The sequence below is a fragment of the Rhinoderma darwinii genome, chromosome 6 (assembly GCF_050947455.1).
Source record: "Rhinoderma darwinii isolate aRhiDar2 chromosome 6, aRhiDar2.hap1, whole genome shotgun sequence".
Classification (NCBI taxonomy): Eukaryota; Metazoa; Chordata; class Amphibia; order Anura; family Rhinodermatidae; genus Rhinoderma; species Rhinoderma darwinii.
Genome location: NC_134692.1, coordinates 49,940,937 through 50,067,243, shown reverse-complemented (window position 1 = coordinate 50,067,243; position 126,307 = coordinate 49,940,937). Strand labels below are relative to the sequence as shown.

Sequence of the window (126,307 nt, the reverse complement as noted above, 5' to 3'; positions counted from 1 at the left end):
TAGTAGAATATCCAAATAAGAATCCCTGACTAATGTAGCCAAAATACTACACGGTGACATCCCAGAGAAATGAAACTATAAAAAAGACAAAGAAAAAGATATCTAGGACATATCCAGCATTCATCAGAGTAGAGAAAAAGATATATTTATTAATTTAACTACATAAAATAAGGTGAAAAACCATTCCCCAGCATATTGCCTTTAAAATGGGTTCAATTAAAATACCACCTGGCCAGGTGTACCTATAAGGTGCCAAAAACCATATAATGCAGCTTACATATATCAAACAATCACAAAATGGAAACAAATATAATGAAATAGAAGCCCTGCAAAGTGGATTACAACGTTTTATCCAGATAAAATCACTCAGCGTACAAAGTAGGAATCGAATACACGACAATATCTGATTGACGTTGCATATTGTTATTTAGTCTATGATCTTCAAGTACACCTAGATCCTTCTCAACAAGTGACTCCGCCAGTGTAGCCCCCACTAGGACATATGATGCATGCAGATTGTTGGTACCCAGATGCAAAACTTTACATTTATCTACATTAAACCTCATTTGCCAAGTGGATGCACAAACACTTAGGTCCCATGCACACAAACGTGCTTTTGCGGCTGCAATTCCCCCGAAAATCCACGGGAGAATTGCGGCCTCATTCATTGCTATGGGGCCATGCACACGACCGGGAGCCAGGCTCATCGGAAATAATGCACGTGGCCATGTACACGGCCCGCGATTTGTGGGTGGCTCGCGGGTGTCACTCCGCGGCTGGCCGACCCGAAAATCACGGCCGTGCACATGGCTACGTCCGTATGCATGAGGCCTTAGTGTGTTCAAATCAGCTTGTAATTTATGAACATCTTCCATGGACTGAACATAGCTTGGTGTCATCTGCAAAAATAGAAACAGTGCTATCAATCCCATCCTCTGTATCATTAACCCCTTGAGTACCCAGCTCATTTTGGCCTTGAGGACCAGACCCATTTTTTCAAATCTGACATGTATCACTTTATGTGGTAATAACTCCGGAATGCTTTTACCTATCCAATTGATTGTGAGATTGTTTTCTCGTGACATAATGTACTTTAGTTTAGTGCAAAAATTTGGTCGATAAATTCATTGCTTATTTGTGAAAAACACCAACATTTAGCGAAAATATGAAGAAATTATGATTTTTCCAATTTTAAATGCATCTGCTTGTAAAACAGATGGTAATACCACACAAAATAGTTACCAATTAACATCTCCCATATGTCTACTTTATGTTTGCATCGTTTTTTGAACATCCTTTTATTTTTCTATGACCTCACAAGGCTTAGAACTTTAGCAGCAATTTCTCATATTTTTAAGAAAATTTCAAAAAGCAATTTTTTCAGGGACGAGTTCAGTTCTGAAGTGGTTTTGAGTGCCCTATATATTAGAAACCCCCATTTTGAAAACTGCACCCCTCAAAGTATCCAAAACAGCATTCAGAAAGTGTTTCAACCCTTTAGGCGTTTTACAGGAATTGAAGGAAAGTAGAGCTGAAATTTTCAAATTTCATTTTTTTTTACAAAATTCATATGTAATACATTTTCTTCTGTACCACAGAAGGTTTTACCTGAGAAATGCAACTCAATATTTATTGCCCAGATTCTGCAGTTTTTAGAAATATCCCACACGTGGCCCTAGTGCGCTAATGGACTGAAACACAGGCCTCAGAAGCAAAGGAGCACCTCTTGGATTTTGGGGCCTCCTTTTTTCAGAATATATTTTAGGCACCATGTCACAGTGGAAACCCCCAAAAGTGACCCCCATTTTTTAAACTACACCCCTCAGGGAATTTATCTAGGGGTATAGTTAGCATTTTGACCCCACAGGTATTTTGCTATATTTTGCTATATTTTCTGGAGTTAGTCTGTGAAAATGAAAATTACTTTTTTTCTGGAAAAACGTAAAAATTTCTAATTTTTGCAAGAAATAAAGGAGAGAAAGCACCCCAACATTTGTAAAGCAATTTCTCCCAATTACGGAAATACCCCATATGTGGTAATAAACTGCTGTTTGGACCCACAGCAGGGCTCAGAAGGGAAGGACCCCCATTTGGATTTTGGAGCTCTGATTTTACTGGAATGGTTTTCAGTGCCGTGTCACGTTTGCAACGCCCTGGAGGGACCTAAACAGTGGAATCCCCCCCAAAAGTGACCCCATTTTGGAAACTATACCTGTAATGGCCGGAAGGAGGTGAAGGGAAAGTGAGCCCTAATCTACCCACCGCCCTGTCCCTGCCTACTTGCAACGACTCGCCCTAGGCGACGAGGTACAACTGGGCGGCGGTCCCTACGCTGTCTAAGTGCACAGGAAAACAAACAGGGAACATGCAAGGGAAGGGGCAGTAGCCACGGAACGCTACGAGGAAACGGAGCGGCGAACGGACAGACAGGACCAGGACGAAGTGAGTACACCCAAGCGGGCAAGGAGACAGAAGCAAGCCGGGGGCAAAGCAAGCAGGTCAAGCAGAACTGCAGCAAGGCAGAAGCACGGCAGAAGCAGGCTGGAGCAAGCAGCAGTGGGACCAGGAATCCAAAAGAATTACAAGCACTGAGGGAGAGAACAGGGCAGGTAATAAAGGACAGGGGGCGGAGCTAACTCCGACAGACCAGGCCGCGATAGGCTCTCCCACTCCTGAGCCTGCCACCCTGGTTGGTGGGAGATGGTGTCAGTCGAACAGGTCTGGCCTCAGGTGTGGATTGATTAATCCCAGGAGTATACCTAGATGAAGTACCTGGCAGATCCCTAACAGTACTCCCCCTTTTATGAGGGGCCACCGGACCCTTACTAAGGGGACCCGGTTTAGTGGGGAAGAGAAGGTGGAACCTCCTGATCAATACCCCAGCGTGAACATCACGGGCAGGTACCCAAGTCCTCTCCTCCGGCCCGTATCCTCTCCAATGGACCAGGTACTGGAGGGAGTCCTGGACCATCCTACTGTCCATAATCTTGGCCACCTCGAATTCCACCCCCTCAGGGGTGAGAACGGGAACAGGAGGTATCCTCGAGGGGGACCAGGACGGGGAGCAGCGTTTAAGGAGGGAGGCATGGAAGACGTCATGTATGCGAAATGATGGGGGGAGCTCCAGACGGAAGGATACAGGGTTGAGGACTTCAATGATCTTATAAGGTCCAATAAATCGGGGAGCAAACTTCCTGGACGGGACTTTAAGGTGCAAGTTCCTGGACGACAACCAGACCAAATCCCCGACGACAAACCGGGGGTTAGCAGAACGTCTACTATCCGCCTGAATCTTTTGTGCGCTCTGGGACGCCTCTAGGTTCTTCTGAACCTGGGCCCAGACGGTGCACAGTTCCCGATGAACATCCTCTACCTCAGGATTATTGGAACAACCAGGGGAGACGGAGGAGAATCTTGGGTTAAACCCGAAATTACAGAAAAACGGGGAGACCCCTGACGAGTTACTGACCCGGTTATTCAAGGAAAATTCAGCAAGGGGAAGGAATGAGACCCAATCGAATTGACAGTCAGAGATGAAACACCTTAAATATTGTTCCAGGGATTGGTTGGTCCTTTCCGTTTGGCCATTAGTTTCGGGATGGAAGGCGGAGGAGAAGGACAGATCAATCTCCAACTTTTTACAAAAAGCTCTCCAAAATAAGGAAACAAATTGTACCCCTCTGTCAGAAACGATATTGACTGGGGCCCCATGGAGACGCAGGATGTGTTTCACAAACAAAGAAGCTAACGTCTTGGCGTTAGGTAGCTTCTTAAGGGGCACAAAGTGGCACATCTTGCTGAAGCGGTCGACTACCACCCACACCACCGACTTGCCCTGAGATGGAGGCAAATCGGTGATAAAATCCATGGAGATATGGGTCCAAGGTCTCTGGGGAATGGGCATGGAATGTAGTAGGCCCGCAGGTCGGGACCTAGGGGTTTTGGACCTAGCGCAAACCTCACAAGCGGCGACGTAAGCCCTAACGTCTTTAGGCAACCCAGGCCACCAATAGTTTCTGGTAATGAGGTGTTTGGTGCCCAAGATGCCAGGATGACCAGATAGAGCGGAGTCATGGTTTTCCCTGAGTACCCTCAGCCGGTATTGCAGGGGAACAAACAGTTTGTCCCCAGGGACGTTCCCGGGAGCTGCACCCTGATCAGCCGCGATATCAGAAGCTAAATCAGAATCCGTGGCAGAGACGATTATACCAGGGGGTAAAATACAAGCAGGATCCTTCTCAGAAGGAGGATTGGCCATGAAACTACGTGACAGAGCATCAGCCTTAATATTCTTGGACCCAGCCCTATAGGTAACCAAGAAATTAAATCTGGTAAAGAATAGTGCCCACCGAGCTTGTCTAGGATTAAGCCTCCGGGCCGATTCTAGGAAAACCAGATTCTTGTGGTCCGTAAGGACCGTTACCTGGTGTCTGGCCCCCTCCAGGAAGTGCCGCCACTCCTCAAAAGCCCATTTAATGGCTAGAAGTTCGCGGTTGCCAATATCATAGTTACTCTCCGTGGGCGAAAACTTCCTAGAGAAGTAAGCACAGGGGCGGAGATGGGTGAGGGAGCTGGTACCCTGGGACAAGACGGCCCCCACTCCCACCTCGGAAGCGTCAACCTCCACAATAAATGGCTCCTCTTGGTTGGGCTGAATCAGCACGGGGGCCGAGATAAAGCACTTCTTGAGGGTCTCAAAGGCCTGGACGGCCTCAGGGGGCCAATGGAGGACATCAGCACCCTTGCGGGTAAGGTCCGTAAGAGGCTTAGCGACGACCGAGAAGTTGGCAATAAATCTCCTGTAATAGTTGGCGAACCCTAAAAAACACTGTAACGCCTTAAGGGAGGCAGGTTGGACCCATTCCGCCACAGCCTGAACCTTGGCAGGGTCCATGCGGAATTCATGAGGAGTGAGGATTTGCCCTAAAAATGGTATCTCCTGTACCCCAAAGACACATTTTTCAGTCTTAGCAAACAGATTATTCTCCCGAAGGACCTGGAGCACCTTCCTGACATGCTCCACGTGGGAGGACCAGTCCTTGGAAAACACCAGAATGTCATCAAGGTATACAACAAGAAAATTACCCAGGTACTCTCTCAGGATTTCATTAATAAAATTCTGGAAGACAGCAGGGGCATTACACAACCCAAAGGGCGTGACCAGGTATTCGAAATGACCCTCGGGTGTGTTGAACGCAGTTTTCCACTCATCCCCCTCTTTGATGCGGATAAGGTTATATGCCCCCCGTAGATCGAACTTAGAAAACCATTGGGCTCCCTGAACCTGATTAAAAAGATCCGGAATCAAAGGAAGTGGGTACTGGTTCCTTACAGTGACCTTATTCAGGTTACGATAATCAATGCACGGCCTAAGACCACCATCCTTCTTCCCCACGAAGAAGAAGCCAGCACCTACAGGAGAAGTCGAGGGGCGAATGAAACCCTTGGCCAGGCATTCTTGGATATATTCCCTCATAGCTTTACGTTCAGGACATGAAAGATTAAATATCCTCCCCTTAGGAAGCTTGGCACCAGGCACCAAATCGATAGCGCAATCGTAATCTCTATGGGGGGGCAACACCTCGGAGGCCTCCTTAGAAAACACATCGGCGAAGTCCTGAACAAACTCAGGAAGCGTGTTTACCTCCTCCCGGGGAGAAATAGAGTTAACAGAAAGACATGACATAAGACATTCATTACCCCATTTGGTGAGATCCCCAGTATTCCAATCAAACGTGGGATTATGCAACTGCAACCAGGGAAGGCCTAAAACCAGATCAGACGATAATCCCTGCATCACCAGTACAGAGCACTGCTCCAAATGCATGGAGCCAACACGGAGTTCAAAAACAGGAGTATGCTGAGTAAAATAACCATTAGCAAGGGGAGTTGAGTCGATTCCTACTACAGGGATAGGATAAGGTAAATCAATACAAGGCATCTTTAGAGACATAGCAAATTCCGCAGACATGATATTAGCAGATGACCCTGAATCCACGAAAGCACTGCCCGTGGCAGCCCGGCCAGCAAACGAGACCTGAAAGGGAAGCAAAATTTTATTGCGTTTCACATTAACGGGAAATACCTGTGCGCCCAAGTGACCTCCCCGATGATCACTTAGGCGCGGAAGTTTTCCGGCTTCTTATTCTTGCGCCTGGGACAGGTGTTCAGTAGATGCTTGTCGTCCCCACAGTAGAAGCAGAGACCATTCATTCTGCGAAACTCCCTACGTTGTCGAGGGGACATGGAGGCCCCGAGTTGCATAGGTACCTCCGAGTCCTCCGTGGAGGGGCGAGGAGACGGGACCTCGGGGGGGATCGCAGAAAAGTCAGAGGGGAGCACACTGAAGCGTTCTAGCTGACGTTCCCTGAGACGTCGGTCAAGTCGTACTGCTAGGGCCATAACCTGGTCAAGGGAGTCAGACGAGGGGTAGCTAACCAGCAGATCCTTCAGGGCGTCAGATAATCCTAACCTAAACTGGCACCTTAGGGCCGGATCGTTCCACTGAGAAGCTACGCACCACTTCCTAAAATCAGAACAGTATTCCTCAACCGGTCTCCTACCCTGACGTAAGGTCACCAGCTGACTCTCGGCTAAGGCAGTCCTGTCAGTCTCGTCGTAAATGAGTCCGAGGGCAGAGAAAAAACGATCAACAGAGGAAAGTTCAGGGGCGTCAGGAGCCAAGGAGAAGGCCCACTCTTGGGGCCCTTCCTGGAGTCGGGATATGATGATACCCACCCGCTGGTTCTCGGAACCTGAGGAGTGGGGATTTAGGCGGAAATACAGTCTGCAACTCTCCCGGAAGGAGAGAAACGTCTTACGGTCCCCTGAGAACCGGTCAGGTAACTTGAGGTCGGGTTCTAGAGGTGAGGTGAGGGGTACTACTAAAGCAGCGTCACCCTGATTGACCCTTTGGGCCAGGGCCTGGACCTGTAGGGAGAGGCCCTGCATCTGCTGGGCCAGGGTCTCAAGGGGGTCCATGATAGCGTCAGCGTAGGAGAAATGGTAGACTAGGTAAGGGCTTGTAATTATGTAATGGCCGGAAGGAGGTGAAGGGAAAGTGAGCCCTAATCTACCCACCGCCCTGTCCCTGCCTACTTGCAACGACTCGCCCTAGGCGACGAGGTACAACTGGGCGGCGGTCCCTACGCTGTCTAAGTGCACAGGAAAACAAACAGGGAACATGCAAGGGAAGGGGCAGTAGCCACGGAACGCTACGAGGAAACGGAGCGGCGAACGGACAGACAGGACCAGGACGAAGTGAGTACACCCAAGCGGGCAAGGAGACAGAAGCAAGCCAGGGGCAAAGCAAGCAGGTCAAGCAGAACTGCAGCAAGGCAGAAGCACGGCAGAAGCAGGCTGGAGCAAGCAGCAGTGGGGCCAGGAATCCAAAAGAATTACAAGCACTGAGGGAGAGAACAGGGCAGGTAATAAAGGACAGGGGGCGGAGCTAACTCCGACAGACCAGGCCGCGATAGGCTCTCCCACTCGTGAGCCTGCCACCCTGGTTGGTGGGAGATGGTGTCAGTCGAACAGGTCTGGCCTCAGGTGTGGATTGATTAATCCCAGGAGTATACCTAGATGAAGTACCTGGCAGATCCCTAACAATACCCCTCAAGGAATTTTTCTAGTGGAATAGTTATCATTTTGACCCCACATGTTTTTTGCTGAATTTATTGGAATTAGTCTGTGAAGATGAAAAGAGACTTTTTTTTGGAAAAAACACAGAATTTTCTAATTTTTATAAGGAATAAAGGAGAAAAAGCACCTCAACATTTGTAAAGCAATTTCTCCTGATTACGGAAATACGCCATTATGTGGTAATAAACTGCTGTTTGGAGCCATGGCAAGGCTCAGAAGGGACGGAGCACCATTTGGATTTTGCAGCTCAGATTTTGCTGAATTGGTTTCTGGGGGCCATGTCGCATTTGCAGAGTCCCTGAAGTACCAGTACAGTAGAAATTCCCCAGATGTGATCCCAATTTGGAGACTATACCCCTGAAAGAATTAAATTAGAGTTGTAGTGAGCATTTTGAGCCCTCAGGTGTTTTATAGATTTTATTAGAATTGGTCCGTGAAAATGAAAACATTTTTTTTTCCAATAACCTGTAGCTTTAGCTCAGAATTTTTCATTTCCACAAGGAATACAGGAGAAAAGACACCCCAAAATGTGTTACACAATTTCTCCTGATTACGGAAATACCCCATATGTGGTTGTAAACGGCTATTTGGACATACGGCAAGGGTCTAAACGTAAAAAGTGCAATTTCGTTTTTGGAGTGGAGATTTTACAAAATTTGTTTTTGACGCCATGTTGCATTGCGCTGAGGTACGAGTACAGTGAAAACTCCCGAGAAGTGACCCCATTTAGGAAACTACACCCCTCAAGGAATTCATCTAGAAGTGTAGTGAGCATTTTGACCCCCAAAGGTTTTACAGAAATTAGTGCACAGTGGATGTTGCAGATTGAAAATTGACATTTTCCACATATATGCTATTTCAGTGCCCAATGCGTTGGGCCCAGCTTGTACCACTGGAGACATACGCCCCATAAATTGTTAAGCGGTTCTCCAGAGTACGGTAATACCCCATATGTGGTCATAAACCGCTGTTTGGGCACACTGCCAGGCCCAGAAGGAGCGCCATTTGGCTTTTGGAGCGCAGATTTTGCTTGGTAGTAGTTTTGTTTAGTGTTTTACTGGTGTTTCAGTTTATAATGTGGGGGCATATGTAATCTGTGCGGAGTACATACATTTTTTGCGTGACACTGTCGTTTTTATTGGTACCATGTTTGGCTACGCGCGACTTTTTGATCACTTTTTATTCCATTTTTTTGGAAACAACGTGACCAAAAAAGGAAATTCTGCCATTGTTTTTTATGGTATTTTTTTTACGGTGTTCACCGTGCGGGATAAACAATATGATATTTTTTTAGGTCAAGCCGATACGAACGCGGCGATACCTATTATGTCTAGTTTTTGTCTTTTTTTTCATTTTTTTTCTAATTATAAAGGGCTTGATCAGGGAAACAAGGCGATTATTGTTTTTATTACGTAAAACTTGTATTTATTTATTTATCTAAAACTTTTTTTTAACTTTTTTTTCACTTTTTATTTTACACATACTAGGGGACTGGAAGATCTGATCTTCTGATCCCCTGCACAATACACTGCACTACTTCTGTATGTACTGATGTAGTGCAGTGTATTGTAACTGTCACTTTACAACTGACAGTTGAGCCTATTAGTCCTGCCTTGGGCAGGACCTAATAGGCTCCCGTACCTGGCAACCAGGAAGCCGTTGCTAGGCTTCCTGGTTGCCATTGCAACCATCAGAACCCCGCGATTTTTCGCGGGGGGGGGCAATGGGGTGCAGAGGGAGCCCCCTCCCTCTGTATCATTCACTTAAATGCCGCTGTCGCTATTGACAGCGGCATTTAAGGGGTTAAACTACAGCGATCGGAGAGGACAGTGATCGCTGTAGTTGCAGTGGGATGTCGGCTGTATATTACAGCCGACATCCGATGAAGATGGAGCGAGCACAGCTCCTGTGCCCGCTTCATCCTCAGGGCGTTACTATACGCCCATTTTCGGGAAGGGGTTAATAAAAATAGTGTTTTGTTTTTTTACACCGCTTTCTCTGATCTCCTCACGTATCTCACAGAAGTGAGGAGATCAGAGAAAGTGACAGGAGCTTTCTCCTGCAAACGACGTCACAGACGGCTGTGATTGGTCAGTCTTCAGAGACTGACCAATCACAGCAATCGCCGGCATTGGGGACTGCTAATTGGTCCCCAAGCCGGTAGCAGAGACGGTTAGCTGTCAATGACAGCTGCCGCCGCTGTTCTGTCACTATGTGATTTCACATAGTGACAGTTTATTCCTGCGCCGTAATAGTACGTCGAAGGTACGCTGGAATAAGCAGCCAGCGACGTACTATTACGTCGAAGGTACGCAAGGGGTTAATAAATAAGTTGAATAATAGAAGCTACCGAGTTCCGGAAACAGCGTAGCTCGCCGTGCTACGCTGTTTCAGTAACTCCCATACATTCAGCGTAATTCAGCGGCCACTTGGCTGTTTCCGTAACTCCCAACCACCTAACCAGTAAGTGGCCGGGTGGCAGCGAGAGCCGGGTAAGCTAGAACGGGGTCAGGGCGCCCCGTTCTAGAGATAGGTGTGGGTCCCAGAGGTAAGACCTGCATCTATCAGGCTTTTATAGCATATCCTGTGGATATGCCATAAATGTCCAAGATGGGAAAACCACTGTAAGTGTTTTTGCCCTCCCAGCCTGTATTTGTTTATTACAGTATAAGTAAAATGCAACTGTATTGTGGTCACTGTTAGGGCAGATTCAGACGAACGTTGCGTTTTTGCGCGCGCAAAAAACGCGGCGTTTTGCGCGCGCAAAAACCACTTGACAGCTGCGTGTGTCATCCGTGTATGATGCGCGGCTGCGTGATTTTCGCGCAGCCGCCATCATAGAGATGAGGCTAGTCGACGCCCGTCACTGTCCAAGGTGCTGAAAGAGCTAACTGATCGGCAGTAACTCTTTCAGCACCCTCGACAGTGAATGCCGAACACAACATCGAGAAACCTGTTAAAAAAAAAGAAAAAGTTCGTACTTACCGAGAACTTCCCTCCCGGCCGTTGCCTTGGTGACGCGTCCTTGGTGACGCGCCTCTCTTGACATCGGGCCCCACCTCCCTGGATGACGCGGCAGTCCATGTGACCGCTGCAGCCTGTGCTTGGCCTGTGATTGGCTGGAGCTGTCACTTGGACTGAATTGTCATCCCGGGAGGTCAGACTGGAGGAAGAAGCCGGGAGTTATCGGTAAGTCAGAACTTCGTTTTTTTTTTACAGGTTCATGTATATTGGGATCGGAAGTCACTGTCCATGGTGCTGAAACAGTTTAACTCTTTCAGCACCCTGGACAGTGACTATCTCCTGACATCGCGTACCGGAATTTTTTTTGCCGGGTTCGGCCAAAACGAGTTCGGCCGAACCCGGTGAAGTTCGGTTCGGTTGTCCGGGTTCGCTCATCTCAAAGACACTCCGTTTGGATGTTTGGAAACAGAAAAGCACGTGGTGCTTTTCTGTTTACATTCATCCTTTTGACAGCTGGTGCGCTGTTTCAGTCGGTTCGCACGGAAGTGCTTCCGTGCGACCTGCGTGGTTTTCATGCACCCGTGATGCGCGAAATGCGCGGAGATATTGAGCATGTCGCGCTCTTTGCGCAGCTGACAAACGCTGCGCAAAAAGCACGGACTGTCTGTACTGCCGCATAGACTTGTATTGGTCTGTGCGTGGCGCGTGAAAACCACGCGGCCCGCACGGACCCAATACACGCTCGTGTGAATCCCCCCTTAGGCCTCATGCACACAAACGTATTTTTTCCCTCCCGTAAATACTGGCGTAAATACGGGTCCTTGGTCACACGTATTCGACCCGTATTTCACCAGTATTTACGGACCCGTGCCCGTAAATACGGGTCCGGTGTCACCAGTATTCCACCCGTATTTACGGGCACGTTTTCGCTGCAAAATTGCACTGCACTAATCGGCAGCCCCTTCTCTCTATCAGTGCAGGATAAAGAGAAGGGGCAGCCCTTTCCGAGGTAAAAGTAAAAGAAATTCATACTTACCCGGCCGTTGTCTTGGTGACGCGTCCCTCTCTTGACATCCAGCCCGACCTCCCTGGATGACGCGGCAGTCCATGTGACCGCTGCAGCCTGTGATTGGCCTGTGATTGGCTGCAGCGGTCACATGGGCTGAAACGTCATCCCGGGAGGCCGGACTGGAGGAAGAAGCAGGGAGTTCTGGGTAAGTATGAACTTCTATTTTTTTTACACGTTGATTTATATTGTGATCGGAAGTCACTGTCCAGGGTGCTGAAAGAGTTACTGCCGATCAGTTAACTCTTTCAGCACCCTGGACAGTGACTATCCACTGACGTCGCCTAGCAACGCTCCCGTAATTACGGGTGCACACACGTAGTCACCCGTAATTACGGGAGCCCCATAGACTTCTACGGGCCTGCCCGTGCCGTAATTACGGCCTAAAATAGGACATGTTCTATATTTTTTAACGGCCCGGGCACCTTCCCGTAAGCATACGGGGAGGTGCCCGTGGCCAATAGAAGTCTATGGGCCCGTAATTATGGGCCGTAATTACGGCCCGTGATTACGGGCGTTTTTACGTTTGTGTGCATGGGGCCCTTCCAATAAACAAAAAAAGTATTGTTTGTAATAAATCCTCTGAAAGATTAAGCTTTAGCGTGGGCCCCTCCTAATGTAGAAAGGAATAGTAATCTTCTGAATGATTTCTATGACTTTATCACTGTTATGAAACAAGATTTTTATGATTCTAATTGTTGTGCCACAGATGAATCTAAACTGAATAATCTGCGGCAAGGAAGTCGTTCTGATGCTGAATACACAGCAGTATTTCACCACTGGTAAGTTGATATCTCTTGTAATCTAGCAGACCAGAAGAGCCAATTTCTTTGTGGGCCCTCGGAACATAAGGGCTCATTCACACGAACGTGAATCTCGTCCGTGTGACGGCTGTTAAAACAACGGCTGTCACACGGACCCATGCATTTCAATGGGGCCGTTCACACGACCGTCGTTTAAACGGAGCGTGTCAACGCTCCGTTGAAAAATAGGACATTTCCTATTTTATTGCGTGGCATGCATCCCCCCATAGACTGTAGTCTATGGGGGATCCGTGACATAGCGGCCTGCACGGATCCACCTCGGATGTGGAAAACGGCAGTTTTTCACGTCCGAAGTGGGCTACGTTGGAAGCCCAGTTGGGGGACTTAATTCAATTGTACATTCAAATTGGTTCAGACACTTACTGAAAGAAGAAAGGAAAGATTGCGGGCATTTGCAAATAATCCTGCCTTCTTCTTCGGTCAATCAACTCAGTAAAATATTGAATTTGGACTGAAAAATACAATCAATTTCTCTTCTGACACAGGATGAAGACTAGTTGCTGGTACCAGAGTCTAACTTTTTAGTGCCATTACACATCTGCACTAAAACACCTGAGATTTTTTGTTCTGCTATACTTGACTCTGGGGCTGGTGGAAATATCATAGACATAACTTTTGTTCACAATAATAATATCTCATTGTTGACAATGTCTGCACCAGTAGACATGGATCATCTGGGCCTGTTAATTTTGAGACTATGCAGCTTCAATTTCTCATCAAGAAGTTATATATTTCCAACTGACTGTGTCTCCAAAGTTTCCAGTTGTTTTCAGGATTCCTTGGCTTTGTACTTACAATCCATCCGACATTACAGAGGGTTCAAGAAAAGATTGTTGAGAGTTTGCACGATTTTAAAAAGCTATTTAAATACACAGCTCCATCTTTTCACGTGGGGTACAAAGTGAGGCTTTCCACAAAAAATTAAAGCTCAAAATACTTTCTCCAAAATTGGGCCAGAAATATATTGAGCCATTGTAAGTTTCTGCTCTAATAGTCCTAAGGGTATGTGTACACGATAGCAGGCTTTTACGTCTGAAATTACAGACTGTTTTCAGGAGAAAACAGCTCCGTTGTTTCAGACGTAAATGCTCCTCCTCGCATTTTGCGAGGCATCATTGACGCCCGTAATCTTGAGCTGTTCTTCATTGAATTCAATGAAAAACGGCTCAAATTACATTTCAAAGAAGTGTCCTGCACTTCTTTGACGAGGCAGTCATTTTACGCGTCGTCGTTTGACAGCTGTCAAACGACGACGCGTAAACGACAGGTCGTCGGCACAGTACGTCGGCAAACCTATTCAAATGAATGGGCAGATGTTTTCTGATGTATTGGAGCCGTATTTTCAGACGTAAAACGAGGCATAATACGCCTCGTTTACGTCTGAAAATAGCTCGTGTGAACCCAGCCTTAACTATGAAGGGGCATTCTGTTTTTCATTGATTTCCCTTTAAGCTATTTTAGAAAAATCATTTTCCAAGCCGGAATTTGCCTCCTCCACCACCACCACCACAGTGAATTTGCAAGGTGAAGAAGAATATATTGTTCACAAGATCTTGGACTCAAGAATTTATCGGAATAAATTGCAATACTTGATCAAGTTGAAGGGGTTTGGCTCTGCGGTGAACTCTTGGGAAGCAGATGCTTATGAAAGAATTTCATACAAGATACCCCGGCAAGCCGGCCCCTGGGACGTCCGAGGGCATGGAAGAAGGGTGTACTGTCAGAATTTGAACCATGTAACTCCAGTGTCCCAGTGACTAGCACATCTCATTGAGCCACTGGTGCTGTTGGACAGCTCCAGTTTTGGATTTCATGTCTATCTTTTCTTGATTCCTGCCGCTCTGGATCCCTTGCCTTGATTTCTAGATTGGTCTCACCCTTTTGGCTTACTATGAGTCTGAACATTGCCCTTCCTAATTGCCAGACTATTGGGCTTCTTGCTTGTGGTCTAGTGCCTCCCTGCCTCACATTACTACCAATTGCCATTTATCTGTGTACCAAACTTTTTACTGACCAGATCTCTGCCTCACGTAACTACCAATTGCTGTTTATCTGTTGCGGAACCCTATACTTTTACTTGTTACTCTTGCCGTTTGCACCCTCCTGCCTGATCGTTTCAGCCACTGGACTATGAATTTGCCACAGTCCCAGACAGCTCTGTACTTATTGATTTGACACTAATTGAATGTGAATACACAACTTGTATGCAACTGCCTTTAAATACTCATTTATATGGTGGTAAGGGCTGAAATGTTTTCTTTTTAGGTGAATAAAACTTTATTTTTGTATCTATTTGGAGTGCTGCCTATCTCTCCTTTTTATTAGATTGGTGAAAACCAGGCATCCATAGGGATCTGGGGGTCTGTATTAATTCACTTTGGGGTCTGTATTAATACATTTTATGGTCTGGGGTTTGTATTAATTCATTTTGGGGCCTTTAGTTATTTAATTGGGAATTTAATGTCTAATAATTCATTTTGGGATCTGGGGGTCTTTATTCTTTTATTCTGGGGTCTGTCTTTAATAATTCAGAAGTCTGTTTAAATTAAGTTTGGGGGCTGATGAAGAAATTATGTGATTCAAGGGCATTGGGTCGAGGGTGTTTGGGGTCATGGCCTATAAGAAGAAGATAGGGCATGTGTTTGTAAATATTTTGGCTCGTCCATGATTTATGGCTCAGTTGTCCAGAAAAAAAACAACTAAAGAGTAAGATGGTAACTCTGATGACAATTCCATTGATGCCACACTAAAGGAATTTCACAGTACTAGAGAATCGTACATAATCCAATTGGAATCATGAGCAACTATATATATTTTTAGAAGATCTACTATTGAAGAGGTTTCGTCATCATAGCGCTCCTTACCCACATACCCAATGAAACCACAGAAATAGTAGATCCGTAGAGCCACATATTAATGACGTAGAATATGTTTAATAGATATAAGTACAACAGTCCTCTAACTATGGCAGTGGAATGCATGACGTAAGATTATAGAGAAAGATTAAAAAATTTGTTTTATTAACCTTTTAAATTTGTGTCTGGCAATCTATTTCGAACAATGCTGAAACCAGCCTAATATCTTACATGTATCCAGAGATTTTCTTCAGGCTTGCAGCTCGGAGGGCGTGTCCTTTATGCTGCAGCTCCTCCCCCTCCCTGTCATAACTTGTATAGGCATATCATTCTGTTTCATTGCTCCTGCCTCCTCTCTAGGAGGAGCTTTACAAATATCCCCCATACATGTCTTTTTAGAGGGAGAGCCCAGCCCTATGTAATTGATGAAGACAAGTTGTGTTTCTGAATACAAGCTTCCCTACTCCTTTACTGACAAGCAGAGAAGGCATTTTCTATTGGCTGGTGGCAGTTGGAGAGTGGAACTGAGCACGTGCATCCTCCATTATTTAGCTCAGTAGGAGGACGTTCACGTTACTATACAGATTGAACACCAGGGGGAGCCATTATAATGAAGTAAAGGGAATACCTTGCAATTGGAACATTTTTGTAACATATGGTAAATCACAAAACGAATAAATTGTTTAATGCTGAATTATATTGCTTTAAAATCTTAGTGACCAGCCTAGTTTAGGTCTTAAAGGGGTTTTCCCACGAGGGACATTTATGACATATCCACATATTACGCTATTTCCGTAACTCCCATAGTAGTGAATAGCAGTTACAGAAGCAGCGTAGCATGCGAGCTACGCTGTTTCCGTGACTACCATTCAGTTCTACAGGGCTTACGAAAACAGCGTAGCTCAGCGAGCTACGCTGTTTTCACCTTCATGGTCGGAAATCAGCTGACACACAAAGAGGTAGAACAGGGTTTAGGAGCCCCGTTCTAGAGATAGGTGGGACCCGCATCTATCTGACATTTATGACATATCCTGTGGATATGTCATAAATGTCCCTCGTTGGAAAACCCCTTTAATGGCCAAGCAATTTTTTAAGTTTCAAAGAGCTATAATTTTTTTTTTCCCCAGTCGACATAGCTGTATAAGGACTTGTTTTTTTGTTGAACAATTTATATTTTATAATTGTACCATTTTGGGGTGCATATCATTTATTGATGAACTTTTATTAACTTTTTTTGCGGGAGAATAGAAAAAAATCTTTTTCGCCATTCTTTTTTGCTTCCTAAATTTACGCCGTTTACCATATGGTATAAATAACAACTTTATTCCACGGGTCGTTATGATTGCGGCGATACCAAATTTATATAGTTTTTTTATGTTTTACACAGTAAAAACACTTATTTTCAAAATTATTTGTTTTTTTGTGTTGACATATTTGAAGAGCCATAACTTTTTATATTTCTGTCGATGCAGCTGTATGAGGGCTTTTTTTTTTGCAGGTAGTTTTTATTGGTACTATTTTGGAGTACATTCGACCTCTACATCACTTTTTATCAAATTTTTTTGTAGGCACGATGAACAGAAAACAGCAATTCTTTTTTATGGCGTTTACTGTGTGGGTTAAATATTGTAAGCGTTTTATAGCTGGGGTCATTACGGATGCGGCGATACTAAATATGTGTAACTTTTTTACTTGAAAAAGTGGGGTTTTCCATTTTTTTTTACTTGAGATTTGTATTTATTTATATAATATATAAACCTTATTAAACTTTTTTTTAACTTTTTTCTTGGTTCCACTGGGGGACTTTACTATGCGATCATTTGATCACTTTTATAATACACTGCAATACTTCTATACACCTGTCAATTCTGCCTGGAAAAATCAGCACTGTTTTTTTTAAAGTGGTTTTTCACCACATGCGTTTTTTGACGCGTTTTTCGATGCAATTTTTGCCACGTTTTCTCGCGGTGTCTGGTAACGTTGTGTGCTTGGCGGCGCTGGACACAGGGAGAGGGAAAGCGCGGCTTCATTATGTGCTTGGCGGTGCTGATTTACAGGTAAGAGAGCAGTGCTTCATTGTGTTGGTCGCTGCTGAACACTTGGCAAACCCACAATGCAGCACTGCTATCTCTCCTGGTGATCAACATTGCCAAGTACACAATGCAACTGCTCTCTCCTGGTGATCAGCACCGCAAGGACGGAGTTCAGTAACCGCTCTGTAAAAGAAAAAGTCACCAAAAGTTGGCAGCTCTCTCTCCTATGTGCACCCCCCAAATCTGGTGTTTAGTAGCTGTGGTCTTTCCTATGTGCAACCCCCCAAGCTGGTGTTCATTAGTCACTTTCTCTCCTGTGCGCACCCGCCCCCCCCCCCCCAAGCTAGTATTTAGTAGCCACTGTCTCTCTTGTGTGCTGTTCCCCCTAGCTGGTGTTCAGTAGCTGCGGTCTCTGCTCTGTGCACCTCCCAGCTGGTGTCCAGTAGCCTCGTATGCACTACAGAGGGATCATCTTTGCAAATAAACTCAGAGACAAGGGTTATACTGAAAGGTAAGTTTAATTAACGGATTTATTATTTTATGTCACATACATGGTAACGGTTTGTCTTATATTACTTCCATGTTTGCATGGCACACTGAGTACTAGATCATTGATTTTTTTTATCGGCACACCAAACAAAACAGGGTTTGTCTACCCCTGTTCTAGAGGGTTGATGTTGAGAGAATTTTTTTTCTTTGCCTTTAAATATTTAACATTTATTTTTGCATTTTCTATTGATATCTTTGTAAATCCTAAATCCTCAATATCTTTACTCCTCTATATTTTAAATGCTCTAAATTTTTGTCTTATTAGATCTAAAACTTGGATGACATCTTCCATTCTGATTCTTCACTTTGCTAAGCATTTGCAACCATAGCCATGCCTCAAACCTCATTCGACACGTTTTGTCTAATATTTTTCACGACTGTTCTTGTCTTTGTTGCATTATACCACAGTTTTTGAATGCTTTATTCTATAGCATTTTGAAACTGGTTTGACTATTATCAGACTGGGATTCCTTATGCCCCCCAAAGGATATGATTGTAAGGGCCCACCATCCCATCATTTGCACACACAGGACATATTATCAATAAGATCTGATAGGTTATTTGTGAATTATCCCATAAGCCAGCTCCAAAGGAGGTCGTCTTCTGCTGGACATTTGGGACCCTGTTGCCCTAGGGTCCCATTATTGCATCAGAACCTGGGCCCGCTAGAGGATTCTATGGTAATCTGCTGGGCCAGTATAACCCTTACTTTTACTCTTCATTGTAAGAAAATAATCTTTATTGCCTAAATGTAGGTCATGATTTGTTGAAAAAGGTTCTTGAGCTTGGTATAAGGTTTATTTAAAAGCGCACTTTATATTCCTGCACGTTGTAATATATCTTCTTCAGTCATTTACCTCTAAGGCTATGTTCACACGAGGGCGTCCGTAACGTCTGAAATTACGGGGATGTTTCAGCCTGAAAACATCCCCGTAATTTCAGCCGTACCGGAATGTGCAGGCGCTTGAACGCCGCGTCAATTACGGACGTAATTGGCGCTGCTATTCATTGGAGTCAATGAATAACGGCTCCAAATACAGCCAAAGAAGTGACAGGTCACTTCTTTGACGCGGGCGTCTATTTACGCGCCGTCATTTGACAGCGGCGCGTAAATTACGCCTCGTGTGAACAGACAAACGCCTGCCCATTGCTTTCAATGGGCAGATGTTTGTCAGCGCTATTGAGGCGCTATTTTCGGACGTAATTCGGGGCAAAAAGGCCCGAATTACGTCCGTAAATAGGCCGTGTGAACATACCCTGAGAGCAGATCTTGAAGACTATGGGTACAATAATAGTACTGTTTGTGGACATCCTGCACTTTCATAGATGAGGTATTCATCCATGAGAAACTCTTCGTACTCATACCTCATTCTAGAAGTGCTGTTTCTAGACGACAACTGTGTTGTCGTCATAGCCATGGTCCTCAAGATCTGCTCTTGGGTATGAATAACCCAAGGAGATTTATTATGACTATGAGCACACCATAATATGGAAATGACATAACAATAAAATACAATGGCGATCATGCATAGACATTGTAATAATATGAAGTATTTAATGGCAGGATTAGAACAGCGCAGCACATTTATAATAGCATTTACCACTTGTTAAAGGGGTTTTCCCATCTTGGACATTTATGGCATTAATGTCCGATAGATGCGGCTCCCACCTTGGGACCCGCACCTATCTCTAGAATGGGGCCCCCTAAACACTGTTCTACTGTACCCTGCTCGGCTCCCGGCCACATCCAGAGTAGCTCACTGAGCTACGCTGTTTCCGTAACTCCTGTAGAAGTGAATGGGAATTATGGAGACAGCGTAGCATGGCAAACTACATTGTTTACGTAGCTCCAGAGTTCCAGAAACAGCGTAGCTACCGGTACTACGCTGTATCCGTAACTTCCATTCTCTTCTATGGAAGTTAAGGAAACAGCGTAGCTCGGTGAGCTTGGCTGTTTCTGTAACTCCCGACCACCTAGTCAGGAAGTTTCCGGTAGGCACCGGGTGCTGAACAAGGTAGAATGGGGCTTAGGGGGTAGAGATATTGTGCAGGTCCCAGAGGTGGGACAAGCATCTATCAGACATTTATGGCATATCCTGTGGATATGTCATAAATGTCCAAGATGGGAAAACCCCTTTCACTTTTTTTTTTATTTATTAGCAGGTAGGATTTTATTCTTGAAACCACAGAACTTTAGAAATACAGAAAAAAAATTCCACCGTCATTTCAAAAACATGCTGCAACCCCACTATCATAGGGAATTAATTTGTGTCACCTCATTCAGAATCGAAATAATACACAAGTATGATTTTGGTTTTGAACCTCAGTGCTCTTATGTACCCCTAAGGACATTTTAATTCTGAAACATTTAGGTGTCATTACACAGTTTTTAAAAAAAACGGTTTCTTTATCAAAATCACAACTGCAAATCGCAGAAAGAATGCAGCAAAAAAAGCATGTCATTATTTGCATACAGTAAGGTTTTACACAGTTCTTACAGTGTGGTAATGGCACCATCCCGGTTTTCTCTATACAGATGGGTATGTATTGAGGCACGGTACATTATTTGTTGTATTTGCCTCCGTTACTTGTAAGTTGCCCTATATATTTTTGAAACTTTCGGTGATTACTCATTATAGATCTGACATATGTCCCTTATATAACTATTTAGCAGTCAGCATGTTGCACTTTATTTATGATGTTCACTTATGACACATATACCAGTTGTCTTGGACGTATATGCTGTTTCTATATATTTCATTCCGGTGATGTCGCTTTACCCATTGTGGGACTCCATTTTTTAACAGTGTTTTATGTGTCAATAAAGACTTTTGATTATTTTTTCTAGAACCTTGGTGCTTGGTCACATTATTCTGTAGGTATATATATCTTTGCCACACCATTACTGCCCCGTGTAAATATACCCTAAGTGCATCACGTTTATCTACAATATAATTACTACTTCAACATATGAAAATCGTTAAACTCCATTATTTTTTCTAAAAAGAGCTAACCCCTTAATGATTAAGAATTATTTTTGTTTTTTTAATTTTCGCATTTCAAGAGTCATAACTTTTTTCCGACATAGCTATAGGAGGTCTTATTATTTCTGGGACAAGTTGTGTTTTTTAATGGCATCACTTTTGGGTGAATATAGTATATTGATTACTATTAGCTTTTTTGGGGAGGGAGTTGAAAAAACTTCCATGCCAGCAATGTTTTTTTGCGTTTTAACTTTACACCATTTATTGTGCGTCATAAGTAACATCTTACCTTTACTCTATGAGTCGCTACGATTACGGCAATACGAAATATGTATAGGTTTTTTGTTTTACTACTTTTGCACAATAAAAACATTTTTAGACAAAAATATTTTGTTTTTGCATCGTCGCATTCAAAGAGCCATAACTTTTTACATTTTTAGTCGATGTAGCCATATATAGGCTTATTTTTTACGGGACAAGGTGTAGTTTTCATTGGAGCTATTTTGGGGTGCTTATGACTTTTTGCTTAACTTTTATTATATTTTTTTGGTGGGGAAGAAAAAAAATGCAATTTCGTTGTTTTTTGCGTTATACTTTTTGTACAGCGTTTACCATGCGGTTTAAGTAATGTGTTAACTATATTGATTGGGCCAATACAATCACGGCGATACCATATGTGTATTTTTTATCTTTTTAAACACTTTTTTTAAATAAACCCCCTTTTTATTGAAAAAAAATGTTTTTATTTTATTTTTACTCTTCACTTCTCTTTTTATTTTTTAATACATTTATTTAAAGGTTTCAAATTTTACAGTTTTTTTTTAAGTCGTACTAGGAGACACAATGTGATCTTCTGATCGCTGATATAATGCTTTGGTATACTTAGTAACTCCCAACAGTCCCAGATTCAGAGGGACAGTCCCGGGCGGTTGATGCTATGTCCCGGTTTCAACCTCAGGACTCAGATACAGTTGAATCCAATGCGGAAGAAGGGAACTGTTAGCTCCCTGCTATAACGTTCACTGTGTAACGCCGGCCGTGAGTGGCTCGACATAGACACGCGCGATGCAGTGACATCATCGCGCCTGCATGCGCCGAGCCACAGACCGGAGGAGCAGAGGGATCTCCTCCACTCGTCGTGGGAATGTGGCTAGGTGAGAATTTATTTTATAATTCTTTTATTAGGCAATATGGCGGCATTATACTGTATGGTGGCAGCTATTGCGCATTATACTGTATGGTGGCAGCACACTGCATGGGGAAGCTATGAGGCATTATACTGTATCGGTACAGCTATGGAGCATTTTACTGTATTGGGCAGCTATAAGGGGTTTATGCTGTATGGGTGCAGCTATGGGGAATTATACTGTATGGGGGAATTTGTGTGGGCATTATACTGTATAGGAGCATCTGTGTGGGCAGTATACTGTACGGGGACATCTGTGTGGGCATTATACCGAGTAGGGGCATCTATGGGGCATTATACTGTGTGGGAAGCACTATGGGGCTTTATACTGTGTGGGAGGCAATGGGGCTTTATACTGTGTGGGGGCAGCTATAGGGCCATTATACTGTGTGGGGGCACTATGGAGCATTATACTATGTGGGGGCAGCCTTTTACTGTGGGGAGGCTCTATGGGAGCATGATACTGTGTGGCCTGAACTGGGTGTCTATAGGCAGGGATTGGACGGCGTTAGAGGCGTGGCTTTGACTATTGGTTACTTCCCTCTTCTCACTCTCCCTCAAGGTGGAGCTTTTCTAATGCTATTCATACATTGAACTTATTGATAAAACAGTATGGAGTAAGTTCCTTTTGTCCCTCTGGTAGCAACTAATGGCAGCCATAAACTTTTAATTTATCCTGGGTTTTAAAATTGATGGTAAGTTAATAGGAAAATGCTGCAATACCATGCACAACCAATACTAATATAATTGTGTGTGCATGTACGAACTAGACTGAAACCGATGTAAACAATGAAGTGGCTGCTGCGTTTTCCCGAGCACTGTAGCACCTTCAAACTGCTGATCAGCCGGGATGTCTAGAGAGTTGGACTCCACCGATCTAATATTGATGGCCTATCCTAAAGAAAGGCTGTCAATTCTAAAATCCCAGATAACAGCTTTAACTCTGTTTATGTTCAGTTGATTCTGCAGCAGCATCGGCGTTAGCAGGTAAGTCGATGTTGTAGCTACTTACCTGCAAACGCTGATGCTGCTGCAGAATCAACTGTAGCCTCTGGTGCCGATGTGTCCTCGCTCGTCTGACACGATGCAGGACCTGTGAGTGACGTCACAGCGTGATCTGGCAGAAGCTGGGCGTTCTGAAGAGAAGTGGATGATACTTCTCATCAGAACGCCCAGCTAGTAAAAGTATTAAAAACGCCCCGATGTACGCACATAATACACGCCCACTTGGACTTTTACTTTTAAACACACCCACTTGGACTTTTGCAAGCCTCATTTGCATAACTACAAAAATGGTCATAACTTGGCCAAAAATGCTCGTTTTTTAAAAATAAAAACGTTACTCTTATCTACATTGCAGCACCTATCTGCTGCAATAGCAGATAGGGGTTGCAAAATCTGGTGACAGAGCCTCTTTAAGTGATAAAAACCCAGTAACTAAAAAACTAAGTATATATATCTTTGAAGCAGATAGGAAATAAATCATTATTTTGCTCTTGCTGTTAGTTAGATTGATTTTTCATCTTCATCTTCATCTTCAAAGTTAGGATTCTTCACAGTGGTGGTGGCAGTAGTAAATATGGGATTGACATTCTAAATAAAAAGAAAATAGTCAAAAAAATCAGTATAGTATAATACTGCCACAATATACATATCATAAAATACTCTTCATATCATCTATGTAGTGCTTCCTTCAGGCAACTCAAGCTACATTTCATTGCTCATTAGTGCAGTGAAGATATGGAGTATTCTTCCAAAATAATGACTACAACATTTTTAGATGCACAAAAAGAAAACTAAAGACCCTCAAAAAAAATCAGAGAAAGAACTATATTCATTTAAAATTACTGAACAGGCCATACTTAAGGGGGTTTTACACAGGACAATTATCGGGGTAGACGAGCGTTAATATAATGCAAACGCTCGATCATCTGCTGGTCGTATCGTTTTATAAAAGTGAGATTATCGTTGTCGCCATCACATCTCTCTGTGTAAACGGATGGGGACGAGCAATCGGAGTGACGACCGCTCGTCCCCATCCATAGCTCCGTGTAACAGGAGCAAGTGAGCGCCGATCAACGATGTCTCGATCAGTGCTTGAGACCTCATAAGTTATATATACATTCAGTGGCTTATATCAAGAAGTTCACTGTTCAATCTACAGAACTCCATAACCTTGCTAGATAATAAATAAACATTTTTGTATAGGTTTCCTATGGTTCATTAACAGCTGTTGACTCGGTAAGAAAAGTTTAAATTATGTTTTTTTGGTATCCACTCCTCTATACCAGGAAGTACTTAATGGGGCCCATGCATGATAACACATAAAGGCAAACTGGTTATTGCAAAGCTCCGTGTACATCCGACAATCACAAACTATTCCCCTTTATATGATCTTGATCTCTTGACAACATTTAGGCCTTCTAATGAGAGCTTAAGTACTTTAAGGTGGACGACAACCTTTACATGCAGCTAGGTCTTGAAGCAGATAACATGGGGAAGGTACCAATTAGGTGAATTGTAATATAAATTAAGAGTCAGACCATTTCCACCTGCAAACATATGGTAGGAGAAAGTGGTCCTCTCACGCAAAGCAGGCAGCGTCTACATATTCACACTGAGACGTACAGTATATTTTTCTTTTCATTCTTGGTTTATGGTTATTGGACAAACATGGGAGATTATATATCTTACCTCATCCCACTTGACTTTCTGTTTTTCTTTCTCGAAGTGCTTATATTCATTTCGGTCTTTAAGTTCAGTGAAAATTTTCCAGATGATGAGACCAATCAGACCAATGAGAGTGACACCTCCAATTGTACCTCCCACAATGAAAAGCACGTTAGGTGCTTCAGGGCATTCTGGGAATAAAAAGTAAAAAGAGGTTGTTGAATGGGTTGTTGGAGATTATTTCTTTATGGATGAAAAGCAGAACTTGAGAGTGATCTTAGAAACTTTAAGTCTCCCCAGACTCCTCAACGGCAAATTTGCATAATTCCGCAGTGATGCATTTCCTGCTCCTTTATCACTATATAATTCAGCTTTGCATTTAGGACTTTAGGAATCCTGGGTGAGAAGTCTTGGAGTGTGGTCATATTGGTTGTTATCTAGTAACCAAGACATTATTTTGTGAGCCAAGACTTTTACTACACAAGTAAAGGAAAAACTGTGGAACAATAGATATTTCCCAACTCCACTATACAATGTTATTGTCATAAATTATTGCTATTTTTATGGTGGGAGCAAGATAAGTTGCCAGATACCTCTGGTAACTCTTATCTTGGGGGAAACAATAGGATCTGATGGGTTGAAATACAACCTGATTCCTGCATCCTCCAATGGAAGATGTCAGGGAATGGTCTTCTAGTCTGGATCCACTGACAAAACTCTCAAGACTGTGGCTGGCTTTAGGCAATATAAAAAAATACAGAGCCTAACAAGCTCCTGGTCTTCATCCTTAACCCGCTCATGGAGGTATTAACTGCCCTCTGGGAGATATGGTGAGAAGGATGACATAAACTCACAGACAGACAAATGAAGACGGAGAAAACCTGAAGTCAGTGCGAACAAGCAGACAGATAAAGTCGAGACAAGCCAAGGTCAACTGGCACAGGTGGACAGATGTTGAATAAAAGCCAAGGCCAATGGCCACAGGTGTACAGATGATGTCAAACACAAGACAAGGTCAAGCTGGAAAACATCAATCAAGCTGTAGCAGGAAGCGAAGCCGTGCTCTGGTAACAGCAGAAAGACATTGAGGTGGTATTTATACACCTGAATGACATCACCCAGAGATCCTGAGTGCGCATGCTACTGGCTCTTGTAAGAGACAGGGTGGGTAGGGTCTGGAGAACCAAATTAGTGTCATAACACCTGGTACTTGTACATATGTATATGATACAGATAGTTCAAATCCATTATTTGCTAACTTGTATCTGTATTGATTTATCATTATTGACATATGGATTAGGTTTATAAAAATATATATACTGTATATTTTTTTAAAAAGATTGTTTGCAAAAGGTCATAATGCGACCAAAATGTTACAAAAAAAATTATCTGTCAGTTATTATGAATAAAGGACTTATCGAGCATCACAACATTTTTGAGTATGGATTACTTTTTTATTATATATTCTTAACAAGGGTAGAAATTCAGCTTAATAGTGTTCACCTCTTTTTAGCGTATATCTTATGGAGAACTTATTTTCACCATCTTCCTCATTTATGAAATACTGCATCCAACAGTTGTCAGAATCTTTTTCTCTGCAGAATGCTTCCTCTGTCACCGTCTCCACTTGTTTAACTGTGGCTCCAAAACAAACATCTGTGCAGTTCCCAGTATTCTGTCCGTTATGCTTTATATGACATTCGACACAGGGCCTATGAAATGGGAAGGCCAAACTTTTAAGACATTTCATACTGAAAATATCAATCTTATTAAATGAACCAAACTATGTATAGTTACACTGGTAATCCTTACGTGTAGCAAGCCTTTATACAGTTGCATTTCTTATATCCTTTCAGGTACACAGTGTATATCTAATAATGATCGTTAATATGATCATTAATGATCATTATGATTGGTTCCCAACTAGTGGATCTGTCTTCTCTGCATTTCTGCGTATGCAGATTCATGTTAACAGAGATCTAATGGTAACAACCGGGATCACATAGATCATGTGTTTACTACTAACCTGGGGCCCAATAGTAAAAGATAAATAAAAAAATAAAAAAAAGAATAAAATGAAAAAAAAGAAAAAAAAAAGAAAGAATAAAGAAACCCATCCAAAAAAGTGCACATCTCTTTGAAGCCACATGCAGCAATAGAAGACATTCTGCGCTACACAAAAACATATTGCATAGGCATCAGGTGCTCAGGCATTTATACGTTCCGATAATACAAAATGTATGTTATCCCAAACCTAAAATAACTTCCCGGCCACCAACCTTTGGCTCATCTACCCCGACCCTATCTACATTTGCGCCTTCACTAAAATATTTCTATATTTGGATTATTATCCATGTACAGGGGCTGCTTTATAAGTTAAGGAAGGGAGATACATTTAAAACTAAAATTGGGTCTTTTTTTCCTCTGCGCTATAGTGACGTCATACGTTACATACTATGCACATATATGGCATCACTATGCACAGGAGAATTAGAGGCTTTATTTTCGGGTAAATGTTATTACTTTTAAAAACAACCCTAAAACAGAACATGAAAAATGAGGAAATAAAAAATATTCTATGAAATTCCACAGACATTGAGGATTGTAGGCACATGGAAGATTCAGCCAATCAGCATGGACATTTCATTGGGAAAATACCGGTAATACTGAAGTGCATGCACTGATTGGCTCTCTAGTATCGCCTCTATAATGTACGGTACTACATGTCTTGTACTTCTATTTACCTGTACCAGGATGAGTTGCTCCTTTGGACACCAGATGAGGGTGGCTTCATTTTATTTTTATAGTATGATGGGTACTGTACAGAACTCTACAGAAGCTCCTCATCATAGAAAGTGATTTACAGCATCCAATAGTTCTTTCTGACTCTTCTATATAAGTACTTACTTTATCTGTATTAGTTATCCATTTATTTTTCTTTATTCTTAAATTTTTGCCTAATTTGGGTTGATATTTTGGGGCTTTGAAACCAATCACTAGTTTTTCATAGAGTTATGGTCTCACGTTACAATGGTTTTTAACTTACAATGGTTGTCCTGGAACTAATTAATATTGGCATTACATTATCAGTCTTTTAATGTACATCTAAGGCTTCATTCATGTAGCGTCCATGGCCGCGGGCCGTCGGGTTTACTCACCTCCCAACGCCCGCAGCCATGGATCCGTGAGCGCTGGTCCCCGTCTCCCTCCTAGGAGACGCCAGCGCTCACTTCCGCTCCGTTCGGCTGTGTACCGTAGGGTGCGCACGCACGCTCGTGCCCGGCCTTATAAGGACAGCGCGCGCAAATAGGAAGTCGTCATCATCATCATCAACTGCCACGATTTCCTGGTCTATAAGAAGGCCCCAGGCCTTCTAATCCTTGCCTGAGCGTTGTTAGTCTATCCCAGTCTGTCTCGCAAATGGTTCCTTAGTGTTTCCCGTTCCAGCTGTTACCCGTGCCCTGTTACCCGTTCCTGTAATCCGTATTGTTCCAGTTCCTGTGCCTACCAGCGTTGGAGTCGGGTCTTCTGCCACATCCAGTGTCTTCTGCCACGTCCAGTGTCGTTTGCCACGTCCAGTGTCTCCTGCCACCTCCAGTGTCTCCTGCCACCTCCAGTGTCTCCTGCCACCTCCAGTGTCTCCTGCCACCTCCAGTGTCATCTGGCACGTCCAGTGTCGTCTGCCACGTCCAGTGTCTTCTGCTTCATCGCATACTGCCCGCCACGTCTGGCGCCACCTGTCGCACCAGCCTCCATCCGTGCTGTAGCCACAGCCACCGTCCGGACTATTTCAGGTACCCAAGCATTACTGTCTGCCATTGACTTTCGCATAGACTGTGACCTGGTCAGCTGCCTCCCCGCTACGGCGGAGCGGCCTAGTGGGTCCACATACCCTGTGTCCGTGACAATTCACATCTGCGTCAGGGCTCCGTTCCGAAGTACCGTCGGAGATTTCCGTTGGAACGGAGCCCTGACTGACACAAACTGAAACCAGAGGTTTCCGTTTCCATCACCATTGATTTCAACGGTGACGGATCCGGTGCTAATGGTTTCCGTTTGTCTCAGTTGTGCAGGGGTTCCTGTCGATCTGACGGAATCAATAGAGTAGTCGACTAAGCTATTGATTCCGTCAAAACGACGGAACCCCTGCACAACTGAGACAAACAAAAACCATTGGCACTGGATCCGTCACCATTGAAATCAATGGTGATGCAAACGGAAACCTATGGTTTCAGTTTGTGTCAGTAAGGGCTCCGTTCCGAAGGAAAGCTCCGACAGAGGGTCGGAACGGAGTCCTGACTCAGATGTGAACGAAGCCTAAAACATGAATTGCTCCGTTTATAATTGGTAGTGTATTGCTGCAAATTCCCTGCGCTTGTTCTCAGTGACCACCCCCCCTCCCCCAAAACAATACAGGAACTATCTGTATTCTGTGAATGGAGGGAAAAGAAAGGAGCTACCAAAATGCTGATGAACATCACAAAAGCCCCTTTACTCCATTCAGCAGAATACAGTTACGGTAAGCAGAGATTGTATTGTACTGATGTTACCAGGAGTACATTTTATTTCCCTGCTGCTGCACTTGTAATGGGCATAATTTAATCCTGTAGTGCGCGAACAAGGAGCAATTCAGGAAACAAAATTATATTAGATAATTACTAATAATGCAACTACCAAATTAAATAGTTAAAGTGGCTCCAAACTGGAGCTTCAGACATTTATCCTTACAATATAAAAGCATTTGTTCTGATTCTTACAATTATTTATGTGTCAATATATGTGTGGCAGGTTGGGAGTTTGGGGCTGTACATCTGTCAAATCTTAATGCAGATGTCCTAAGGCAAGCTCAGGGAGGACAGAAACCTACCGGGTGTTAATTATTTGTGTCTAATAAATCAGAGCTCATTAAAATAATGAGGTCTAGAACTCGATGTATGTTCAGTAGCACCATTTGGCCATGCTATGTTCCTGATATAATGCAGGTAGTATATAAAAAAATAAATAAAGAATAACACGCAGAGGTGTTTTTCCTAGCAACCAATCAAATCCTATATATAAAAGAGAAAAACTGAAGCACTCCAAAATAAAGTTGAATTTGTGAGTCTGTATTCACCCCATAGCATGTCTGCGACTGTGGGGTGAATAAAGACTCACAATTCATCTTTATTTTGGAATGTTGCGGTTTTACCCTTTTATATCTGTTGAAGTCCATGGACCTGGATCTGTTAACTGTTGTACACCCCCTCTAATTTTTAAAAAAAAATTTTTTTTTGGGGATGTGCTTCTATTTCTACATTTTACAGCCAATCAGATCCTGTCATTTTGTTTTATGGTTCTCATGGGCAACACCATTATTTTGGAAAAAAGCTCAATCATACCGCAATTATAATACATTGTAATGCAATTATAAAAAAAAAATCTACTGTGAGTATATAGTTCAAGTTGTGGGCTTCTGGCAAGTTGTTAAAAATTCTCTTCTGCATTTTCTTAGTTACATCTGTTTCTTGGATATGTGGGTAACAACCAATAAGGTGGCCATTACTTTTCCCAACATTTATGGGCAGCATTTTGACAGCCATATTGATTGTCATTCAGCATTTTCCAGAGAGACATATACATATTTAAAGGCTAAACAGCGATTAGACAGCTGAATTTTTTTGTTTAATTTCATGAATAATACGCACTTTACATTATGTAATTATTTGCAGGGCAATAATCTTGCATATTGCTTACCCAAAGCGTGGGCAGGGGGAAGGGCATCCAGGACAAGTCTTACAATATGGTCCTATGTAACCACCTTTGCAAGTACATAAATTGCACTTGCATTCCCCTCGGCCACTGCATATGCTTCCATTATTCATACACCTATCTGTAGATCTTTTGCACTGACACGCGGTACCATCAAAGTCAGCATTGCAAGTGCAGACGCCACAGAAACAGGTTCCTGGAAAATAAAGGTAACAGGTTGCAGGCTGAACAGGTATAAATAATGTGACAGCAAAACCTAAAAATCTTTCAAATCATTTAAAATAGTTCAATGTTATAAATATGAATTTCTTACACCATTGTAATATGGCCGGAGCTTCTTTGCTGTGTGGCTCCTATTTTTTACCTTCTTCTCTGTGCCGTGGTTTGTAAATACATATGGGGGATTTATTATATGCCAGTTTAATAAACAATTTGTTGAAGTAAGATGTGACATATTTATTAAGTGGTTAACTCCTCTTGAAAAATGCGTCTCATCTGTTGGCTGGCTGTGCGCCACAATTGTGGAGTAACAACCGCGGCATCTACCCCCACACCCCAAAAAGAAAAAACATTTAAAAAAATGTATACTCACCTCACCACTCTCTTCGCTTTTCCCCAACCGGGTTCCCTTTGGCTCCCTCTGTATGCTACTGCTCATACAAGGTCCTGACACAGAGCAGCATAAGGGCCTTATATGCGACGCAGCACTCAATGTACTGAATGTTGTGTCACTTACAAAGTCCTGACGCTGCTCTGCTTTTGTTTTATTTTACTGTCCCATGGGGAAGGGGGAGTAGTCTGATCGAAGGGTGGGGGGGGGGGCAAGGTACAGAGCTTTGCACGGGCCTCTAGCTTGCAACACCCCACAGAGTGAAATCTGCGCCAGCTATAATTTGTGCCAGTTTTCTAGCGGAAATGATAATTTTTTTGGTCTGCTATGACCATGCCCGTGTATTAAGACACACTCTTTTTCCCAAAAGAGGAGAGGGCGGCATAAAATATTCAAAAGTCTTATGAGCCTTTTGTGACTTTTCTATACCAGAAAACAGGTGTAGAAAGGTTTATAAATCCCCCCCAAAGATTTTGTCAGCATGCTACCGCCTCTAGGGTGCATAACTTTAGTGCCTTAAAGAGAATATGTTACCAATTTTTATCCTCTATAATAAAGTGTGTACGAGTCCTCTAGCTAATAATGGGGTGTTAACGCTTTAAGCTTCGTTCACATCTGTGTCGGGGTTCCGTTCATGGGTTCTGTCAGACCTTTCCGTCAGGGGAACCCATGAACAGAAACCCTAAATTTCCGTTTGCATTACCATTGATTTCAATGGTAATGCTTCCGTTGCTAATGAAATCCGTTTGTCTCCGTTCCATAAGGTTACCGTTTTTTTGCGGAATTAATAGCGCAGTCGATTACGCTGTTGATTCAGCCGAAAAAACGGAAACCTTACAGAACGGAGACAAACAGAGACCATTAGAAATGGAAGCTTAGTTTTCGTTCATGGGTTCCCCTGATGGAAAGGTCTAATGGAACCCATGAACGGAACCCAGACTCAGATGCGAATGAAGCCTAACATGTTATTAATTGCTGTATAATAGAGCCATATTAGCTGTTATGCCCTTGGTCGCTGACCCTCTTACCAGCAGCCGCGACTGAAGCACTGTGCATCCCCGCCGGCGTCTCCCTTTCCAGGGACGCCAGCGTGCTCTGCTCTCTGCCTCCTCCCCTGGACTGTGCCCGTAGGGTGCGCGCGTGCTAGTGCTTGTTCTTAAAGGGCCCCAACCTATGCTTGCACACCCTGGCCCTTATAAGTGACCCTGCACCTTTCCGCATTGCCTGAGCAAAGTTGGAAAAACCTAATTTTATCCTGCGAAGGTTCCGTATCCTGAGTCTGTTACCTATTGGTATCCTGTATCCCGAGTCTGTCACCTATTGATATCCGGTATCCAAAGTCTGTTACCTTACAGTATCCTGTGCCCCCTGGGTGCTTCCCGCAGTCCGGCACCAGCGAGCTTCCAGCTATCTGGCACCAGCGTGCTTCCAGCTATCCCGTACCAGCGAGCTTCCAGCAATCTGGCACCAGCGAGCTTCCAGCAATCCGGCACCAGCCTGCTTCCAGTAATCCAGTTCCTATCTACTACCACCAAGGTACCATCTGACTGTCTCTGCCTAGCTTTTGTTTGGCCAACATCTACTCCGCCAGGACCAACTCAAAAGGTAGCGACCCCACAGCGAAGACCAGATCCCTGTAGAAGGGTTAAGGGTGAAGAGGTGGCCCTATTCCAATCTGGCAGACTAGCCCAGTGGGTCCACAAACTTGCTGGTTATTACAGCATTATGTTGCCAATGTAAATTATACTTGAAAGAGTCCTCAGCAAATAGGAGACACCAGTACTTTCATGTAAAGTTTTTTAGCCAATTACTTGAGAAATAAGGAACCCTGCTTATGTTGTGACTGGCTATAGTGCATCGTATGGCAAGTACTGATACTTAATTTTAAACAAAAATTCGAATTCACACACACACACACACACACCAAATCATAGCCATTGCATTAAAAACATAGAGCCAGACAGCCTGTCACCTAAAAATGTAAACAAGGACTAGTAAAGGGCTATATTCTATATTATATAATAAAAAAATCTCTGCAGAAATCTCCCTGTCCAGTCAATGGGCTGACAGGGGAGTCTAAATAGGGCACTTGGTAACTTAGGGCAGTGGCGTGATCCGGACGGTTTCTACCGAACCAGTTGTTAAAATAATATGGCTGAGCGCATTGTTGATCTATTTATCTTCTCTGTGACGCAGGAGGCGTAATTACATAATCGTGCTGCCTGCGTCATTCTGCAGACGTTAGACCTGGCAAGAAGAGGCCTTTATCGCAAGATTACAGCGTGGGAGCTGGGACAGGTGAATATCTTTACTTGGGTTGGCGACATAAGTATTTTCAGGGGGCACAGCATAGAATGTAGTGGACTTTTTATGGGTGGGGCACAGCATGTGGTGGACATTTTTATTTCAGGGGCACCGTTTGTGTGACTATTTTTAGGGGGCACTGCGTGTAGTTTACATTTTTATTTGAAGGGAGCACTGATTGTGGCACAATTATTTTCGAGGGCACAGCATGCAGTGGACATTTTTCAAGGGACACTGTTTGTAGCACTTTTATTTTGAGTGGCACAGTTCGTGGCAATATTTTAGGGGGCACATTGTGTGGCACTATTTTCAGGCACTATTAAAGGGGTTTTCCCACAATTAACATTTATCACTCATCCACAGGATAGGTAATAAATATATACTCGTTGGGGGCCCCATCACTGGGACACCCACCGATATCTAGAATGGGGCTCCTGAGCCCCGTCCCGCTCACTGCACGATCGCACGTTTGAAAGGAGCGGAGGTCGCGCATGTGTGCTGTTGCTCCATTCAATCTGTATGGGGCCGACGGAAAGCCCTTCATTAGGCTACCAGGCTGCCCTGACAACCGCGATTGCATTGTGTGGGGCAATTGTCTGTCTGAGGCGACTGACAGGCTTTCGGAACTAACAGGACTGATTGCAAGGGAACACGGAAACTAACAGGGCCTATTGCAGGGGAACGTGGATGGCTAGAAAGAAAAGCAAACCAGCACTACATTTAGCGCGTCAGCGGCTGGTAAGCTATCCATCTGGTTTTAGATGGCAGAAGACGTGACAGGTCCTCTTTAATGGCGAGTTTAGTTTATTCCCATGCATTTCAATTGCTATTTCCTTTTCCTCCGTGAGCGCAGTGGCGAAAAAAATATTTAGTATGTTCGCTTTCTCCTCCCTCATTACTTAAATTAAAGGGCCAGCACTTTCAGTTTTAACCTTTTTACTATTTATATAATTGAAGAACGTTTTAGGGTTAGTTTTACTTTCTTTGGCAATGAGACTGTCTCCAGCTTTGCTGCCTTTATTTGTTTTTTACATCATTTATTTTTCCCCCTATAGCTTTTTATTGCTTCTTTACTGCCTTCTTGTTTTAGTAGTGTAAATGCTTTTTTTTTTCGTTGTCATTTATTGCCCCCTTCACATTTTTATTCATTCACATTGGTTTTCTACTGTTTCTAAAGCCATTATTCCCAGAAAGTATGTATCCCTCACAATGAAAATTTGAGGTGCACAGTAGGAAACCTGTTGTTAAAAATTTAAGTACAGAGGTGGCAGTTGCATCCAGTCCCTGGTTCCTGAGGGTGCCCAAAGGCTCTTCTGCCACATAAGAAGACACTAGTATTAAAATTGCACATGGTAGATGGATTTTGCATTGGGGCCAGGGGCTTCAGGTTCGTACCTACTAATTTTGTTCATTTGAATATAAAGCGTAAAGAGATTCCCTCACATGGCACTAGGTGGCACTGCCATGCTTAGTAAGCCAAGTCACTACACACAGCAGATATTTTCAAGAACTCACCTTCTCCTGCACACAGCTTGTTTTCGAACATTTCACAACCCCAGTTGTTACACTCACAATAAGTGCCGAATATTTTTTTGGAAGAGTCATCATTTATATGACAGATACACTGCCCACATATGCACTCCCCGGCTCCAGAGCACACAGCTGAGTTGTTGTCTTTTCTACAGTTCTGTTCCAGTTCTTGGCTTGTCTTACTTCCTTCTGCACACTCACAATTTTTCCCAAGGTGACCCTTATTACAGCTGTGAATGAGAAAAAAAATGATACATTTTTACATATGAAATATATTTTATTAATGGCCATAATGCAAAAAATATTTGAAATAACATTTCAGACAGAGTTCAGGGGACTTATAATGAAGCTTCACCTCGGAGACAGTTTGAGCGCTGAATTAGGAAATTGTAGCGTTGGAGTGATTCGGGTGACAGAACAGGTGAAACATAATTAATTGTCCCAATGACTGTGTTTAGGTCGACCATCCCAGGCGTTACCCTAAGCACCATTGCTTAACAAATTTATAGGCAAAAGGATGTATGCGCGGATGCCATTTTGGCTGCATTCAGTGGCTCTCTAACGTATGTGCACTGCATCATCACGCAGACAGCAGCGCTTTATAAATAAAATTGCGTTGCGCCCACCAAACTGTGTTTAGTGTCGGGAGAAAGTTGGTGTGACCTGAGCTGTGCTGCTATATCGGAGAGTGTGTAAGGAGATTGTTGCTGGAAGAAGGAGAGCTGCTGAGGAGGACGACGGTGCTTATCGTTGGGCCTGTGAAGTCCTAAAGAGCGAGCAGTTTATCGTAAAGACTGATACTTCTCTCTTTTATATCCACTCCTGTGTTGGGCTACAAAAACTGCACCAAGAACTGCCACAAGAACTGCATGTGTACAAGCCTTCGGCTCTTTACATATCTGCATTGGTCATTTCCATCATTCTGCTCTGTCATAGAAGCAAAACAACGAAAATGACGGCAATGATGGATCCATTACATGATAGACATCAACGGCACCCGACGGAACCCATTGAATTTTAATGGGTTCTATGGGATTTACGTTATGGTTTCCGTAATTTTGCCATGCAAAATAGCACTTCATGCTGCGCTATTTTGTCCAGGATTTTTGATGGCACTTGCGACGGAGCTTCCGACACAAATGTGAACAGAGCCTTAACAACATTACCTAGAAATGTTTTTTAACAAAATAGTCAAACAACTGCAGCAAAAATAGCATGTCAAACATGCAGCTGTAAAGCGTGGGGGATAAATCCAAAAGTTAAACGGGAAAGGTTTATTTTAACATGTAAGGCTTCGTTCACATCTGCGTCAGGGTCCCGTTCTGATGATTTTCGTCAGAAAGGCACCCTGACTGACACAAACGGAAACCAAATATTAGCATTTATTTTAATGGTGACGGATCCGGTGCCAATGGTTTCCATTTGAAATCAATGGTGATGGAAGCGTCACCTTTGGTTTCCCTTTGTGTCTGTCAGGGCTCCGTTCCAACGAAAAACTACGACAGAACATCGGAGCAGAGCCAATACTTTGCATTGTGTACATATGTCATTTTTATTTTTCGTAGTTAACTTGTTTTTTTGCAGGTATGGTGAAGGTGTTGGCTATCTGGCTTTACAAATTGATAAGCGCCAGGATGTATTGCCTGAACACCATTTTGGCTGCGTTCAGTCGCTTTGTTAACAGGGTTATGACACAGCAACATGCGCTGCATCATCACTCTGGGGGCAACGCTTTGTAAATAAAATGGTGGTGACTGAGCCCGCCAAACAATATTCAGTGTCAGGAGGAAGTTGGTGTGACCTGGGCAAAGTTGCTGTATCTGAGCGTGTATGAGGAGACTGTTGCTGGAAGTAGGAGAGCTGCAAAGGAGAATGCTGTTGGAAAATGCGAGGCGCATAACGGCACTTATTGTTGTAACTAATATACTGTTAGGGATCTGCCAGGTACTTCATCTAGGTATACTCCTGGGATTAATCAATCCACACCTGAGGCCAGACCTGTTCGACTGACACCATCTCCCACCAACCAGGGTGGCAGGCTCAGGAGTGGGAGAGCCTATCGCGGCCTGGTCTGTCGGAGTTAGCTCCGCCCCCTGTCCTTTATTACCTGCCCTGTTCTCTCCCTCAGGGCTTGTAATTCTTTTGGATTCCTGGCCCCACTGCTGCTTGCTCCAGCCTGCTTCTGCCGTGCTTCTGCCTTGCTGCAGTTTTGCTTGACCTGCTTTGCTTTGCCCCTGGCTTGCTTCTGTCTCCGTGCCCGCTTGGGTGTACTCACTTCGTCCTGGTCCTGACTGTTCGTTCGCCGCTCCGTTTCCTCGTGGCGTTCCGTGGCTACTGCCCCTTCCCTTGCGTGTTCCCTGTTTGTTTTCCTGTGCACTTAGACAGCGTAGGGACCGCCGCCCAGTTGTACCTCGTCGCCTAGGGCGGGTCGTTGCAAGTAGGCAGGGACAGGGCGGTGGGTAGATTAGGGCTCACTTTCCCTTCACCTCCTTCCTGCCATTACATAATTACAAGCCCTTACCTAGTCTACCATTTCTCCTACGCTGACGCTATCATGGACCCCCTTGAGACCCTGACCCAGCAGATGCAGGGCCTCTCCCTACAGGTCCAGGCCCTGGCCCAAAGGGTCAATCAGGGTGACGCTGCTTTAGTAGTACCCCTCACCTCACCTCTAGAACCCAACCTCAAGTTACCTGACCGGTTCTCAGGGGACCGTAAGATGTTTCTCTCCTTCCGGGAGAGTTGCAGACTGTATTTCCGCCTAAAGCCCCACTCCTCAGGTTCCGAGAACCAGCGGGTGGGTATCATCATATCCCGACTCCAGGAAGGGCCCCAAGAGTGGGCCTTCTCCTTGGCTCCTGACGCCCCTGAACTTTCCTCTGTTGATCGTTTTTTCTCTGCCCTCGGACTCATTTACGACGAGACTGACAGGACTGCTTTAGCCGAGAGTCAGCTGGTGACCTTACGTCAGGGTAGGAGACCGGTTGAGGAATACTGTTCTGATTTTAGGAAGTGGTGCGTAGCTTCTCAGTGGAACGATCCGGCCCTAAGGTGCCAGTTTAGGTTAGGATTATCTGACGCCCTGAAGGATCTGCTGGTTAGCTACCCCTCTTCTGACTCCCTTGACCAGGTTATGGCCCTAGCAGTACGACTTGACCGACGTCTCAGGGAACGTCAGCTAGAACGCTCCAGTGCGCTCCCCTCTGACTTTTCTGCGATCCCCCCCGAGGTCCCGTCTCCTCGCCCATCCACGGAGGACTCGGAGATACCTATGCAACTCGGGGCCTCCATGTCCCCTCGACAACGTAGGGAGTTTCGCAGAATGAATGGTCTCTGCTTCTACTGTGGGGATGACAAGCATCTACTGAACACCTGTCCCAGGCGCAAGAATAAGAAGCCGGAAAACTTCCGCGCCTAAGTGATCATCGGGGAGGTCACTTGGGCGCACAGGTATTTCCCGTTAATGTGAAACGCAATAAAATGTTGCTTCCCTTTCAGGTCTCGTTTGCTGGCCGGTCTGCCACGGGCAGTGCTTTCGTGGATTCTGGCTCATCTGCTAATATCATGTCTGTGGAATTTGCTATGTCTCTAAAGATGCCTTGTATTGATTTACCTTATCCTATCCCTGTAGTAGGAATCGACTCAACTCCCCTTGCTAATGGTTATTTTACTCAGCATACTCCTGTTTTTGAACTCCTGGTTGGCTCCATGCATTTGGAGCAGTGCTCTGTACTGGTGATGCAGGGATTATCGTCTGATCTGGTATTAGGTCTTCCCTGGTTGCAGTTGCATAATCCCACGTTTGATTGGAATACTGGGGATCTCACCAAATGGGGTAATGAATGTCTTATGTCATGTCTTTCTGTTAACTCTATTTCTCCCCGGGAGGAGGTAAACACGCTTCCTGAGTTTGTTCAGGACTTCGCCGATGTGTTTTCTAAGGAGGCCTCCGAGGTGTTGCCCCCCCATAGAGATTACGATTGCGCTATCGATTTGGTACCAGGTGCTAAGCTTCCTAAGGGTAGGATATTTAATCTTTCATGTCCTGAACGTGAAGCTATGAGGGTGTATATCCAAGAATGCCTGGCCAAGGGTTTAATTCGCCCCTCGACTTCTCCTGTAGGTGCTGGCTTCTTCTTCGTGGGGAAGAAGGATGGTGGTCTTAGGCCGTGCATTGATTATCGTAACCTGAATAAGGTCACCGTAAGGAACCAGTACCCACTTCCTTTGATTCCGGATCTTTTTAATCAGGTTCAGGGAGCCCAATGGTTTTCTAAGTTCGATCTACGGGGGGCATATAACCTTATCCGCATCAAAGAGGGGGATGAGTGGAAAACTGCGTTCAACACACCCGAGGGTCATTTCGAATACCTGGTCATGCCCTTTGGGTTGTGCAATGCCCCTGCTGTCTTCCAGAATTTTATTAATGAAATCCTGAGAGAGTACCTGGGTAATTTTCTTGTTGTGTACCTTGATGACATACTGGTGTTTTCCAAGGACTGGTCCTCCCACGTGGAGCATGTCAGGAAGGTGCTCCAGGTCCTTCGGGAGAATAATCTGTTTGCTAAGACTGAAAAATGTGTCTTTGGGGTACAGGAGATACCATTTTTAGGGCAAATCCTCACTCCTCATGAATTCCGCATGGACCCTGCCAAGGTTCAGGCTGTGGCGGAATGGGTCCAACCTGCCTCCCTTAAGGCGTTACAGTGTTTTTTAGGGTTCGCCAACTATTACAGGAGATTTATTGCCAACTTCTCGGTCGTCGCTAAGCCTCTTACGGACCTTACCCGCAAGGGTGCTGATGTCCTCCATTGGCCCCCTGAGGCCGTCCAGGCCTTTGAGACTCTCAAGAAGTGCTTTATCTCGGCCCCCGTGCTGATTCAGCCCAACCAAGAGGAGCCATTTATTGTGGAGGTTGACGCTTCCGAGGTGGGAGTGGGGGCCGTCTTGTCCCAGGGTACCAGCTCCCTCACCCATCTCCGCCCCTGTGCTTACTTCTCTAGGAAGTTTTCGCCCACGGAGAGTAACTATGATATTGGCAACCGCGAACTTCTAGCCATTAAATGGGCTTTTGAGGAGTGGCGGCACTTCCTGGAGGGGGCCAGACACCAGGTAACGGTCCTTACGGATCACAAGAATCTGGTTTTCCTAGAATCGGCCCGGAGGCTTAATCCTAGACAAGCTCGGTGGGCACTATTCTTTACCAGATTTAATTTCTTGGTTACCTATAGGGCTGGGTCCAAGAATATTAAGGCTGATGCCCTGTCACGTAGTTTCATGGCCAATCCTCCTTCCGAGAAGGATCCTGCTTGTATTTTACCCCCTGGTATAATCGTATCTGCCACGGATTCTGATTTAGCTTCTGATATCGCGGCTGATCAGGGTGCAGCTCCCGGGAACGTCCCTGGGGACAAACTGTTTGTTCCCCTGCAATACCGGCTGAGGGTACTCAGGGAAAACCATGACTCCGCTCTATCTGGTCATCCTGGCATCTTGGGCACCAAACACCTCATTACCAGAAACTATTGGTGGCCTGGCTTGCCTAAAGACGTTAGGGCTTACGTCGCCGCTTGTGAGGTTTGCGCTAGGTCCAAAACCCCTAGGTCCCGACCTGCGGGCCTACTACGTTCCTTGCCCATTCCCCAGAGACCTTGGACCCATATCTCCATGGATTTTATCACCGATTTGCCTCCATCTCAGGGCAAGTCGGTGGTGTGGGTGGTAGTCGACCGCTTCAGCAAGATGTGCCACTTTGTGCCCCTTAAGAAGCTACCTAACGCCAAGACGTTAGCTTCTTTGTTTGTGAAACACATCCTGCGTCTCCATGGGGCCCCAGTCAATATCGTTTCTGACAGAGGGGTACAATTTGTTTCCTTATTTTGGAGAGCTTTTTGTAAAAAGTTGGAGATTGATCTGTCCTTCTCCTCCGCCTTCCATCCCGAAACTAATGGCCAAACGGAAAGGACTAACCAATCCCTGGAACAATATTTAAGGTGTTTCATCTCGGACTGTCAATTCGATTGGGTCTCATTCCTTCCCCTTGCTGAATTTTCCCTGAATAACCGGGTCAGTAACTCGTCAGGGGTCTCCCCGTTTTTCTGTAATTTCGGGTTTAACCCAAGGTTCTCCTCCGTCTCCCCTGGTTGTTCCAATAATCCTGAGGTAGAGGATGTTCATCGGGAACTGTGCACTGTCTGGGCCCAGGTTCAGAAGAACCTAGAGGCGTCCCAGAGCGCACAAAAGATTCAGGCGGATAGTAGACGTTCTGCTAACCCCCGGTTTGTCGTCGGGGATTTGGTCTGGTTGTCGTCCAGGAACTTGCGCCTTAAGGTCCCGTCCAGGAAGTTTGCTCCCCGATTTATTGGACCTTATAAGATCATTGAAGTCCTCAACCCTGTATCCTTCTGTCTGGAGCTCCCCCCATCCTTTCGCATACATGACGTCTTCCATGCCTCCCTCCTTAAACGCTGCTCCCCGTCCTGGTCCCCCTCGAGGATACCTCCTGTTCCCGTTCTCACCCCTGAGGGGGTGGAATTCGAGGTGGCCAAGATTATGGACAGTAGGATGGTCCAGGGCTCCCTCCAGTACCTGGTCCATTGGAGAGGATACGGGCCGGAGGAGAGGACTTTGGTACCTGCCCGTGATGTTCACGCTGGGGTATTGATCAGGAGGTTCCACCTTCTCTTCCCCACTAAACCGGGTCCCCTTAGTAAGGGTCCGGTGGCCCCTCATAAAAGGGGGAGTACTGTTAGGGATCTGCCAGGTACTTCATCTAGGTATACTCCTGGGATTAATCAATCCACACCTGAGGCCAGACCTGTTCGACTGACACCATCTCCCACCAACCAGGGTGGCAGGCTCAGGAGTGGGAGAGCCTATCGCGGCCTGGTCTGTCGGAGTTAGCTCCGCCCCCTGTCCTTTATTACCTGCCCTGTTCTCTCCCTCAGGGCTTGTAATTCTTTTGGATTCCTGGCCCCACTGCTGCTTGCTCCAGCCTGCTTCTGCCGTGCTTCTGCCTTGCTGCAGTTCTGCTTGACCTGCTTTGCTTTGCCCCTGGCTTGCTTCTGTCTCCGTGCCCGCTTGGGTGTACTCACTTCGTCCTGGTCCTGACTGTTCGTTCGCCGCTCCGTTTCCTCGTGGCGTTCCGTGGCTACTGCCCCTTCCCTTGCGTGTTCCCTGTTTGTTTTCCTGTGCACTTAGACAGCGTAGGGACCGCCGCCCAGTTGTACCTCGTCGCCTAGGGCGGGTCGTTGCAAGTAGGCAGGGACAGGGCGGTGGGTAGATTAGGGCTCACTTTCCCTTCACCTCCTTCCTGCCATTACATATACTGGTTACACTGGATCACGGAAAAGCATGTTTATCTGTCCGCCTGATTCATTTTAGTTTTGTCCGGTATGATTAGGCTTGTTCCCAGGCCGAATACCAAAGCGTATGAATGCACTGAATTATGTTAGGACAGCCAGCCTGGAAAAAAGTACAACCAACCCCAAATTATTCAAATAAAGTTCCCTTTCCGACATTGTTGCATCCTACACATTATGGGTCCTTTATTTTGAAGACGGAAATCACCATAGATATGTTCATGTCATCATATAATGTCTTTTTTTAAATTTTTCTCAATTATCAGGGTGGTCAGTATTTGAGTTAATAAGTAGAGTTATATGTAGATAAATATGGGGTAGACTAGGGTTATACAGTGACTTTGGCCATGACACAGGTCGTACTCCCAAAGATTGCTGGGTCGCGCCGGCTGCATCGTAGTGATTAAAGTTAATGTGACTGCGTTGCAATGTTACCGTGTCTGCGGCACAACAACTCAGTTTTTATCACTGCGATACAGCCAATGCGACCTGGAAAGCAGGAAATGCCACGCAGCGATCTGTAAAATACTGTTAGGAGTTTGCTATAAGTCACAGAATAGAACAGAATCCACAGAAAATCTAGTGCTAAGGTAAATAGATTAGGCAGAAAATCACAATGAGTTTGTTATTATGGGTGACTTCAACTACCCAAATGTAAAAATGGCCAACTGAAACCCATGGATCTTATAAAGGAAGCAGGTTTCTGTCAATCACTGAAGATTATTACCTTTCCCAACTGGTGCATAAAATGCAAATGAAAATTGAGCAATTACATTCTAATTTATTGACAAAAAATTATAAATAGTAAAATCAATCCCAATTTGTTGCACCCCCTGAAATTGCATCTCGCGCCACCTGGGGGTGCAGGGGCATCCCAAGTTGGGAACCCATGAATCATACTGTTAGTTTGTACTTTATTTAATTACTTGTTCTATTAATATGCTAAGCCCCCTGCATGGGGATCGTTTTTATAGATGTACTGCGTTACGTTATTCTTGTGGATTGTTAAAAGAAATCTCAATTAAATCTTTGAAACTAATAACGCTGTGGCCGGATGTTACGTTAGGTCTATAGTGAATTATTGAAAAGGCTATATACAAAGCATTTTGATTTGTGGTATGTTTTGGATCAGTGGTGTTTTTTCCAAAATGCAGCATTCTCTTGGTATGGCGTTTTTTTTCTGGCATTTTACCTCATCGGTTTCTCTATAGCACTTGCAAAATGCATGTATCAAATGTTTCAAAATAAAATAACAAAAAAGTTGAAATGAATGGAGTTAGTTAGAGAAATGTCATACATTATTATATGGTATCCAGGAAGTGGTAAAGTGCGGCCCCCTTCCTCAGAGACCAGCAAGAGACAGGGGATATGCATACAGCGCCTTATCTTTGCGTACAGCATATAGTGTTGCTATCCTGCCTAATCTAGACCTTTAGCAAAACAATACAGCTGTCATTTACTCAACCGCAGCTCTATAATTATCATTAAATACGGCAAATATGACAAGTGAGCTAAGGAAAACAGAAAGCGTCAGGGTGAAAACAGCAATATTTATGGATACCAACAAAAAAAAAACAACCTAAAAAAACATCAAAAACATATGTTTATACTAAAAATCGGAGCTAAACGAACAAATATTTTCCTGATAATGCATTCCCCTTAGATAATGTATTCATGTGCTCCATTTTTACCTGCAGATTCCACAAACAATGGTTCCATTGGAGTTGCATGCCTTAGGATCAATGGCATCCTCACATAAACAGTCACATGCTGTGGTCACACTCACTTTCACAGTTTCTGTAAATCCCAGAGGACGAATTGAAAAGCTTTGATTTGGAAGACACTTTTTTGCAGTCACTTTCACTTTAAATGTTATCTGAAAGACACAAATTTTTGATAAAGAGCAAAATAAAGATTTTGCTAATATTAAGTACAAATCGGGCCTAACTTATACTACATATGCTTGTATTTTACACACTGCACAGATTAGGGCAGGTTTGCTAAGCTTTCGGAGCTTTAGTTAAAAGATGCGCCAAACAGTGTCGCACGCTAAGAAATTTGGCGCATCTTGCTAGACAGTTCTCTCTACCTTTTACCAACTCTTAGTCCCACTCCCCTAGACGCTTTTTAACAGAACCTTTCACCTCCCCATACATGTGCAGCTGAGTGCAGCATGTAATGGGCAGGACTGCACAAACCCATGGCACTTTACATTTTCTTTCTACCATCCTCCATTATTTAGATATCGGTGCCGTTATATTTGGCACCCGATATTTAAATAACCCCCTGAACGGTCAATGGGGCGTGTAAAGGCAAGGGGGCGTGTTACTATGGCTGTGACACTGTCCAATCAGCTCTGGACAGTGTTACAGCGAAACCTGGAGAGAGGAGAGCGTGCGTGCGCGCACGCTCTCACTCTTCAGCTACGAAGATCAGTCTTCTGCCGAACTGGGAGGGGGCATGTCACTGCTACGGACAGTGTAAGAGCTGGAGAGAGGAGAGCGCGCATCCTCTCTTCAGCTCTTGCGAGAGATCAGTGACCCCTTGCCAGTTCGGCAGACAAAGTACAAGACTGATCTCTCGCAAGAGCTGAAGAGAGGAGAGCGCACATGCGCGCTCTCCTTTCTCCAGCTCTTACACTGCCCCCTTGCCATTACCCGCCCCATTGACAGTTCAGGGGGTTATTTAAATATCGGGCACCAAATATAATGGCACCGATATCTAAATAACGGAGGATGGTAGAAAGAAAATGTAAAGTGCCACAGGGTTTGTGCAGCCCTGCCCATTACATGCTGCACTCAGCTGTACATGTATGGGTAGGTGAAAGTTTCTCTTTAAGGAGGTTCTTTCACCAGATTTTGCAACCCCTATCTGCTATTGCAGCAGATCGGCGCTGCAATGTAGATTACAGTAACGTTTTTATTTTAAAAAAACAAGCATTTTTGGCCAAGTTATGACCATTTTTGTATTTATGCAAATGAGGCTTGCAAAAGTACAACTGGGCGTGTTTACAGTAAAAGTCCAACTGGGCGTGTATTATGTGTGTTACATCGGGGCGTGTTTACTACTTTTACTAGCTGGGCGTTCTGACGAGAAGTATCATCCACTTCTCTTCAGAACGCCCAGCTTCTGGCAGTGCAGACACACAGCGTGTTCTCGAGAGATCACGCTGTGACGTCACTCACTTCCTGCCCCAGGTCCTGCATCGTGTCGGCCACATCGGCACCAGAGGCTACAGTTGATTCTGCAGCAGCATCAGCGTTTGCAGGTAAGTAGCTACATCGACTTACCTGCAAACGCCGATGCTGCTGCAGAATCAACTGTAGCCTCTGGTGCCGATGTGTCCTCGCTCGTCCGACACGATGCAGGACCTGGGGCAGGAAGTGAGTGACGACACAGCGTGATCTCTCGAGAACACGCTGTGTGTCTGCACTGCCAGAAGCTGGGCGTTCTGAAGAGAAGTGGATGATACTTCTATACACAACGCCCAGCTAGTAAAAGAAGTAAACACGCCCAGATGTAACACACATAATACACGCCCAGTTGGACTTTTACTTTAAACACGCCCAGTTGGACTTTTGCAAGCCTCATTTGCATAAATACGAAAATGGTCATAACTTGGCCAAAAATGCTCGTTTTTTAAAAATAAAAACGTTACTCTTATCTACATCGCAGCGCCGATCTGCTGCAATAGCAGATAGGGGTTGCAAAATCTGGTGACAGAGCCTCTTTAAGTGTCTAGTGAGGCGAACATCTGTTCTTAAATGAGTCCATAAAAAAATGTGCCAAAATGCGTCTGATTGCACCAAAAATTGGCGCATTTTCTACATATTTCAGTCGAGACACAGTAGTTAATTTACCCCATTGTTTCTATATGCAATTCTCCATTAGTAGTCAAATGGTAACTAAAAAATGTTTCTCAAGCCATAATTGTGGCCGGCATGGAGCCTGTAGAGTGACACACGATGTCCCTCTGGGTCCATACTACAGAATTTTAGGCACTTATTCTGCTGCCATATGGTGCCTGTAAGGCACTACGAAGCAATGCTTCTAGGGGAGAATAAATCCGTATTATGGCATCCAATGGAACATGGCATGCTTTTTAAAATTCAGAATCCCCCAAAAAAACACACCATAAGCCATGTATGAATCAAAGGCATATCATTTTTTATGGTCAGCGGCACAGCATGGTCTAGATGTGACATTTTTTTGCATAGGCATTTCTATAGGACTTCAAAAGCGCCAGAAAAAAAGAATGTACAACGTGACACCAAATGAAAAACGCCACCAAAAATGCCACTTAAAATGCCATAAAGACCCCTGTAATGCTGGTGTTTTAAAATGCTTTTTTTCCATGCAGTTTAAAACTCCAGAAAAACAAAGTTTACACCACCAGTACATCCTTCTGTTGACAAGGATAAAGAATACCTCCCAATCATTCCGGATCCAGCGGGACAGTCTCAGATTCTGAGCGGTGTCCCTTGGTCCTGGACGGCTGCTGGTAAGTCCTGGTTTCAATTGTATCTGCATCGTCAGGACGCAGATAAAGTCGAATCCAATGGTGGAGCAGGGAGCCGTCAGCTCCCTGCTCCACCATTCACTATGTTAACGCCGTGAGTGGCTCAGCAAAGACAGGCGTGATATAGTGACCTCTGTGCAAAGCCACTCATAGAACAGACCAAAGGAGCAGAGGGATATCCTCCATTCGTCGTGGGAACGGGGTTGGGTTAGGTGAGTATTTACTTTATTATTTCTATTAGGCACTATTGGGGCATTATACTGGATGTGGGGCACAGCTGTGTGGACTGAACAGCTATGTATGAGTGGGGATTGGGTGGGGTTAGAGGTGTGGCTTAACAGAGGAAAAATTTGCCTCAGCGCACTTTACGTCCCGCATCTGTTGTCCCTCTTTACAATATTTTCAAGTTGGGAGGTATGGGTAAAGGCCAAAGTCTGGAGATTCTGACATTTTCTGGTGCAGTACAGAAATGACCAACCTGAGATAAGATCTCAGTCATTTCGAGCAAAAGGTCCTGAGGTTTGAATCTCTAAACCCCGGTCTTTACTCATGCTGGGAGCAGGAGTTTCTGCAGAATATACTACATTAACCCCTTAAAAACCAGAGTGTTTTGGTCATAAATGATCAGACATTTAGTGATTTTGTGCATGTGGTGGTTTAACAGTCCTAACTTTAGATAAGCGAAGATGCTGATGCTAGATTCTGCACCGACTGCCATCCGTACTGAAGCCACAGCCACTATCTGGACTAGTTCAGGTACCCGAGTGTTATGAACTGCTGTAGACTTTCGTATAGACTGAGACCTGGTCAGCTGCCTCTCCGTTACGGCGGAGCAGCCTAGTGGGTCCACATACCCTGTGATTGTGACAGTACGCTCATGCCATGGAACCCATTGGCCAGCCCAAGACCGCAGTCCAGAAAATAAAGTCGGAGATGAATGACCTTCGCACACGTCAGGATCAACTCCTTGAGGCTGTAAATTCTATCATGGTTCGTCTGGATCTACTCACTGTTCCACCTCCGGTTCTTCCTCCAGAGACTGTTGCTGTATGACTGCCCGTTGCTACTCCTGTTTGTTCCGGATCCACAGTTCATCTGCCTCTTCCTCCTCGCTATGATGGTGATCCCAGAGCATGTAGAGGATTTATTAACCAATGCACGGTTCATTTTAGGCTACGGGCTCATCTCTTCCCCTCCAAGGAGGCCAAAGTAGCATTTATCATCTCCCTTCTTGCTGGCAATGCCCTCGCATGGGCGAACCCAATCTTGGAGCAACAAGGACCTGTATCCTCGGACCTAGCCTTGTTCTTGCAGTCATTTCTTGCCGTGTTCGAGGAGCTGGGTCGAACATCCTCTGCCGCAGCCACTCTGTTGACCCTCAAGCAAGAGGGTTCCACAGTAGGGGAGTATGCTATCTCCTTCCGTACCCTAGCAGCCGAGCTGGCATGGAACAATGAGGCACTGGTGGCGACCTTCTGGCAGGGACTGTCTTCTCACATCAAGGAAGAACTGGCGGCCCGCGACCTTCCTTCTACCTTGGATGCCCTAATCCTGTTAGCCACTCAGGTTGACATGAGAATCCGGGAGCGCACTCAAGAGGTTCGACAGGAGAGCCGGGTCCACAGACCAGCACCCTCGGTCCAGAGACCACTATTGCCTTCCCCTAGTGCGCTACCTGAAGAACCCATGCAGGTAGACAGAGTCCGGTTGTCTGAACAAGAGAAGCAGCACAGACGCTCCTCTGGACTATGTATGTATTGTGGCCTTAAGGGTAATTTTGTGCGCCGATGCCCACAGAAACCGGGAAACTCCAGTACCTAGGGTTGGTTGGAGAGGCAACTCTAGGTGGGACGTCTCCAAACGTTAAAACCTCTTCCAAATTATCGATTCCTGTGGCCATCGTCTCCGGAGAGACGTCACATCCCTCCTCCACCTATCTTGACTCCGGGGCAGCTGCTAATTTCATCCAGCAGGATCTAGTGGATCATTTACATCTACCCACAGTTCTTCTGGAGAGACCCCTGGCTGTTGCCTCTGTGAATGGTCTACCATTGTCTGATCCGATTGTGTTCATCACAAGTTCGTCCTGTTATCCCCCCTCTGCCTCAGTCACTCTCCGATCTATCATCTCAGTATGCCAGTTTTGCTGATGTCTTCTGCAAGCGGGGAGGCTGAGACGTTGCCTCCACATCGGAATTATGACTGTCCCATTTAACTGGTTCCAAATGCTTCTCTTCCCCGTGGATGGGTATATCCTCTCTCCTTGCCAGAGACTTTTTCCATGTCAGCCTATATCAAGGAGAATTTGGAGAGGGTTTTATACGAAAATCTTCTTCGTTAAGAAAAGAGACGGATCTCTTCGACCCTGCATTGACTACTGTGGTCTCAACCAGATCACGGTCAAGAAGAAATACCCGTTGCCACTTATATCCGAGCTGTTGATCGCATACGAGGAGCTAATAATTTTTCTAAGCTACACCTGCGGGGGGCTTATAACCTAATCCGGATTTTCCAGGGTGACGAATGGAAGATGGCATTTAACACCTGTGACGGGCACTATGAATACCTGTGGTCCTGAACCAGTACAGCAAAACTTCTAGTTCCACAGTTGCATCCAGCGGTTCTTCTGATGGTTTCGAGGTCAGGGAGATTCTGGACTGCAAAAGGGTAGGAGGAAGGACTTTCTATTTGGTGGACTGGAGAGGGTTTGGTCCTGAGGAGAGGTCCTGGAAGCCGGAGGAGAACCTCAGTGCTCCTGCTCTCATTAAGAAATTCCTCTCTCGCTCTGGCCCCAAGAAGAGGGGGCGCGTAAGAGGGGGAATACTGTAGCGTCCATGGCCGCGGGCCGTCGGGATCACTCACCTCCCGACACCCGCAGCCATGGATCTGTGGTCCCCATCTCCTTCCTAGGAGATGCCAGCGCTCACTTCCGCTCCGGTCCACTCCCGTTCCAATTGTTACCCATGCCCTGTTACCTGTTTCTGTATCCCGTGCTGTGTCCTTGTTCCTGTGCCTACTAGTGTTGGAGTCGTGTCCTACTGCACCTGCTGTTGTTTGCCACATCCAGTGTCTTCTGCCACGTCCAGTGTCTTCTGCCACGTCTTGTACTGCCAGCCACGTCTTATACTGCCCGCCACATCTGGCGCAACCTGCTGCACCGACCTCTATCCGTGCTGAAGCCACAGCCACTGTCTGGAGTAGTTCAGGTACCCGAGTATTATGAACTGCTGTAGATTTTCGTATAGACTGAGACCTGGTCAGCTGCCTCTCCGCTAAGGCGGAGCGGCCTGGTGGGTCCACATACCCTGTGATCGTGACAGTATACAACCCCTTTGAAACCCCAAGCCAACATAATGTAATTTATCTTTACCTGCTCGCCTATAGCTGCCATTTTGCTGCAAGTCATGCTTCAAACTCCAAAAGATTCGGATTTTGCCAAAACTGAAACTTTTAGGAAATTCAGACCGAATGCAATTTGTGTGAAATCAATTCGCTCATCTCTGGTCTTAACTTTTATTTGATGGGCTACCTAAATTATTTTTGCAAGTTCTTTTTCATGACACATAGGACAGTTTTGTCATATCTTCAAAGAAATATATATTAAATTTTTTTTAGCCATTGTTCACCTCTGTGTGGTGGTTTCCAGAAGCCACAACGCAAAGCTGGACCGGTTATAATATGGATAGCTCTGGCTTCGATAGACCCCATTGAATTAAATTGGGGTCTGTCGGGTTTCTGTCATGGTGTCTGTCATTTTGATGGGAAGAATAGTGCTGCATTCAGTCATATCCCTCCCATCACATCTGCCAGAATTTGCGATGGAAGCTCAAGGGAGCACCCCACGCTAATGTGACCAGAGCCTAAATTGTACAAAAAAATAATAATTTTCTTCAATAATATTTCTTTATTTTTAAATTTTACAATTTTTTTTCTTAATTATGGTGTTAAAATGGGTTCCGCATTTTGTTTCGGTCACTTTGGTCTATAATATTGATAGTCTCGCCTAGTCACAACTGCATATAGCTACAATTTATATTAGCATAAGAAGTGTTTGCTTTTTTATTACATTGCATTTTAATTTGTATTTTTTTTTCTTATTTTCGTGTATATATATTAGTCACTGGCAGAGCTGATCTGGGTCTGCTAAGACCATACCTAGAAGCACCCAGAAATCACATGAAACTTTCCTTTTAATTTAAATAAGCATAACTCAAGTTCCTTTTGCAGGACTGTCCCACAAAAATCGTGACTGTTGGCAATTATAAAAATGGTAGGGTGCAGTCACACCCGGCAGAAATTTTCTGAGACTGAAAATCAGTTTTGTTCATCTGAATGAAACTTGCATAAGTTTGAAACAACCTTATTTAGATGAATGGAACAGATTTTGCGTCAAAACTAAATCTGCCGTGTGTGACTGCAAGGGGACATAGCTTGTATGTGCATATACATAATATTTTGTTCGCATTCTGCGTTTGTATCCAGAGTTGTTTATTTCCAATGTGAACTCAAATAGAAAGCTAATATTATAACAGATATCGATGGTAACAGACTATATTAGTGGTCTTCTTCATGTAGATCTGCCTTTGTAAAATATCATGTACAGAATATAGGAAATGGATCCAGTATTTCTTACTAACAAAAATCTTGTTCTTACATAACATATTTCACTTACCAGTTCATTGATCTTCACATTGCTGCATATCCCTCTTACATCATTTAGAACATTGACACCATTGGAGCAGTAGGAATCGTATACAATATCCAGAAAGTCTGGAGTAATTCCATGGTCCAGAATAACCTCAGATGACAAATTCTGGAATTAGACAAACGAAATGTCAAGTATGGTTAGACAAGGTATTCACAATACACATTTTATCAATTCAACACGAACCTAATCTGAAGACCCATGGAAAGAATACATTAGTTTAGTTGGAACTCAGTTTAACTCAGTTTCAGATGAGCCATAATAACGCTGCTGTAGAGGTCCATGAATCTTGTTCTGTAACTTTGTATGGCTCTGATTACATATCAAGGCACATGAAGGGTTTTTGTAAATTCTATAACAAATCCACAAAAAAAAAAAATTGTGGCATTCTCCATTGTATGTCGTATGTATGGAGGCATTCTCTCCTTCAAGCAATACTCCGAGGGGAGAATATCTCCCCTAGGAGTATTGCTGTATATACATACATACAGCACCCGACAGAAGCCGGGTACCATACAGTCTCTGTGAACTGAGCTCTTCTGTGTGCATGCGCCCTAAGCCCTATTCAGAGGACAGGGATAAACGGCCATGTGACGGACGTTTTTTTTAGTGCATGTCTATGGGGCTATTCACACGGCTGTTTTTTTTAATGGATCGTGTGAACGGCCCGGGAACAAATAGGACATGTCCAGTGTTCCCTATAAGGTGCGTGGCTGCGCACCTTCCACGGTCCGCCCGCTCACTAAAGGTTAAAGACCGCGCACTGTCACGGGTGGCGGGCGGATGCAGTAGCGTCGCTAGCACCGGAGGGAGCTCCGGTGCTAGCGACAGCCACATTCACTTGTATGTGCATCCTCAGGACGCAGATACAAATGAATACTAAAGACTGCAGGCCACATTAGGCCTGCAGCCTATAAGGCGCTGGGAAGACTCCCTGCGCAGGCCATTGTGATGACGTCACATCATCACGCCGGTCTGCGCATGCGTCCCTCCCGAGAGGCAGTGCAGTGCTCTGTCCATCGCGGGTACGGGGCAAGGTAAGTACAATCTTTGTTTTTTGAGGGGGTTGTGTGATAATATACAGGGGGGGGATTGCTGTGTAGCACTATACAGAGGGGGAGGGGGGCAGTGTAGCACTATATACAGGGGGGGGGGGTTTCTGTGTGGCAGTATATACAGTGGGAGGGGGGGCAGTGTAGTACTATATACAAAGGAAGGGGGGCTGTGTGGCATCATATACAAGGGGAGGGGGGATTGCTCTGTGGCAGTATATACAAGGGGAGGGGGATTGCTGTGTGGCAGTATATATACAACGGGAAGGGGACTTCTGTGTGGCAGTATATACAAGGGGAGTGGGGATTGCTGTGTGGCAGTATATACAAGTGAAGGGGGATTGCTGTGTGGCAGCATATACAAGGGGAGGTGGGATTGCTGTGTGGCAGTATATACAAGGGAAGGGGGATTGCGGTGTGGCAGTATATACAAGGGGAGGGGGGATTGTTATGTGGCAGTATATACAAGGGGGGGGGAGGCTGTGTGGCAGTATATACAAGGGGAGAGGGGGGGCTGTGTAGAACTATATACAGGGGGGATTGCTGTGTAGCACTATATACAAGGGGAGGGTGTGTGTGTGTGGCACTATATACAAGGGGAGGGGAGCTGTGTGGCACCATATACAAGGGGAGGTGGGATTGCTTTGTGACAGTATATACAAAGTATATACAAGGGGAGGGGGGTTGCTGTGTGGCAGTGTATACAAGGGGAGGGGGGATTGCTGTGTGACAGTACATACAAGGGGAGGGAGGATTGCTCTGTGGCAGTACATACAAGGGGGCTGTGTGACTCTATATACAAGGGGGCTGTGTGGTTCCATATACAAGGGGGCTGTTTGGCTCTATATGCAAGGGGGCTGTGTGGCTCTATATACAAGGGGGCTGTGTGGCTCTATATACAAGGGGGCTGTGTGGCTCTATATACAAGGGAGCTGTGTGGCTCTATATACAAGGGGAGATTAAATGAATTCAATGGGGAGGTAAAACCCACAAAAAATAGAAGATGTTGCATTTTTTTGTGGTGGAATGGCTGCCATTCTGCTGCAAAAAACGCAACTCAGAAAATAAAAAATCTTATACTTACTCAGAAGTCTGTGTTTCTTTGTCCAGGCCAGCCTCCTGAGATGACGTTTCATCCCACGTGACCGCTGCATAACAGGCTGCAGTGGTCACTTGGGAAGAAACATCATCCCAGGGCTGCAGAGCGTCATGATGTTAGGAAGACGGAGGGACGTGTTGCCATGGTAAGTATACTTTTTTTGTGTGCAGTCCGGGACGGAAAACTGCACCACAATTTGGTGCGGTTTTTCGGCCGAAATTCCCTGCGGCACACAGGGCGGATATGCTGTGTGCTTTTTCACAGCGTATCCACCCTGTGTGAACATACCCTAAGGCTGAAAAGATGCATCAAGTTCTTGGTGCGGATTTTGGTGTAGTTTTTAGAGTCAAAGCGAAAAGTGGATCCAGAAGGAATGAGAAGTACAAATTCTTCCTTTATATTTCACGTAACTTTTGAATCCATATCTGGCTTTGGCTCAAAAAAACTGCAGCAAAATCTGCAGCAAAATCTTCAACAAAAACCTGTGTTTCGAGCCTAAGGGCAGGGATACACATAGCGTAAACACTGCGTATTTTCTTCAATGGGTTTCATTGCGGAAAATCCGCAGCGTATTACAGTAGCAGCAGTGTGGATGATTTGAGCAAATCTCATCGACAAACACTGGAACAAATCTGCCGAGAAGCAGTTAAAAAATCGGCCTGCGGGGCGGTTTTTTGAGCCGCATCATTTCAATTTATGCTGCAGAACTGCTACACTTCTGTAAATACCCGCAACAAATAGGCAAATGTTGCTTTTTTGTGACAGAAAAGCTGTGTCACATGGGATGATGTTTCATCCCAAGTGACTGCTGCAGCTAATCACAGGCTGCAGCGATCACATGGACTGCAGCATCATCCCAGAAGTCCAGGCTGTATGCTGTAGAAAACTGTACAGTATCCAAAGGGAAAATTTTTCTGCAGATCAGAAAGATTTCTCAATTTCTTGTGTTGCAGAATATTTTTCCCATAGTCTTACATTGTAAAGTCTTCCGCAGTGTATTTTTATGCTGCAGAAGTACAAGGCAAAAATTTGACGTGTGACTGCTCCTTAACTGTGAACATGAGTAGTAGCAATTTTTTGCCCCTAATCATAATTATTTGGCATCCCACTGTATTGTGTCAAAATCAACCACATTGATCAGCAATACTGCTTAGCGTTGGGGGTATTTTAGTATGTAGTGAACTTCTTACCTGATAAGCCTCTGTAATTAACTGGACAACATTGCTCGAATCATTAGACAAGCCCCCGACCACAGATTTAGGAATCAAATTACTGAGATCCTGAAAAATATAGCATAATACGTTTACATATACAAATGCTTTCCATGAACTAAATCTGAAAAATGCAAATAAAATTATTTTGCATTTAGTAAACTTTCAAACAATTTTTACATAATTCCCATACGTGGCCACTTCTCCAGTGAAAATTGGGACAAGATCCATTCAGTATTGGTGAATGTCCCAGCAGCAAGGCCTCCTATTGATCACACTTGTATGACATGTCTGGTTGAAGTGTCACAAAAGAGTTTTTGTGGGGAACATAGAATTATACTTCCCAACTTTCAAGAATTGCAAAGAGAACTACGTGCGGCGCACGTATCAATTTTCTTTCCTTTTATTCCACGCTTCTAAACCCGCCCAATCCCCACCCATAGATACCTGGTTCAGCCCATACAGTATCATGCTCCCATATTTCTTCCCCATCGTATATGGTCCCCATAGAACCCACACACAGTAAAATGCCACTATAGCTGCCCCCACACAGTATAATACCCCATAGTGCCCCCCACAAAGTATAATGCCAAATAGCTGTCCCCATATAGTATAATGCCCCCATAGATGCACCCATACAGTATAAAAGCCAACACAAATGCCTCCATACAGTTTAATGCCCACACAAATTCCCCCATACAGCATAATACCCCCATAGCTGCCCCATACAGTATAATGCCCGCACAAAAGCTCCCATACAGTATATTTCCCACACAGATGCCCCCATAAAGTATAATACTCCCTTAGCTGCCCCCATACAGTATAATGCCCCATAGTGCCGCAACGAGCCTATAGATAGTGCCACAGTGTCCACTGTAGATAGTGCCCACATATATGGTGCCAATGTCCACATACTACCACAGTGGCCATATAGTGCCACAGTGCCCACATAGTATCACAGTGCCCATATAGTGCCACAGTGCCCATGTAGATAGGGCCACACACAGTGACCATGTAGATAGCGCCACTGTGTCCCCTGTAGATAGTGCGCATATAGTGCCACAGTGCCCATGTAGATAGTGCTGCGCCACCCCCTGTAGACAGCACTAACCCCCCTGTAGATATCCCCATTGGGGCACTTGCTCCTGGAAGAGCCCCTGAGGTCACTGTCCATATATGGCTAGCGACATCAGGAGCTCCTTTAGGAGCGGAATCCCTGACCCGAGCATCAGCAACACTCTGGCTGGGAATTCTGCTCCTGGAGGGAGCCCCTGACGTTACTGTCCACATATGGACAGCTACGTCAGGGGCTCCCTCTTGGAGCAGAATACCTGGCCAGAGCGTCGGCAATGCTGTGGCAGGGGATTCCATTTCAGGAGTAGCCCCTGTAGTCACTGTCCATTAATTGACAGTGATGTTAGGGGCTTTAAGATGTCGGAATACACGGCCAGAGCGTCGACAACCCTCTGGCCAGAGATTGCGCTCTTGGAGGAGCAAATGGCATCACTGTCCATATATGGACAGTGACGTCAAGGGCTTTCCCAAGACAGGACTCCCCGGCCAGAGAGCATGCGTTGCTCTGGCCGGAGACTCCATTGTTGAATGCTGAAGCAGGGAGCTGACAGTTCCTTGCTTCAGCATTGGATTCAACTGTATCTGTGTCCTGAGGACAAAGATAAAGTTGACACCGGGACATACCACCGGCCGCCCGGGACAGCAGGACACCACCCGGAATCCAGGATGGTTGGGAAGTATGCCTAAAGTTGTTCTAGCTACTTTTACATTTTACTGTGAAAAAGCAATGGAGAAACTGGTATGTTTTTATTTCTTTGCAGTAGCATTGCATAGTAAACTTGAAAGGAAAGAGCCTAGTCAATGGGGCAGATTTACTAAGACTGGCGGTTAACAGAGTAAAAAAAAAAAAACAATGGCGGAATTCACAAGAGGAAAATAAAAAGTTATCTTAATGAATCTGTCGCATCTTACTTATGGATACGTCATGGAAAGCTAGTACTTCCCTCATTTTTCCGTATCCATACGACAAATGCATGACACCGGCTCACAAGCTAAGTCGGTGCCATCATCGCCGAATGTCAGTGGTGTATTACTGGGTATTACTGTTGACAACCGGCTGTAACGTCTGGGTCCGAAATTAGCTTATATCCCCGCCATTAACCCCTTAAATGAAGTGGTTAAAAATTATCACTGCATTTAAGGAGTTTGCTGCTCATTGGCGCCCAAGTAATGAAATTGCCGGGGTTCCGGTGCCTGCAATGGCAACTGGCGGCCTAATTCTGGCCTCCTGGTCTGCCTAGCACGGAAGCCGTTCAGGCCCCGCCCAGAGGTGGGGCCTAAAAGGCTTCCATAGCTGACGGCAGGATGGCGCTGGCTCAGGAGTTGAGTCGGCATCATCAGTGGTGGATGTCAGCTGTATTTTGTGTGTTATAACTGTCTGTCTTACAAGCAAATCCTTTTAAATTTCGAAAAATGCTAATATTTGCAATTTTTCGCTACATTTTGGTGTTTTTCACAATTAAATACTGAATGTATCTAGCAAATTTTGCCAGTAACATAAAGTCCCATGTGTCACGAGAAAACAATCTCATAATCGCTTGGATAGGTATAAGCATTCCGAAGTTATTACCACATAAAGTGAAACATGTCAGATTGGAAAAATGAGGCTCTGTCAGGAAGGCCAAAAGTGGCCAAAGAGGGAAGGGGTTAAATAATGGTATATTATAATAGTTCAGACTTTTACGGATTATGTTTATTCTTTCATTTTTGAGATTACTTTAGGGGAAGACTGGGAAAAGGGGGAACCTTTTTAACTATTTGAAGCTGATTTGATGCATATTACTTACTGCTAGAGATAATTCTTATGGGTTGATTCAGAAATAACCTTACAATATTGTTAATGATATATGACCTTTGTGCACAATGATAATAGCATAATTTAAGAAGAAATTAAAAGGGTGCGTACACATGTTTTGTACAGAATGATGGCAGGCCCTCAGAATCATTCCCTCTGGAGGGCCCAAGGTATGCCATTCTAAGGGTATGTTCACACGGCAACGCCAAATACGTCTGAAATTACGGAGCTGTTTTCAGGCGAAAACAGCAGCTGAATTTCAGACGTTTTGACAAGTGCACGCGTTTTTCGCGGCGTCTATTACGGACGTTATTGGAGCTGTTTTTCAATGGAGTCAATGAAAAATGGCTCCAATTACGTCCCAAGAAGTGACATGCACTTCTTTGAGGCGGGCGTCTTTTTACGCGCCGTCTTTTGACAGTGGCGCGTAAAAATACACCTCGTCTGCACAGAACACCGTAAGACCCATTGAATTCAATGGGCAGATGTTTGAAGACGGTACTGAGACGTTTTTTCAGGCGTAATTCGAGACGTAAAACGCCTGAATTACGTCCGTAAATAGGGCGTGTGAACATACCCTAATACTGCATGCAACCATTCATTTCTAGTCCGTAATGATGCCATGTGACAGACCGTTCAATTTGGAGGATATTTTTTTGTTAGGTGCTAGATAAAGTGATATGTATGGTGGGCATACAAAGTACAATTTCATTTTGGAATCATAAACTACTATTGTAGCTGTAAAAAAGTATCATGTATAAGAAAAATGCACGTATACATGTCACCTTAATACAAGACAACTTAATAAAAGTTTCATTTGTTATGAATATTCAGTACAGGAACTAACGTATTAGAAATGGGTAGAGGTTTGCAGTGACAAACTTCCTGTTTTTTATTGCAAAACGAAAATCTGATTTCCTACCCCTGTTAACGCTGAGGAATTTACAGGAACTAAAGTTTTACACAATATTATATAGTCACTAGGGTGATGGCTGGGTCATGTAAAGGCCAGACTCTATCCCCATATGTTTTTTCCCAAATGCACATAATAATGTAACAACTGGTCTACACCCAGGGTACTAAAGATATTAAGGCTGGGTTCCCACGGGTCGGATACACTGCATATAAACTGTGCAGCATATCCAACCTGGAACCTGCAGCACCTTCCTTCCGAAAAACCACACCCCACTGTGGTGCAGTTTTTTCAAACTGAATTTCCACTGATACTTACCATTCGAAAACCATTCATACTTACCCTTCCCTCTTTTCTGCACCTAGTCCAGCCTCCTAAGAATACATTGCAGGCCATGTGACGCCACAGCCTCTGATTGGCTGCAGCGGTCACACGGCATGAAACGTCATCCCAGGAGGCCGGACTGCAGGAAGAAGGAGAGAGTTCTGAGTAAGTATGACTGTATGCATATAGCCCCAATGTACCCCTACTAGTCTCCTCCCCATTATCTCGGAATCAATTGACCACTGACACATAACTTTATTTGAAAGTGGGGTTGACCCGGGGGTCGGCCACAGCTTTATTAATACAATATAAAATTAAATAACATTTTTCAACAATTATAACTCGAAATTACCTTAACAAAGGTCAATAACCAACCTGTATGCCTGCCTATCCCAAGGACATGTAGGTAACTCCCCTTCTAATTCCGCCCGCTGTGACATAAAACAACCATAACACCAAATACATCACCAAGACACCAACGTGCCATACACAGTAACCAAACGTCTCCTCTCTCTTGTATTCACTTGTAACCCATCTTTTTTTTATTTATTTTTTTGCATATTCATCGTACTTTTGGGTCTCTTTTTTTTTTTTATAAACGTAAGAGAGACATATAAACATATACATATATACATTTTGTGACATTCCCTTTTTTTTTGAGAACACAGTACACAGCCGATCAACTTATGCAAAAACCACCAACATAACATGAGGGAGGGAGGGAATTTTCAGCCAAAGAGGCCGCACCCTAGGTACGAGGACCTATATCCCTACCCTATTATTATAACCACCCCCCTTTCCTGCCCTAACACTCCTACCACTGACTCAGAGAAGGGGAGGGGGAGGGAGGCTCGCCCTAACGTTAACCCCTTTCCAGCAACAGTCCCTGGCTCATCGGTTAGGCACCTGTGAGCCTTCATGATCTATTTATTTTTTCTTGAGATGCAATTTTTGCAGCGGAATTTTGCATCAAATGTCGCAATACTTGGCTTTCTTTTGTGGGTTTTGCATCCCCATTGAATTCAATGGGGAAAACCTGCAACAGAAAATCATCGAAAACGCAGCAGAAATTTACATCCTGCGGATCTATCTAAATCTCTTCCACTTTGCTGCTACTGTAAATTCTGCGGAATTTCCGCACAGAATTCCGTTACGGAAATTCTAAAGCGTTTACGGTACGTGGGAACCCGGCCTAAAAAGTGTACATGATGCACCATAAAAGACAACTAGAAAAAGAAATAAAAAATGTATACATTCCCATTCTACTATAATCAAGCCCTATTATTGGTGGTATCCAACAGGGGTGTCATCAATGTAAATGTAAAGTAAGTGACCACTCAAAGCGTTATTTTATCTTTCCTAGCCAATCTAATAGCACTATATTTTCTGTCCCTTTTTATTTGGAGTGCTGTAGTGCTATGATGAGAAACCTGCAAACATACAACTCTTCCTGTCATATAAGGCTGGGTTCCCACAGTGCAGATTTTGCCTGCAATTTGTAAGCCAAAACCAGAATTGGATACAGGAGAGCAGACCTATAAGGCCTTTCCTCATATATTTCTTCTGTTTAGGTTCTGTTCCTGGTTTTGGTTAAAAAATCTGCAGAAAATCTGCACTGTGGGAATCCAAACTTAGGGTGCAGTCACACACGGCTGGTTTTGTTGCAGAAATTTTATTAGACTGAAATCAGTTCCATTTATCTGAATGGGGCTGTTTCTGCAGCAGATGCATGGATATCTGCAAGTTCCATTCAGATAAATAGAACTGATTTTCAGTTGAAGAAAATTTCTACACAAAATCTGCCGCGTGTGACTGCACTATTATGGTATTTTCAGACTCTTAACCAAAAACGTCTGAAAATATGGAGCGGTTTTCAAGGGAGCCGTTTTTTTAGCAACTCGCGATTTTCGCCGCGTTTTTTACGGCCATTTTTGGGGCTGTTTTTCTATAGAGTCAATGAAAAACGGCTCCAAAAACATCCCAAGAAGTGACTCTACTTGCGGGCGTCTTTTTACATGTCGTTTTTGGAAAACGAGGCATAAAAAACGCCCCGTCGGAACAGAACGCCGTATTTCCCATTGAAATCAATGGGCAGATGTTTGTAGGCGTTCTGCTTCCGATTTTTCAGCCATTTTTCTGGACGTTTACGGCCCGAAAAACGGCAGAAAATAGCCTGTGTGAACATACCCTTATGGAATTAACCTGCTCATTCAGACTTTGTGCACATGGCAGTATTATGGATCTGCGTTGTACAGTAATACAAGAAATCTGTGAGAAAATAAATTGAGGCATGTTCAATTGCATAGCATGCTATGGAGGTATTTTCCACTAAGGGAATGTTCACACAGGCTATTTTCAGCCGTTTTTCGGGCCGAAAAACGGCTAAAAATTCGGAAGCAGAACGCCTACAAACATCTGTCCATTTATTTCAATGGGAAATACGGGGTTCTGTTCCGATGGGGCGTTATTTTACACCTCATTTTCAAAAAATGGCGCGTAAAAAGACGCCGCCTAAAAAGAAGTGCATGTATATTCTTGAGCCGTTTTTCATTAATTCAATAAAAAACAGCTCCAAAAATGGCCGTAAAAAACGGCTGAAAATCAGGAGCTGTTTTCCCTTGAAAACAGCTCTGTAATTTCAGCCGTTTTTTGTTAAGCGTGTGAACATACCCTAAAAGCTCTAAATCTAAGGGAGAATACATTGCCATACAGAGGCACTATATGACGGCACATGGAGACACTTTAGGGTATGTGCACACGATAACTGCAATTACGTCTGAAATTACGGAGCTGTTTTCAGGAGAAAACAGCTCCTGAATTTCAGACGTAATTGCATGTTACCCGCGTTTTGCGAGGCGTCTTTTACGGACGTAATTTGGAGCTGTTCTTCATTGGAGTCAATAAAAAACTGCTCCAATTACGTCCGATATAGTGTCCTGCACTTCTTTTGACGAGGCTGTAATTTTACGCGCCATCTTTTGACAGCGACGCGTAAAATGACAGGTCGTCGGCACAGTACGTCATAAAGCCCATTGAAAGTAATGGGCAGATGTTTGCCGACATATTGGAGCCGTTTTTTCAGATGTAATACGAGGCGTAAAACGCCTCCATTATGTCTGAAAATAGGTTGTGTGAATCCAGCCTTACAGCGACATTTGTTTTTTTCTGTATACATAATGCCTTTATTAAATCTGTAATATCTAAAATAAAAATCAGGAACATTACCTAATTGCTAATATTTGTTTAAAGGAAATAAATAATTTATACAGAGAACACATTCCATACGTCCGCACCCACAATCACTTAGGGTCTCTTCATTTATTATTATCTTACCTGGTAAGTTTTAACCATATTGGATGTGACTGCAAACACAACTTGGATGTTATTTTGTGAAAGCTTCTGTGCCAGCTGCCCAACTGATGGGTAATCCTGTTTGAAACCACAAACACATTCAGTTTAGAAATAACCGAATAAAATATATTTAATACACTTGATTTTCTGTTATATTGCTTGGGATGGACTGTTGGTTTTGCTCAAGGGAAAGTTAACATCTAAAGGGGACCCGCCACCATACGGCAATTATCAATGGAAATATTGAGATGGACACAGTATTACGGATTGTTACATTTTTATTTTTTGTTAAAGTTTGTGCCACATAAGAAAATGCCTCTACCAGTTGACCCAGGCCCGGGGGTCCCAGACCTCCTTGTCAAGCTCAGTTGCATGATAAGTAGAGATTTCCATTCACGCTTACTTGTCATGTGATTAGAAATAGGACTAAACTTAAATAGATACATAAAGGCTATCATGAATGAAACATTTAGCTTCACTAATTTTGATGTTTTAAAGTTGAAAGAAAATAATAAGATTTGATACAATTTTTTCGAATAAATAAGATAAAGCAAACGTACTATCGGCTAAAAGTTACTTAAACATAGAGTTTCTAATTAGAAAAAATATATATATACTACTTAATTTATTAATTTATCTTAACACAGGATTTTTATTTAGAATGACAATAAGTGGGACCCCCAGTGATTAGCTGTGATCTATGGGGATACCTGGAAACAAGTGTGCAGTTTCCTTGCAGCCCCAATACAGGGGAAAGAAAGCATTACATAGGTCCTTCATGGCAAGGGACGCTCTCTGTAGCCGCTCTTCAATTGGACTAAAAGATGAGGGTCCTGAACAGGAGAACCCATCTATTAACTCAGTATTACCTAAAAGGGAATTTGAAAAAATGTTTTTCTAAACTAGACAACCCTTAAGGACCGAGCCATTTTTCATTTTTTCATTTTTCACTCCCCATTTTCCAGGAGCCATAACTGTTTATTTTTCCGTCAATGGAGCGGAGTGAGGACTTATTATTTGCGGGACGAGTTGTAGTTTCTAATGGCACGATTTAAAGTACCATATAATGTACTGGGAAACAAAAAAATAAAATCTTTGTGGGCTGAAATTGGAAAAAACTGAGATTCCTACATTGTTTTTTAGTTTTTATTTTTACAGCTTTCACCGTGCGATAATAACGACAACTGAACTTTATTCTGCGGGTCGATACAATTATGGCGATACCAAACTGATATAATTTTTTATATATATTACTACTTTTAAAAAAGAACCTTTTTGTTAAAAAAAAAAAATTGTTTTTGTTTCACCGCATTCTGAGAGCCAATACTTTTTAACTTTTCCGTGGATTGAGCGGTGTGAGGGCTTATTTTTTGCGGGACGAGCTTTAGTTTTTATTGGTACCATTTTTTCATACGTACAACTTTTTTTTTTACAAACTCTTTATTTGGTAATGAAGACATAACAAATCAGTAGACATTCCCACATATCGGGAGCATATATCGCTACGTAGAGCTCTGATAACATTCTCAGAAGAAAACATTGTGATAGAGATTCATTTCTAAACAGGTGTTGCTGGAATATCTCATATTATCAATAACATTGTTATATCAATACATTAAATGATATTTATGAGTCCAGTGTAACGATAAAACACATAACCCCTTCCTAGTGTATGATGAAGTAAAACTTAGTAAATGTGTGTCTCTAGAAAAAGTAGGGTTTTCCAGCCCACGATTACAGAGGCCGGCTAGGAAGAAACAACTATTAAACCAAAATCTACTAAACATGGTGCAGCTATCCGTAGTAAAGACTATTTCTGTCCTAAACTGATGAGTTCTCAAAGCTAACTGAAGGCTCTAAGCGATTTCTATGAGGTCCAACTGATCCACTGGGCTTCACATTGTGGTAATCTGTTTTCCAGAATACTAATTCATTTCTCAAATTGGTGTATCTCTTTAATTTTATTCAGCTTCCTTGGGAATGGGATAGATAGTGATTTCCAGCTAATGGCTACCGTCCATTTGGCTGCTGATAAAATATGCGAGATTAATTTTCTATTTAGTTTGCGTACATCAGGAATTTCTGCATTCAGTATCGCTGACCAAGTTGTAACTGTAATTTAGAATTGATAAGGCGCTCAATTCGTTTCCAATGAGCCTGTACTACTGGACAGGACCACCAGAAATGAGCCATAGTGCCCCTCTCCCGATACGTACAACTTTTTGATCACTTTTTATAAAAAAAATTTGTGAGCTAAAGTGACCAAAAAACAGCAATTTTGGCAGTTTACATTTTTGGGTTTTTACTGAGTTCACTGTGCGAGTTAAGTAATGGTATATTGTAATAGTTCAGACTTTTATGGATGCAGCGATACCAATTTTGTTTCTTTTTTTCAATACTTTAGAGGAAAAATGGGAAAAGGGTTTTGTTTTTTTTAAAACTTTTAACCCCTTAGTGACCAGCCCATTTTAGGCCCTAAAGCTATTTTATTTGTTTTTCTATAGTCGCATTCAAAGAGCTATAACTTTTTTATTTTTTCATCTACATAGCTGTATGAGGACTTGTTTTTTGCGGGATTAGTTGTACCTTTTTAATAGCACCATTTCAGGGTACATATAATTTTTTTATTAACTGTTATTAACTTTTTTTGGGGGGATTATAAAAAAAAAACGAAATTCCACCATTGTTCTATGCGTTTTTAAATTGACGCCGTTCACTGTGCAGCATAAATAACATGTTACCTTTATTCTATGGGTCGGTACGATCACGGCGATACCACATATGTAGAGTTTTTTATGTTTTACGACTTTTGCACAATAAAAACACTTTTGAACTAAAATTATTTGGTTTTGCATCGTCGCTTTCCAAGAGCCGTAACTTTTTTATTTTTCCATCAATGTAGTGATTTTTTCAGTTTGTTTTTTGCGGGACGAGACGTAGTTTTGATTGGTACTGTTTTGGTGTGCATGGGACTTATTGATTCATTTTTCTTATGACTTTTTTGTAGGGCAATGGAAAAAAATGTCAATTTCGCCATTGTTTTTTGCGTTTTTTTTTACGGTGTTCACCTTGCGGTTTAAATTACATATTAACTTTATTAATTGAGTCATTACAGTCGCGGCGATACCATATATGTGTACTTTTATTTATATTTACACTTTTACTAAATAAAACCACTTTTTATAGAAAAAAAATTATTTATTTATTTACTGTAATTTTTATTATTAATCTTTATTTCACATTTATTACTTATTTCATTAGTCCCACTAGGGGACTTTACTGTGCGATCTTCAGATCGCTGCTATAATGCTTTGGTATACTTCGTATACCAGAGCATTATTGCCTGTCAGTGTAAATCTGACAGGCAATCTGTTAGGACGTGCCTCCGGCGCGTCCTAATAGGCATATGTCCAGGGCAGACCTGGGGGCTTTTATCAAGCCCCCGGCTGCCATGACACCCCATCGGAGACCCGCGATTGCATTTGCGGGCCGCCGATGGGTGACAGGGGGAGCTCACTCCCTCTGTAAAAAAGTTAAATGCCGCGGTCGCTATTGACGGCGGCATTTAACAGGTTAAACGGCCGCGATCTAAGTAAACTTCGATCGCAGGTGTTGGAGCAGGAGCCCAGCTGTCATCAGACAGCAGAGCCCCGGCTCCAGCCTGCACGGGACATCCGTGCAGGACTTAGACTAGGCTAACGTGAAAAGGCGTCAGCCTAGCCTAAGGCCCCTTAGTGACCAACATGAAAAGGCGTATTGGTGGTCACTAAGGGGTTAATATATATATATATATATATATATTTTTTTTTTTCACTACTAATAACTTTATGGAACTTTTTTCTACACCACTTATTAGTCCCCCTAGGGAACTTAAACCAGCGATCGTTAGATGAGCTGTGGTCGCGATTGACTGCAGCATCTGAGGCGATAAACGGCCAGGAACAGCGCGATCGCTGTTCCCGGCCGTTAGTCTGGGCCGTCAGCTGTAAAACACAGCTGACACCCACAGGGTATGGAGGGCGCTCAGCCTGTGAGCGCCTGTCATACTTCCCTATGACACTTATCACGTGCATGTACGTGATAATGTGTCAAGGGATAAAGGGGTTTGCGCATGATCAATATTTATTACCTATAAAGAGGATAGGTAATAAATATCTGATTGGCAGGGGTCCAAGCGCTGGAGCCCCCACGATCCCGAGAACAGGCTTACCGGACCTTCCCCGTGTGCACCTTATGAATGGAGTAGTACTGCGCATGTTCAAGCACCTATCCATTCATTTTTTAATGGGGCTGCCGCAGATGTCCAGGGTTCTCCTGGACAATAACATTCCACTTGAATAGGACAAACTTCAATACCAGGCATAACCATTGTTCCTAAGTCAACAATGAAGGGGGCAGGGCACTCACCCTTCACTTTCCTGGAGGTCGGAACCCCACCAATCAAACATTGATGGCCCATCCTAACGATATTAAAGTCTTGGAGAATTCCTTTAAATTATCTCTATCTATCCTTTCATTCATACTAGTAAGGTAAAAGGATGTTCTCATCATCTTCTCAAAGATAGCCTTACCGTTAAAGGACTTAAAGAGGCTCTGTCACCAGTTTATAACTTCCCTATCTCCTACCTAATCTAATAGGCGCTTTGATGTATATAACTACTGTTTTGTTTGTTTTTTATTATTGACCAAGTTATGAACATTTTTCGACTTATGCAAATATTTTCTAAATGCCCACCAAGTGGGCGTTGTATAGAAATGTGTATGATGCTGACCAATCAGAGTCATACACTTCTCTTCATTCCAGCCCAGCTTGATTCACAGAACAGCGTGATCTCGCGAGATCACGATGTGACGTGACTTCCTCTTGCAGGTCCTTCACAGAGTGACGGAAGACTGAACAGACATCGCCTCCAGCCGTACCAGGACGTTTATCGGAATCTGCAGCGGCTGGAGGCGATGTCTGTTCAGTCTTCCATCGCTCCGGTGAAGGACCTACAGGAGGAAGTCACGTCTCGCGATATCACGCTGTGAATCAAGCTTGGCTGGAATGAAGAGAAGTGTATAACGCTGATGGGTCAGCGTCATACACTTTTCTTTACAACGCCCACTTGGTGAAAAGTAAAAGTTGGGCATTTAGAACAAATTAGCATAACATTTGAAATGATCATAACGTGGTCAAAAATGTTTTTAAAAAAAACAACAACCTGTTATCTACATCAAAGCGCCTATTAGATCAGGTAGGAGATAGGGCAGTTATAAACTGGTGACAGAGCCTCTTTAACATCAACAGCATTAATCCTGAGCCATATTTCTGCAGATCCTAAAGTTATCAGTTCTTATTATTAATGATCTACTTACAAAATGGACAACAATTCATAATTCATATAGTACAAATCATGGCCTATAGTACATTCACTTACAAATTCATTACTTTTCTTGTATATGTTGTCTTCCAGGTGACACATTCCATTATTTGGGGTCAGAATAGCTGCAAGTTTCCCATCGCCAGCAATATGGAAACCATCATCTGTAGCATATACCAAAAGCCTTGTGACATTCCTCCATCCAATCTTATCCTATGCAAATTCAAATATTATTTAAGGTAACAGCATACATAAAAGCATCTTAATTTACTGTTAGCATCGCTTTAAATGTAGGAGCATTCCAATAATAAGTTCTGGGGGAATATCAATTACCTAGTATTTGCCCTCTGAATCCATCAGTAGACAGGTCTAACCTGTAGTCTATCAATGAAGTGCAGCATACAGGCTGCTGTAAACTATGAATCCATAGGGCAACCAAGGGGGTATTTTTCAGCTGTTACTCCCAAAATTTATGTCCAACTCCTAAAATCTCATAAGAATTTTGATTGTTATTATAAAAGAGTATATGTGCGATTTGGATCTTACACTAGTGTTAACTGTCAACATCAAGCAAATCCGTCAGATTCCAGGGCCCAGTAAGCTTAGAGGGCCCATAGTGATCTGGATAAGTACTGTATGCTTTATGCTTGTCAAGCCGAGTGTTGGTAGACAAGGGTCCCACTGTCTCCCTGTCTCCCAAAAGCTAACATACACTTGGAGCCAGCTCTGGTTAATTGCCAGTGGTGGTTTTGACTCTAGTGCCAAGTTTCAGTAATAATATGACATCTCTGGTGCCACTTGTACTAAACAGCCATGTCAACTGCTGGGCAGTCAAAGGCAGGGACCACAGAACCACATTTCTATTAATTAAATTATTTATTTCAGATATAGTATTCAGCTTTGAAAACAGTTTAATAAGCATCGGAAAGGACATATCTACATCTCTCACCCCACAAACAGCCACTTGCATCATGGCATCCAGTCCACCCTCTGGGGAATCCAAGTTTCCAGATATCCACTGCATCCCAACTTGCTCTTTAAACTTGTTTCCATCTCCCGTAAGGTTGAGGATATGCTTGAAGGAGAATGGTGGCTGACATTGCACGCTTTTATCTGTGCAAGGGTGCTTCAATTGCTCTGGGTGCGTGCTTACAAATGGAAGCACAGTCTTGTCCACAAAAGAGCCAAAACCTGAATCACAGGAGCCATTTAAAATTATATACAATCAAATGAACGCTAAAATTAGAAAATTCACAAAAATTTTCTCAAAATCCAAGCAATTCTGCTTATCTTCACCTCTCCTATTTTGTCTCGTATTGAAATTAAAACTGAGAAACATATAAAAAAAATAATTCTCTATGTCCTGGCAAATCAGCAGGAGCCTACCCCCTCTGCTCTATTTGAAGTACGACACAAAGATTTTTAAACCACACCCCTTTACTAAGCCACACCCTCTCAACCGTTTACTAGACAAAAATGGAAGAGATATTCACGAAATTAACCACTGTCTTTTCTGCAGGATTTTTGCAAGACTATTTGTTTTAAGAACATGCAAAAAATCCTGCGGGCTAACTAACAGTGTAGGCAAAATAATCTCAGCGGGTCCTGCGTGTCTCTGACACGCAGGATCCACCTGTAATCTATCACATCTAAATTCATAACATAGATGTGATAGATTACAGGTGGATCATGCGTGTGAGAGACACGTAGGACCTGTTTTCACTGAACCCTGTCAGTCCCGCGGACCTGAGGGGAACAGGATTTAGCGAACGATACAGCTGCTCTGTATAGAGAATACAGAGCAGCTGTATCTCAAAAAGTTAAAATAATTTTTAATAAAAACTATTTATAAACTTGCACCAATCACACTGGTTGTCCTTTTTATTAAAAAAAAATGCCTTTCAAAGGTTTACATAGCCTTTAACTTTAGTGACCATAAGGATAACACACTCTAGCAATTAGGAATTTAGGACATTGGTCATGAAAGAAGTTGCTCAGATCATACATAATCATAATACAATATTACAATAGTTAATTGATGTATGTGCAAATCATTAAAATAATCAGGGAAAAAGCATTTGCTCCTATGTCATATTTGTCACCCTGAATTTGATCTGATAATTAAGTATAATACAATAACTGACAAAGGGAACTTGAGTAAACACAAAGCACAATTTTCTAATTACTATACTTAAGGGGCAAAGTTGTCCAATTGTACGGACAGCAAAGCTAGCTCGATGCCTACAGTGTAGATTAGCATGACTTTCCACAATATCCTCACTGTAGTATATCAGGGATGACTACACTGTAGATCAACATGACATCAGATGTACAAATGTTCAAAACAATACAAAGCACAAAGCAAATGAGGCCCCATGCACACGTTCGTAGATTTCAACCATCCATAAATAGTGTCTGTAAATACGGATCCGTGGTCATTTATAGTTATCCGTAAATCATCCGCATATACGGAACAGTGTCCGTAAATACAGTCTATTGTGCATCCGCAATGCATCCGTATTTACGGATCCCCAAAAAAACAAAACAGGGAGGAATCTTGGGTTATCCCCTGGCGTCACATAGCAATGCTTCTGTAATTACGGACGGCTATGGATGCGCATCTGTCTGTAATTACGGAAGCCCCCATAGACTTCTATGGGGAGCCCGTGCTGTAATTACGGACAAAAAAAGGACATGTTCTATCATTTATATGGCATGGATACCCATCCGTAAAAATCTGGAAAGGTATGCGTAGCCCATAGAAATGAATGGGTTCGTAATTACGGTCCGTAATTACGAATGAGACATACGGTCGTGTGCATGGGGCCTTACACATAGATGCAATTAATACAGGGATGGATTGATTTAATCATATACTGTCCATTTATTTTGTACATCAGATGTCATGTTAATCTACATGATAATGATGCTCTGATATTTGTCAGAAGTCTGTGGTCTCGGTCCATAACTGATTTCCTGAATGCAAGGGCTTTATAGGGCGCTAAGCCCCTTTGGCACTGGAAATATGACAAAATATTCTAAGCACATTGTCAATGATTGGAATGGTCCATTAACAGAAATCTATGAGCATTACCAAAAGGGTTCAAATGCCCTATAGAGCAGTGGCGTTGCTAGCACCAGGCATCCGGGGCATAAGCTCCAGATTGTTGACCCGGTGCCCTGGATCCCCAGGCGACAGCCAGATTCAATTGTATCTGCATTCTCATGACGCAGATACAATTGAATACTATGGCCGAGCAGGGGGCTATCAGCTCTTTGATCCACCATTCACTAGGCTACAGGCCAGGTTAGGTCTAAAGCCTGTAAGACGCTGGCACTGGATCCCTGCGCAGTCCGGCACGGTGACGTCACTGCATTGCGCTGGCCTATGCAAGGGTCGCTTCTTGGTGTCTCCTAGGCTGCAGGCCAGAAGAGGCTGTGAGACTGTGCAGCTGTTTTTTTTATTTGTTTGGTAGGCACTATTACTTAATGGAGGCACTAGCTACAAGTGGAGGTGTGGCACCATCTACATGGGGGGGAACTATATATAGTTGGGTTGCACTATCTACAGTGGGCACTGTATGGCACTATCCATAGGGGCACTGTGTAGCACAATCCACAGGGGGCACTGTGTGGGACTATCTACAGGGGGATTATGTGTGCCACCATACAGGGAGTGTGACAATATATACAGGGGGCACTGTCTGGAGCACTCTCTACAGGTGTCTTTGATTAGAGCCCCTAGACATAACTTCGCTTTGGTCCCAGAAATGCAAGGTTTGTCCCGTAGGGTAAGTACAAGTATACTTATTCCTGGGGCCCTGTATCTAAGCCTATTATGTGCGATACCGACTGCTGGGGCCCTGTATCTAAGCCTATCATGTGTGATACCGTCGTCTGAGCCAATGTATCTAAGTCTATTATGTGTGCTATTGTCTGCTGGGGCACTGTATCTAAGTCTATCATGTGTGATACTGTCTGCTGAGCCGTTGTATCTAAGCTTATCAGGTATGATACGGTTCGCTGGTTCCCTGTATCTAAGCCTATCATGTGTGAGACTGTCTGCTGAGACAATTTATCCAATTTTATCCAGTGGTGTAGCTATAGGGTTCATAGTCTTATAGATATGCTGTCTTTGATATAATATATATATATTATATATATATATATATATATATAGCAGTAAATAGGCAGCACTCACAAAGGCTTATAGTGAAAAAAGAGGGTGCTTTATTGACCTCAAAAGTGCGACGTTTTGGCTCACACAACCTGAGCCTTTCTCAATGCCGCACTTTTGGGGTCAATAAAGCACCCTCTTTTTTCACTATAAGGCCCTGTTCACACAGAGTTTTTGGCAGGCAGAAAATTCTGCCTCAAAATTCCAATAGGGCATGTCGCTTTTTCCCGCAAGCGTTTTTTTCCACTCGCAGGAAAAAAATGCCTTCGCCTCCCATTTAAATCAATGGGAGGCATTTTCGGACGTTTATTGGCACATTTTCCGACGCGGTTTCCGCATAAAAAAAACTGTGTAAACAGGGCCTAAGCCTTTGCGAGTGCTGCCTATTTACTGCTTTTTGTCTAGAGGGACAGTGGTCAGTTCCCTAAGGTTTGCACGCCCTTTTATTTAAGCCTGTGCTGCTGGATTCTATTTTTGTATCTATATACACATATATATATATATATATTTATATTTATTTTTACGCGGGGGTCAACATATGTCTTGGGGCTTATGCCCCTGATACTTTAAGACCCTAGCAATGCCCCTGTTATAGAGCCTGTTAGTTCTTGAAATTAGGGGTAGTCCGTGATCCCAGACATCACTAATGTTACGTTCTCCGATGTATTTACGACATTTCAGAAAATGATTTCGAGAGATCAGATTCCTTTTACAAAACAATAGAATCTCACAAGAGGATTGTAATGAGCTATTAAAGGGATTTTCTCATAATGATCATCTATCACCAATCCACAGGATAGCTGATAAATGTTTGATCGGTGGGAATCTTACCGCTAAGACCCCCACCGATCCCGACAATGGCGGTTCCTGAGTGCCCTATGTGAAAAAGCAGTACTGTACATGTCCTGCCACCGCTTTATTTATTTTCTATGTGGCTGCTGGATATAGCCAAGTTCAGAGCTCGTCAGCCCCAAGTGAATGGAGCGGTGGCTGAGCATGCACATTACTACTGCATCACTCTGTGACCCCCGTTCTCGGCATTGGTGGGGGGTCCCAGAGGTCGGACTCCCACCGATCAGACATTTATCCCCTATCCTTTGGATAGCTGATAAATCATCACTATGTGAAAACCCCTTTAACCCCTTCCCCCTGCATGCATTCTGGGCCCTAATGACCAAGCAATTTTTTTTTTTTTTCCCAACGTCATATTCGAAGAGCTATAACTTTATTTTCACGTGGACATGGCTGTATGAGGACTTGTTTTTTGTGGGATGAGTTGTATTTTTCAATGGCACCGTTTTGGGGTATGTAGAATTTTTTTATTAACTTTTATAAACTTTTTTTTGGGGGGGGGGGATTTAAAAAAAACAAAACAGCAGTTTATCCATTGTTCTATGCGTTATACATTTACGCCGATTACTGAGTGGCGTAAATGACATTCTACCTTTATTCTGTGGGTCGGTACGATTACGCGATACCACATATGCATCTTTTTTTATGTTTTAATACTTTTGCTGAATAAAAACACTTTTGAACTAAAATAATTTTATTTTGCGCCGCTTTCAGAGAGCCATAACTTTTTTATTTTTCCGTCAATGTCGCCCTATGAGGGCTTGTTTTTTGCAGGACTTCATTTCTACCATTTTGGGGTACATGGGACTTATTGACTAAACTTTTATTATTATTTTATTGGGGGAAATGGGAAAAAATAGCAATTTTGCTGTTTTTTGCGTTTTTTTTTTAACTGGGTTCACCTTGCGGTTTAAATAATATGATAACTTTATTTTTTGGGTCATTACGATTGCGGGGATAACATATATGTGTAGTTTTTATGTTATTTTTACACTTTTACTAAATAAAACCATTTTTTTTATGGCAAAAATGTTTTCAATTTTTTTAATGTGTACCTTATTCATTTTTATTTCACGTTAATTATTTTTTCAGTCTCACTAGGAGACTTCACTATGCGATCTTTAGATCGCAGATATAATGCTTTGGTATACTTTGTATACCAAAGCATTATTGCCTGTCAGTATAAAACTGACAGGCATCTATTAGGAGGTGCCTCTGGTACGTCCTAATAGGTATATAGCCAGGGCAGACCTGGGGGCCTTTGTTATGCCTATCGGATGCCCGCAATTGCATTTGCGGGCCGCCGATGGGTGACAGAGGGAGCTCACTCCCTCTGTAAACAACTCAAATGCAGCGGTCCCTAATGACCGCAGCATTTGAGGGGTTAAATGGCCGCGATCAAAGTAAACTTCGATCGCTACAGTTGGAGCAGGAGCCGCCTGTCATCAGACAGCCGAGCCGCGGCACCAGCCTGTACGGGAGACCCGTGCAGGACGTTGAAAAAGTATACTACAAACGGTTGCTGTCAGCCACCCTTCGCCATATACTCCCATATTAAAAAAATATGAGGACGCACATACAAGTGAATGTGGCTGTCGCTAGCCCCCTCCTATGCTAGCGACGCCACTGCATCTGCCAGTGACAGTGCGCGGGCTTTAAACTTTAGTGAGTGGGCGGACTGTGGAAGGTGTGCGGCTGCGCACCTTATAGGGAATACTGGTCACACATCCCTCCCCTAGGGGAGGGCCGTATGGGGGAATTATATTGCAAGGGGAGGTCAGATTGTCTGACTGACTGCTGAGGGCTCTATAGGGGGGTCTGAGTGTCTGACTCTGACATCTTTGTGGGGAGGGAGATTCAGTTAGTCACTCAGACCCCCCTATAGAGCCCCCAGCAGTCAGTCAGACAATCTGACCTCCCCTTGCAATATAATAACTACTGAGGGCTCTATGGGAAGGGGGGTTATACTGTAAGGGGGGTCTAACCATCTAAGTGACTGCAGAGGACTCTATGAAGGGGGGAATAATCCCCCCATCCCCCATAGAGCTCTCAGTATTTATTATACAGCAGGTGAGGGGGGTTGAGCGTCTAACTCAGTTTAATGTTGGCTGGGGCAGGGGGCGAGTACAACACTAACCTCCTAACCTTGCCGCATGACCACCACCCTGCTCTCCTGTTCCTCTCTGGCGGGGCCTGCAGCATCAGAGAGGCGTGTCCTACCACTAGCAGACGTGCCGCTAGTCTGCTAGCCCTATCCCGCCCCTGCAATTGCTGTACCTCCCCTTTTCCCCATTAGCAGCAGCCCTATTCCATCCCAGCCCGCCCCTGCTATTGCTCTCCCTGCCCCTCCTCCCCATTAGCAGCGGCCATCAGCAGCGCTACAGTGCTGCATAGTTCTCAGTGATTTTTTAAATTATGTGCGGTTCGGGAACCTTGGGCCCTGGGCGGCCGCCCGAACCACCCATATGATGATCCGCCACTGCCTTTGTATCTCCACGGTTACAGACTACAAACACATCCTGCGCATAGTTTGATCCTGCAGTCATGTGTTACTGCAGTTTATTTACCCACTTTTTTTTTCCACCAACAGACAGTAGAAGAGAATATTCCATGGCTGGGATCCGCTCTGTTAACCGGAGAAAAGAGTCTCTGCACAGCCTTTGGAGAATCCAGCATCACCCCCTTTAAACCTTTTCACTTTGCTAATATTCCTGATTAAAAAATCCTACCATTTTGTGTCTACAGCTCCTATGCTATCCTATGTATCTCCATAGTTATAGACTACAATTACATCCTGTGCATAGTCTGATCCAGCCATCATGTGTTACTCCCTTCCATTTACGCCCTTAATTTTCACCTATAGACAGTAAAAGAGAATAGTCCTTTGCCCGGGACCCCTCTGTTTTAAACATAGCAAGGAGTCTAGACCATTTTAGAACTGAAAAATAGGTTTTTGAAATGTTCTTCAAAATGTGAAAAATTGCTGCTAAAGTTAAAAGGACGTTCAAAAAAATTATACCAACGTAAAGTAGACATATGGGAAATTACTATCTGTCTTACAAGCAGATAAATTCAAACTTAGAATGTTACGTTTTTCAAATTTTCTATATTTCTAGTGTTTTTCACACAAACACTAAATGTATTGACCATATTTTACGACTAACATAAAGGACAATGTGTCACAACAAAATAATCTCAGAATCGCTTGGATAAGTAAAAGCATTCCAGTGGAGGGGGCTTAAAGAACATTTCCTACTAAACAAAAAAAGAATGACCTATACATAGAGTCTATTGGAGTCTCCTCTTCTGATAAAAATGCAATTTGCTTGTCTATAAGTCATAAGCTTCTGGGCAAGCGGAGTGACAGTCAATATAGCCCCTATTTAAGCTCCCACAGGAACAGTCACCCAAGTCCACAAAAGAATATACAGACATAGTGCTTTATCTCTGCAGATATAGGCGGATTTACCAGTCAGTAGTATTGGACAGCTGGGCAACAATTTCTGTGGAAGCTTTACTGACGGCCATTAACGTTTTTAAGCCCAGTGGAATAATTCCTTGGTCCCTTTATATCACTGGATTGTAGTTTTAACAGTAAAACCAACACACAAACAATTCTTACCTATCTGGGCAGACTTGGTAATGCCATTCAATGCACTAAGTAACTGGTTTCCAAGCTCTTTTACATTCACAAGATCATCAAACATGGAGTAGGAAAGGTCCATTAGGTAGTAGAGGTCAACAGGATAACCTTTTGCTCTTTTAAATTGCACTTCAAACTCCCCAGTCTCGCCTGATGATGTTAGAAAACAACGTTCGATTACATATACAAAGTATTCAGTTCTGTGCAACTCCAAGTAGAGTCTATTGGCCAAAGGGGAAGTAGGGTTACATTATGATGCCTTACTATGAGGATCATTCTTTTTTAAAACCTTCAATTATGTTATGCACCACAAAGAAAGGAGCACGTTACCAAAAAGTATTTAATAAAGTCTTATTTACAAAACAATTATAAGCAGTAAAAAGGTTTTCTGAATGTGCATAACATCCCTATAGTTTTCCTTTTGGTGGTATGTTTTTTTCACAGTTTTGTAGCTTTGGAGTGTACCTCCCATAAGATTTTTTTTTCTTTTTGTACAGAAATCTCAGCAGTCCATAGTTACCATAGCGGTCTGATTCATATTATACATCATATGTATGTAGAATAGACCCCTAAGGGCAGAATCAGTCCTCTGATTTTTTTTTTTTTTTAAAGGAACAAGTGTTATGGGATCAGAAGATCAAAGCAGCAACGCACCAAACAAACAACCACAAAGCGTGTTGACAAAATACTCTTTTTAAAGGTGCCAGCTTCTTAAAGACGAAGTAACACACAGAACATTTTAACCTTTAAGACTGTGATAACAACATGGATTTTGCTTGCCATTTTTTAGTTTAATGATAATTGAAACTGATCAGAGAGAAGCTTTACTTTGGAATGCCCTCCTGCCTGAAAGCTTAAACTAAAGCCTCATAACCATGGGCATATTATGGCTCCGTACAACCTCGGAGCCGTAATAGGGCACATATAGTCTTCTTTGGGGCTCTACTGTACCTCTGTATGCATCTAATTTAACAAAGAGGCAAAGTGCCAAATCGTGCCGTGTTCCATCAGTGCCGTATTACAAAGGTATTCTTTCTTAAAAGCATAGATTATAGTGGCGCAAATCTCCAACATTTGGCCCACAAAGCATTATATGGCACACATGGAGACCATACAGCTATCTAATACAGAATTATAGTTGCAGCTAATACTAACGGTTCATTATTGCACTTCCAAACAAAAATATGTGTGTGCCACTACCATTCTTGTATGTACCAGGGGAGGTGTCACTATCCATGTCTCCACAAACCTGGAAAGATGCCTTAAAATCTTAAGCAAAAATTTTCATTTTGTTTCTGTTTATTTTGTGTTTTTTACCTGGTCTCAATTGCAGGTCAATATGTTTAGGTGTCAGCTGTGTCCCATCATTTAGGTCTTGAGTATCTATATTGAGAGTTTCACTGATAGGGTCAATAATATTGCTCTGATCACAGCCTAGACTAAGAAGTTGCGCAGTGGTGTCACATCGTACTGAGTCGGACTCCCCTGCTTTGGTGAAGTTCTAGAAATCAAACATTTAAAGAAATTAGGCAACATTACAAATAATTAGCTACATTAAAAAAATGAGAAAAAAAACCACTTCCTCTAGAACAACAACAATATATGAGTGGTACATATGTTTTTTACATTGCCCATTACAGCAGATGTTAAAAGTGTACCGCAATGTTTTCCACAATAGTATTCAGTGATTAGGGAAATATTATTTATACGATGTCCTAACATCATTTTTAAAGTGTCCCTTAACAGAAGCTTCTCTGTAAGGTGTCATGCACACTCCCATATTACGAATACATGTTGGACGAATCAATAGTTAGCTCATACTGTACCTCTCATGTGCCTTCAATTTTGTAATGACACAGAGCTTTTTCTCATGAATTCATACAAAATCTGTGAGGACGTTTATCAAGGTTTCTTGGTCCATCATTATGTAAAGTCACGAGCTTGTATATACCTTGTGCAGAAGGTATAATTGACAATGGTTCTGTGCCTCGCTTAAAGTTAACAGTGTGGTAGCATTTTTATTATTTTCTCCCATTGCTCCTTCGGAATTTAACCTACATTTTTTTCACACTTAGCTTTTTTGACGGGAAATTGCTAAATTAATTTTTAATTTTATACAAAGTGAAAATAACTCCAGTTGTACCTCCCTGCTTAGCCAATTCATAGGGGTGAGTCTAACATAGACGTAATGTTAAATCAGAAGAAATGTCACAGTTGTCAATGTTGGTACAAATGTTTTATGGGGGAGTAACTCTTCCTCATGCAGTTGTTCAAAACTTTTGAAGCTCCCACCAGATAGTATGTAAATAATAAACCTAATACCTTGTATTTCCTAATGTCCATATCCCTCTAGTTTCAATAGATTGGGATATTTAGGATAATGCCAATGTATATCGTACAAGATGAAGGCAGTGTCCTTACCTTCCACCAAACTTTAATTATAACATTTATTGAAGGTTTTTTTTCTACTGGTCACTCTCGTAAAACCTACTTCTGGGGCAGCTAATAGAATCTTATTCCCTACCTGTATTAATACTGACCTCCCTCTACCCCTTATATCCATTGCTTTCTCTGTTGCCCAACACTAAAAATGCTGGCGTTTAGAGGTTACATAGTTATATAGTTAATAAAGTTGGAAAAAAGACATAGGTTCCTTAAATCCATGTTAATCCAGAGAAAGGCGAAAACCCCTCTGCTGATAAAATTGCTGAATATTAGAGCATTAAATTCCTCCCCAACTGAGGAAGTATACCCAGAGATTTCCGGACTGACAAATCAGCCTCTTCCTTACCTAAATACAACATTTCTAATTTAATGTAGACCTGTTTTATTCAAAATTAGGTTCCTGAAGATACCATTGATTTTTAGAAAAAGGAGCCATGTGGTATCCAAGTCCATGATTAATGAACATACCATAATTATGGTATCAAGGTAATTTTGACAAAGTTTGCCCCACCAATAGTAGATAAAGGTACCTTGCACCCAGGGCCAGCTTTATGGGTGTGTGACTTGTGCCATTGCCCCGGGGCGCATCACTCCAGCAGGTGGAAGTGGGTGCTGCACTTGCTCCCTTCCCCTGCTTGTGTTTCAGAAGCGCCCAGCGACTCAGCAGCTGCATTTCCGCCCGGGTGCTTCTTCTCTCAGTGGCATCACTACCATTGTAGAAGCCTAAGTGGCTGCTAGCGGTGACACTGGAAATGAGGGCGCCCATGCCGCCCATCGGGACAGGCCCAGCCCCCATGTCCGGCGGCGCCGCTAGTAGCCGCTGTGGCTGCTACAGAGGTAGAGATGCCACATTCAATAGTATCTGCGTCCTTAAGACACAGATACTATTGAACACTATAGCAGAGCAGGGAGGATTCTCCCTGCTCTTCTATCTACTAGCGCCACTGTAGCTCTATGAAGGAGCGGAAGCCCCCTGTGGTCAGGGATTCTGCTCCTAGACGGAGCACTTGATGTCTCTGTCCATATATGGACAGTGACATCAGGGGCAACTCCTGAAGTGGAATCCCCTTCCACAGCGTTGCCGTTGTGGTGGCTGGTGATTCGGCTCCAGGAGAAGCCAACAGAGACGTCAGGTGCTTCTTCTGGAGTGGAATCCCCGGTCACAGTGTCGGCAACGCTGAGGAAAGATATTCCGCTTCAGGAGTTGCCCCTGATGTCACTTTCAATATATAGACAGACATCAAGCTCTCGGTCCAGGAGCTGAATCCCCGGCCACAAGGGGATTCTACTCCTTCAGGGAGCTACAGTGGCCTATCTACAGGAAAGGGGGGGGGTGTTATCTACAAGGGGACTGTGTGGCACTACCTTCAAGGGGGCTGTGAGGCACTACCTACACGGGGGCTGTGTGGCACTACTTACAAGGGGGCTGTGTGGCACTACTTACAAGGGGGCTGTGTGGCACTACTTACAAGGGGGCTGTGTGGCACTACTTACAAGGGGGCTGTGTGGCACTACCTACAAGGGGGCTGTGTGGCTCTACCTACAAGGGGGCCGTGTGGCACTACCTACAAGGGGGCTGTGTGGCACTACCTACAAGGGGGTCGTGTGGCACTACCTACAAGGGGGTCGTGTGGCACTACCTACAAGGGGGTCGTGTGGCACTACCTACAAGGGGGTCTTGTGGCACTACCTACAGGGGGCCTTGTGGCACTATCTACAGGGGGCCTTGTGGCACTATCTACAGGGGGCATCTGTGAGTGGTGTTCTGATGGTCATTTTAGTGAGAGTGGCGGGCTGATGGTTATTTTACTGTGAGTGGGGGGCTGATGGTGTTCAAGTGGTTTCCACCTCTGACCTCCAATTGAAATTAGTAGGAGGCAGAAAATACCTGCGGCGCAGGTTTTTTGTCTGCGTCTTTTGCATTAGCTTCAACGGCTTAAAAAATGCAAAAAAAAAGGATGTCAAATAACGCTGTCAATTCAAGGAATTCCTGAAGGAATTTTGAGGCCGATTTTTCTGCTTTACAAAAAACGCTGTGTGAACATACCCTAAGAGTGTAGTGCTTGTTTTTAGTCGTTTTCTGTCTTTCTCTAAACAATTTTTGGTAGGGGTGCCTCGAGTCCGAAGAGGTTGAAACTCTGTACTAGGCTACAGGATCACGCCGGCCTACGCAAGGATCCCGTTGTCAGCATTGTGAAGCAGCTCAGTTCATCATGGGCCTAGGTGAGTACAATGGTTTTTTTGGGGGGGCGCTGTCTTCAAAGGGGAGGTGGGGGCTGTATTACACTGTCTACAAGAGGTAGCTGGGGGGCTGTATGGTACAGTCTACAAGAAGGAGGTGGGGGATTATTGCACTGTCTACATTGAGGAGGTGGGGGATTATGGCACAGCCTACAAGGAGGAGGTGGGGGATTATGGCACTGTCCACAGGGAGGCTGTATGGCACAATCTACAAAGGGGCACTATATACAAGGGGGGCTGTGTGTGGCAGCCAGGGGAGGGGGGGCATTATACTGTGTGGAGACCACTAAGCGGACATTATACTGTGTAGGGGCAATACAGGGGGCATAATACTGTGTGGGCACAATTAGAGGACAAAATACTGTGTCCTTGAAGGGGTTCTAAAATATTATATTATTAAATATTATTATTATCATACTGTATGGGGGGCACTAAAGAGGCATTATACTGTGTGGGAGCACTATATAGGGCATTATAGTGTGGGGGGCACTAAAAAGGGCATTATACTGTTTGGGGGCACTAAAAAGGGTATTATACTGTGGGGGGCATTATACTTTTTTATGGGGCACTTATTTTATGATGGGGTGGGGTGCCAAAAGATAATTTCGCACGGGGCGCCATCTATCCTAAAGCCAGCCCTGCTTGCACCAAGTGAACATTTTCTGTGTGAGGTGTTGTTATTGGCAAGAGATTAGTTTAATATAGGCTTCCACTCTTCAGGATACAACTACTCCTAATAGAGTTGAAGAATCCAATCTATGCTGGTGGAGGAGGTTCAAGGGGCAGAATAACGGATTTAGAATTTATCAACAGGGCAGTTTTTACCATCACCAATGTATACATCACCTATAAATGTTATTTATCAATATGCATTGATTGAACAGTTACCTACTAGCGGAGGAATATAGGGAAAGTGAAGAGGCTGTCTTATACTACAGGACAATGCTAAAGAGTGCCTAGCAAGGCACAATAGTCGCTGAGGAATAGTAAAAGATTTCATGAAGGTATGTTTAGGATATTATTTTGTTTGCTATTTACTATTGATTGGGTATCATTTATGATAAGCGTGTAAGCGATTATAATAACAACTCACCACTTTCTTGCACCAGGAGCAGTGTGGACCAGACTGGATACATTCTTGACAGGTATTTGCTTTAATCTTAGTGCATACTTCTGCTGTAGAAGCTGTAAAGAAATGTAATTTATCTGCATTATAAGTGTTTCAGGTATTAAGTCTGTTTTTATAATTTGTGTAGAAGAAGGTAGAAAAATAGGAATACTTCCCCAGCACTGTCTCTTTGCAGGCAGGAGATAAAATAATGTATTTTTTAATCAGAATAAGCTACGCGTTTTTTTGCCTGATGAAGAGGTCGGTCCGACCGCGTAACGCGCAGCTTAATTTGATTAAAACATATAGTATTTTATCTCCTGCCCCCTATGGACTGATTGCTATATACACTCTGCATGTATCTTCTATGCAAAGAGACAGCGCTGGGGAAGTATTCCTATTTTTCTACCTTTTTCTACACTCATCATAACACGGTGCCCGTGTGGCTCCCGATAGGAATCCTAGCTGCAGTCTCCTATCCTGTCAAGCAGAAGAGGGTGTTGTGCCCCCAGCACAACACCTTTTGGTAAGCATAATTCTTACCCCCAAGACCCTATTGGCTTTCCGTTTTTATGATACACTATGTGCACTGGGCGTTCTCTCTCTCTTTTTATTCCTTCGCATTTTAGATGTATTTATAATTTGTTAGTCTGCAAATGTGGACATAGCCTTAAAAAATATATTGCTCAAGATGGGTTCTAGGACCAGGCTTGTAGAGCTCACACAAGGCCAATTCTGCAAAAAATGGGTTCCCTTACAGTGGATTCACAATTTGCAAACAGTTTATAAAATAGTCTAAGCATTTTTTTCCAGACTCTGGCTTGTATAAGAGGTGGGCACTGGGGATCCCCTTTAAAAAAAAGAATATGTGAGTTCTTTCCAGATGCATGATGGATATATTACAAAATAGGGCATATTTAAACCTTTCATGACCAGGGTGTTTTGGGTTTTGATGTCAAGAGCAAAGTTTCACCTTTTGAAAGGCATTCTAAAGGTAAACATTTTTTTTTAGTTCTTAGTCTACCCCATAAATAAAGTTTTTCTTTTTTTGCGGTGCACATAGTGCTTTCCTATTTAAAATTCTGACTTATTTCTATTATTCTTTGAGGTCTTATTTAGGGAAAATTATCCGAAAAAAAAATCAAAACTTTTTACATTTTCTGTTTTAAGGTAGTGTGTTTGATGAATAATACTTAACCCAAAAATTAACCTATAATTGTCCCATGCATTTGATGCCGAATATGTGTACATTGTGTACCGTGTGACTAGAATAACAAAGGACATCGCTATATAGCTAAAAACAATGACCCTATTCTCGTTTTACATAGATCTCCCTCGCTTAGATTAACATGCAGCATCTGTACATGGGCATTAATCATCCAGTTACAAAATTTTCTTTTTTTTATGAATGTGCAAAAGCAGATAGGGCTGGGGTAGAACAACAGATTCAAAATGAATTTGTGGGCATGTGGGATTGCACTTTCTTGTGGGGAGGGGGGTTTTTTTCAATTTTTATTTAACGTTTTTTATTTCTGTATTATTTCTCTGATTTTATTTATTTATATTTATTTTATTTATTATTTTACAATTTAGTATATTTATTTATTCATTTGTTTTCCAATAATGATGTACAGGGTAGCAAGGAGCACATGAGCTTTGTTTTCCCTACTGTCCCAATATACAGATTACTCAAAACAGTGATCGAACAGCCCATTAGATCACGGTTACCAATCATCTGTATAAACAGACATGCAGAGTAGGTGAAGATCGTATCTTCTCTCCACTCATCTGATGAGCCCCCTATCCACAGGGAATCCCTATGATATCATTAATAATATGACAGGGGTACCCTACCAACCAACCAAATGCAGAAGCAGCGCTTTTGAATTTGGGAACACAGCAATCAATATGATCGCTGTGTTCAGGGGCTTGTAGTGACAGTAAACTGATTATTTCAGTCCTCTGTCACTGACAGCCTGAATCCTGCCAATGGCACTGTGTGTATGGGCTCTTAGTGCAATAAAAAGAAGCATGTAAATTAACGGGCTAATGGTATTTATGAACCAAGGTATCTCTGGGGAATAAGTTGTGTCATCTTGGATCTCTTGGCATGAACACCATCTGTTTTTATCTGTACTGTATGTATGTTTTTGTAGCATATAATTTATCCAGGCATTTCTACTCTGTTTATCTGGTTAATTCATCCTTATGGGGCCTCTGGCTTTTCTCCCTTGAATCTGAACAAGGTTAAACAAATGTTTGCTTTTCTGAGTAAGGGTATGTTGACACTGAGTGTTTTCAGGCGTATTTCGGGGCGTTTACGCCTCGAAAAACACCTGAAAAAACTGAAGCAGAATGCCTCCAAACATCTGCCCATTGATTTCCCGACGGCGTTCTGTTCAAACGGGGCGTTTTTTTACGCCTCGTTTTCCAAAAACGGCACGTAAAAAGACGCCTGGGAAAAAGAAGTGCATGTCACTTCTTGGGACGTTTTTGGAGACGTTTTTCATTGACAATAGAAAAACAGCTCCAAAAATGGTCGTAAAAAACGCAGCGAAAATCGCAAGTGGCTTAAAAAACATCTGAAAATCAGGAGCTGTTTTCCCTTGAAAACAGGTCCATATTTTCAGACGTTTTTGAGTTTGTGTGTGCACATACCTTTATACTGTTAGTACTATCAGGCTAGGGCTCCATTTTAAGGTGGCAGTAAAGTTGTGGTTATTACAACCGTTGTACTACCTCAAAATTTCTCTATGTGGAAACATTCTAGTGACAAGAAAGTTTATCTCAAGTCACCCATGACTTTTTTTTCCTTTATATAGAAACATTGAGGTCACATGTCGGTCACTGTAACCTGCAACCATCATTCAATCAGATTTCAAATATTCTGATGTCTTAATTTGACTATTGATTAATGCATTTAGTACAAGCAACAGGCAGGGCTATTTTGTTTTTGGGCGTTGTAGACTATGCTTTCCTTCACAGCAGAGAAAAAGGCATAGCGGAGTATACCAACTCCACAAGTCCAAAAGTACACTCCTTTGGCCTCGGTCGGGTGAATGGAGCCCTATTGATACGTTTGGCATATACCCCGGGAGCAAAAAGGGGCACATTTTCTGAGCGAATGTGCCTTATATGATAAATTTTTTCACAACATACATCACTGCCATTAAGATGAGATTTTAGTATTTGAAATGGTATATATGCATTTTGATCCTTTTTTTTTTTTTTTAGGGCTCCAATGCCTCCAAAATGAATAACAAAGTAACTGTGCAAATATTTTTCATTAAAAAATTTCCTAGAGTTATGTCTACAGCTCCTATACAGACCTATGTGTCTCCATGGTAACAGCACGTTCCCACTGCATAGAGTTTGTTTGTACTGTCATACTCCATTCCAATTGTCTTTTACGTCTTGCTAACATTCATTCGGTAGGTTACAAGAGTTAGGGAAGAGATGGAAGGTATGGTATTACTACCATGGGGACACATAGTTCTGCATGGCAGACAAGATGTAGGGTATTTTTAAGCAAAACTATTGGCTTTTATTTTAGATGCATTTGAGCAGAACAACAAAATTGGTTGCGAAGGTGTGCATGGCATTTAACCTTCAAAGGGGTTGTCCCGCGAAGGACATTTATCACCAATCCACAAGATATGGGATAAATACCTGATTGCTGGGGACCCCACCGCTTGCACCCCACCCCCCAATCACTAGAACAGGGACCCTCATGCTTCTGTTCCTCCTCACTGCATGACCACAGTGAGGAAAGTGAATGTAGCGGTGGTCACGCATGCGCCATTCCCTTCAATTCAATGTCTATAGGGCTGACGGAAACAGATGGGCCATCAACCCCAAAGACAATGAATGGAGTGGCAGAGAGCATACCTGACCACCGCTACAATCAAACTCCTCACTGCAGTTGTGCAGTGAGGAGGAATGGAGGTCTTGGGACCCCTGTTGTAGTGATTGTAGGCCCCCAGTGGTGGCCCCCTAGCAGTCAGACATTTATTCTGTGGATAAATGCCCTTCGTCGGACGACCAGTCAATTTTGGGCCCTCAATGTCTGTGGGGCTGAGCAATTTTTTTCATCACTCCATTCCAAGAGCCTAACTTTTTTATTTTCCCCTCAACATAGTTGTAAGATGCCTTTTTTTTGAGGGGCAAATTGTAGGTTTTTATTTTAGGGTACATGTAGTTTATTGGTCAACTTTTATAAAACATTTTTGGGAGATCTATTTTTACGCTGTTTACGAGCTGTATAAATTGCGGCAATACGAAAACTGTATAATTTATTTTATGTTTTGGCACTTTTGCACAATAAAAGCAAGGTTTATTGAAAAATAATTTTTCTGTTGCTGCATTCTGAGAACAACAATTTTTTTATTTTCCGTAGCTGTATGAGGGCTTTTTTTTTTGCCGGATGAGTTGCAGTTTTTATTGGCACCGTTCTGAGGTACAATATTGTCTAATATTAATATTTTTTTTGGGGGGGGGGCAGCAAATCTGCCATCTTTTTATTTTTATTTTTACATGGTGCGCCATTCAGTATAAATAATATGTAAACTTTATTCTGTAGGCTGTTACAATTTCAGCAATACCATATTTTTTATGGTGTACTATTTGTAAACAATAAAATATTTGTATTGAAATAATGGGATTTATTTATATAAAAAATTTGGAGGGGCACTTTTTTTTTTTTTTATGAACAAAGCCTGTGTGTTCTAAAGCATTATTGCCTGTCAATCCATTAGACCATATCTCTGGCATGGCTAGAAGACACACACCTATGGAAAACCTGGGGGCCTTTCTTAAGTCCCTAGCTGACAATATAACCCATCGGCACCAGTTTACTGCCAAGGGGAGCCCCTTCCTTAGTCAAACTCTTTAAATGCCGCAGCACCTAAGGGGGTTAATCGTCCAGGGTCAGAGATAATTTACAGCCGGGTGTTTGCAGGAATCGTGTGGGCGCTACATCTGTGCCCACCAAAACGTACTACGCCACTCTCATATGGCGTACCTACATTGTAAAACTTTACAATGTATGCCTAGGGGAAAAAATATTCCGCCACACAAGAAAAAGAGAAATCTATTGCGGAATATTTTTTGCATGTATATATTGTAAAAATACAAAGCAAATACGACACGTGTGAAAACAAGGCTCAAATACGTCGGCAAACATCTGCCCATTCATTTCAATGGGTTTGCCGACGTACTGTGCCGACGACCTGTAATTTTACGCGTCGCTGTCAAAAGACGGCGCGTAAAATAACAGCGTCGTCAAAGAAGTGCAGAACACTTCTTGGGACGTAATTTGAGCTATTTTTCATTGACTTCAATGAAGAACAGCTCCAAATTACGGCCGTAATTGACGCCTCGCAAAACGCGAGTACGAGCAATTACGTCTGAAATGCAGGAGCTGTTTTCTCCTGAAAACAGATCCGTAATTTCAGCCGAAATTGTCGATATTGTGTGCACATACCCTTATTATTTGGAAAAGGGAGTAAAGTCAGGTATTATTCCCTAATATTCATGTTTTAGTTTGTGAAATACATCATTGCTATTTAGGTTCACCTGCCCTAGAAACAAAAAAGATGAACGCAGTTACTCACCAAATTTGTAACTGATGATTTCAGCTTGTATCAACAGGAATATAATACACCAGGACATTTCCTGAAAAAAACAAAGATTTGATGATACAATTGCCTGCAGTATACAGAACATTTGAAGTTGAATCACATTAAGGCCCAGTTCATGCAGAGTTTTTTGGCGCAGATTTTCAAGGGAAACCATGTCAGAATCAGTGCCAAAAAATGTCCGAAATCGCCTCCCATTTATTTCAATGGGAGGCAAAGGCGTTTTTTATTTCCCGGGTGGCTTTTAGCCGCTAGCGGAGGAAAAAAACTGGCATGTCCTTGCCCATGCTGCTGTTCCACCTCTGATCTCCCATTGAAATCAATGGGAGGTAGAAAAAGCATTTTTCGCTGCATTTTTTTGCTTGCAGTCCTCAATCGCCGCGTGGGAAACACACAGCAAAAAACGCGTGAAAGCCACGGCAAAAAAGCGCAGGCAGGTCAAAATATGCCTCAAAATTCCTGAAGGAATACCGTAATACAGTAGCAGCAGTGTGGGTGAGATTTCAACATATCTCATCCCCACACAGCGGAAAAAACCCGCAAAAATACGCTTATAAATTGACCTGCTGTTCATTTTTTTTTTTGCCGCAGCATGTCAATTTATGCTACAAAATTGCACCTCTTGTGTTGCGGGTTTTCCCCATTGTGGTGTGTGTTGCAACAGTTGCTTTGGAATCGCAGCGATTCTAATGCAAAAATCGCAAGTAAAAAAAAAAAAGTTATGCTTACCCAGAATTCCCTGGTTCTTCTCCAGTCCGACCTCCCGGAATGACGTTTTATCCTAGGTGACCGCTGCAGCCAATAACATGTTGCAGCGGTCACATGGCCTGCAACGTCATCTTAGGATGGCTATGGACAGAAGAGAGTGAGGGGGTAAGTATACAAGTTTTTTTTCTTCAGCGCTGCTTTCCGCATTGGAAATTCCACTCGAAATTTCATATGGCACTCCCTGCGGGGTTCAGGGCGGATACGCTGTGTATCTTGACGTATCCGTCTTGACCACGCATTGTGTGTTCCTACCCTAAGGGTATTTTCCCACGCACAAGATACGCTGTATATTTTCTGCAACAGAAAAACTGCAGCAGAATCTGGTCAAAAAAAATGGGTCACAAAAATCTGCACTAAATAGTGCATTTTTCCTGCTCATATTGCATCGGTTTTACCTGCGGATTTAGTGTTAGACATTGTGTAATGACGGGGGTAGGGAAACGGACAAGTGAGCCCTAATCTACCCGCCACTCTGTCCCTGCCTACTTGCAACGACCCGCCCTAGGCGACGGGGTACAACTTGGCGGCGGTCCCTACGCTCAGTAAGTGCACGAGACAAACAGACAAGGGAACACAAAGCAAAGGGAAAGGGGCAGTTGCCCACGGCAACACCGTGAGCAACAAGAATGGTGAACGAGCCGAGTCAAAACCAGGAGTGCACGAGGTACCAAACGCAGAGCAGGAGAGTAGTCAGTAAGCCAGGGTCAGTATGGAGCAGGATCAAATAGTCAGAAGCTGTAGCTGGGCCAGGAAACCACACGAGAAGAATCACAAGCAAGGAGGAACAGGAAAGGCAGGTATAAATAGACAGAGGGCGGGAGCTAGCTCCGTCTGGCCAGGCTGCGATAGGCTCTCTCACTCATAAGCCTGCCATCCTGAGTAGTGGAAGATGGAGTCAGTCTCAGAGACACAGACTCAGGTGCAGACTGATTAGCTATGGGAGTATACACAGAAGTTGTGCCTGGCAGATCCTTTACACATTGATTATAGCAAAGTCTCTGTGCACCTGTGGATTTCCAGCGCCTTTTACTGCGTTTCCGCTGTAAAAACCGCAACCAAACAAATCTGTTGCAGAATTTCTGCTCCCCATTGAAATCTATGGGCCAAACACGCAGCATCTCCGCACAGAACCCGCAGCAATTGACATGCTGCCGAATTGAAAGTTGTTCCACAAAACACTTTCCGCACGACTTTTCAGCATTTTTTTTCTGCAGCGTGGGCATGAGATTTCCTAAATCTCATTCACTTGCTGCTGCTACTGTAAAAGCTTCAGAATTTCTGCGTTACATCATGACACAACCCCCATTAACAAAAGCCCTAGCTAGGTCTAATCCACAAATTATAAAATTTTTCTATTTAAATGCCCATCTAAAAAATCATAAATGGCATTCACTTTCAGGAGTTTTGTTTCACCCAGCCATTAGTATGGGACTGTAATTGTCAATCACAGCCACCCGCACTGCTGGGCACAGCTGCTTTGTATATGTGACCCCCACGATGTACATGTTTAGTATTAGCTTCCGTTTATGATGTATATAATTTTGTGCCAAGGGTTGAAAATCAAGTCCAAGCTTTTTCCCCACATTCACAAGAAACCGCACCACTACCTCATAGATTAAAAAACAATCCTGCATAATCTAATGCATAATACATGCCGTTTTACCACAATTGTACCATTTATTATAGAGGGGGTTCAAGTAAATGTTTCTAGAGCTGCTTCTTCAGAAAATTGCGCCATAATACCAAATTTGTAATACTATGGTTTACTTGCTGAAGTTTATTGGTAGAAAACACAGCAAATCTGCAACAAAACCTTCACGCGTAGAAAAGTAATAAGTAACCTTGGGCCCCTAAAGCAAAACTTGGAAGGGATTCCACTCCACAATGACAACCTTCAGCAATGATCAGACCTAATAAGAATAATGCACAAAGTGATGTCACAGTATAGAGACAATGCACAAAATAATGTGACAGCATATAGATAATATACAAAGTAATGTCACTGTACAGTGATCATGCACACAGTGATATCACAGCATAAGATACTACACATGGTAATGTCACAGTAAATGGACAGTTAATTCAATGAAGTTATAGCACAGAAATCACGCCCACAGTGAGGTAACAGTAGCAGGATAATGTGCATAGTGATGTCACAGTACAGAGATGACATAAGGACGTCACAGTGCAAGGATGATCTACTCAGTGAAGTAACAGCACAGGAATTATACAAACAATGATGTCACAATACAGTGATAATGCACACGATAATGTCAGCATACAGATAATGCAGTGATGTCATAGAACAAGAATAATGCAAAAAGCAATGCTGTAGTAGAGGAATAATGCACACAGTAGAGGCAGAACCAGCAACCATGGGGCTCAATAGCAAACATTGGAAGCCTCATTCAATATTCACTGCCCTCTATCATCCTTAGTCCACATGACTGAACTTCACTTCTGTGTGTGGAGGTGGGCCCACTAATTTGTTGGACCCCATAGCATACAACTGCTACCCTGGAAGTTATGCTTTGTCTCCAATTCTGGCAAACGAACTGTTAAAAAATTCTAACTTTATTTTTAGTTAACCTGCTTGTCAGACAGATAGCGGTTAATGTGTACAGGCCATATACTGGTTTTCTTTACTGATCACTCGGGCACATTTTTTCTTTTAAGCCACGCCTCTAATCCCACCCAATCTCAGCCTATACGCATCCAGTTCAGCCCACACAGTATTATGCTCCCATAGTTCCTCCCACGCAGTATAATGCCAAATAACTGCCCCCACACAGTATAATGCCCTCTAGCTGCCACCATACAGTATAATGCCATTATAGCTGCCACCATACAGTATAATGCCCCATAGATGCACCCATACAGTATAAAGTCAACACAGATGCCCCCATACAGTATAATGCCAACACAGATGCCCCCATACAGTATAATGCCCACACAGATGCCCCTATGCAGTATAATGCCTAAACAAATTCCCTCATACAGCATAATGCCCCATAGCTGCCCCATGCTGCATAATGCCCCCATAGTTGCCCCATACAGTATAATGCGCCATAGCTGCCCCATACAGAGTAATGCCCCTAAAGCTGCCCCCATACAGCATAATGCCCCCATAGCTGCCCTTATACAGTATAATGCCCCCTTAGTTGCCCATAGCGCCATTGGGACTCCGTCTAGGAGCAGAATCCCCAGCCAGAGCATTGGCTGGGGATTCCGCTCCTAGAGGGAAGCCCTGATGTCACTGTCCATATATGGGCACTGACGTCAGTGGCCACTTCTTGAGCAGAATCCCCGTTGCCGACTCTGGAATCCCGAGCAAGATCATCAGCAACGTGAATTTAGCTTAAGGAATAGCCCCTAACGTCACTGTTCATAAAGGAACACTGTGCGCAGGGAGTCCTCGGCGAGTGGAGGAGCTTCCTCTGTTCCTCCGCTCTGAACTAATTCTGAAGAAGGAGCTGATGGTTCCCTGCTTCAGCATTGGGTTCAACTGCATCTGCGTCCTGAGGACGTGGATACAATTGACAGCGGGACATACCACCAGCCGACCGGGACAGAGGGACACCTCCCGGAATCCGGGACTGTCCTGCTGAATCTGGGATGGTTGGGAGGTACTTACGAAGCAGTGTTAGTTTTAAAATCTTACATTTTTATTGAAAGATTTTTATACATTACAACCAAACAAAAATACACATAAGTAACAGACACACAATACTGTTTGTATTAGACTGACACTCCATATAAGTAAAACACATCTCAAATTAGCCATTTAAGATCATAATTAAATATAGTATTTTGAATGAGTCCAAGGAAGCAGTGTTAGTTTTAACCATACTTATGAAATGCAACTTTTTTAAAAGTCGCATGTGCGTACCACTAGCTGGATGGCTTAAATTGTAAGCCACAAAACTAAACCAAAAGCCCTAGACCTTCTTTAAAATACAATGTGATTCATGCAAAAAAAATAAAAATAAGACTGACACAGAAGTAGCCAATATTCAGAAATGAATGAATGGAGCGGTAGTGCGTACGTGTGTCCACCGCTCCATTAAAAGGGGGATATGGTGATTGCTGGGGGTCCCAGCGGTCGGACCTGTAGCAATTATACATTTATTGCCTATCCTGTGGATAAAAAAAACTGCAATAAAAACTGCATCAAATCTGTGTGTAATCCTGGCCTAAGGCTGGAATCACACATGCAGTTTTTGAGCCAGAGCCAGAAGTGTATCCAACATGAAGGAAGTTTATCAGTCCTTCCATTATACTTTCCCTTCCTTTTGGATTCACTCAATACAAATCTGTAATTACACATGGAGTTTTTAAGTATATTTAAATGTCTGTTAAGTTTATCCGATCTATTGACATAGCATGGACAAATCATTGACTAATCTTGCGTTATATCACTTTAATCACATCATTGATGGATCCATAGCACTTCGGGTATGTTCACACGGCAGCATCCATTACGGCTGAAATTACGGAGCTGTTTTCAGGAGAAAACAGCTCTGGAATTTCAGACGTAATGGCATGTGCAGGCGTTTTTCGCAGCGTCCATTACGGACGTAATTGGAGCTGTTTTTCCATGGAGTCAATGGAAAACAGCTCCAATTACGTCCCAAGAAGTGACAGGCACTTCTTTGACGCGGGCGTCTTTTTTACGCGCCGTCTTTTGACAGCGGCGCGTAAAAATAAAAATGACCGTCGGCACAGAACATTGTAAAACCCATTCAAATGAATGGGCAGATGTTTGCCGACGCTTTAAAGCCGTATTTTCGGACGTAATTCGAGGCTAAAACGCCCCGAATTATGTCCGTAAATAGGGTGTGTGAACCCAGCCTTATATTCAATATGCACATCAGATTTCACAGAAAATGAGATGAAAAAAGCATAGACACTATTTATTCAAGCACTGTGAGCATAGCGAGTATGACTCATCTTGGGCCTAAAACAAGTCACACCATTCTGTGGTTCAAATTTCATTACATATATTTCATTTCAGATCTGCTTATGGCAATGGCTTTCATACACTCCACACAAAAAGAATGCTTCGTTTATGCCTTAGGGTATGTTCACACGCACTGTTTTCAGACGTAATTCGGGCATCTTACGCCTCGAATTACGCCTGAAAAAACGGCTCCATTACGCCTACAAACATCTGCCCATTACTTTCAATGGGCTTTACGATGTTCTGTTCCCACAAGGTGTAATTTTACGCGTCGCTGTCAAAAGTGCATGTCACTTCTTGGGATGTTTTTGGAGCCGTTTTTCATTGACTCCATTGAAAAACAGCTCTAATAACGTCCGTAAAATATGCCGCGAAAAACGCGAGTTGTTAAAAAACTTCTGAAAATCAGGAGCTGTTTTCAGGCGAAAACAGCTCTGTAATTTCAGACGTATTTTGCTACTGCGTGTGAACATACCCTTATCCATGCTTCAGTCTTTCATTATTGCCCAATTTGTACCAGTCTGCTGTATAGTCACTGCCACTTTTTGTATTTTGCAGCTTAAAGTGAATCTCCACCTTTCATCAAGTTGATTTTAGGTCCAAAATTCTGTGCTGATTAATTTCTGAATATATCTTTATAGTGATCGAAGCTTTGATTTTCTGATTGCTTGCCTAGACATAGATCTAAAACACAACATACTGGCTAGCTGCAGCCGCCACTGGAGGTAACATACTGCATACTGATTTATTATAAAATTCATTGTGTTTGGCCATGCTCACATAAGCAAATATGCTGTGGATTTTTTAGAAACTCCGTGACACAAATCCTCGGCCGAAACTTGGATTTCTGGTGCGGATTGGCCACTGGATCCAGACCTGGATTTGCCCTACTGTAATTCAATGGAGAGAATTCCCTGGTTTTAAGCAATATTGAGCATGCTGTGGATTTGAAAATCTGCAGCGCGTTTATTATTCTGTGCAAATATTTTTCTGAGCGTGTGCATATAAAATACCTTATTCACATACATTCCCAGTGTAATGTTAGCGAAATCCTAAGCAAGTGAACATGGCCAAATGGTATGCAGTAATCTCCCATGCTCCCTCTAGTGGCGGCTGCAGGCAGCCAGAATTTATGCTTTAAATCTATGACTATGCAGGGGATTCAGAACTCTGTATCAGAAAAGCAAAGGTACAACTGCTATAAATATACATTAAGAAAATAATCAGAACAGAATTTTTAACCTATTTAGATATTGCATTCAAAGATTTTTTTTTGCATGAAAAAAAATAAATTGGCCCCAGGTATGCCAAAATGGTATTGATGTTTTAGGCCATGTCAGACTTACCAGTGTTAGCTCCACATGTATGGGCAACAGACACAGTGGGCCCTTGTCTCACCCTTTTTGATCTAACAAGTGTAGAGCATGTTTAAATAGATCACATTGGGCCGTTCAATTCCAGTGGGCTCTGGCATCTGCCCAGGTTTGCCTCTAGTCATCCTGAAGATCCACCAGTGGGCTTATGTCCTGACACAATAACAGCTCCCAACATAGCCCATTAGGTCATCTTATCTATATTATTTTGGCTGTTGCTCCTTTCTCTATTGGAGTGTGCATTACAATGTAAGAATAGACAACAAATTTTTGTTTTTAAATATATTACACTATGAATCCCTGTTGCCATTTCTTTTATGTTAATTGACAATGTACAATAATATCACCTCAGCAACATTGTGACCAAAACATTTATATTTAATAGCCTTTATAACTATTTTCTTCCATATATAAGAATAGCTGATTATTGACACTTTTGATTGCATCAATCTATAAATGTTGCTTTTAAAGAATGTTGTCATTGATCACTGGAAGTAGTCGTGGTTGCGCCAATCCCTGAATTCTCATTTTGAAATGGGCCAAGGATGTGATGACACTATATGTACAGCGCTGAGGAAAGCTCTGTTCACATTTGTGTCAGAGGCTCTTTTAGGAACCTCCAATGCAGATTCCGTTGTTTTTGCTGAACAAAATAGCGCAGAATGCAGCTTTATTTTGTCCAGAAAAATGGACACCACGACGGAAACCTGACGGAACCTATTAATGTCAATGGGTTCTGTGGAGCGCCATTGGTGTCCGTCCTGCAATGGATCCAGTTTTTCGTTGTTCTGCTCCTGTGGCTGAACCAAACAACGGAAAACCCTCACGCAGATGTGAACAGACTTGAATATGTTGGCAAGAAGACAAGGAGGATCACATGACCTCGAGCGGTGGCCCGGGGGGCTTCCCCATACTGCCTTGCAAGCACCCTTCCCTCTAGCACAGTCAATCATGAGCTGTATAGGTGTGAGTTACTGATGACAGTGGATGACAGTCATATGAGTCATACCCTCTATAAAAAGCCCAACCAGGAAATACTGTGAGTGTGTTTCATAGTGAGAAGAGAACAGAGTCAGATTTACAATAATCTGATAGAGAGATATACTTTAGAGAGAGATAGGAGTCAGTCAGGATCAGTGTGTTAGTTAGTCAGGCATCGGTAACCACTGCTGTGAGTGAGTGCTGTGGAAGCTATACAATTCTTACATTAATTTGTGAATCAGCAATCTTCATCACATCATTCACAAATCTTCTTCAATAATATTAATCCTAGTGATGATAGCGTGCCGCTGCCTTCTGAAACAGACGCCACTTATTGTTTTGCATATATCTAATAGTGCCACCAAAAATTGGCGTATTGTTCTGCAACATCACCATTATATGTTGTCACAATCCGTGGGTATGTGGACCTGTAATAGTGCAGACAGTAGCAGAGGCTTATGCACAGATAGAACTGGACGGTAGATGCGCCAAACGTGGCGGATGATACCAGGCGTGGCAGATGACACCAGACTTGGTGTATGACTGCAGGCAGCACAACACGACTCCAACACTAGAAAGGCCACAGGAACAAACACAGCACGGGATACAGGATATCGGTAGCAGGGCACGGGAACACTGGGAACAGGAAACAACTAAGGTACCGTTTGCAAGACTAACATGGGAATACACAACAACACCCAGGGGATAATTAATTCATTAAATACATATGTGCATGCTGGCCCATTAAGGCCCGGGAACTAGCGTGCGCAAGCACCCTAGAGACCAGTGCAGAGCTGGACGGATGTGAGCGCTGGAGTCTCCTGAGAGGGAGGCGCCAGCCTGGACATCGAAGTCTGCGGTCGCGGCCGTTTGGGGGTGAGTGAGAGGGACAAACTGTGGTCGTGGACTTTACATATGTGAATCTGTGTCCAAGAGACATTTTCTTTCAAATAAATAGATTCATTGAAATTTAAATCCTGGTGCTGATAGCATCCTGCTGCCTTCTGATACAGATGTCTCGGGCATATATCTAATTGTTAATAATATTGCCACTAAAAATTGGCGTATTATTCTGCATTAAGCAGTTATACAGTGCCGTTATTCATCAGTCTGTGTCCAAGTGACAATTTTTTGTTCAAATAAATAGATTTTAAATTTAATTTATAAATTTAAATCCTGGTGTGGATAGTGTATCACTGACTACTGATACAGATGTCACGGACATGACATTGTTTTGCATATCTCTAATTGCTAATAATACCGCACAAATTTTACATATTGTCCTGCATCAAACTTAGTCAAGAATCTAAGGTGTCTGCCACCAGAAAAGGATAATTATTGGACAGTTTTTTTAATTTTAAAAAGCATAAAAAAATCTGACAGTGCAGTGCAACAGGCTGCTTGTAACCACAGGCTACTATCCAATTACCCATAGTCATATACTATATGCCACTATGACATTACTTATACTGTCTTTGTGTTAAAGGGCTTAAAAGGAGTTGGATAGTCATACGCAACTTTTCAGGGCAATCGGTTTTGTGATAAAAAAAATTGGGCCGAATCGAATCTGATGGTCAATTCAATAGAATCGAACCCAAAATTTATTTCGGGACCATCTCTGGTAGCTAGGTTCTCCTACACCCGGACAAACTTTTAGACTTTTGCCCAAGACCTGTATTTAAATACCCTGGACAAGGCAGAGTGGTTTGCTAGCGTTCCCCTGGCACTCAGAACCTAGGGCAAATGCAATATCACACACAGTCGATGGACAAGAGTGGCCCTGTTTCTGAAAAACAAGCAAACCCTTTTTCTAGTCCTGGTCAATCTCTTTAAACTCTTTTTCATAAACTACTCAAATTGAGCATTTATGGTCTAATAACCACTTCCATTTTATTGGTGTTGCACAAATTTTAGTGGGTTTTTCCTCTCTTCTTACTGAAACCTAGATCCCTAACTCTAGGCAGGGAACCAAGCTCAATGGTTAATGTCACGCATGAAAATAATGGAATAAAAATGCACAACTACATGAGAGCTACTAATACTTTAGCAATCATTCATGTGCATCATCCCTACGCTAAATTAACCTACATGAAACACAAACGTCTCACAAATGTTTCAATCACTTTATATCTTAAAAATATAACCAGGAGGATAAATCGTAGGAGCCAAGTAACCAGTGCTTCAGGAAAATTGTATTCGTTCGTTGCAGTCTATTACAGTATTGTCTATGAAAATTGCTACTGCTGGTTCATGAAAAAATCTAATAGATGGTCGAACTAGCTCAGATGTCTCCTCAGCTCTACTTCATAATTTTTTTTTATGCACCAAAATCGTAGTGAAAACTGCACTTATGGTGTGTTCACATCAGCATTCGTTTCCGCTGAGGGGTTCAGTCGGCTCAGCGGAAAAGCATAGTTTTGACGGATTCAATAGCGCAGTCGACTGCGCTATTGATTCCATCTGAAACAACGGAACCCTGTCACAATGGTGACAGACGGAAACCATTAGCTAGGTTTCCGTCACCATTGAGTTCAATGGTGAGGGAAACGGAAGCTGAGGTTTCCTTTTGCCTTTCCGTTGAGGGGTTAACCCGACGGAAACTTCAGATGGAAGGGCAACGGTGATGTGAACAGGCCCTAAAGACAGTGGTGGAAAGGCAGTGGTGTTCCTTAGTGCAGATGTTGTTACAATTGTTGTCAATTGGAAAATGTCCTAAAAATCCCGCCACCAGAATTAAAAATGCCAAAGAAAGGCCACAGACCAAAATGCAGTGTTCATATTTTCCTATTGACTATCTGCAAACATCCTGGGAAAAAATGGCCACAGAAGATGCCACCAAAATACAATCTCGAAACCAGAGTGGATCCAGCCCAAGGCTACATTTTTTGGTATATTTCTGCTCACAAATAATTTGAAGGAACTTAACAGGATTTAGAGACTCTTATTTCAGATTTTACCTAAATGTATACATATAATAGAAAATTCAGATAAAGTTGTAGCCAAGTTTATCTTGATAACTTGCTGAAGCGCGATATCACACAAAACGAAAGCCATTGAAATGGCATTGAAAAAGTCAAGTTAACTTGTTCCAGACCATTGGCTGTGTTTTTACTTCCAGGGTCGGGGTCTCTGAAGTCCGCTGTATAATTACAGCGGTGCGATCGCGTGCACACAGCCCTGGGCAAAAGATCAGCAACCAATCTGTGTGGTCCCTGATCATGTGATTGCTGTGAGAACCAATGATAGTGATCACATGCCTTTCCATTGAAAATATAGTGTGCACAAAATCGCATGCATACAGCCCTGTGCCCCCGATGTTGGCAAGAGCCTTGGGCATTGGGCAGTGGATCAGGGAGAAATCAATGTGGTACCTGATCATGTTATTGCTGTGAGAACCTATCACAGCGACCACATCTGTGTTTATTTTGAAGACATCTGGCAGTAGAATCTCCTGCCCCTTTTCTCCTCCTCACACATTGTTTCAGTGTGAGTAGAAGAAGAGAGAATCGCTGCCAGAAGAATATAAACAGTGTTACAAAAAATACTGTGTTACACCTACACTACATTTTTTGGTAGATTTCTATCTATCTATACAAACTATCTATCTATCTATCTATCTATCTATCTATCTATCTATCTATCTATCTGTCTGTCTGTCTGTCTGTCTGTCTGTCTGTCTGTCTGTCTGTCTGTCTGTCTGTCTGTCTGTCTGTCCATCTATCTATGATCTTTTGACTAGAATACTTCGAATAGGCAGGTAGGGAATATATAATTAGATATCTCAGCATATATATATATATATATATATATATATATATATATATATATATATATATATATATAAAAAAAATCAATAGTGTTTTTTTTTGTTAGCGTAGATATATAGTCTGTTCAATCATACATGATTTTATATATATATATATATATATATATATATATATATATACACATAATAGATAGATACTGTGTATGTATGTGTGTGTATTTATATATATATATATATATATATATATATAACAGCATAGAAAACAGTGACGGCACCAGGACTTCAAAGCAGATGCAAGCAAAGTGGATTTATTCACCTCAAAAAAGATACAGCAACGTTTCGGTTCAACAGGAACCTTTCTCAAGCCATTGCTGGACTGTATATATATATATATATATATATATGTGTGTGTATATATATAAATATATATATATATATATATATATATATATATATATCAATAACCTGCTTTGTTATTTAAAAAAATTATATATTTTGGGTAGTTAGTGTCAGTGACATTATGGCGAAGAGGTTATATGGCGCTAAAGAGTGATACGCCATGCTGCCGTCAGAGTCTGAGACAGCATTAGAGATGACGTCAGAGATGGAACCTTTTTTTAGGCAGTGACAAAGTTAGTGTCACTTCAGCAGGTTCATCTTCAGGGGACGTTATCCCTGATGGAGTTGACACTGCAGAGCATGGAAGTGTGAGGCCTAGTAGCGCTGTAGTACAGGACAGCATGGTCCTTCCAGTTCAGGCTCTATGAATAACTGCTCCATCTTTTGGCCCTACAATCTACGCATTTACGGCCACTCCTGGCATAACTGTGGACAATTCATATTTGCCCAAATGGACTACTTTCGTTTATTTATTTATTACTGACAACTTTCTAAACATTATTGTCCACCAAACGAATTTATATGCCTTGCAGTACATAAGGCAGTAACCTTCATCCACCCATGCCAGAGATTGGACGCCCACCAATTTGCCTGAATTAAAAAAAATGTTGGGGTGTACCCTGAATATGGGTATTGTAAAAAAGCCCTCTAGAAGATCTTACTGGTCAACAAGACCCGGCCAAGCCACCCCAGTGTATTCTGCAGTAATGTCCAGGTCTCATTACGAAACCTTAATGAGGTTCCTTCACTTCAGTGATAACTCACAGACCCCCTAAAGTACCGATGCAAACTGTGATCGGTGGTTCAAAATAAGACCACTGATAAATTGCTTCAAGAATTTATTTCTGCAATTTTACACCCCACAGCAGATTGTAAGCATTGACAAATCCCTCCTGAGCTTGCATGGAAAACTTAGCTTTCACCAATATCTACCTTCCAAATGGCAAGATGTGGCATTAAGCTTTACAAATTGTGCGAAAGTGGGTCAGGTTATACGGCCTCCTTCAGATTTTATGAAGGGCGGGACCGATCAATAAATGTTCCAGGATGCCCCCTGATCTTTCCACCAACAGTAAGATAGTGTGGAAGACAATTTTTATGCAAGTGTGCCCCTGATTAGGCATTCGCATGATGCGAACACAGGGGCGTGTGGAATCTTGCGCAAAAGCTTAATTGGTTTTCTGCAGCAATTAATGGGGAAGTGCATAGTAAAGGGGAACTCCTGTGCTTATGCATGTGAGCAATTGCTGGCGGTCAAGTACAGGGATCACAAAGATGTATATGTGCTAGGCACAATTTACATTGCAGTACGGTGGCAGTGAGGCATCACCGGACAAGCACAAACCAGTGAGCGTGTCCGAATATAACAAGTATATGGGGGGGTGGTTGATTTAATCCACTAGTTTTTACAGCCCTATTTAGTAAAACGGTAAATAAAAACCTGATACCAACACATTTTATCTGTTACAGGTGGCAATCCACAATTCATTTGTGCTCTATAAAAAAAAAATAGAGGCAGAGACACATGTCTGGATTTCCAGGCGAAAATTTATGAAGGCCTCATATTTTAAGTTCAGGACACCCGAGAATGCCCCCAGTCTGAAGATGTCAAACAATTGACTGAAAGACATTTCATCAGTCCAATTCCCTCAACATCAACTAGAAGCAAACCCCAGAAAAAGTGCCGCATCTGCAGAAAAGATGGGCGCTGCAAAGATTCCAGGCCTGTGCATTCACCCATGTTGTAAAAAATTCCATACTGTTCTGAATTATTCGATTTTAGATTATTAGTCTAAAATATATTAGCCCTACTTCATATTTTTCCACTTATTTTACTAAGGGAACGGGTGGAGTGAGGATGTCATGCTTGCATATTTTTTAATGTTCGACTGCGCGAAAGCCCCTTTATTTGCATAAACCTGCAATTTCTTATTTTAAGAAACCAAAATAAAATAAATTCTCACTGTACCCTTAGATGAATACTTTTGGGATCTCTGCTTCAAGTGTAGTTATTTTTAAACTGTTACAGAAACTCAGTTTTGTAAAATCAGCTTTTAAAAAAATGGTGATTTGTAAATAAGCTTCTTCTATTGCAAGCCCTCCTACATCTATGTGATAAGGCACACATATTTGGTATCCTCATACACAGGAGAAGTGGCAGAATGTGAAAGGAGATGGCACACATATTTGGGATCCTCATACAGAGGAGAAGTGGCAGAATGTGAAAGGAGATTAATTTTGTGCATGGTCCATACTGTTTGTAAAAAACGCTCATGTAAACTGATCCATTTGCCGAAAAAAATGCTAATTTTATTTTGTTCCATCTTATTTAAGAAACTTTCAGAAGAAAACTGGAAAACTGGACTTTCTAAAAAAGATGATGAACCCTTTTAAGAAAACCTTGGGGGGCTAATTTTGTGAATGAAGTCATTTATGGGGTGTTTGTAATGTTTCAGGGGCATTAGGCAAAATGGCCGGCCTTAGCTACGTGCGACACGTGCGGTCGCACAGGGCGCCGGCCGCCATGCTGTAAGGGGGGCGCCAGCGGGTGAATTTCTCCCGCTCTGCGGCTACTGCTCGGGGCGCCAGCAGGTCAGGTGTCACTCACTGACCTCATTACTGGCTTCTCCGCGCCGCGACTACCGCTTCCCCTCTCCCCAAGCTGTTTTAATATTTTTCCCTGGTATACAAAAGATAGCCTTTGAGAAAACAGAATAAGGGCCAGTTCACACGTTGCATAAATACTGCGGATTTTCCGCAATGGAATTTGTTGCAGAAAATCCACAGCAAATACAGTAGCAGCAAAGTGGATGAGAGAAAACAATCTCATCCACACGCTGCGTAAATACTGAGCGGAAAAAAGTGACCTGCGGTGCAGAGTTTTATTCTGCAGCATGTCAATTGTATTTGTGTAAACGCACCTTATTTGTTGCAGGTTTTCCCCATTGTATTCAATGGGAGGTAAATTCCCCAACAGATAGCAGTTGTTGTGTTTTTTGCGGCGGGTTTGCAGCGATCCTGCCACAAAAAACAAACAATATATTATACTTAACAAGGAATCTGTGTTTTATCCTCCTGGGATGACGCTTCATCTCATTTGACCTCCGCTGCAGCCAATCACAAGCTGTAGTGGCGGTCACATGGATGAAACGTCATCCCAGGAGGCCGGCCTGGATGATGTCAGAGGGCTGGCCTCCTGGGATGACACCTAATCCCATGTGACCGCCGCTGCAGCGGTCTTCTGGGATGAGAGGTCATGCCAGGAGGCTGGCCTGCAAGCAGGCTGGCTAAGTGCTGTAGTTTTTTGCAGCAGACATTCGAGAAACTGCCTCACAGTTTTGTGTGGTTTTTCGCCACAAATTCCCTGCGGTGCACAGGGCGGATACGCTGCGTTCTTTTACGCAGCGTATCTGCCCCGTGTGAACTCAGCCTAAAGGTAATTTCACATTACATCCTGCCCATCCGTGTAATGTATGTACCGGGAAAGCTCCCAGAACGTATGGTAAACAGTCCCATACACCTGATGGAGGTTAAAAAAAAGCCTCAGTTTGGGTGGGACTGCACTATTTGGGTGGCGTCCAGTAAAATAAAATGATACTGCATGTTTTTTGTGTCCATTTAATGTATGCGCCAGGAGCTTTTCCGCCGCATATGATAAATGGACAGGCAGGACGTAATGTGAAAACAGCCTTACCAAAACATAGGCCTTGTACGCACTGTGCTAAAAACGGCGGAAAAATCGGAAGCAGAACGCCTCCAAACATCTGCCCATTGGGAAAACGGCATTCTGTTCCTACGGGGCGTTTTTTACGCGTCAGTTTTAAAAATGGCTGCGGAAAAATACGACCAAGAAAAAGATGTCACTTCTTCAGCCGCTTTTAGGGTCGTTTTTCATAGACTCTATAGAAAAACAGCTCCAAAAACGGCCTTTAAAAACGCAGCGAAAAACGCGACTTTGAATAAAAAACATCTGAAAATCGGGAATTGTTTTCACTTGAAAACAGCTCCGTATTTTGAGACATTATTTATTTTGTGCGTGCACATACCCTTAAAAACATTAGTGATTTGTAAAGTTCTTTTTAAACTACAGGCGCTTTTGACGCGTATTCATTGCGTTTTTTGCCGCTCAATCAGAACACCCATTGACTATAGAAATTAGGTGCGATTTTAGCGCGTTTTACATGCCAAAGAATTGACCTGATGCTTTTTTTTTTACGCATCACATTCTTAAACAAAACGTATCATATGCACTGATGGCGTGCTATACCATTGATGTCAATGAGACGCTTAAACCAAGCATTTTTGACACGTTTTTCGGCGTGACAAATGCACAAACAAAAGCACCAAATGCCAACAATACATAACAATGATAAATGGAGTGGGGGGCAGCGAAGGGCAATTCCGCACAGGGCACCCTGTAGCCTAAGGCCGGCCCTGTCAGGGTATGTTCACACGCTGAGTCAAAAACTTCTGAAAATACGGAGCTGTTTTCAAGGGAAAACAGCTCCTGATTTTCAGACGTATTTTAAGCCACTCGTTGTTTATGGTTGTTTTTGAAGCTTTTTTCAATAGAGTCTATGAAAAACAGCTCCAAACGTCCCAAGAAGTGTCCTGCACTTCTTTTTCACGGCCGTTTTTTTACGCTGCCGTTTTGAAAAACGGATGTAAAAAACGGCCGTAAAAAACGCTGTGAAAAACGCTCCGTCGGAACAGAACACCGTTTTCCCATTGAAATGAATGGGCAGATGTTTGGAGACGTTCTGCTTCCGATTTTTCGGCAGTTTTTCAGGCGTTTACGGCCCAAAAAACGGCCGAAAATAGGCCGTGTGAACATACCCATAGGCAACCAGAAAACAACATACTGCGATAAAATCAACTGCAGAATTGCTGTACCCAAAAGGCCAAAAAAGCCTCATTTTATGCCAAAACCTGGCACATGCCCGCAAAGTAAATAAAGCACACATATTGGGTGACCCCATGCATGGGAGAAGTGGCAGAATGTAAAATGAGGTCATTTTTATCCGTGGTTCATACTACATGTGATCACTGTTTGCATAAAATGACACATTTGCTAAATTCTTGCATTCGTTTCCAATTTTGCCCACTTCAGAGAAAAAAATAAAAATGATATATACTGACAAATACCATTAAAACAAAGCCCTATCTGTCCTTTATAAAGTGGGTAAATTCAAAGAAAAACTTTATTCACCTGCAGAGTTACTAGTATATTCAAAAAGTAGCGCATTGCAAAATTGTGATTTTCTTTGGTCACTTATCTTTAAAACAGCCTAGTCCTTAACCAGTTAAAGTTTCTTGCCACTATGTATTTAATGCGTTAAGAGTCAAGATGAAGATGGCTACATCTGTATATATGTATACTAGTCATCAGATCACTCTCCTAAAAAAATGGGAAAATTCCAATCAAAGAGCAGTGTACTGGCAGGGAATTAAAATTTCCTACCACTGCCATACTAATCTGTCAGCAGAACGCAGAATATATATATATATATATATATATATATATATATATATATATATATATATATAAAATATGTTTTATTTTTATTTCACCATAGCTGCATTCCCCAACATGGGTACTCAGGGACTGATTTGTAACAGAGAGTATAAAAAGTAATACCAGTCCCGTGATATATATTTAATAAATCTCCCTTTTCCGAAGCAGTGAAAATGGTTCTTTTTTGCAATGCTTTCATTCGGGCTAAAACATGTATAAAGTACCCTTACCTTATTTAGAACTCCCATCAATTCCAAATGAGTTCATTTTAAACACATATCCTTTGGAAATGTTTTTAACTGATACAGCGTGTTCAGCCTTTGAAATTATATTCTCACTCTGTGGTATAAGAAGCCTTCCTGTTTCTGACTTCCTCTGCTGGATATGATGCAAAAACCACCATATATATCAGAAAGGTCCTCTAAACCTACGCACTGAGAGATATAAACTGTAGAACAAAGGACATTTTTACGTCTTAGAAGAAATAAGGTAAAAAAACAAAAACTAGCAGCACTTCACATAATATCCTCTTCTCTGTTTTGTTTCAAATTGCAATACAATGTATAGCCGTAACCAGGGCCGCCATCAGGAATTTCAGGGCCCCCTACAGCTAAATTTTCTGGGCCCCCCTACCGTGGCACCGCCTGTTAACGGTACTCCGTCCAGCACTATATCATGGTACCCAGGGCCGCCATCAGGGGGGTATTATGGGTACTGATGTGAGAGGCCCGGCCAAACCTAATTGAAAGGGGGGCCCGGCAACTGCCGCAACTTGCCTTTGTTAGAAAAAAAAACAGGCCCCTGCAATGGGGCCCGTTTTTTTCACCAAAAGAATGTCGTGAGCTGCGGGCCCCCCTTTCAATTAGGTTTGGTCGGGCCTCTCACATCAGTAATACCCCCCCTGATGGCGGCCCTGGGTAGAATGGGGGTCGTCATGGGGGCCGTCAAACACTGCCGCCCGTGCGACCGATCGCGCGCACCCGCAAACTCCCGCGCATGCGCACCCGTGACCGCCTGGAACCGCGCACCGAATTTTGAGGCAGATTTTGACCTGCCCACACTATCTTGCCGCGTTTTTTGCCCGCGGCGATTGAGGACAGCAGACAAAAAACGCAGGGAAAAATGCATTTTCTGCCTCCCATTGATTTCGATGGGAGGTCAGAGGCAGAACCGCGGCAAGAAAGGACGTGCTGCTTTTTCTTTTTTCCGCGACTGGCTCCCATTGATTTCAGATTAAATCAATGGGAGGCGGTTTTGGAAGTTTTTTGGTGCTGATTCTGACGCAGTGTCCGAGTCAATATCAAGGCCCAAAAACTCTGTGAACTGGGCCTTATTGTTAGGGCTTATTCAGACGAACGTGTAATACATCCGTGCAACGCGCGTGATTTTCACGCGCCTCGCACGGACCTATGTTACTCTATGGGGCCGTTCAGACTGTCAGTGATTTTCATGCAGCGTGTGTCCGCTGCGTAAAACTCACGACATGTCCGATATTTGTGCATTGTTCGCGCATCACGCACCCATTGAAGTCAATGGGTGCGTGAAAATCACGCCCAGCACTTCCGCAGCAGTATAAACTATGAATGAAAACAGAAAAGCACCACGTGCTACAAACATACAAACAGAGTGTCATAATGATGGCGGCTGCGCGAAAATCACGCAGCCGCGCATCATACGCTGCTGACACACGGAGCTGTTATGGACCTTTTGCATGCGCAAAACGCCACGTTTTTGCGCGCACAAAAAGCACACGCTTGTGTAAATCCGGCCTTAGGGTAGGAACACACTAGGCATGAACACTGCGGATTTTATGCAACACATTTTATTGTGGAAAATCCGCAGCGTATTACAGTCGCAGCAGAGTGGATGAGATATGAACAAATCTCATCCACACGCTGCAAAAAAAATGGACCTGCAGTGTGGCTTTTTAAGCCGCAGCATGTCAATGTATTCTGTGGAATCGCCGCTCCTCTGTTGCGGAAATGCTGCGGTTCTGCCGCAAAAATCACACATGAGAAAAAAAAAAAAGGCACTTTTTTAAATTTATAAAAAAAGTTTAGACTTGCCCCGGCCGTAGTCCTGGTGACGCAATCCTCTATTCTTAGCGCAGCCCCGCCTCCTGTCATGACGTTTCATCCCATGTGACTGCTGCAGCGGTCACATGGTCTACAGCGTCATCCCAGGAGGTGGGGCTACGTTCAGAAGAGAGAGATGCGTCACCTAAAATACGGCCGGGGCAAGTCTAAACTTTTTTTTCCCTGCAGGATTCCCGCAGCGGACATGCCTCACGAAACCTGCGCCACTATTTGGTACGGTTTTGCTGGCGGAATTCCCTGCGGCTACCGGGGGCGGATAAGCTGTGTAGTTTTACTCAGCATATCCGCCTTGTGTGTCCCCTATGATGTCGCTCCTGGAGCTGCTGCCGGTCTCTAAATAGGCAGTTGGTCCAGTAGAATTTGGAATTATTTTTTTTTGTGAACCAGCTTAAAAAAATACAAAACTTTTGTGTTAGGGCCTGTTCACATCACCGTTCGCTTCCGTTCCGGGGTTCCGTCTGAGGTTTCCGTCGGGTGAACCCCGCAACGGACGGTGAAAGTGACAGCTTCCGTTTCCGTCACCATTAGCGCAGTCGACTACGCTATTGATTCCGTCCGAAAACCTGCCGGAATGGTGACGAACGGAAACCATTAGCGATGTTTCCGTCACCATTGAGATCAATGGTGACTGAAACGGAAGCTGTGCTGTCACTTTCACTTTCCGTTGCGGGGTTCACCCGACAGAAACCTCAGACGGAACCCCGGAGCGGAAGCGAACGGTGATGTGAACAGGCCCTAACACAAAAGTTTTGTGTTTTTTTAAGCTGGTTCACAAAAAAAATAAAATCCAAATTCTACTGTACCAACTGCCTATTTAGAGACCGGCAGCAGCTCCAGGAGCGACATCATAAGGAACACACTAGGCGGATATGCTGAGTAAAACTACACAGCTTATCCGCCCCGGTAGCCGCAGGGAATTCTGCCAGCAAGACCGCACCAAATAGTGGCGCAGGTTTGGTGAGGCATGTCCGCGGCGGGAATCCTGCAGGGAAAAAAAAGTTTAGACTTGCCCCGGCCGTAGTTTAGGTGACGCATCTCTCTCTTCTGAACGTAGCCCCGCCTCCTGGGATGACGCTGTAGACCATGTGACCGCTGCAGCAGTCACATGGGATGAAACGTCATGACAGGAGGCCGGGCTGCGCTAAGAATAGAGGATCGCGTCACCAGGACTACGGCCGTGGCAAGTCTAAACTTTTTTATAAATGTAAAAAAGTACCTTTTTTTTTTCTCATGTGTGATTTTTGCGGCAGAACCGCAGAATTTCCGCAACAGAGGAGCAGCGATTCTGCAGCATAAATTGACATGCTGCGGCTTAAAAAGCCACACTGCAGGTCCATTTTTTTTGCAGCGTGTGAATGAGATTTGTTCAAATCCCATCCACTCTGCTGCGACTGTAATACGCTGCGGATTTTCCACAATAAAATGTGTTGCATAAAATCTGCAGTGTTCATGCCTAGTGTGTTCCTACCCTAAGGCCGGATTCACACAAGTGTGTGCTTTTTGTGTGCGCAAAAACGTGGTGTTTAGCGCATGCAAAAGGTCCATAACAGCTCCGTGTGTCAGCAGCGTATGATGCGTGGCTGCGTGATTTTCGCGCAGCCGCCATCATTATGACACTCTGTTTGTATGTTTGTAGCACGTGGTGCTTTTCTGTTTTGATTCATAGTTTACACTGCTGCGGAAGTGCTGGGCGTGATTTTCACCCACCCATTGACTTCAATGGGTGCGTGATGCGCGAACAATGCACAAATATAGGACATGTCGTGAGTTTTACGCAGCGGACACACGGACACACGCTGCGTGAAAATCACTGACAGTCTGCACGACCCCATAGAGTAACATAAGTCCGTGCGAGGCGCGTGAAAATCACGCGCGTTGCACGGATGTATTACACGTTCGTCTGAATAAGCCCTAACAATAAGGCCCAGTTCACAGAGTTTTTGGGCCTTGATATTGACTCGGACACTGCGTCAGAATCAGCACCAAACAACTTCCAAAACCGCCTCCCATTGATTTAATCTGAAATCAATAGGAGCCAGTCGCGGAAAAAAGAAAAAGCAGCACGTCCTTTCTTGCCGCGGTTCCGCCTCTGACCTCCCATCGAAATCAATGGGAGGCAGAAAATGCATTTTTCGCTGCGTTTTTTGTCTGCTGTCCTCAATCGCAGCGGGCAAAAAACGCAGCAAAAAACGCGGCAAGATAGTGTGGGCAGGTCAAAATCTGCCTCAAAATTCTTTAAGGAATTTTGAGGCAGATTTTTTCGGCCTGCAAAATACTCTGTGTGAACAGGGCCATACATAAACAGCACTTTGAGACACTTTACTCACTGTGTCAGAAGAGCTGTTCCCACTCCAGTCCTCTTCAGGCAATGTCTTCGGTCCAGATGTCGTCCTTCACCTCCAGGCTCCAGAAAATGGCGGGGATCGTAGAACTGCCGCCGCGCAACAACTAGACTCCTCCCCCTCTCCTTACGCAGCCACGCTCTGGAGAAGAAGGAGTCGGACGAGGAGGCGGAGTCGGACGAGGAGGACGAGGAGGCGGAGTCGGAGGCGGACGAGGAGGACGAGTCGGAGGCGGGCCAGCAGGTAAGTAGACTGCGCCGCTGTCCAGTGTGGCTGTCCTTCCCCCTAGATCTTGTGTTGCGGGCGCACCGCCTCCCTCTCGGCGGCGCGCCTGGTCGTTCGCACGTGGTTGTTAAAATTACAGCCAGTTCAGAGAACCGTGGAGAAGCGCGATCCAGAACTGCTCCCCCTGCACTCAATTGTATCCACGTCCTTAGGACGCGGAAACAATTGTTCAGTCTAGCACTGGCAAGGCACGGTAACTATCAGTATACGTATATTTCGTTGTCTTCCTGTGGTCCCTTCTACATTGGGAAGACCATCCGCCCAATGTTTAAGAGATTTGGGGAACACATGCAGTTAGTAGCTACAGGGGAGGGTTCTCCGTGTTTGATTGAACATATTCTCACTCACCATAGTGATAATCCTAAAGAAATTTATTTTGCTGGTCTTAAATATATAAAACAGTGTACATCAGGATGCAATAAACATAATATATTGCTCCAAACAGAAGCTAAACTCATTCTGCGAGCGGAAACTCTGGGACCATTGGGTCTTAAAAGGGATTTTCCTATGAGAGACATTTATGACATATCCACAGAATATGTCATAAATGTCAGATAGATGCATGTCCCACCCTTGAGACCGGCACCTATCTCTGGAACGGGGCCCCTAAACCCTGTTCTACCACTCTGTGTTGCGGCAGAAGCAGGTGAATTCCGACCATAATTAGGAAACAACGTAGCTCGCTGAGCTACACTGTTTCCGTAAGTCCCATATAACTGAATGGTTGTTACGGAAACAGAGTAGCTCGCATGCTATGCTGCTTCCGTAACTGCCATTCACTACTATGGGGAGTTGGTGACAGGGGATCAAGAGAAGGCAGAGTTACTAAATAGGTTCTTTATCTCTGTATATACAACTGAAGAAAGAGCAGCTGATGTAGCCGGTGCCAGTGCTGTTAATACATCAATTAATATACAGAATTTGCTGAAATGTAGATATGGTACAAGCTAAGTTAAATAAAATAAATGTCCACAAGGCCCCGGGACCAGCTGGGTTACACCCTAGAGTTCTTAGAGAGCTTAGTTCAGTTATTTCTGTCCCCCTCTTCATAATAGTTAGAGATTCTCTAGTGACAGGTATAGTTCCAAGGGACTGGCAAATGTGGTGCCTATTTTCAAAAAGGGCTCTAGGTCTTCCCCGGGTAATTATAGACCAGTAAGCTTAACATCCATTGTGGGGAAAATGTTTGAGGGGCTATTGAGGTACTATATACAGAATTATGTGACAAAAAATATTATTAGTATTATAAGTGACAGCCAGCACGGTTTTACTAAGGACAGAAGCTGTCAAACCAACCTGATTTGTTTTTATGAAGAGGTGAGCAGAAGCCTAGACAGAGGGGCCGCTGTGGATAGTGTTTTTGGACTTTGCAAAGGCATTTGACACTGTCCCCCATAGACGTCTAATGGGTAAATTAAGGACTATAGGTTTAGAAAATATAGTTTGTAATTGGATTGAGAATTGGCTCAAGGACCGTATCCAGAGAGTTGTGGTCAATGAATCCTACTCTGAATGGTCCCCGGTTATAAGTGGTGTACCCCAGTGTTCCGTGCTGGGACCACTATTCTTCAACTTACTTATTAATGATATAGAGAATGGGATTAATAGCACTATTTCTATTTTCGCAGATGACACCAAGCTATGTAGTATTGTTCAGTCTATGGAAGATTTTCGTAAATTGCAAGCTGATTTGGACACACTACGTGTTTGGGCATCCACTTGGCAAATGAGGTTTGACGACTAAGGGGGGACATGATTAACTTAAATAAACATATGAATGGCACATACAAAAAATATGGTGAAATCTTGTTCCATGTAAAACTCCCTCAAAAAACAAGTGGGCACTCCCTCCGTCTGGAAAAAAAAAGTTCAATCTGCAGAGACGATAAAGCTTTCTTTACTGTGAGAACTGTTAATCTATGGAATAGCCTACCGCAGGAGCTGGTCACAGTAGCTACAGTAGATGTGTAATGACGGGGTAGGGAGACAGACAGGTGAGCCCTAATCTACCCGCCACTCAGTCCCTGCCTACTTGCACGACCCGTCCTAGGCGACGGCGTACAACTGGGCGACGGTCCCTGCACTTAATACGTGCACGACAGATAAACAGACAAGGGTACACAGAAGCTAAGGGAAATGGGGCAGTTGCCCACGGCAACACCGTGAGCAACAAGAGTAGTGTCAAACCAGGAGTGTACGAGGTACCAAACGCAAAGCAGGAGCGTAGTCAGTAAAGCCAGGGTCAAAATGAAGCAGAGGTCAATAGTAATGGCTCAGCGAGCTACACTGTTTTTGTAACTCCCGATCATATAACCAGGAAGTGGCTGGGAGGCAATGAGAGCAGAATTATCTGCCCCGTTCTAGAGAAAGGTGTGGGTCCCAGAGGTGGGACCCGCATCTATCTGACATTATGACCCTTTAATGACCGTAACGATTTAAGTTTGTTTCTTACTTAAAACTGTAGTATTTATCTTGCAAATATTTACATTTGGTCTGCACAATCACTGTATAGTTACAATACCATATATAATTACGTGTTCTTAATGTTTGTAACAATGTGTTATATGATTAAAGTTCTCTTATTTGCATATAAGGGGGCGTGATCTGCCGAAACGCCGAGGCCTTGTACACGCCAAACGGCCATAGGCTTATGCTCCACGTCCAGGCTGCCTTTTGTTTGCCTCAATAAAGAAGAATATTTTACTAAATGGTGAGAGTGCCGTGGAATCTCTTCTTCTATATTGCATTCCAGCTCTTTCTCTTACACACCACTGAGCATCACTTGTTGTAAAATTACGCGAAACCTGTCAAGGATTGTGCTACGTGTATGGTGTTGGGACTTATGGTCAGTAGAGATCAGGCCTGCGTCGCTGGAGGAAGGTGCTGGAACAGAGACAAGTGAGTATGTAATGTTTATTTTTTTCAGTGGGCATTGTGAATGGCACTATCTACAGGGAGCTCTATAAGGGGCACTATCTATCTTTATCTTCGATTAAAGGTGTGGAAATGTTGGAAAAGTAAAGTGCCAAAGATATCTGAGTGTCAAATTCTGCAGAAATGTGTTGTGGCAGGGAGAAGCTGTCATGAGGTCTGGACCGGGTGGAAAAGAAAAGAGAAAAAGAACGACAAGAATCTGAGAAGACATCACCTGTAAGTCAATGGATTTCTAGAGAATCTGTCACCTCTCCTGACATGTCTGTTATTGGAAATCCTTGTATTCCACAAAAAGTCTTTGTGTAGCCCAGGACTATTAGACAAATGGGTGTTACCATTCCCCTGTGTCCCTACACAGTGTGACACTGTCAGCGATGGTTGGACACTGTTCGTATGGACGCGGCCCTTTGACAAGGGGAATCATAACACCCATTTGTCAATGCTCGCACAGAAAAATAGTGTTAACTATAGAGCCAGCGCGGCTGGGCGGTGGTGGAGAAGGGGGCCCAACTTTATGGAACAGCCCAGGACCTATGGTCTACTTAGTCCGCCGCTGAATATACTTGGATTTTTCTGCATTTGATACTATTTCTCACAAATTCATTTATTGCACAAGTTAAGTTCCATTGATTTAGACAGTACAATTTGTGGTTTGATACAAAGATTAGTCATAAATGGGTCATATTTATATTACATCTGTCAACAGGTTTGAGCCCTTAAAACTGATGACAGCTACATATACAGGGTAAGGAGTGTAGTGTAACAATACCGGTGGTGTCTGGCATTCAAGTTCCATTACCGAGAAAACAACTTTTAAATGCCTCCGGGGCCACCTTTGCATGTGCTCTAGGGGCAGCCCCATGATGTTCAAGTGCTCCAGGCTCTCCTTACTGAACGCTACCATTCCTCCCCTCGGCTCTGAGTTATGGTGCAAACATCCAATCAGGAGACCGCTAGAGCCAACACTCAGAGCAGAGGGGAGGAGCTGGCAGAGTTAAATTCTGCTGCAGATTTGCCATTAAGGCTTCATGCACATGATCGTAACCATATGCACGGCTGTGACTTTTGGGTCGGCCGGCTGCGGAATGAAACCCGCGAGCCGCCCGCAAATCGTGGGCCGCGCACATGGGCGCGTCCATTATTGCCTATGAGCCTGGACCATCCACGGACCGTGGAAACCATGTTCGTGTGCATGGGCCCATAGGAATGAATGGGGCAAAAATTCTCCCGTGGATTTTCAGGGGAATTGCGGCCGCAAAAGCACGTTCGTGTGCATGGGGCCTAAGAGACCTGGGAAAACTGGATTAACCAAAGGGGTTATCCCATGAGTAATTTTCATACCAAAAAGTCCAGTAATGCTGTTAATAGCTGTTTTAAAGTAATTTGCAGTGTTTTTAGCATATGAAAACTCCCAGCAAGAGCTCCTGGCCTATACGATAAAGGTATCCGTGGACCTAACGAGAGCAGGACTTAGCTCTAGATACAGCTGTTCTGCATAGAGAATACAGAACAGCTGTATCTAATAAAGTAAAAATAATTTTTAATAAAAACAAATTAAGAAGTTACACTAAACACACTGACTGATCTATTTATTAAAAAAAATAAAAGCGCTCAAAGGTTTACATAGACTTAAGGCCCTTTTACAATGGCCAATTAACGCTCGTTCCCGATAATTGCCCTGTGTAAATTATCTCAGGGCAGCGCTCGTTCATCAGCTGATCGTATCGGTTTAAATACTAAAACTATTATCAGTGTCGGCAGCACATCTCCCTGTGTAAACAGGGAGACGTGCTGCCGACACTATAGTAATGTATGGGGACGAGCGATCGGAGTAACAAGCTGTCACATTGATTGGCGCTCGTTGCACTGGCCAAAATGGGCCTCTTTATAAATTCCTATCATATGTGTTACTATCTCCTGAGCCACTCTATCTATTCCTATCATGTGTAATACTGTCTGCTGATCTGCTGTATCTCATCCTATCATGTGTGATACTGTCTCATGAGCCACTGTATCTAAGTCTATTATGTGTGACACTGTCTAAAGAAAAAGACAACACTACATTCTCTAGTATAAAGTGGTAACTAAACGTCATTATAATTTTATACAATCTCTTTTATTTAAAAATTGTATATCTTGTACCCTGTTGTTTATATCAGCTTTTCATTTGTTAATATACCTAACAAAGGTCCCTACTGCATTAGCCAATAAAATTGTATCACTTTTGAAAATTCTTGCCTTTTGTACATATGTAAGAGTGTGGGGAAGAATCTTCATTCCTTAAAGCAGAAAAATGATGTTATATTTATTTCTGTTGCACTGTCTTTTTAAATCTGTGCTAACTTGCTTTATCTTCCCACAGGAGCAGTATCCAGAAGACATGTTGTGTTCTTGATTTGTATTGTAACATTTCTTTACTTTGGCAGGTTCATGCAAATGTGGATGGCTCGTTTGTATCCAATTTGTTTGGCTCTCGGAGAAACGGCCAGACACTATCTGAGTTAGTGCATTGCCATGCCATAACAGCGGGGAGGATGGGACCGATGTGGCTACGCTGCGTTCTATTACTGGGGGTGCTGCTTAGTACAAATAAGGCAGCTCTTCATACCTAGTTGTGTTCAGTTTGCGGGAATAGCCTGTGGAATTGCTCTTGTTACCATACGGCACATGTGCGAGCCCTGTGTCTGAAGTGGGTCCAAAGGCATTGACAGGTCACGACAGGAGCATCCTCATGTGTTTCCAGTGAGCCATTGTGAGTTGTAGGTGATGGGCAGGAGTCTCCCCACAGAGCTGAGTGGAGCAGCAGTGAACAGTCATAGAGGCCTAATAGAAGGCCCAAGAAACTTACAGAGGACGTCCCCTGCATCAGGGAGAATTGCCCTTGATTCTGTAGTGCAAGTGGTGAGCCAGTCAGTCAAATATGCCAGCCTAAGCCGTAACCTGCATTCAAGTGACTAGGTTTCTCGGATGTTTCTGCTGAGAACTGTCCCGTTTTGTCTGTTGTGGTTGCATATGAGTCTAACACCGGTCTGAATAAAGACTTTGTTTCGACACATCTTCTGGTCACCATACTGTCTTTTCCACAACAACCCCGCATAGGCCTTATACCACCCTCATCCTTACATGTGCATAAACTAATAATAAAATAGTGTCAGTAGGTATGAAATCTAGACCCAATATATGTGTTATGTAATCCTAGATAGGAAAGTAAAAACAAATCAAAACATTCCTCTGGCAGTGGTGTTTAACAAGAATCTCCTTGAATCTAGTTATCTGTAAGTCAAATTAGTATTACTAGATTATTTATGCACGTGTGAGTCTTTAGCATAGGTGTACTTAGGCCCGGTTCACACCTGCATTGGTATTTCCGTTGTTCTGCTCTGTCAGATGTGCAGAAATAAGAAAATACCAGAGGCGCCGCTTCTGTTGTACAATGGACACCATCGGCACCCGATGGAACCGATTGTCTTTAATGGGTACTGTTGGGTTTCCGTCAGTGTGTCCGTACTTTAACCGGAAACAATAGCGTAGCTTGATGGGTGTTCAAACTCTGCCCCCCACACTGATTCTGAGAACAAAGGTTCCCACTCCCTATTACTGGTGGAGAAGTGGTTATGTATCTGTATGCAGGGTTGCAAAGAGAGATATAAAAATTGCCAAGTGAGCTTTTTTCCTGCTGAAGCGAATCTTATCTTTAAGTCATGTCAATTCAGATTGTGGTATTTGTGGCATTAGGTTTGCTTTATTCTAACAATTTCAGCTCATGCACATTTAGTAGAGGCTTTCCTGATTTCTCAGGACGGACTTGATCCAGTCCTTGGCACTAAATACTAAATATTTGGCTCCTACATAGAGCTATAAAATGATCATGTGCATGAGACATTACAAAAATGTTTTAGGTAAATTTACTCTTTATTAAACATATATAGTTATAGGTGACTTATAACTTATTTTTTCCTAGGGGACTTTATCATGCGATCATGATAGCGCTCATGCAATATACTGCAATATTTATATAGTGCAGTGTATTGCCTTTATCAGTGGTCTACTATTAACCCCTTAACGACCAAGGACGAAAATGAACGTCATGGTCGGCTGCTAGTTCCCGCACCATGACGTTCATTTTCGTCCGCATTTCAAACTGTCACTCTGTGTAAACACAGAGTGACAGACCCGCGCTGACAGTTGTCCCCGACAGCTGAGACATCAGTCTTGCCGGACAGCGGACCATCGCCGCTGATTTCGGCAGTTAACCCCTTAAGTGCGGCGACGGATTGCCGTCGCCGCATTTAAGTGGTTTGAAGCACATCAGCAGCCCCCACGAAGTGATCGTGGGGGCTACCGATGCTTGTCACGGCAATCGGAGGACAGATAATGACCTCCGGGTTGCCATGCACGAAAGCCCGGAGGTCAGATAATGACCTCCGGGTTGCCGTGCACGGAAGCCTCGGAGGAACAGCGTCCGGCCGTTCCTCCTCTGCTTCCTGTCAGTGTGACAGTCACGTCACAATGACAGTTAGGGTACATTACACTACGTGTGTAGTGTAATGTACTCTAGCAGCGATCAAAGCTGCAAGACTAAGTGTCCCCTAGTGGGACAAGTTAAAAAAGTAAAAAAAAGTAATAAAAGTGTTTTAAAAAAAGTGTAAAAATAAAAGTTATAAGTTATATAAACACAAAATGCTTTTTTTCCTATAAGAAGACTTTTATTATAGAAAAAAAATGAACACGTTAAAAAAGTACACATATTTGGTATCACCGCGTTCGTAACGAACCCAACTATAAAACTATAATGTTATTTTTCCCGCACGATGAACACCCCAAAAAAAAATAATAAAAAACTACTACAGAATCGCAATTTTTTGGGTCACCACCGCTCCCTAAATAAAGAATAAAAAGTGATCAAAAAGTCGCATGTACCCGAAAATAGTACCAATAAAAACTTCTATCCGTCCCGCAAAAAACAAGCCCTTACACAGCTTTTTTGACTAAAAAATGAAAAAATTATGGCTCTCAGAATATGGTGACACAGAAATTTTTTTTTTTATAAATAAGTCTTTTTATTGCGCAAACGCTAAAAAAAAGGACCAAACCTATATACATATGGTATCGCCGTAATCGTACCAACCCGCAGAATAAAGTAAAAATGTCATTTATAGCGTACGGTGAGCGCCGCAAAAAAACCCCCTAAAAAACGGTGTCAGAATTCCTGTTTTTTGCTCAGGATTGCAAAAAAAATGAATAAAAAGTGATCAAAAAAAATCGCATGTACCCCAAAATGGTACCAATGAAAACTACAGATTGTCCCGCAACAAATAAGCTTTCACACCATTCTATTGATGGAAAAATAAAAAAGTTATGGCTCTTGGAAAGCGGGGAGTGAAAATCTAAAATATGAAAGCAAAAAATGGATCAGTCCTGAAAGGGTTAATTCATTTCTAATGAAAAAACGTATGACAACATGTGGGGTATTTCCGTACTCGGGAGAAATTGCTTTATAAAAAAATGGTTGTTTTTTTCCTCCTTTATCCCTTGTGAAAATGAGAAAATGCAACATTTTAGTGGAAAAAATGTTGATATTAATTTTCGCGCCCTAATTCTAATAAACTCTGCAAAAGACCCGTGGGGTCTAAATGCTCACTATACCCCTAGAAAAATTCCTTGAAGGTTTTTCCAAAATGGGGTCACTTTTGGGGGGTTTCCACTGTTTTGGTCCCTCCAGTGCATTGCAAATGCGACATGGCACCGAAAACCATTCCAGCAAAATCATAAATCCAAATGGCGCTCCTTCCCTTCTGAGCCCTGCTGTGGGTCCAAACAGCAGTTTATTACCACATATGGGGTATTGTCGTAATCGGGAGACATTGCTTTACAAATGTTGGGGTGCATTTTCTTCGTTATTCCTTGTAAATAATAAAAATTTCTATGTTGTTTCAGAAAAAAAGTACATTTTAATTCTTACAGACTAATTTCAATATATTTAGCGAAAAACCTGTGTGGTCAAAATGCTAACTATACCCCTAGATAAATACCTTAAGGGGTCTAGTTTTCGAAATGGGGTCGTTTATGGGGAGTTTCTATCGTTCTGGCAGCTCAAAGCTTCTCCAAATGTACATTGGGGCCTAAAACATTTTCAAGCAAAATATGAGTCCTGAAAGCCTCCGGGTGCTCCCTTCCTTTGGGGCCCTGCCGTGTGTCCAAACAACGCATTAGGGCCACAATGTGGGTATTTTTGAAAACAGGAGAAAGAGGGTGATAGATTTTGGGGTGTGTTTCTTCATTTTCATGGTCGCTTTACAAGGAAATCGGTCTTCAAACAAATACTTTTATGAAAAAAGTGAAATTATTATTTTTTTCACCTGATATGCATTAAATTTAGCAAAGAACTGTGGGGTCAAAATAATTACTATACCCCTAAATAAATACCTTATGGGGTCTAGTTTTCTAAATGGGGTCGTTTATGGGGAGTTTCTATCGTTCTGGCAGCTCAAAGCCTCTCCAAATGTACAGTGGGGCCTAAAACATTTTCAAGCAAAATATGAGTCCTGAAAGCCTCCGGGTGCTCCCTTCCTTTTGGGTCCTGCCGTGTGTCCAGGCAGCGCATTAGGGCCACAATGTTGGTATTTTTGAAAACAGGAGAAACAGGGTGATAGATTTTGTGGTGTGTTTCTTCATTCTCATGGTCGCTTTACAAAGAAATTGGTCTTCAAACAAATACTTTTATGAAAAAAAGTGAAATTATTTTTTTTTTCACCTGCTATGTATTAAATTTAGCAAAAAACTGTGGGGTCAAAATACTTACTATACCCTTAGGTAAATACCTTAAGGGGTCTAGTTTTCTAAATGGGGTCATTTGTGGGGGTTTCCACCATTCTGACACCTATGAGCCTCTGAAAACCTGGCTTGGTGCAGGAAAACAAAATGTACTTCAAAATTTATAAAATTATTATTCAATTTGTAAGTCCTCTAAATTGCTGAAAATTTATTTTATTTTTTCAAAAGTGCTGCCAAAATGGAGTAAAGAGATAGAAATATATATTTAATTAAAAAAATTGTACAGTATGTGTGTACATATGTGACATATTGCAGTTAAAAATAGGGGAAAATGGTAATTTTTACAAAATTTCTTCCATTTTTCTATTTTTTCATTAATTTCCGCAAATCGTATCAGTCTACTTTTACCACTAAAATAAAGTACAACATGTGACGAAAAAACAATGTCAGAATTACTTGGATATTCAAAACTTTCACAGAGTTATTCTCTGATAAAGTCAGACATACCAGATTTGACAAATCTGGCTTGGTCATTAAGGTACAAACATGCCCGGTCATTAAGGGGTTAAACCTTGCCTCTGGCAAGGCTTAATAGTAGGGCACGGATGGCAGACCTGGAGGCTTTTTAATAGGCCTCCAGCTGCCATGACAGCCAATTGGCACCCCACAAACGCATCATGGAGGGCGATCGAGGGAAAGAGGGAGCCCCCTCCCTTTGTTTAACCACTCAGATGCCACGGTCGCTATTGAACACGGCATCTGCGGGGGTTAAACGAGTTTAGATAGCAGGCAGGTGTCAGCTGTTTAAAACTGCAGCTACTCGCCACGAATGTCTCAGCTCTTGAGTTTGGGCCACACACATAGCACAACTATACGTTAAATGTCAGTAAGGGGTTAAATAAAAAGGGAAGTTAAACAAAAAATTCAGAAACTGCCAAAAATTGCTGGTGCTTCTGCTTCTACTGAAACGATTACTGGTCAATGAGAAGAGATAAGTGATAGACCTCGCCCTGCTACAGTTACTCAATGTTCCCATTGTTAGCGGTGGGTAATGCCCACTGAGAATCATGCAGTTAAAGTCCTACTATTAAAGTAGAGCCAAATACAAGTGCCAGCATATCTGATGTGCAAACTCTGGCACGGTCTGTATAGGGCGTGCTTTAATTGAAGAAAAGTATATTACAGATAGGGGACATTTTCCTATAACAATTAGGCCTTATTTACACGAACGTGTGCGTTTTGCGCGCGCAAGTAGCGTTTTTTGCGCGTTGCAGTTCCGTGTGTCATCAGTGTTTGGTGCGTGGCTGCGTGATTTTCGCGCATATGCCATCCTTATGACACGCGGTTTTGAGGTTTAGAAAAAGAAATGAAGGAGGTGGTTTTATTTTTCCCTTCATTTCTTGATCTACTGTTGCGCGAATCATGCGCAGCACATGGAAGTGCGTCCGTGTGCTGCACGTGATTTTCACGCACCCATTGACTTCAATGAGTGCGTGATGCGCAAAAAACGCTCAAGTATAGGACATGTCCTGAGTGTCATGCAGCGGACACATGCTACGTGAAAAATACGGAATGTCTGGTGGCCCCATTGACTTACATAGATCCGTGTATCACCGACGTTAACTACGCTCGTGTAACTAAGGCCTTACAGACCCATATGGAAAAAAAAACTATTCTTGCTAATGGCCCCTGCAGGCCTAAAGGATTATTCACCAGAGATAGCAATGAACATCATAGGTGTTTCTGTAAAAATTACTATGAAAAAACTAAAAAAGCAGGGCACACAATTCCAGTCATGTGGCTATGCTACTCTCCAAAGCTACAGGTAAATGCCGCTTATTGCGAGCCATGCTGGTTATTTTGTGAGCATAAAAAACTAGACATGGACTAAGGAAGTATTAGGGTATGTTCACACGGGCTATTTGCAGCCGTTTTTCGGGCCATAAACGTCCCAAAAAACGGCTGAAAATTGGAAGCAGAACGCCTACAAACATCTGCCCATTGATTTCAATGGGAAATACGGCGTTCTGTTCCGACGGCGCGTTATTTTACACCGCATTTTCAAATAGCAGCAGGTAAAAAGACGTCCCATAAAAAGAAGTGCATGTCACTTCTTGAGCCATTTTTGGAGCCGTTTTTCATTGACTCAATAGAAAGAGCTCCAAAAACGGCCGTAAAAAAAATGCTGCAAAAAACGCTAGTTGCTCCCTTGAAAACAGCTCCGTATTTTCAGCCGTATTCTGTCAAGAGTGTGAACATACCCTTTCAGGTGAAGTACAGGGTGAAAAAAATTGATGAGGAGACTGAATAACTAACTAATTTTAAAGGAAAACTTTTAACAGCAAGTCTTACACAGAGTAACCAATTCAACACTGACTATGACAAAGCCTTTCATGGCCATAGAGAAAAAATAGGAGAGAGTAATTCAGGCAACCTTCTCTCCATTGTAGAGCTTCTAGCAGAATATAATAACTTTTTGATGGAGCTCTTTCAGCTATCACAGGGGAACAGCTAAATACCCATGCCCTAAAATACAAAATGAAATAATAAAATATCCTTGGAAAACAAGCAGGGGATGGCATTGTAAGTTTTTTCCCATAGTTCTGCACACAACTCAGGATATTCCAAAGTCGACTGGTTAAGTCAAATATTCTGATATGTGACTGTAAGGGTATGTTCACACGAGGGCGTCCGTTACGGCTGAAATTACGGGGATGTTTCAGCCTGAAAACATCCCCGTAATTTCAGCCGTACCGGCATGTGCAGGCGCTTGAACGCCGCGTCCATTACAGCCGTAATTAGCGCTGCTATTCATTGGAGTCAATGAATAACGGCTCCAATTACGGCCAAAGAAGTGACAGGTCACTTCTTTGACGCAGGCGTCTATTTACGCGCCGTCATTTGACAGCGGCGCGTAAATATACGCCTCGTGTGAACAGACAAACGTCTGCCCATTGCTTTCAATGGGCAGATGTTTGTCAGCGCTATTGAGGCGCTATTTTCAGACGTAATTCGGGGCAAAAACGCCCGAATTACGTCCGTAAATAGGCCGTGTGAACATACCCTAAGAAGCAATAAAAGTCAAAAAGCAACTGCTATAAATATACAAGAGGTGTTTTAAAGTATTCATGTAGTTGGAGACCCTAGAGATGCAAGATTTGAGAATGACATTATCAAGTGTATAGAAAGTAGTGAGTTTGTAAGTTTATTTAAATTTTTTTAGAAAGTATCACATGGTAATCTGTTCTGCAATCATGCACCACTGAATCCTCTGTGACCCTAAGAAGGTTGTGCCCTACACAGGGGCATAACTGGGCCGCATAGCAAACTTTTGACTGGCCCCACACCTCCCCAGGGTGCCACACAACCCCCACTTGTAGATAGTGCCTCCCTGTAGATTTTGCCACACAGCGCCCCCTGAAGATAGCGCCATACATAGCCTCCCTGTAGATAGCACCACACAGCCCCCCTGTAGATAGCACCATACAGCCCCCTCCCTGTATAAAGCCCCATACAGTCCCCCTGTAGATAGCACCATACAGCCCCCCTGTAGATAGCATCATACAGCCCCCTCTCTGTATATAGCGCCATACAGCCCCCCTGTAGATAGCGCCATACAGCCCCCTCCCTGTATATAGCGCCATTCAGCCCCAATGTAGATGGCACCATACAGCCCCCCTGTAGATGGCACCATACAGCCCCCTGTAGATAGCACCATACAGCCCCCCTGTATATAGCACCATACAGCCCCCCTGTATATAGCACCATACAGCCCCCCTGTATATAGCACCATACAGCCCCCCTGTATATAGCACCATACAGCCCCCCTGTAGATAACACCATACAGCCCCAACCCACCCCCAAAAAAACGGCCTGTAGCCTATGGTTTGTCCCACAAAAGACATGTATCCCTTATCCACAGGATAGGGGATAAATGTGTGATCGCTGGGACCCCCGGCGATAAGGAGAACGGGGGAACGAAAGTACCCCGAAGTTCTCCATGAGAAACTTCGGACTACCGGCTCTGCGGCCGGCAGCTCAATAAAAATGAAAGGCGTGCCGGTCACGCATGCGCACAAGGGCGACCGGCGCTCCATTCATTTCTACGGAGCTGCCGGACACAGATCCCAACCCTGTTCTCCTTATCGCTGGGTGTCCCAGCGATCACACATGTATCCCCTATCCTGTGGATAGGGGATACATGTGTTTTGTAGGAACAACAACTTTAATGGCAGAGCAGGGAGATACCTGGCTGCTCTGCTATAGTGTTCAGTGGCATCATGCTGTAGCAGCCATAGAGGCTGCTAGCGGAGCCTCTGGCCATGGGGCTGGTGGGCCCGTTCCAGCGGGCGGCACGGGCCCCCTCATGCCGCGTGCCCCGTAGCAGCCGTAGATTTTATTATTTATACATTACCACAAAAATAATCTGAATAGAGAAATTGTATGGCCCTAATAGTATCGAATCATGGAATAATATATGAGGTCTAATATGCAGTTAGAGAACAGACATTTAATTCTCTTTATCTGTTAAAAAAGGACAATTCAGGAGTAGACAAAGGGATTTAGTTCAGAAGTAGGGACTGTCCCTTTAAAAGAGGGACCCTTGAGAGGTATGGATATATATCCTCAGATTTTTCAGGGCAGCTGCTTGCTTTGCGCAACATACTTTAAGATTAAGTAACTGCAAGTCCCCAACTGTTATAGATTTGGCTCACCTACTTCTAAGTGGCAATGCTTCTTTGTCATCTACGCTTCTGGATGTATGTACAGCATTATTACTATTCCTCACAATACCAGTTACAGTGGGGTCAGCATAAAGAGCATTCTCCAAATTAGCTCTTATAGGGTGCACTCACACGTGGTATATTTGCCTTGTATTTCCACAGCGTAAAAATACGCTGCAGAAGACTTTAGAATATTTTTCTATAGGCATACATTGTAGAGAAATCTGTTATAGTTGCGGAATATTTTTCACATAGTCATACTTAAAAATAAGCTGCGGAAATACAAGGCGAGTGACTTCACCCTAAAAATAACTTGAGTAGCAGCATGTCACAACAAAAGCTTTCTGGCCATGCTTTTCTAAGCATTGAAAATGAGAGAGACAGAAAACTAGACATTACAGCCATTGTTGACAAATTTGCGTCTAAAGCAAGATGGCACAACTTCTATCAATATGTATTTTACGTAAGTGTGCAGTTTGTTCGGTATAGGGAGTTGTACTATCAAAGATTGATACTAACACAAAGTTCAGTTTGTTTAACTAATGCCCCATGCGCAAGACCGTGCCAGTAATCATGGTCCGTATACATGCCTCGTGTGTGTGTATATATAAATATACTGTATACACACACACACACACTCAGATGCTTCCTGTGTATATATATATATACATAAACGCACACATGCCGTGTGTGTGTGTGTATATATATATATATATATATAAATATATATATATATATACATGCCTCCTGTGTGTGTGTTTACATGTCTCATGTGTGTCTTTATGTATATGTATACATGCCTCCTGTGTGTTTGTATATATGTGTGTGTGTGTGTGTGTGTGTGTGTGTGTGTGTGTGTGTGTGTGTGTGTGTGTGTGTGTTTGCCTGTATGTCTAAATATATATTTTTGTACAGTATATTTGTGGTTACTTCTTTATTTGTGGAGGGCAGCAATAGGGAGTCCCGCACTGGGCGCCATCCAACCTAAGTCCAGCCCTGGGTGTAGCTATAGGGGGTGCAGAGGTATCAGTCGCACCGAGGCCCTGGATCCTGATGGGGCCCGAAATCTCCTCAGCTGCATAAGAAGACATCGGTATCATAAATTATATATGGTAGGTGGGGGGCCTGTTATAAATTTTACATTGGGGCCCCAGAGCTTCAAATACGCCTCAGCCATGAAGATTTGCTTCAACAAGAGAAAAGCTCACTTGAATATTGTCATATCTCCCTTTGCAACCCTTCATACCACTTCTCCACCAAGAATAGAAAATGGGAACCTTTGTTCTCAGAATCAGTGGGGGGGGGGGGGGGGGGTGGAGAAGTTGAACCCCCACCAATCAGAGTTTTATGATATATCCAATCGGTATGCATTAAATGTGTCATATGGAAAAAACCTCCTGGCACTGTACTCCTGATGTAAATGAAAACATGTTTGACTCATAATGGTTATTTAGGAGGATATTTCTGTTTAAAAAAAATCTATGGTTTAGCACTTTATCTTCCCATGAAAATGTACTCTGCGTTAATTTTTTCTTTATATTAGTATTAACCTTTACT

At 43.2% G+C, this 126,307-nt stretch overlaps 1 protein-coding gene across 1 annotated transcript; it reads right to left on the bottom strand.

The window, feature by feature from the left end:
• Positions 1–23,305: 23,305 nt before the first annotated feature.
• ITGB2 (integrin subunit beta 2) lies at positions 23,306–87,867 on the bottom strand. The gene is made up of 15 exons (XM_075831197.1): positions 87,810–87,867; positions 82,183–82,274; positions 77,721–77,904; positions 76,383–76,553; positions 68,681–68,922; positions 67,789–67,944; positions 62,351–62,446; positions 54,891–54,980; positions 51,517–51,657; positions 44,017–44,201; positions 34,950–35,194; positions 30,506–30,716; positions 26,276–26,484; positions 24,797–24,963; positions 23,306–23,695 (listed from the first exon to the last, which is right to left on the bottom strand). Exons 1-15 carry the CDS (start codon positions 87,865–87,867, stop codon positions 23,609–23,611), a joined length of 2,334 nt encoding a protein of 777 aa, XP_075687312.1. The 3' UTR covers positions 23,306–23,608.
• Between the last annotated feature and the right edge of the window lie 38,440 nt (positions 87,868–126,307).

Excerpts from the sequence above, each read along its gene's own strand:
- ITGB2 (XM_075831197.1), bottom strand. The coding sequence starts at position 87,867 with ATGTCCTGGTGTATTATATTCCTGTTGATACAAGCTGAAATCATCAGT. Across the intron at positions 68,923-76,382 it reads TACCAAGTCTGCCCAGATAG|GTTTTGGCTCTTTTGTGGAC; the intron begins GTAAGAATTGTT and ends CCTGTGATTCAG. Across the intron at positions 26,485-30,505 it reads TCCCCCTGCCCACGCTTTGG|GCCCTGTGTCGAATGTCATA; the intron begins GTAAGCAATATG and ends CCCATTTCATAG.